Genomic DNA, 144179 nt, shown 5'->3' on the forward strand with positions numbered 1-144179 from the left:
GCTGTTACGGTATTGGTAATATCCCAGTTCTTAACTGGATCAGTGGGCTCTTGTGTATTTATTATGCTTAAGGACTTACGTACATTATCAAAACTTTGATAATCAAACATTTACTTTGTAAAATTTTTTAAAATACCAACACTTAGCAATGAAAATAGTATTCAAGCCACTTAGGCCTCAAAAAACGATGACTATAATACCAAATATAAACTACTACCAGCCATCACATTTGCCTTGTTGACAGTTAACCGTTGGATTGTTTTAGATCAAACAACTTGTATTTCAAATTGGGGGGAGGAAAAAAACAAACAAACGTATGACGATACCAAGTTCCATGGACGAGGTTCATTTATACCTTTGCTTTTGAAGAGGCAAAAGTTCTTCCAGTCTCCCAGCTCTTGACCGGTTTCTTCTGTATTGTATCCGGAAATACACATCTCTGTGACCCGAAGCATCTAAGGGTACAGCCGGCATTTACAGCCTCGGGGCCTCCTATACTGTACGGATTCTTCTCCAACTTCAATGCCACGTCTCCAGAGCATATTTACAAAGGAAGATCCGGGAACAAATGCCGACAACGCTCCACTGCGTCGAGACCAGAACTCATTGTTGGCAGGTAAACTGTGCTCTGTTAACAAATTTAAAAACCAGTCACAAAGTCAGGTCAAGGTTGTCTTGAGGCCTAAGATCCCTTCCCCCGCTACAGAACATTTCCTTAGTAAGGCTAAATGAGCGCCCATTTAAGGGACCCTGAAACCATCTAGGCCGCACACAAAGCTTTACTGGGGGTACAAAAGGGCCCCGGCCAAGCCACCCGCCGCGCCTTCCAGCCGCCTCAGAACCAAGTGAATCGCAGAAGGCCCTTACTTAGTTTGAGCTGAGAACAGTCGAAATCGGCGCTTACTAAGGAGAAGGGTCAGCTAAGACAGGTAATGGCTACTCACAAAATGCGACTGAGCAGAAGGCGTGGAGGAAGCTCGAGGCTGCGTCAACTGGGGAGGGGGAGAGGAAGGGGGCCTCCTGACATGACCTTGAGGCTGAGGCCGCGCCAACCGCTCCGCTGTGCCCGGCAGTGGACGGAGGGCACCGGGATGGAGGCCCCGGGCGCGGGACCCACAGAGCGGAGTGGCCCGAGGCGGACCCACGCGCTCTGGCTCAGAGCCGGGTTCCAGGCAGAAAAAAAGACGAGGATCTTACACCGCAGGGACTCCCCCCGACCCCCTCAAAGAGCCCGGCGACAGGCCCGCAGGCGCTGCCGCCCAGCCCGCAAGGCCGACGGCTCCCGAGGCGCCTTCCTTCTCCGGCGGCCCGGTCGAAAAGAAGGAACCGAGGCCGGGAGGGGCGCTCGGCGCTCCGGGCCTGGCCCCGCCCCTTCCGGCCCTGGCTCCGCCCCTGAAGCCGGCGCACACCGGCAGCGCCGCAAGTTTACGTGGCCGACAGAGGAGGCGCTTTGGAATTTCCATAGAGGCTTTCGAGGCTCCTGAGGACCTCGCTGTGAGCTCTCCCCTTGAGTATGTAAGTGATTAGTCTACCAGTTTGTCATGGATCCAAGCAAGCAGAAAATGCTCTAAAAAGAAAGGGTCTCCCGTTCCTAGTTATATTTGCTTGGTCTTATACTTCCTCTTGTAGTTCAGTACTTTAAAAAGTGGTGGTATTGGACACCCCAATTTAGAGTAAGGGTATCTGGAATCGACCCCTTAACACACACAGAAGAACTAGTTACCAGAAAAAAAAGGAGCTGTTACATTTCCTCTATATTATAACAATAGCTATTGTTACTCGTTTGATTGATAGTAATAGTAGAGCGTTAAGAAAAAGCATTCATAAAGCAGTCACTTGCCTTGTTTTTATGAACATGTTATAATTTGCTGTTGATTTTCGTGCTTTGTGTTTTATTACGCTTGTTTCTCGCAATCACTGTATCTTGAGTCCTGGCTGCATAGCATTAGGCTTAGTGCTAGAGGAGACAGGCTGATGATCTTGTTTCCAGAAAGAATACATATGAAAGCATATAATTAAACAGTTGAATCCGTAAAAGACACATCATGCCTCCTGTAAAAACTGGAAGTTGATGACATATTTTAAGTCATTTAAAAATCAAAATGGAGTAACTATGGTTTCAGGCATTCAAAATTGAGTTGGGTGGACAGTGTTGGGTGTGGTTTCAGACATGTTCCTGCATCACTGAGAACTTCAATTTTCTGCACTGTGTCCAACTCAGGACACCACCAGCTGTTTTCAAAACAGTATGTGCTAGCAGCTGCTAGCTGCAACCTTGTAGTCTCAAAGGTTACCCACTACCTATGGCAGCTATGTAATCATTTCAGCGCCCAAACAATCCATGTTTAACAAGCACCCTAACTTCTTGCCAGCTCCAATCCTAATTCTTGACAAACAATTTATGTAATCTTATGGTTTTCTGCCTTTATGAGCTTCCCCCATTTTGTAGTGTGACAGAACACAGTTCAAGTGCTCCCTGGAGCTGTATCTCCCGGGCTGCAGTCCTAACACACCCCAAATAAACACCTCTTTATTTCAACCAGGTCTCTGTTCTTGGAATTCTTGGTTAACAAAATCCAAGAAATTGATACAAAATCCAGGGCAGAATATATTTGCCTCAAAGAAACATGATGTGAAAATCTAAACCTAGCAAAACAAATTGTGATTATACTCACTTTATCAAAGAATTCCGCTTTATGTGATAGGCTGGGACCTGGGACCCTTTAACCCAGTGCTTGCACCTGAAAGAAACTATAAGGGACTAAAAATAACTGCATACATGTGCAGTTGGGGCAATTATGAGTAATAAGATACAAATTGGCCACAAACCAACTGCCACTTCTGAGGTACTGGGAGCAAAAAGCGTGATCCCTGCACAGGGCACCACCAAGGGGGTGGGCAGACCACCTAAGCCACGCCTCCTGGCCAACCCACAGACCCGCCCCGGTTGTTATCCAGTTTAAGCTCCCCAGCAGCTCCTCTCTGGGAGCGAACAAGGGCATCTGTACTTCTTTCGCTCCCTTGTGCTGCAGCACAAGCCCCAATAAAGCCTTGCCTGAAATTCTCATTTGGACCCTTATCAATATCTCTTGATTAAAGAGTCCAAGAGCCCGGGTTGATAACATTTATATAAAGTTTTTGTTGAATGCTTTACAGGGACTTAAAATTCTTTGTTTGAAAAAGACCGCCAATATCATTAGCACTGAACTTTCCTCTGAACCCCTTCGTAGGGCTGGAGTGTGACACTGTGTGCAGGGCCTAATTGTGAAGCATATGATGGGTCATGGTGTAAGTTTTAGCCTTAAAAAATTATTAAAAACACATGATTAGAGTTTTCATTTTAGAAAAATAATTATGGAAGTTTAGAAAGAACATATGTGATTAGGTGATCAAGTTGTGAGTGAACCAGACCTCAAAGAAAAGCAGATGGGCCTTACCATCATGCCAGCCAAGCAGGACATGGCCAATGTTTACTTAGTACACAAGGGATGGAGTGAAGATAGGATGTCATATCCAAGAAGGCCAAGAGTAGGGGGGAAAAATTCTTTGTTTGGGGCCCCAAGTGGGCACTGTTTCTTCTGTTAAGTAGTGGCCTGGGCCTCAGCCTGCCATCACAGACTCCTGGACGGATATTACTTCCACTACCTAATTTTCAACGTGGGCAGCCACCTTTACCAGGCTTTTGCTGGGTGAGCAGGTGTGGCAGCCACTATTACTGATTTGTCAATAATTTCTTGGAAATGACACAAAAGCATGCATCAAAAGACACTATCAAGAGAGTGTCAAAGACAATCCACAGAATGGAAAAAAATATTTGCAAAGCGTATATCTGAAAAGCGATTAATATCCAGAATATATGAAGAACTCCTACAACTCAACAACAACAACAAATTTAACCCAGCTCAAAAATGGACAAAGGACATGAATAGACATATCTCCAAAGAAGATATACAAATGGCCAATAAGCACATGAAACGGATGCTCCATGTAACTAACCATTAAGAAAATGTAGGGCTTCCCTGGTGGCATAGTGGTTGAGAGTCCACCTGCCGATGCAGGGGACACGGGTTCGTGCCCCGGTCCGGGAAGATCCCACATGCTGCAGAGTGGCTGGGCCCGTGAGCCATGGCCGCTGAGCCTGCGCGTCCGGAGCCTGTGCTCCGCAACGGGAGAGGCCACAGCAGTGAGAGGCCCATGTACCACAAAAAAAAAAAAAAAAAAAAAAAAAGAAAATGTAAATCAAAACTAATCTCAAAAAGTGAGATACCACTTCACCCCCATTAGGATGACTATTATTTGAAAAACAATAGCAAAATAACAAGTATTAGAAAGGATGTGGAAAAATTGGAACCCATGCACCATTGCTGGTGAGAATGTAAAGTGGTGCAACCACTGTGGAAAACAGTATGGTGGTTTCTCAAAAAGTTAAACATAAAATTACCCTGTGATCCAGCAATTCCACTTCAGGGTATAGACCTAAAAAATAGAAAGCAGACTCAAATACTTGTACAACAGTGTTCATAGCAGCGTTATTCACAATTGCCAAAAGGTAGAAACAACCCAAATGCCATCAATGGATGGCCACACTTGCCCCACCTATCTAAAGTGGGTCTACTATAAAACATCCCCCTTTTTGTTTCCTTCATAATCTGTAATGACACTGTAAAAAAAAACATATACTTTGGCTGCCCTCACTGGAATATACATTCTGTGAGAGGAAAGACCTAATCTGTTTTGCTTACCTTTTTATTCCTAGTACCTAATACTTAATAAATATCCCCTGAATCCCTTGAATGTATAAATAAATGAATATGTGCTGATTTGGAAATTTTTTCAAGATATATTAAATTTTAAAAGCTAGATGCAGAAGGTATTTAGTAAAATCCCATTTTTGGTTAAATAAAAAGAACATGCATTTACATGACTATACATAAAATATTTTTGAGAGGTAACAGAAGAAACTTTACAGTGCATGCCTCTAGGGAGTGAAACTTGGGGCTTGTGGGGAAAGTGATATTTTAATTTTTTATTGTATACCATTCTCTACTGTTTGGATTTTTACTATGTGTATGCAATTTTATAATTAAATTAAATCAAGTTGAAAAATTATTAAAGTAGTACATTTTCTTTTCTGACTGAAAAATATACCATTTCTAAGACTTGCCCCCTCAGCCATCATTCCCTGACTGGCATCATAACAAGTGTTTGGTTCTCCAGCAAGGAGCACATCCTTGGGGGTTGCTGGTCTCCAAGTTGCTGAAATGAGTTAACGCTGTCAGTTGCAAATACAACTAAAACCACTTCAAGGGAAAAGTGTCATGGTTTAAAGATGATATAGTGGTTTATCAAAAGTAACTTTTTTTTTTTTGGCCACGCCATGCCACATGCAGGATCTTAGTTCCCTGACCAGGGATTGAACCCGTGCCCCCTGCAGTGGAAGCGCAGAATCTTAACCACTGGACTGCCAGGGAAGTCCCTATCAAAAGAAACTTTTAAAAAACTAGCTATTTTTTGATAGTATAACTTGGATTATCTTAGAAAGTTTACATTTCTTAGATAGACATACATGTGGATTCAGGGCATATAGGATATTATTTCCTTATAAGCTGTCAGAATCTATAGTCTGCACTTACACATGTAAATCTCATTAGTAAATTAATACATTTGGCCTTCAGTCTTTTTCATATTAGTGAATGACTTGGAGAACCTCCTGGTTCCCCTAGATGTTTGCAGCAAAAAATGAGGTTGGAACTGGAAGGAAGTTGGCTATAATAACCATATGCTTGTGCTTTCCCTTGCTCAATGGTGAGCATGTCAAAATAGAGTTAAGCAAGAGAAATGTAAATGACCCTAGTCATAAATGCATGACTTTCATATATATGATCCTTCTACCTCAGGCAAGATTATTTTTAAACATAATATTGACATTAAGATAATCATAGCATTTATACCTCTCGTCAAGGTTAAAGTTCTAAATCTGTGAAAAATACATTAAGTTGTCAGAATATAGGGCACTGATCTGAATGAAAGTTGATTCTTAAACACTTGAAGTACATGAACTTTACCGAGATAATTTCGGTGAAAATTACCTAAATTACTTATGATTTCTGCCCGGATCTAAAATAATGAGTGGCTTTAATTGTCAATGTGAGACCCTAGGGTTTTCCTTTTCTGTTTAAAAATTTAACTTTTATTTTACAAGTAAGCCTTGCAAACAACTACTTAAATCCTATGACAAATTCTGAATGTAATGGAATGTTATTAAAATTATTCAAGCTGACCAAAGGGACCTGAGGGGAAGTCTGCTAGGGAACTTCAGTGAGTTTTCTTCTTTGATGAAAAGGCACATGTGGGAAGAAACAGCTCTTCTTCCCCTAGATATGATCATCATCGATCAACGGGGAAAGAATTCCTGGCATCGCTGCAGCCCTCTTGTTAAATGAGGGGAGCTTCTGTTGATGGCAAAGTGGGAAGGAAAGGAACCAAGCAACTTAAAGACATCGAATAGTCACCAAGTTAAGCAGCCAGGGAGCCACTCCAGCTCCTTGTTATGTGAAATAATACACTTTTATTACTGTTCAAAAAAATTATTTAAGAATGATTACATAGAGGGTTGAGAATGTGGAAGTAATTGAAAAATTCAAACTAAGGTTAAAGTATGATGTTATTTTACCTCAGTGATGATCTAATACAAATTATGTCCTGAAATTAACACCCCGTTAAACTTAAATACAGAGTAGATTCTGAATGTTTTTTCTACGACGTCTCCTTGTATTTATGCATGAATTTCTCTATGTCCGGTGGTATTTTGGTAAACAGGATCTCCAAAAAAACCAACAACAAACAAACAAAACCCCAAACCCCCTAAAACAAAACCCTGATTTGTAGCATTTGCAGATATCCACACTATTAATACATCTTGGCAATTTCAAGCTTCTAACCACTGGTTCACAAGACACCTGAATGCTTGAATAATTAACAGTTAGCTTTCCCAGCACACCATTGTCCCTAGAAGCTGAATTGCTGGGTTGAAGGATACAAGCATCTTCATACATAATATAGTCAATTGCTTTCCAAGTAATTGTTCTACTTCCTTGTCAAAACTTGCTCTTTTCAGAATTTAACATTTTTGTCAATATGATAAATATCAAATGATATTTACTGTTATTTTAATTTGCATTTGCTATAAGGTTGAAAAGATAACTTTATGAATGTTTTGCTTTTCTCTTAAATTTTTTTCACGTTTTTAATCATTTGGGTTTTCTCTTCTGTAAATCATAGCCTTCAGAGCTTTGCCCGATTTTTTATTGAAGTATCTGTAATTTAAAAAATTGATTTATGGGATTTCTTTCTATATTCTGGATACTAATCTTTTGTCAGTTAACAGCTACATGCATTGCAAATAACTTTTCTCAGTCTGTTTTATTTTTTAGTTATAGTTATGGTGTTTTATGTTGTTTGGAACTCTGTACTCTTCTCTCTGCTTAGGAATAGCTCCTTGGTACCCAATACCTCTGCATTTCTATGCAAGCTTTCTGGCTACCCTTAAATCCAGATCCTTTAATGTACCTTTCAAGGTCCTCCTTGATTTGAAAATTGGGAATAATATAACTTATTCCTAGGATTGTTGTGAGGATTAAATGAGATAATATATGTGAAGTATCCATCCCTCTTCCCCAGGCACTTTCTTTCAAAGCAGCATGTTCTTCTCACCTGGTTTTTCCTATGCTCTTCTTGTCCCTCTTTGCCTTCTCAGGAAGCCTTCCTTGATTTCTTAAGACTGTGTTGGGTACCCTTATTGCCGTCCCGTAGCCATTGCCAGCCTTCTTCCCTGATAATGGAACCCTGATTTTGTTTGTGTTACGTGCCCAGTCCTTGGGCTCAGCCTATTGTTTCAGTCTGTTTGCCTGCTTCCCCTGCCTCCTGTGGTAGATGCTGACAACTGGCTCACTCAGTACTTATTCCAGCCTCCTTTTATCTGCGTTTCTGTACGTCAGAGGATGAAAAGCTAAGTATTATATAGTATTCCAAAACTCTTTTGCAGCTTGGATTATGGATGTGAATTAGGTCCTGCCAATCAAATGCATCTGTGCAAAACCTGAATTCTAACTTGAGTTATGAGAGGAGAAAAGCAGGCTGCGAGGCATCCGTTGTGCTGGCATTTATGCAGCAAAGGCTGCATGTTTCTGGAGTCAGTCACTGCAGGGACAGCTTCCACTGGGCTGGCAGAGTCCAGGTCATGGCAGAAAATTAACTGCTTTGGCAGCCCAGTTGCATGGAATGACTTAGGAAATTGTTCCTGTAAATCCAGCCCGAGTTTGTTTCATCCCAATGATTCTGTAAGTCACTAATACCTTGTAAGACACTCCTTTCCTTTTAAACTAGCTAGAGCAGATACCACCACCAAACCCAGACTGATATTCCTTCCTTATAACTGAGGGTGACCTTGTGACCCACTTCTGGCAAAGGAGAAGTAAGTAGCAGCCTTAGCCCCTGATATCTTTACGACGCCATCTTACCAGCCCTGGACTGCCTACTTGTGGATTTTTTTTACATAAGAGAATAAAGTCCTAATTTATTCAAGTCAGTATGGTTCGGTCTTTCTTGTTAGCAGCTGAATGCAATTCCTAACTGATATAGTAAGCAATGAACAATGCCTGCCATAGTATTAAGAAAATATTTGTGGACCAACTGATGATTGATGAACAAAAGCACTGAAGCATGAAGTAGCTCTGTGTGTGTGTGTGTGTGTGTGTGTGTGTGTGTGTGTGTGTTTACTACAACTTAAAGTATAAAATAGGCAGTGGTGGAGAACAGTGGGCAGTGATATAGGTAGGGGTTTCATAAGCCAAGTTAAGGGTTTAAACCTGCTCTTACATGATGGGGAACCATTGAATGGTTTTGCACAAGTAAATACATTACATCCTCAGGTTTGCATTTTTGATAGGTTACTTGGGTGCAGCCAATACAGAAGGCAGGGAAAACTTCTAAGTTTACAGAGTGTGGGTGAAAGGTGATGAATACCTGCAATAATTATTCTCACAGACTTTTGTAAATGTACGTATATTATTAGTGAAATTCTTCAATGTGGAATTGCTAAGTCAGAAGGTGTACGCATAAAATATTGAGAGATACTGCAAACTTGTATTTAAAAAGCTTGTATACTCCAACAGTGCTATAATCCTCATTTCCCCACCCTCATCAAAAACGGGTATTTTACCTTTGTGTCATTCTTTTATTTCACATTTCTCCATTTAATATTAAAGGGAAAAAAAGGCAGGAGGATTAAAAATTACAAAGATTAAGTTTCATTAAAAACATACATGCTGAAGCATTATGGTTAACTCTAGTATGCCAGAAAAATAAGTCATCATCACTTACCCATTTCCTCCCCGGTTTTATTGAGATATAATTGGCATATAACACTGTATAAGTTTAAGGGGTGCAACATAATGATTTGATGTATATCAAGATGATTCCTACAAGTTTAGTTAACATCCATCACCTCACATAGTTATATATTGTTTCTTGCGATGAGAACTTTTAAGATCTACTCTCTTAGCAACTTTCAAAAACACAATACAGTCTTGTTAACTATATTTACCATGCTCTCTATTACATCCCCAGGACTTATTTATAACTGGACAGTTTGTATCATTCTGCTAGGTGAAATATGTTATTTCATTGCTTTTTTTTTTTTTTTTTTTTTTTTTTCAGTACGCGGGCCTCTCACTGTTGTGGCCTCTCCCATTGCGGAGCACAGGCTCCGGACACGCAGGCTCAGTGGCCATGGCTCACGGGCCCAGCTGCTCTGCGGCATGTGGGATCTTCCCGGACCGGGGCACGAACCCGTGTCCCCTGCATCGGCAGGTGTACTCTCAACCACTGCGCCACCAGGGAAGCCCCTATTTCATTGCTTTTTAAATTTATATATCTTATCATGGGTGAGTTGTGTGTCTTTTCATAAAGATATTAGCTGTTTCATTTCTTTTTTTTTTTTTTTTTTTTGTGGTACGCGGGCCTCTCACTGTTGTGGCCTCTCCCGTTGCGGAGCACAGGCTCCGGACGTGCAGGCTCAGTGGCCATGGCTCACGGGCCTAGCCGCTCCGCGGCATGTGGGATCTTCCCAGACAGGGACACGAACCCGTGTCCCCTGCATCGGCAGGCGGACTCTCAACCACTGCGCCACCAGGGAAGCCCTGATTTCTTTTTATGAACCGCTTACTCATATCATTTGTGGAATTTTCTACTGAGTTGCTGGTCTTTTTAAATTCTGAGAGCTGCTTTTATATAAAGGAAATTACTACTGTGACTGTCATCTGTTGTGACGTTTTTCTCTAGGTTTTTAAATTTTGTTTGTTTGTTTTTGTCTTTTCACCTTGTTTATGGTTTTTTCTTTTGTTTTATGAATTTATTTTATTATAGTCAAAATTACCCAGCTTTTCCTTTATGGCTTCTTGTGTTTTTGTGTCACATTTCACCTTGCCATCTTTAACCTTCTTCTAACATCTACCCAGCCAGAGAAGACAAACCTGTCTTGCTTTGAGCTGCTGACATGTATTTTCTTAGCTATCATTTCACATCAACTTTGTGAGCCTAGGGGAAGAAAGAGATAAGGCGAGGGAAGTTTATTGAGGGCAAACACTAAGCCTAGTGCTTATCACAGTGAGCGACTGGTCTTGGCCTGAAGTCAGGTCTCTTTTCCAAGGCAGCCTCTCCTGTATGTCCCAGAACATCACACTTGTAGCCTGATGGGACACGGGTGGAACAGGCCTCCTCTTTCTGAAAGGAGGATATGGAAGTAGCTTCCTGCTTCCCACCTTTCTTCCCTCCCTTGACTCTCCTGTCTCTGCCATTGCACCCCACTTTTTTTCACTTGTTTATTGCCCACATTTCAAGAGGACTCTGGTCTAGGGGCTTACAGTCAGCAAGAGGTGCAGATGTGCTACACACAGAGTAGAGACAGTCTTGCATGGGCCTTTAAAAATTATATAACTTAATTTTAAAAATTTGACCCACATGATATACCAATCTATGTAAAGGATTAAGATGCCTTATAATAGCACACATTTAAAGTTTTTTAATTGAGTGATTTCAGAACTTATTTGAAAATAAGGTTTAAAATCAGTTCTTATTTAGACCTCACATTGTTTTAAATGGCCCCCAGTTTTCAATGGCCATAAAAACAGAGACAAGTGATTTAAGTCCATCCCCAGACCTCCCCATGGACATAGTTCTTGGTCCTGAGAGGGCAGGAATGCGTGTTTCTTCAGTAACATTCATGTGCACAGGAAATGACTATTGACATAATCTTTAAGCCTAATAGTTAAGATTATTCTTCAGTTTATAATTTAAAAGCTTCTGACAGCTAAATGCTATGGTATAATTTATAATGAAAGAGTTTGAGTGATTGAGGTATATTTCACTGAGCTGGTTTCTCTTATGAGTTGAAACTAAGACTTGTGTAAACATAGGAAGGGAAGCCTTTCCCGGGTTTATGTAGTCGGGCAAGAATATTTAATGTCCCTCATTCCCAACTGTGCTGCAGTACCATCTGTGCTGTACTCAAAGTTTATAGGAAGCAAATCTATAGGATTTAAGGGGCATTTATTTTTTTCAGTAAAACAGTCATGTATAAGACCACGAACTACCAGTACGTAACAAAATAAAAGTACATATTAATTTTCTTTGAGATATACAATTTTATACTATTCCCCTAGTGCTCCTTTCAAACATTTGGAATCTTAGCTTTTGTATATTTTTGGTTACAATAACAAGAAAAACAAAACTAAAAAATCAAAAGTGTGTACCATGGAGAAAGACAGCAATAGTACACTACTAGTGGTAAGTCATCTGGGAAACTGTAGATATCACACCATGCATCAGTGATTTAAAAAAAAAAGAGTTTGTCATCAGATTAAGACAGAACTGCCAGTTCTGGAAGAGTTGAAGTTCATAGGTTTTCAAATAAATTACATGATTGATATAATTTGCAATAAGCTGTACAGAGTTGGGAAAGAGCATTTAGATTAAACCCCTCTCTCAAAATAAGGTATCTAATACATGAATTTAGATCAGAAGCAATCTGTTTGACTTATCATTTCTTCTCCCTGCCAGCTAAGAATACAATTTTATATAAAGCCAGGAAGCAATTTGTCTTAAAAGATGCCAAATACAATTCATGTGTTGATTTCTAAGGGAATTATGTTGGCCACGGTGGAGATGTTTTGTCTGTATTGGATTATTTCCTCAGAATGGCACTATTGACACACCGAGGACTAAAGAAGAAGATTAAATACTGCTGGAAAATATATATAGAATTAACTCTATACCTCTCCCCATCCCCCCTAAACGAACAAACAAACCAAACCAAAAAAGAGATCTTACTAGAGCTTGAATAATTTCTCTTTGATAATAACTGGTTAGTTGCTTTTGTGAATATAAAATGAGGTCTTTTGAAAGAAGGATAAATTACTAAATAATTTAGCCTAAAAAGCAATTTCAACTAAAATACTGTGTATTTCAGCGAGGACAATCAGCATTTATTTATTTCGTACAGCTTCTTCTAAGTTTAAATAAAATCTCCATGAATAGATAAGAAAATTACTGTTTAGGATATCTGTAACTCTGCAGATTGAAGTAGTTGGGTCAAAAAACCCTTATCAAAATGTAAAACCAGTATTTTTTTTTATCACCAAGTAACGTGTGAAACAGATATCCTCACCTTCGCTCCATCCCAAACACCCACCTCCACTGTGGGACTTTTACTTTCCACTTCATTTCTTTTTGTTATTAAGTTGTTGTGTTTTTTGGGGTTTTTTTTTTTGTGGTACGCGGGCCTCTCACTGTTGTGGCCTCTCCCGTTGTGGAGCACAGGCTCCGGACGCGCAGGCTCAGCGGCCATGGCTCACGGGCCCAGCCGCTCCGCGGCATGCGGGATTCTCCCGGACCGGGGCACGAACCCGTGTCCCCTGCATCAGCAGGCGAACTCTCAACCACTGCGCCACCAGGGAAGCCCAAGTTTGTTTTTTAAAAGAGATATGTATATACTTTTTTTTCCATTTTTACTTATTTATTTATTTCACATCTTTATTGGAGTATAAATGCTTCACAATGTTGTGTTAGTTTCTGCTGTATAACAAAGTGACTCAGCCATATGTACACATATACCCCCATATCCCCTGCCTCTTGCGTCTCCCTCCCACCCTCCCTATCCCACCCCTCTAGGTGGTCACAAAGCACCCAGCTGATCTCCCTGTGCTATGCAGCAGCTTCCCACTAGCCATCCATTTTACATTTGGTGGTGTGTACATGTCCATGCCACTCTCTCACTTCATCCCAGCTTCCCCGTCCCCTCCATCCATGCCCTCAAGTCCGGTCTCTACGTCTGCGTCTCTGTTCCTGCCCTGCCGCTAGGTTCATCAGTACTGTTTCTTAAAATCCCATATATATGCATTAGCATACAGTATTTGTTTTTCTCTTTCTGACTTACTTCACTCTGTATGACAGATTCTAGGTCCATCCACCTCACTACAAATGACTCAATTTTGTTCCTTTTTATGGCTAATATTCCACTGTGTATATGTGCCACATTTTCTTTATCCATTCATCTGTTGATGGACATTTAGGTCGCTTCCATGTCCTGGCTATTGTAAATAGTGCTGCAATGAACATTGTGGTACGTGACTCTTTTTGAATTATGGTTTTCTCAGGGTATATGCCCAGTAGTGGGATTGCTGGGTCATATGGTAGTTCTATTTTTGACCTTTTTAATGTAGCTTTACTGATATATAACTGACATACAATAAACTGCACTACAAGTATTTTTACAACCAGGAAAAGAAACAATATTTTAAAGTCTGTTGGAACTAGTTCTGCTTCTAAAAAGGTATTTCCTTATCCCCCCAAATTATCACTATAGAGGAATTGTAAATGTTTTTTTTTTTGTGACTATTACTGAGAGAGGTGAATGAACTGACAGAAATTTAAGTGAGAACTTCCCTTGCAGATTATGGGATAATACTGTGATCCAAATATAGCCCCCTCCCCGCCCTGTTTTATATACTCCACTAAGGACAGCATGGTGAAGAAGCTAATACCAAGTAGGTATCTATCTTCTAGAAAGATTTTCAAGTGTACCTTCATTATTTGTTAAATGACCATAGAGACAGATATAAATTTAGCAGACTAAATTACTTTTCAAATTAGTGCTTTATTTTATCTCATCCTTTATCTTGACCATGCACCATTAATTAAAACAGCATGCTCCTTGGAAACTTTGGGTGAAAATATGCAATTTCACCTCAGATTTCCCAACCTACCAAAAGTTGTTAGCATATTTAGCAATTTAATAAAATGTTATGAAAACCTATGACAGAAATATAGTTCTTTGGCATTAAAACATTTGTAACTGGACAAGAAGAAATAAAAAATAATACTGTTTAAGACAATGACTAATGATTTAACAGGAGGATTTAGAAAAGTCTGATAATTCAACAATAGTCATAATTTTTCCCCAGTTAAATGCTTTAACAACTATAACCAAATAGATTATTAGCAATAAAACCATTTTTTTCTGAAATTCTTGCTATCACATTTAGTGTTTACAGTTCAGTTCCAGGTAACTTTAAAGAAGTTCTGATTTCATACCTTAAGATAAAAGGTTATTCTTAGCACTTTTTATTCCAATAATTTATGATAGTGAATGGCTGAATCCATCTCATTTTACTTTTTATTCCTTTCAATGGTATATGAGTGGGTAAATATACTCACAAATATTTAAATATACAAACATTTTTGCTACCTATTAATATGTAGACAGCTTTCATTGTATGGCTTTTCTTTTAAAGACATGCTTTGGTCACATTACAAGGAGTATATTCACATTAAAATAATAAAAATTACAAACTAACTATAAGACATGAGTCAAAACATGATCATCCTCGAATCAACTGAATGATAGTTTTTGCCTTCAAATAGTCTTTTACTTCATTTCACTGCCAAAAGCTGGAGTTAAGTGGAGGAGAAAATGAAATGGTGGTTCAGCTGCTATCTTAATTCAACCAAGTCCATTCATACACATTTCTATTTAATAATCTTGGATGAAACCCAGCAACTTTAAAACTGTGGGTTATCGAGAAATGAATGAACTTTACACCTGGACAGTGGACTAGTTAAAGAGGAGGAAAACAAGAAAGGGAGATAAAAGGGAATCTCAATCAGCAAAGACATGACAAAAGAGACTGATGATTTTTTTTTTCCAGGTGTCTCTGTTGCACCCTGTTGTTCTGAGAGTCAGCGTGTTCCCTGACAAATGTCTCTGCTTCATAGCTAGGACCCCCAGGCTCCTGGCGAAACTGAAAGCACTGGTTCAGTCAGGCAGAACAGCTGCTCCCTGGGCACTTCATGTGCAGGGCAGTGGGAGAGGCCCATAGCAGAGGGTTTTCCTTGCTTGTAGGTCCACATCAGGGCATCCTGTATCACAGGATGGTCACTCTGTGTCCTCAGACCCCCTCAAGGTGCAGATCAGCGCCAGAATTCCAAAATCAGACAGGATTTCTCCCATTTCATAAGGGCCAAGTAGGTAGACTGTGAACAGCAACTGACAAGGGGAGAAGGGACCTGGCCAAAGCTGTGACTGTGAAGGTCACGGGGGTTCGCTGGAGGCCCCTGACAGGTCTGAATGTGCCACTTTCTCTACAGGGCTACAGCTGCACCTGTGTACCTAGTCCAGGACCTGAAAGAGAGTGGGGTGGATGTGGAGTGACCAGGGGGGAGGGTGACAAACCCTGCTGCCCAGTGACACCCGTCTGCTGTTCACACAGGGCTGCAGGGTTTCCCAATGCCTTCCACAATTTGGAAACATAATAAGATATTTAATAATACTCTAGGAAGGTGGCCAAGCCCTGTCCTAGGAAGCAAACCATTCCTAATACTCCAAACAAGTTTTCTAAGAGGGAAAAATAGTTATAGAAGTTGCTGCACTGTCATATTACTTCAACAGTCTTTTCACACATATTCAGCTAAAACTGAATAAATGATCTCAGACCTTCCAAGTGGAACGGCTTCTTAGACCAATACTAAGCACAGACTGGTTTTCACAAAAATGAAATACTGGTGTTTTACAAACCCAGCTTTTATTCTTTTTAAACCAGGAAGATTGTATACATAGATATTAGCTTTTCAGTTTGTAACAGATATACTACAGAAAATGTGTGTATTCTTTGGATATATACACAATTCTTTGCTTTCCTATGTCTCTTTCTTTTTTTCCATTAGTTTCTCCGGCACTATATAGTAGTGACTCTCTCACACTGAATAGATAAGCTGTGTGGTTTACATTATTATTATTACATAATTTACCAGACTGATTATTTCATTCCACATTTATTTAGATTAGATAAATCTGAACATCCAACTATGGATTCACATGTAAACTTTCAGAAATGATGTTTGTTAGGTCTGATGTAATAAATATAGAATTATTTCATATCATTTAAAAACAATGACATCACTTTCTACCAGCCCCCCTCAGGGGAGAGCCTAAGGCTGTGAGTCTGTTGGAATATTGTCATGATTTATTTTTTCTCCAGAGACAGAATGCTTCAGAAACTGACCAGTAGCACCAATGTACAATCTTGATCGCATGGGCCATTTCTGAAAAAGAATATTTAAACAAGAATCCAAAAGTTAGTATCTGTGACAGATATAGTGTGTAATAGTAATATTAAAAATTCCAAATACCTCAATGCAAATGCAATATCATGTAGCTAGTAACAATGGTAATTATGAAGTCTAAGTGATGACACGAAAAAATGTTAATAATAAAAGTAAATAATGCTAATAATAAAATTATTAGTGCTAATAATAAAAGTAAAAACATACCCAGACTTTGATTATAATTATATGAAATAATACGTGTGCATGTGGACCAGAACTGCAAAAAATCATGGAGAATGAATATATTTAAATGTAGGAAAATATACCCACAATGTTTTAATGTTAAACTAAACCTAAAACAAAATTAAGCCTAAAACAAGATCCCTGGCTTTAAAAATATTTTAAAAAGTTATATGTAGGACTTCCCTGGTGGTGCAGTGGTTAAGAATCCACCTGCCAATGCAGGGGACATGGGTTCATCCCTGGCCCAGGAAGATCCAACATGCCACGGAGCAACTAAGCCCATGCGCCACTACTGAGTCTGCGCTCTAGAGCCCACAAGCCACAGCTACTGAGCCCGTGTGCCACAACTACTGAAGCTTGCACGCCTAGAGCCCGTGCTCCGCAACAAGAGAAGCCACCACAATGAGAAGGCCGCGCACCGCAACGAAGGGTAGCCCCCGAGTGCCACAACTAGAGAAAACCCGCGCGCAGCAACAAAGACCCAACGCAGCCAAAAATAAATAAAAAATTTTAAAAATACTAAAAAAAAAGTTATCTGTGTTAAGTATTATGCATCTACATTGTCAAAGGACTACAATGAAAAGTGACTAATTCGACTATCTAAACATTTTACCTAGCTAAAAGCAATATCTTGAAGTTGCACATATTAGAATGTTTGGTGTTATACAGCTAGAACATCCAGGTTAAATGTCTGCTTGTACTGGCATCACACAGCTCTAACCTTTCAGTAATCATCGCATTTGTATTCTGATTGTGTCTTTTCTAAATTTACCTTTAAAATGGACAGCCTCTCAAACAATACAATTAATTTCCAAACAGGCATGATGATGAAAAAATATACTACATAGGTAGTACTTTCAGGATGGACTTTTTTTTAAGAGGGGAGGGTCATATAATTTTAGTTCTAAGGTCCTTGGAATACTAATCAGAGAAATAGTGCTTTTTTTTTTTTTTTAATACAAAGGTGAGTCCTTAGACTAAAAGAGTACAACTCTTAAAGGTCAGCAGTGGGGTCCCACACTCTCCAGAGAGTAAATGCTGCTGTGAGCAGCAGGCTATTTTCACCAGCAAACATTCATGGGCAGACTGCTGGTTACACAGCACCATGAAATGTTCTTAAATGCCTCACAAATGATCCACGGTGCTCAAACAGAGGTACAATTATTAACAATCCAAAGTCCGTAAGAGCTTTGGGTTTTCAACACAAGTTGCATATTAGAATCACACGGGAGCTTTAAAAAATACTGATGGCCAAGTCACACTCCAGGCCACTTAAATCAGAATGGACCTCTTTGGAGAAGTATAAGGTAGAGTCAGTTCTTATCTGGAATAATATAAGCCTTCCTTATACTTCCGAATACAGTTACTGTCACCTAAACTGGGATTCCAGATGTAAAATGTAGCCACAGGAATAATAAGTAGGCATGTGATTTTTATTTCTCCAGATGGGATAAGTGAATTTAAGAGTCCTAAATTCAGCTTATTCTGCTGGGAATCTATACTTTAACACAGATTAAATATAACATCTGTGTTACTTGGAATTTAAATGGTCCATTCTTATATAATCTTCCTATAAACAAACTTGTATTTTATGTTCGATACAGTAATAAGACTGACACTGTGTTACTTATTTTTGCAAATCCATTTCAGGTTTTGTTTTTTTTTAAACCATAGATGTGAATTCTTGTACTTTCTGGGTATATCATGTTGATCCTATTCTTGGGATCCCTGCTACCAGTTGGTAACATTAAGTGTTTTAGAAACTAGCCTGGGATTTTTTGATATGTTTGGATTTGGCATTGTTAGATCAGATTTAAGGCCTGCATTATACTGAAAAATCCAGTGTCATGGTATTATGGATTGAATGTTTGTGTTCCCCCAAATTCATTTGTTGACGCTCTAACGCCCAACGTGATGATATTTGGGGAGGTAATTTTGGTTAGATGAGGTCATGAGGGTGGGTCCCTCATGATAGGGTTAGTGGCCTTTTAAGAAGGGGGAGAATTCCCCTTCTTTGAGAGAGTTAAGTCGGCCAGCTGCAAGACAGGAAGAGAGCTCTCACTAGGAAGTGAACTGGCCAGCACCTTGATCTTGGACTTTCCAGCCTCCAGAACTGTGAGAAAACAAATTTCTGTTTTTTAATCCACCTAGTCTATGGTATTTTGTTATTGCAGCCTGAGCCGACTAATATTCACATGTAGCAAATAGTGTAGGGCATAGGTCATCAATTTCAAGTGCAGAATTTTAGGCATATTATAAACCAGTGCTTTTCAATCTTTTACGCTCCTGCCACGTTTTCATGAGCATAAAAATCTCATGCTCAAACCTCAAATGTAATGTGAGAACTCTACATTTGAAAATATAGATAATAATAATTTGAGAATGTGACTTAAACACATCTAAGTATAAATAAAATAAAAATACTACTGAATGCTCCCTGTTAGTTCTCTGTGTTTCCTGGGTTCCACTGTATTGAGAATCACTCTAAATCATGCAACCAAGAGTGGAGACAAGTGAAAGCATCTGTTCTTTACAGCCTTGCTAGTATGTAAGTAATTTATGAAGCAAACCTAAAAGTGTATATGTGGATTTTTGCCTGATTTTTCATGGACTTAATAAAACTTCCCTTTTTAATAACTTTGTGTCCCTGGATTTTCAGAAAGTCTTCAAATGATTTTATTCAAATGAATTTAATGCAGACACATAAATAGTTTTAAGAGTCAGGAATAAAAATATAAATACGATATTGGTTAGGTTGCATGTCAGCCTCATGCCAAAAAAGCCAGCTGACTGATTTACATTTCACTTCTCAATGGTCTGTTTTAGCATTGTGTAGATTAACACAATCCTGACCTCTACTTTACCTAATAAGTCATACTTAAAATTATGTAGTTTCATTAGCTTAGAACAATCTAGCAAACTCATACAATTAACCAGAACTGAACCTGAAACTGAAGACTAAAAATATATTCCTGGTTTTTGGAGTTAAATGACTCCAAAATAACAAAACTTTGTATTTATTTTTTGAAATTATTGTTTATCTGTATTATCAACAATGATTCTCCAGGGGTAATGCAATTAATAAAGCCATCTGTGCTTTTCTTTCAATGTAAGTATCTGAAATATACCCCTGTTCCCTTGGAGAAGCACTGCCCTTTCAGACTCTGGTGCTGATCAGAACTGCTCACATCCCAAAGGGATAAAAACTGCTGTTTTAGGCTATGCCCTGGGATTCCAGTCTCTTAAACCTTCCAGTTTCATTTGAGGTAAAGTCATAATGTAAATTCCCAACAATGCTAACAGTGCTAAATCCCCAATACTGATAATAAGAACTGATGATTCAAAATTATGGCCTTGAAATACTTGTTAATGGATCTTTGATCAAAGTAAAGACCCCCTTACGTTGTAAGGCAGAAAAAGTCATTTTGGAACACTCTTTAACTAAGTAAACCAAAAAGTACAAATAATCAGAATATCTTTATTTCTTTGGCCTTAGGTTAATCAACGATAGACTTAATATTTAAGCATTTTGGTAGTCTCTGTAAAATAATGTGTTACAGGCAGTTTCAATTCTGTACGTAAAATCTCTTTCCTCTGCATCTCCACTGCATATGGTTATAGCCTCTCTTATGGCACATACTACATTCTCTCTTATAATACTGTTATTTATATTTCTGTCTTTGTCTCTATTATATGCTCATTTAGGGCAGGGATCGAGTCTTACCCTTAATTGCATTCACTCTCCTAACAGTGCTTTGCACAAAGCAGGCACTCAGTAAATGATTTTAAAATAGACTAGTCACTTGTTCAACCATCATCAATTTCATTTTTAAGAGGTAACCTTTGGCTTTCTTTCATTATCCCTAGATTGTCTTTTAAAATAAAAATAATTGATTCAGAGGACAAATGAGATTTAATTTTTCTTTAAAGAGTTATATGACTACAAAAACATTTGGTATGGGAGTCAGGGCAAAAAAACTCTTGTTAAGCTTATTGTTACATGAAAATTATGGTTTTAACATTACTCATTCAAAAAAGCACTGCAAGAAACTAAGGCAAAAAACAACTGGATTTCTCATCTGATTTCTCTCTCCCACAAAGAGGCATTTAACAGATGTCTTTTGTATTAAAGCCTACTTAATGTTAAAATAAACTTCCTTAGAGTATAATGTCAAGTCAAAAGAAATCTAATATTAATGATATATTTGAATAGCAATCTAATGTACCTAATATCAATCTAATATTAACAGATTAGTAGCATCTAATATCAATAGTAATACAAAACCCCTTAATTAATAATGAATAACTTTCCAGCTGAGGTTATACAACACATGCATGGAATGGAATAGTCTATCATAATTATGAATAAATGATATTTCAAATTTTTATACTTAATATTTGAACTAGTTTGAGTCTATCATCATGTTGATTAAATGTGCAAAGTAAATTTTATTAAACCTTACCACAGAATTTTAAGTTCAGTTAATATTAGAGGATGTACTTTACCCTCAATTCGATAATGATTATTCAATAATTTATTGAACATTGATATACTTAAGGCAAAGTCCTAATTTTGTGTGTGTGTGTGTGTGTGTGTGTGAGAGAGAGAGAGAGAGAGAGAGAGGGAGAAAATGCTTCAGAATGGTGGAATCAAAAATTTGAATATTTAGTATTAGAAAACATAGGGAAGGTGATCCATTTTGAACAGAATGCCTGATCAATGTAAGATTTGAAAACAATCAAATCTAGGAGAAAAGGATGATGAGAGTCTAAATACTGTAATATAGGTAATGAATCATAATCATATATACCGTATTAAACAAAAACCCTGACCACTCTACCTATATGTAATGAAAAACATACAAGAGGGAGTCTCTTGGATAATTTTGTACATTATGTTACTTGAATATTTAATCAGAACACAGCATATATGCCAACTTATTATGAAAATCACATAAACTCATTATAGTTTTTCTAACATTCTTGGTGGTTGTCTAGTCCATGATCGTTAACCTTCATTAAAACGGACTGAACATTCACTGTGTGGGGACGCAGAATGGTCTCCTTTTGTTTTTACCAGCTTTACAAAAAATTTCCAACATTAGTTTCCTAGGATTAGTTAGGGGCAGATACTTCCTTCACCCTGTTTAATTCCTGAAACTTTTCAAATATTTGATAAACACCACAATGGTAACAATGATGTAAATTTAAAACCCTCAAAGGCTCATAAATGTAACTCGGACACTAAAAATTATCAGGACGTGCAACCAAGCACCCCGCCAGGCACCCGCAAGAAACTTCTCATCTAGGAAAGGAATCCTGTAGGTTGCATCCTATAAGGGGCGTGAGACTCCCCTACCCAAGCCAGCCCGGGTTTAAGCCCTCTACCTGCAAACCGTCAAGGAGTAGCCTTGTGCAGTGGGGACCTCGCTATGGGTGCCTTCGCGGGCCAAGGTCGCTCTCCTGATCTGTTCCCCGCCTCACCCTGAAGGAGGGGTGAGAGCTGGGCGGTATCTGCCCAGGCGGGGGCAGACCCCGCGGTCAAGGTGCCATGCTCCCGGCCCCGGCTCCCCAGTGCGCCCTGCCCGCCTACCTTGACAGGGTGTAGGTAACCATCCCCGCGCAGGGCGCCCAGTCCGGGATCCGCCGGTGCGTCGGCGTCGTCCTGCAGGCTGCGAGTGAGGTGCGCGATGTAGGTGGTGGCCAGTAGCAGCACGTCCAGCTTGGACAGCTTGGTGTCCGGCGGCACCGACGGCAGCGTGCGCTGCAGCTCCAGGAAGGCGTGCCGCAGAGTCTGCACGCGGCTGCGCTCCCGCGCCGCGTTCGCAGCCGCCGGCCTCCCGCCCCCCGAGCGCGCGCCGCCGCCTGCGCCCGCCGGCCCCGGTCCGGTCCGTCCCTGGCTCGAGTCTCGGGTGGCGGCTACCGGTGGCGCGGGCTCTTTGCTGGCGATCAGGTGGCTGCCTGCGGGGCCGCCGCTGTCCATAGCGGCTTCCGGCGCCGCGCGCCCTGCCAAAGACGGAAGGCGCGGTGAGGCTGGGGCGCCGGTCGAGTTTAACCCGGGGAGGCGCAGCCCTCCCGCTCCCCCTGCGCGCCGGCCCCGGCCGTCCGACATGGCTTCAGGCGATCTCAGAGTTGAGCACCTTTTGACTGGGGCGCTTTTGCCTCCCGGCGTCTGGGGAGAGTGGTGGGGCCCGAGTGTTCCTGGGCTGCTTGGAAGGCTGAGGAGGGGCGCGGTGCCGGCTCTACTTTCCGCCGACAAATTAATCGGAAGGGCTACGCTACCGGGGAAAAAGATTTCGGAAGCACAGCTCCGGTTCGGAACTTGTTCGCGCTTCTGGATCGCTGTCCCGCCTGTCCAGCAGTAAAGATGAAGCTGGTCAATTCGTGGAGCGCGGCGGGAAGCCCTGCCTCGCCAGGGCCAGCCGTGCCCACGCCGGCCGCCCTCGCACCATTAGCTCCCGAGGCCCGGGGAACCTCAGGGGCGACGGCAGGAGCTCAGGGCAGTTTCTGCCGGAGAAGCGGGGGATCGGTGGCCTCTCCCGGCACTAAGGCACCCGCTACCCCTCCAAGCCCGGGAGCAGCGCGGCGGGGGTCGGACCGGGGCCCTCACCTTTCCTGGAGCGGCCGTACGAGGTTCGGCTCCGCTGCGAGGGCAGGCGAGGAGCGTCGAGCTGGGTCTGCGTGGCCAGGACCGCGCCGGTCACTCCATCCTCGTCCAGCCGAAGGCTACGGCCGCTTCCAGCCTGGGCCGGACGCGCCTTTTATGCGGGCTCCTGCGAGGCGAGGCGTGCGTGCTGGCCAAGCTCGGCGTGGGATGACCGCAGAAGGACCTGCTGACGTCCGCAGGTACCTGAGGTGCCGTGCAGGGGACTCGGTCCTCTCCGAGCAGCCCGTCCGCCTCGGGAGAGTCATTAATGCACCCGTCCGGCGGGGCGGGGCCGGGCCAGAGGGGGCGGGCCGTCTTCTTGGCCCCGCCCCTCCGCGTCCAGGTTCTCCCCGGGGCGGGACTCGGAGAGCCGCACGTCCAGCGCGCGGGGTTGGCGGCCGACTGGGCCAGAGCTGCGGGCTGAGCTGTAGGACCCCAGCGCGGCCTCGCGAGTTAGCTCGCCTTGCCGCCGCCCTTCCGCCTCGGGCCCAGTCTGAGCCCCGGCACCTTCCAGGCCGGCGCCGAGCCGAGGCGGGAACGCGGCCGTTTTGTTGAGCGTGACGTAACTTTCTGTGAGGAACTGTGGAGTGTGCCGCCTCGAGGCGCTCACCTTTCACTCTACCACAAGGTAAATGTCTCCCGCTGCCCTAACTGCTGAAAGCGTAGTCCTTCCACCCTCGGGATTCCGTGACCAGTTTACTGAGCCGCCCAGAGATAAACTGCACTTAGCTCGAGCGCGCCCACTGTCTGTGGTACCTTAGGAAGTTCCCCCAGTCGCGGTCGCTTCTCCCCGAGGTTCCGGCACCTCACTCGTCCCCCAGGGGCCCCCGCTTTGTTTCGCTATTTGGACGGATTTGGAGTTTCCCTGCGGGGAACTCGCCTGAAGTGTTTAGCCCTCGTGGCCCCCCCGGGGAGCGGGGCCGGCGGCCGTGCGGGGAGGGGCTCTCTCCGGCCTCCTTGAGAAAAGGGGGCGCTGCCCCGCGAGACCTGTTCCCAGCCGCCCAGGAAGCCTGGGCCCTGGACGCCCCCCGACCCTCTGTGGCTTCCGCGCGTTTGGACCCATCGCCTTCAGAGGTGAAGTCTGAGCGGACGCCCCGTATTTCCCAGCGACGTGATTAGTCCATCCTTGAAAACAGTGCCTGCGAGGGGAAGAGCAGGACGTTAAAACACCTTCTTTGCGGTCAGGACGGAATATCGAATTTAAAATAGCATTAATGAAAGCGCTCTTGTATACCTGACATAATTTCATCCTTTACCATAGATTTTAAAATTGGAGCCACCGACTAGTGCATAGTAATGGTGGCACTTATTGTATTCGAGTGTAGAATTCCACACACTTTAAGTATACTAGTGAATCAAAAGAATCCTCAGGTTTTCATCTCAATTCCCATTCCGTAACTGTAGTTCGATTTACACTTTAGAAAGAAACACACCAAAATACCATTGGTTCAAAAAAGGATTACTTTCTTTTGGTGAAGGAGAAAGCACACCTTTATTTCCCCTGTAAATGGTACGTAATGAGGAATAAAGCAGTTGGAAAGCACTGTTTCGGATTCTGTAAAGAAGCAAATCAAACAAGAACTCAAAAGGTTCTTCTTATATCATGAGATACCGTAAAGCTACAAACCCCAAAGGATGACGTTGCCTAGTAATGCGATAAAGGTAGAGTCACACGTTTCAGATCGCTTAAGGCTGAATTTACTGGTTTTTTACAAACACATTTTCTTTTACTTTTGAGTTATGAAGAAGGTGAGGTTCACATACATCATTTTTGGTCAGCAAGCTTTCAGATTCCTTCAAAGAGAGATTCCTGTATTGACAGAGAAAAAACAAAACAAAACAGCGTTTAAATTATTTCAAAGATGAAAGTTATCCACAACAGGTAGCAAACGTATATAATCTAGGACACATAACAATAGTGAAGGCTAATGATTAGTTACTAAACTGTGTGCCTCTTCTCAGGCTTGAAAGGAAGCAGAAACAAAGATTCCCCCCCCCCCCCCCGAGGAAGGGAAGAATGTGGAAAATCTATGAGTTGGGAGAGATGTGGACATAAGAATACGGGGGGAAGGTGGGCCGACAAGGGTAGGCACGCTGGCACCTCACACACCTCACCCCAGCCTAGCCTGCTAGAGTCTCCTGCTGCTTCAGGAGGTGGGGTGGAGGTGCAGGCACAGCAGAGGCACTTCACTGCTAACAGTGCCTGGCCAGCTGCCTGCTGAGTTGCCCAACAGTCAAGTTCCAAAGAAAGGGCTGATGTAACAAGACCAGCCACTGCAGGCCACCCCCCTTGTCCTATCTGCTACCACTCTAAGCAGCCTCTCTGAACCCTCTGATGACTCTAGAGTCGTCCTGCTTCCTGCAAGAAACCAGTATTTGCAATTAAGTTCAAAATGGAAGACGAAAATCTTCAAATTTTCCACATTACATAAATTAGTAACAGGTACCTTATTGAGCACTTCTTAAGTGCTATACAAAAAGCACTTTATTTTCTCATTTTGTCTTTACAAAAACCCTTTGAGGACTTTACATTTACAGTTGAGAAAAATAAAGCTCAGAGGGTTGAAGTAACTTGTCCAAGGTCACCTAGGTAGTAAGTGGCAGAGACAGGAGTCAAGCCAGGCAGATTGACCCTAACACCTGTGCTTTTCACCATACTCTTCTATTTACTATTTGTAGGGTTTTTCATTATTTGCAAACGGTTTTTGTATCTGCTATCTCAATAAAGGGCATACTTTAACTTGACTCCCTATGAACAATCCAAATACTATTTTTATAGTATGTCTTTCTTTGGAGTTCTTGTCTAATCTGGTTTTAGAGTGCCGTAGATTTTATTTCACTGAGCGTGATGTAGGTCTTAAAATCATACTTATCTTTTTTTTAAACGTGTCAAATAGTTTGGCATCTTATCTTTATATTGTAAAATAATCACACATACCAGTGAAGAAAATATATTGATTTGTTATATAGCTATATCAATGGGTTTTATAGAGTTGGTGCTTTTTTTCACCTTTCAGCGACTTCCCTCATTGTTTAATTAAGGTATAATTTACAGGCTTAAATTCACTCTTTTGAGCGTATAGTTCAGCAGTTTTGATAAACACTAACAGTCATGTAACTACTACCACAATAAAGATATGCAACATTTCATCACCCCCCCAAAATTCCCTTGTGTTGACCCTTTGTAGTCAACCCCAGGTCCTCAGCAACTACTGATATTTTCTCTCTATAGTTTTGCCTTTGCCAGAATGTCATGGAATCATACAGTGTGTAGCCTTTTAAGTCTGTCTTCTTTATTTTATTTTATTTTTTTAAACATCTTTATTGGAGTATCATTGCTTTATACTGTTGTGTTAGTTGCAAAGTGAATCAGCTATATGTATACATATATCCCCATATCCCCTCCCCCTGCGTCTCCCTCCCACCCTCCCTATCCCACCCCTCTAGGTGGTCACAAAGTACTGAGCTGATTTCCCTGAAGTCTGGCTTCTTTTGCTTTGCATAATGCTTTTGAGGTCTATCCATGTTGTGTCATGTATTGCTAGTTCATTCCTTTTTAATGCTGAGTAGTAGTATTCCATTGGATGGATGTACCACAGTTTGTTTATCCATTCCCTAGTTGAGAGACCTTTGGGTCGTTTCCAATTTTTGGTGATTATGAGGAAGCCACTGAAAACATCAGGGCTCAGATTTTTGTGTGAGTATAGGTTTTCATTCCACCTGGGGAAGTACCTAGGAGTAGGACTGCTGAATGTGGTGTGTGTTTAACTTTGTAAGAATATGTCAAACTATTTTCCAAATTGGCTGAAGTATTTTTTTTTTTTTTTTTTTTGCTGTATGCGGGCCTCTCACTGTTGTGGCCTCTCCCATTACGGAGCACAAGCGCTGGACGCGCAGGCTCAGCGGCCATGGCACACGGGCCCAGCCGCTCCGCGGCATGTGGGATCCTCCCAGACCAGGGCACGAACCCGTGTCCCCTGCATCGGCAGGCAGACTCTCAACCACTGCGCCACCAGGGAAGCCCCGGCTGAAGTATTTTTTGCATTCCCACCCGTAGTGTGTGAGAGTTCCCATTGCTCCATATCCTTGCTAGCATTACTTGATTTTTTTCTTTTTATTCACTTTAATGGACATTTTTAAAGAAAAAAAACTTGATCCAATATTTAAAACATTTTAAAAATCAGATGATTTCACAATCTAGATATCTTGCTTGCTAGCTAGTCTCATTTCTCACCTTCAACATGTCTGCCTGGCTATACCGTTTTGGAGCCGAGTAGCTGCAGACTGCAGTTGCCTTTAGTTGGACATGTGCTCTCCAGTTTACCTCAGTCACATTCTCACCTGCTTCCCTTACTTACTTTATCTGCCTGTACTTTAGGGTGTTTTTGAGCCCCCCTTGCAGTGTAGTTAAGAGCTTGGCCTTTGCAGTCAACGACCTGGATACAAGTCCCACCTCTGCCTCACGGCAATCCTGTGACTTTGGGCCCCTCTGACTGGGCTTCTGCAACACTCATTTCCCCCATGTATAAAATGGGGCTGATAGTATTCTTATCTCAAAGGGTCCTACTGTGTTTTATAATTTGTTTGGGTAATGAAGACTAAGCTTTCGAAGTAGACATTTTAAAATGGAAAATAACTAATACAATTTTTATAACTTAGATCTTACATAACTCTTGTTCACAGAGTAAGCCATTGACAGAGTTGAGACTAGAAGTCACAAAAGTGAGCTTACACTGTTCTAAAGAAACACTTTGTCGCTCACCACTATTGCTTTTTTTTGAGGGAGGTGGGGGTTGTCCTAATTTCAAAGGGTTCTTTGAGAACTGCAAACCAGAATCTTAATGTTATATCTACGTTACTGATACATAAATTTATTTTGCATATAAAAGTTAATTAGAGGTTAGGTTGAACACAGCAAAATTAAAGACATTTAGAGCTTTGCAGATGAGTTTATGTAAGATCATTCCAGAGTTTCATGACTAAAAGTCTTATCTAAGTTTTAAAAAATTCTTCTTGAAGCACATAGGAGATCTGTTGTTACAACTGTTCAAACATAACCTTAACAGTGGTAAAAACAAATTATTTGTACTGTTTTTAAAGGTCATTTTTTAACTCAAAGAAACCTAATGCTTCCATATTCTAACTAAAGATAGTAGGTATTTTATAAATAGTTAAAAAACATACAGTGAACATTTCCTGTGAATTATGGGTCCCAGGGATTCACATTCCTTAAAGGTATCTGAAGCTAAGGGCATTCTAACCCATCTAGAAAGTTATTATTTTTACATTAAGAAAAGAGATGGATTGACTCTATTGACATCACTTAGGCTTGAAAGATAGTTAATCAAGTAACAGTTTGCTTTTTTCGTTGTACAATGCTGTATTCTCAGTGGATCTTATTTACAATATATAACTGCATTTAATGTCTATTTTTAAATTACTAAGGCTCAAGTACCTCCTAGCATGTTTGAAAAGAGAGGAAACATCTGTCAGAAGTATTTACTGTGACAAACATAGAAAGAAGCAATATGTGCACGTTTTTTGTTTAATACATATGTTATTTTTAATTGAACAGTGAAGGCATTTGTTCAGAATCAGCCTTTAAATAAAAAATAGTGTTGAACTAATCTTTAATTAAAGTGTACGTTGATAGTATCAAGTTCAGTTTGAGGGTCAAAAGCAACGTCAATGAGTCTGACTTTTTCCTCCCTGTAGGGAAAGCAGGCTTGTGTAAATATACATGAGCACAGACTGCATGCATTTATAAAGGAGGTGGAAAACATTCCCCTGTCATTGGACAGATTTTGCTTCACTGTGTTCCATATAGGATACAGGCACAGCTTTCAGTGTGTAAACCGTAAAGGAGTGTGGGGCACATACTTTTAGCGTTTTGGAAGAAGGCTCTAAGCTCCTTTCCACCTCTGAACAGGCTCCCCACCTCGAATCTTAAATATAGACTGTAGGGGACTCTTCTGCTGATGCCCGCTCATGATCCTCCAAGTAATTAAGGGAAGGAATTGGTTTAACCAACGCTTTTAGAAACTAAAAATCTGTCCTTTACATTTGGGCCGCATATTTTGTTTTTAATACTTTACTAACCTTCTAATGTTATCCTCATTGTCTCTTAGCCTTACACTAAATTAGTAAAATGTTAGCAGTAGGCATACCCTAACAATCTATTATCAAGAGCTTAATGAGATTCTGTAATATATTTGGTCATCTTTTATTAAAGAGAGGTAGAACTGATATTCCCATTTAATAAGACTTAGATCATTTGTGATGCCAAAACAATATTTTGGCATGTCCTCAATGAAAATGTTACATGAGGAAATAAAACATATTTAAAAGAAAATGTTTATGTAATACTTTTCCGCATTATAACACTTAGGAATCAGGATTGAACATAGTAAACTTCACTGATAGTAGCAGCAGCAGGGCATTCTTTGTATTATTCTCACAGGAACCCCTCTGTTCTGCTGGTTCCTTTAGGGTAGCCTATCTTAGCAGTACTTAGCAGTCAAAAATGCATTTAGTTCTGTGTTTAGTGTTCCTAGTCAGGAAAATGAGAATATAGTGATTTGTCAGTGCAGTCCTAGGGACTAGAGTTTTGCTTGGGGCTATAGAATATGTGGTATGTGCCATAGCTCGCAACTGATCTAACAGTGTGTGTGGCAATGTACAGACTTACCAGTATTGTTTTCTGAAGCTGTGTTCATTTTTATTGTTTTCTTTTCCACCTTGATGATATACTAGCAAGACCTTTCAAAATGCTTGGCAAAGAGACAAGACTCAAGAACACTGTTGTGGAATTGACGTGAGGTATGTAAATCTTTAAGAAACTGTTGGGGTGCTATGAACAAACTGGCTATGGTTTTGATGGCAGTGATAATGGACATAACCAGTAAGGCAAATTCTCACATAGCCTCTGTTTTTTATGTGTGTGAATGGAGAGGAGGCAAGACCAAAACTAGGACTCCTTATATATCCTATCGCCTCTCCCCAGATAAAGCATTTTCCAGACTCACAGGACTCTCTCTCCCTTAAGCCTCTCCTGGCAAGCCTGAGCCACTCTTCAGGGAATGGGGGTAGGGTAGTGCAGCACTGTTGTTCGTGGGTCTTCTTCAGGAGGGCTCCATTAAGGAATGCTAAATCACCATCCCTTGACTGGACCCTGCAAAGAGGGTCTCGTGACAAACCCACGTGACCTTCATCAGGCAGTTCTGGAAAAAGGAGATCTATTCTAAAGTACATCCACTGGCTCTGATTACTTTCTCAATGAAATACGCTATGGCCCTTTATTATATTGTAGTGACTACTATGGTATGATCGGAAAGATCAATAGAGCAATCATTGTATTGATTATAAATGAAGAAAAGTGGAATGGATAATTTGTAGGATGTATGAGGATCTGGTGTATAACGCCCATAGCATTTATCACAATATATAGTAGTGGCATCACATTTGACTCTCACACTAACTTGTTGCAAGATCTTTGAGATCAGGACTATCTCATTTGAGTTTTTATTATATTGAGTATTGTCTGGCATATAGCAGGTGGCTGTTAGTTTTATGAATAAAGGAAGTTATTTTCTGGTATGATTTATCTTTACATCACAGCAATAACATCTTTTTTTTTTTTTTTTTTTTTCTTTTTGCGGTATGCGGGCCTCTCACTGCTGTGGCCTCTCCCGTTGCGGAGCACAGGCTCCGGACGCGCAGGCCCAGCGGCCATGGCTCACGGGCCCAGCCGCTCCGCGGCACATGGGATCCTCCCAGACCGGGGCACGAACCCGCATCCCCTGCATCGGCAGGCGGACTCTCAACCACTGCGCCACCAGGGAGGCCCAATAACATCTTTTTTAAAGCTGAAAAAAGCAATTTTCTTCTCATTAGGAGACTCAGCTGATTCATAATGAGCTAAATTATGTATAAACTCAAGGTTTAGAATAGTGATTCTTAAACTATTTTTTGGATCATAAATCTCTTTGAGAATCTAATGAAACTTCTAATGTATCCTTCAGGGACACCAGATTAAGAACCTTTGGTTTGGAGAAGTGGTGAAAGTAGCCTATCTCTGTAATGCTCTGCCTTCTCCTCCTTTCTGCCACCAGATGCCCTGCTGTAGCCGTCTACTCACTAATGGACCACCCATTATCATCTGGGCCTCGGGCTCCTTTGATATGATCCCTGCTCATTCAGACAGCTTTACATGCTGCTTCTGGGACTTTCCTGAGTCACCTGCCCTACCTCAGTAGGTGTATCTAGTCTGTGACTCCCAGCTCTTCCTGAATCAACCCTTCCACTGCAACAGAGAACGAGGAGACAGACGGAGGGGCTCTCTTCCTCTGTGCTGTTGACAGTGAGGGTGTCCCATCCTCCCCCAAAAGATAAATCACACACAAAAATATTTGAAAGAACCTACCCCATGTCTTCAATAATTTTAGGGTTATCTTCTTGGGAGCTTTCTGGAGATGCATTTCCATTTGTAAGGTATCTTTGTCTATCAGAGAAAAAAACTAATTTTGGCTTACCCACCTGTGGGTAATAAACAGGAACTATGTGATGCATTGTTTCAAAGTTACCTGTAACATACAAAGAATTAAAAGCATTCTGCTTTGAAACTAATAACTAAATTGCAAACATGGCATAGAAAAGCATTAGACTATCTAAAATTATGTTTTATGAAATGGAATTAGATGAAGTTATATAGATCCACAGCAAAACCAATAAAAAATGAATATCCAAGATAAAAATATCACAGACTTTCATACATGAGAACCTACACAGGAAAGTTTATGGTCAACTCTCATAGACAAAATGGGTATACCAACATTAATATTAACTGCCCTTACATTTTGCTGTTATGAGTTTATTTTTTCAGTGTGTTTAACCTCTAGGGAGTAGATTAGTCAATTATAGTTTTTGTAATATGTTCATACCTTTATTTCCAAACTTAACATTCCACATCGTTTCCCTGTTTAAAGATCCTCCTTCCTTTCCAGCAATGATTTCCTTTTAAGTGGAGACTGCCTTATTCGCCTCTAATTCCCAGGGCCTAGCATAGTGTTGGGCACATCTAAGATGCTCAACAAATGTTTATTAAATGACTAAATGAATATTTCCATCAAAGCACTACAAAAGTAAATGATGAATAAAACGAAACCAGTTCAACCAAAAAAAAAAATGCTGAAGGGCATTCAGATATGTTGAATTTTGTTGAAGTGTTTGACTTTGCTTCTAATTTTGAGCTATATAGTTGTGTGACTATATTTAAGACAAGATTTTTTTATTGTAACATCCTTGAAGTCTGAGTTAATTTTACCATATAGAGCTCCAAATTTATAGGGCTACCAGAAATATGTAGTCAGGAAATACAAAGATGACTATCTTCCTAAGAATTCCTGTTCACTTATAATGTATTTAGTTGTACAGAGGTATCTTTAAATGGTTCATCTTAGCTCTTCTAAAGACCTGAAGGTATATTGTAGATTTAAAAATATACACAGTATATCTTCTAGACTTTAAGTCATTTTTTCCATTTCTCCTGAGTGGCAATAACAGACACTTTACATAAAGACTACAGTGTAAGCTATTGGCCACAAAGCTAAGGACAGAGTTATTGCGTGTTAATTACGTGTATCCAGGGATATCACAGGTTGTAAGCCTGGGAAGCTCAGAACTGTACCATTTGTTTGGATGGGGTTGGCAAACGTGTAGGTGGTGAGGAAGAAGGACATCTATAGATGGCCAAGAGAGAATAACTGAGTACTCCTGAGGAAAACTCACATAATTTCTATTACAGCTAGTCAGCTTTCAATTTCAATTTAATTTAATTTTTTTTTTTTTTTTTTTTTTTTGCCGTACGCGGACCTCTCACTGCTGTGGCCTCTCCCCTTGCGGAGCACAGGCTCTGGACGCGCAGGCTCAGCGGCCGTGGCTCACCGGCCCAGCCGCTCCGCGGCATATGGGATCTTCTCGGACTGGGGCACGAACCCGCGTCCCCTGCATCGGCAGGCGGACTCTGAACCACTGCGCCACCAGGGAAGCCCTAATTTTAATTTAATTGACCTTACAGTCTATTTTTCAATATAGTAAATCATATAATCTATTTGAATACTTTTTTTTTTTTTTTTTTTTTTTTTTTTGCGGTACGCGGGCCTCTCACTGTTGTGGCCTCTCCCGTTGCGGAGCACAGGCTCCGGACGTGCAGGCTCAGCGGCCATGGCTCACGGGCCCAGCCGCTCTGCGGCATGTGGGATCCTCCCGGACCGGGGCACGAACCCGTGTCCCTTGCATCGGCAGGCGGACTCTCAAACCACTGCGCCACCAGGGAAGCCCCCCTATTTGAACACTTTTAAAATTTCAAAGTTCTTTCATAATATAGTCTCATTTTTCTCCCTAGTTCCTTTTTTGTTTACAAAAATTATATGTTTACATATCACATATTTACACATTTGCAGATTTTTCTAAATTCCCACCAAACTGAAGTGAATTTCTACGTAGAGCAGACATTATTGTTCTTGGGTCCAAGTATGATTCAGCCAGTCATCAGTAGAGTGGTCACTAGAAGCCAAAGCTGTTTGATGAAGTCAGATAACTGATTAATCACTGTCTCCCTGCTATCTTTGTGACCTTAGACAAGTTATTTCATCTTTCTAAAACTCAGCTTTCTCAGCTGCAAAATGGATATAATAATTACCTTTCCCACAAGTTAAAATGATTAAAGCAGTAGTGCGCATAAATATCTGAAACATTTGGCACAATAAGTGTTAGCTCTCTTTTCTTCCCTTGCCCCCTCTTCTTGGCTTCCTAGACTGGAGTGCTTTCCATTTTAAATTATTAATGATTATCATGATAGCAACTACAACAAGGTATGAAATGATGCTTCTGTACTATATAACATTCTGTATGGCTTTTAAAAAAATTGTGGTAGGAACACTTAACATGAAATCTACCCTGTTTATTTTTTAAGTGTACAATAAATACATTATTGTTGACTCTAGGTACAACTTTGTACAGCAGACCTCTAGAGTTTATTCATCTTGCTTGACTGAAACTTTATGCCTGTTGATTAGTAACTCCCCATTTCTTCCGCCACCCCTAGCCCTGGGCAGCCACCATTCCACTCTTTGATTCTATGAATTAGACTATTTTAGATACCTCATATATGTGGAATTATGCAATATTTGTCTTTCTGTGACTGGCTTGTTTCATTCAGCATAGTGTCCTCAAGGTTCATCCACATTGTTTCATATTACAGAATTTCCCTTTTTTAAAGGCTGAATAGTATTCCATTGTTTGTATATACGTTATTTTCTTTATCCATTCATCTGTCAGTGGACATTTAGGTTTCTACATCTTGGCTATTGTGAATAGTACTGCAGTGAACATAGGAGGGTTAACATGTCTTCAAGATCCTGATTTCAGTTCTTTTGGATAAATACTCAGAAGTGGGATTGCTGGATCATATGGTTATTCTATTTTAAAATATTGAGGCACTGCCATACTGTTTTTCACATTGGTTGCACCATTTTGCATTCCCACTGACAGTGTGCAAGGGTTCCAATTTTATCCATGTCCTCACCAACATTTTTTTGTCATTTGATAATAGCCATCCTGACAGGTATAAGGAAGTATTTCATTGTGGTTTTTAAAAATATTTATTTATTTATTTGGCTGTGTTGCGTCTTAGTTGTGGCATGCGGGATCTTTGATCTTCGTTGCGGCATGCAGGATTTTTAGTTGCGGCATGCAGGATGTTTTTTTTAGTTGCAGCATGTGAATTCTTAGTTGTGGTACGTGGGATCTAGTTCCCTGACCAGGGATTGAACCCAGGCCCCCTGCATTGGGAGTACAGAGTCTTAGCCACTGAACCACCAGGGAAGTCCCATCATTGTGGTTTTGATTTGCCTTTCCCTGTTGATTAGTGACATTGAGCATTTAAAAAATATACCTGTTGGCCATTTGTAGGTCTTCTTTGGAGATATGTCTATTGGAAATGCTGTTGGGAAAATGGTGCCAATTAACTTGCTTGACAAAGTGTTGCCACAAACCTTCAGTTTGTATAAAATGCATTATCTGTGAAGCGCAATAAAGTAAAGCGCAATAAAACAAGGTGTGCCTGAAATCACTTTATTTATTTATTGAAATATAGTTGATGTACAATATCTTGCTAGCTTCAGGAGTACCACATAGTGATTTGACATTTGTATCATTGTGAAATGATGACCACCATAAGCCTAGTAACCATATGTCCTCATGCAAAGTTATTATAATATTGTTGACCATATTCTTTGTGTTGTATATTACGTCCCTGTGGCTTATTCATTTTATAACTGGAGGTTTACCTCTTAATCCCCTTCACGTGTTTCACCCCGCTTCCCTGGCAACCACTGCTTCTCTGTTTCTATGAGTTTGTTTTTGTTTTGTTTTCTTTGTTTCGTTTTTTAGATTCCACATATAAGTGAGATCATTCAGTGTTGGTCTTTCTCTTTCTGACTTATTTTACTTAGCATAATACCCTCTATATCCATCCATGTTGTCACAAATGGTAAAATTTTATTTTTATTTTTAATGGCTGAGTAATATTCCATTGTATATATCCCGAATCTTCTTTATCCGTTCCTCTATTGAAGGATACTTAGGTTGCTTCCATATCTTGGTTATTGTAAATAATGCTGCAGTGGACATTGGTGTGTGTATATCTTTTTGAATTAATGTTTTTGTTTCCTTTGGGTAGATACCCAGAAGTGAAATTGCTAGACCATATGACAGTTCTATTTTTAATTTTTTGAGGAACTTCTGTACTGTTTACCACGATGGCTGCACCAATTTACAATCTCACCAGCAGTGCACCAGGGTTCCCTTTTCTCCACATCCTTGCCAACACTTATTATTTTGTTGTCTTTTTGATAATTGCCATTCTGACAGGTATAAGGTGGTATCTCATTGTGGTTTTGATTTGCATTTCCCTGGTGATTAGTGATGTTGAGCATCTTTTCATGTGTCTCTTGACCATCTGTATGTCTTCTTTGGAAAAATGTCTATTCAGGTCCTCTGCCCATTTTTTAATTGGGTTATTTGCTTTTCTGATACTGAGCTGTATGAGTTCTTTGTGTATTTTGGATATTAACCCCTTATCAGTCCTATCATTTGCAATTTTGTTCTCCCATTCAGTAGGCTGTCTTTTCACTATGTTGGTAGTCTCCATCGCTATGCAAAAGCTTTTGAGTTTGATGTAATCCCATTTGTTTGTTTTTGCTTTTGTTTCCCTTGCCTGAGGAGACAGATCCAACACAATATTGCTAAGACCAATGTCAAAGAGTTCACTGCCTGTGTTTTCTTCTAGGGGTTTTATGGTTTCAGCTCGTACGTTTAAGCCTTTAATCCATTTTGAGTTTATTTTTGTATATGGTGTGAGAAACCGGTCCAGTTTGATTCTTTTGCATGTAGCTGTCTAGTTTTCCTCACACCATTTAATGAAGGGGTTGTCTTTTCCCCATTGCATATTCTTGCCTCCTTTGTTGTAGATTAATTGGCTATATAAGCGTGGGTTTATTTCTGGTCTCTCTATTCTGTTCCATTGATCTGTCTATTTTTGTGCCAGTACCATACTGTTTTGGTTACCGTAGCTTTGTAGTATACAGTAGTATACCCTTGAATGACACAGGTTTGAACTCCTCAAGTCCACTTTTATGTGGAGTTTTTTCTATAGTATATACTACAGTGTTACACGATCTGAGGTTGGTTAAATCCTTGGATGTGGAACGAAGGATATGGAGGGCTGACTGTAAAGTTACATGTAGATTTTTGACTTTGGGGAGGGTCGGCGCCCCTAACCTCCTCACTGTTCAAGGGTCAACTGTAGTTTGAAATCAGGGAGTGTGATCCCTATGGCTTTGTTCTTCTTTCTCAACATTGCTTTGGTGGTACTTTGACATCTTTGGGGTAATACTGAAAATATGCAAGTCCTTACCCTGAGTCTAGTTTTGCCCTTCACAGCCAGCCAGGTATAAGCAGAGGAGGAGAAATGCCTCCTGTCCATTTTATAGGTTTTAGATCTTGAGAAGTTCATATTGCCAACACAGTATCATCACTCATGTGAATACTGTCAGCTAAAAAAGTCCAATTCTTTGAAATAATGTTAACAGTTCATATTCAGGGGATACAATATGGCAAAATCATCAGAGCTTTCCATCTCTGCTTCTCTTCACCTCAACCTCCTTGTCCTAGAGTGATAGAGCTCCTAGGATATGCTATCTATGCATAAAGCCTCACTACACTGTTTTGGTTTCCGTTTCCCTTTTCCCCTGGTCTCACATCTTTCTGTGTCTCCATCCCGTTAGCTGTGGAATTAGAAGACCATTAGCATTCAAACACTGTCACGGAACAGAGCAAGGGCCTCATTTCAGCGTTGTGGACTATAGAATATGTGAAGAGTGAATTCTAGGATACTCCCCAGTATGCTAAAGATGATGATTACACATCATACTTAGCTACATTTAGTTTCATTAGTTAGGCAGGGGAGGTTGGCGTGTCCTTGTAACACAACCTTAGGCATATCATAATCAAAATATTCAAATGTTGGAGTGTACTTAAGAAAGAGGACAGGCCACAGAGTATAGGGAACATATGTGGTTGTGATACATTTTTATTTTTTATCCTGATGAAAAATGTGATTTTTGCACTTTTGCTAAACAAACATACTTGTGAATTGTTTCACAAGTTACATAGCTGATTGTTGTTTCACCATTTACATAACTAGTGTCATGCACTTTTGCCAGATATAAAATTATACACTTTTCCCCACCCTCATGGCTCTCTGTTTATATAGCTGACATAGTTATACTCAATATGAACTAAACATAGCTTTTTTCATATATGGTAACTACCATTTTCATATATAAACATTATAGGAAAAATTTCCTAGGAATTGTAAACAAGTTTAAAAAAAGCCCATAAAAAATCTAAACAACCCCCCTTATTTTTTTATTTGTTTATATATTTATATTTTATTTATTGAATCAGTGATAAATAGTAACAGCTACAATTGTGATCTAAAAATCAAACAAACTAGAATTAACATTGGGTACATTTCACCATATTTGTTCCATTTGCTTTACCTTAAATAGAAATAGTTTATATAAAAATTTATCTACTTTTAAATAAACACACTCTTTCTTTTTCTTATTTTTTCAGTGCTAGTTCATAACAACATTGTTTTTAAGACTTTTTGAAAATGCAAAGCTTAATTTTTAATTTTGTAACAAGGATTCTAATATTAATGTGAACACAAAATCTTAAAACACACAATTTCAGAATTCAAAAATTACAAATATTCTCCATTCCATTCTATAGTTATGTGCCCTGGAGCACTTATACACACATGCATGTACCCACAAACCCCCCTTATTTCTGGTATTTTTTGTTGTTGTTGAGTAGAATATTCCCTTTGCTAGCAGAAGTGATCAACTAATGAATGACAGCCTACTTACTTATGTATGAGTTACTTATATCCTCGTTCTTACTGTTCCTTTTTTTGCTGATTTTCTTGGCATCTTTGGATGCTTTCCAATTCATTAGGAATTGTCTTTCCATATTTTTAATTTCTTTTCCATCAAGGAATTCTAGAGAAAATATATATGTTAAAAAATGTAGTATATAAATGCTATAAATGTTATGTATCAATACAGCATGAACATTATAAATACAATATATAAATATTATGTATACACATACAATATATATACCTCTGGTTCAGGACACATGAACAGCTACACGATAGGCTGAAATAAATTTATTTTTAAAATACCTTATTTACACAGCTTCTGTTTTTGTTGAACTTTTATTTATTTTTAATTATTTTTTCTGATTTCAAAAAGAACATGTGCATATTATAAACAACTGAAACATGATGGAAAAAACATAAAAAGTCTCTGTAATTACTATCCATATCTCTCCTTCCCATCACTAACAAAGGTAATCATTATAAACAATTTTATGTATGGTCACCCTTCTTGGATCATAAAGTATTTTAAAAAACAAAAATGTCATATTCAACAAAAATTAAATATTATCTATTCATTTAAATAATTCTATGGTTATTCATAGGAAAAAGTAAAATATATTTTATGTTAATTTCAATAAGAAGTTTTATATATGTAACATGGTATTTTATTTTATTTTATTTTATTTTTTGCGGTATGCGGGCCTCTCACTGTTGTGGCCTCTCCTGTTGCGGAGCACAGGCTCCGGACGCGCAGGCTCAGCGGCCATGGCTCACGGGCCCAGCCGCTCTGCGGCATATGGGATCCTCCCAGACCGGGGCACGAACCCATATCCCCTGCATCGGCAGGCGTACTCTCAACCACTGCGCCACCAGGAAGGCCCGTAACATGGTCTTTTAAAAGTACATACATTAATAATGCTTATTATATCCTAGGATATAATAGGAATAATCGCATAGCTGGCCTCTTCGTTCTATGAAGTGAGATTTCAGCTATCTTTACATTTTTTTTTTTTTTTTTTTTTGCAGTACGCGGGCCTCTCACTGTTGTGGTCTCTCCCGTTGTGGAGCACAGGCTCCGGACGCGCAGGCTCAGCGGCCATGGCTCACGGGCCCAGCCGCTCCGTGGCATGTGGGATCTTCCCGGACCGGTGCACGAACCTGTGTCCCCTGCATTGGCAGGTGGACTCTCAACCACTGCGCCACCAGGGAAGCCCTTTCTTTACATTTTGTTTTTTTAAAAAGTTTTGAAAATTGAGCATATTAAATTACACAAATAATTTTGTGTGTTGTAAGATTTGGAAAATTCAAAGAAATGGAGAAAACAAAACATTGCCTGTATTCCACAACCAGAAATAATCACTGACAACCACGGATAACACTTTAGTATATTTCTTAGCATTGTTTTGTTTTCTAGGTGTGTATTGTGTATATATGTGTGTATTATATAAAAATGGAATTCTCTATTTATACAGTATCACATCTTACTTTTTAATACTGTATTGTGAGCATTTTACCACGTCTTTTTTTTTTTTTTTTTCTTTTTGCGGTATGTGGGCCTCTCACTGCTGTGGCCTCTCCCGTTGCGGAGCACAGGCTCCGGACGCGCAGGCCCAGCGGCCATGGCTCACGGGCCCAGCCGCTCCGCGGCATGTGGGATCCTCCCAGACCGGGGCACGAACCCGTATCCCCTGCATCGGCAGGCGGACTCTCAACCACTGCGCCACCAGGGAGGCCCATTTTACCACGTCTTTAAACACAATTTTTAATGACTGATAGTATTCCAAGTACAAATATACGAGTAATTTACCTTTAAGAATATACATGACTGTTCTTCCTGTGTATTCTCTGTTTCCTACTCTTGGCTGGTGGGGTAAAGGGTAGGTAAGGTGTGACTCTCACATACGTGTTTTGAAAAATCGTCTTGGATGTTTCTGATATACCCTCTGTCATCCCCTCTTTCCCCCAAGAGAACCACTGTACTAGCATTATGATTAACCAAGGTTTACTATAGCTATGAGCTTTGAAGTGGTTTTGCCATACGTTAGTTTTTATACTCAAGTACAGCATGTCATAGAAACACTCTCACAAATCTCCTCTGTGAGAGGGCAGTGATTATCTCTCTGGTACTGTATAACTTGGTACCTATTGAAGAGCATTGGTCCATTTCCCCTTATATAGTGCAGATTCAGGAATGTTATTATTTGTACAGATCTCATAAAGGGACTCCCCACCTTCTCTCCTTTCAGATGAAAGGAACTCCTGTATGTTCTTAAGGTGCCATTTGGCAAGTGTCAAGCAATGAAAACCTTGATCAATTTTATCTACAGAACCAAGAGTCTCTGGATCGTCAGAGGATTTGTGCCAGTGAAAATTTGGCAAAAGGCCAGCAAGTTCTACGCATTTATGACTAACCATTTTTATTGGTAACAGCCACATTTTCTTTTTAAAGAAAGAGTGTCTGATGTCTTAATTATTTCTGAACAGCAGATCTTTTTCATATTTTATTTCTCAATTTTAACTTTTGCTTTTATTAAAATATCAAATTTAAAGTTGACCATTTTTATAGATCCAGATGTCATATTCATATCTCTGAAGGCTTGCTGATAAATTAACTAAAGAGTTAACCAGCTCTCTTTCTCTAAGAAAATCATATTAATATAATATAAACATGTACCCAGTGATTTGGACACCAGTATCAGTCTATCTCTATATTTCGGTTTGAGACAAACAGGATTTCTGTTTAGATCCATTTTCCACAGCTTCATCAACTTGTTCAGTAAACACTCCAGATCCTATCATTAGAGAAGAAAAAAGAAAGACACGGGTATTTCATATTATCAATATTTCTTTCATGTCAGTTAACTGTTTTTAAAGGTAATTACTGTTTTCCATGGAGTTCTAGCTCAGTGCCAGGTACTTAGAAGGTTACAATAAATGTTTTTTTGATAAAACAGTCTATACTAATAATAGAGAGGACTAAAGATGAGGCAAAAAATAAGGTCCTGAGTTTGGGGCCACAGAACTCTACTCTGTCACACTCCCTTAAATGGACCCAACCTGCAGCTCAGAAACCACTTTGCCTCTGGCTATCCATGCTACAGAAGATGCCCTGTTCTTAGTGGAGCTTATGGAAGTTTACAGATTAAGGCCATTATGGAGTAGTAAGTAAGCAGTCCATTGACATTGCAAGCAATATTTATTGTTGCTTTTTCTTTTTAAAAATCTGTTAAAAAAATATCAAAGGGGAAAATAGGAGAAAAAAAAAAAAAACGTGTGCTTATCACCCAAAGATCACTTTTAATATGTTATGTATCCTTCTAGTTTTCTTTTTGAGCATAGGGATTTCCTTTTTAATTGTCATCATACTGTAGGTACAGTTTTCTTTTATGTACATCATAAACATTTGCATGTTTTAATAGCTTATAAGAAAATCAGCTTATTGATATTTAAAGGAATAATTAAGTTATTCCATGGTTGAAAATCCAAATAAATGTGAGAAAAACAGATTGATCGCCGTTAAGAACCAGCTATCTCAGTTTGCCCTCTTCACCTCCTCTCTCTTGCTATTTGATTTTTTTTCAATACAATATCTCTGTCTCCAATGCCCTGTTTTTCTCTCATTCCTTTTCTTGCTTTCTCCCGTTCCTCATTTTTTATGTGTATATTTTACTTTATCTACTATTTTTTTAAAATTTATTTATTTATTTATTTTTGGCTGCGTTGGGTCTTTGTTGGTGTGCGTGGGCTTTCTCTAGTTGCGGCGAGCAGGGGCTACTCTTCGTTGTGGTGCGCGGGTTTCTCATTGCAGTGGCTTCTCTTATTGCAGAGCACAGGGTCTAGGCCTGTGGACATGCAGCTGTGGCATGCAGGCTCAGTAGTTGTAGCTCGCAGGCTCTAGATCGCAGGCTCAGTAGTTGTGGCACACGGGCTTTGTTGCTTCACGGCATGTGGGATCCTCCTGGACCAGGGCTCGAACCTGTGTCCCCTGCATTGGCAGGTGATTCTTAACCACTGTGCCAGCAGGGAAGTCCCTTAGCTACTATTTAATGGAAGTGAAATATACTTTATACTTTATTTCTTATATCAATATATGCTCCAAACTTAATCTGTAAAGAATTACTCAAAACAAGTAATGGAAAAACTTTTTCTACTCTATAGCCCATGATTGATTTGTAAAAATTCAGTGGCCACAGGCAGAAAAAAAAGAGGAAAAATACCTTCAGTAGGGCAAAAACAATTACTTTAAAGCAAATGTTTTGCTAATATTAATAATGAATACTGATAATAACTAATTCTGTGGAGAGCTTTCTGGTTGTCAGAGCACTGCCCTATATGTGATGTTGTACACATCCAGGAGGATTGCATTTCTTTAGAATATGGGTATGAGGATTTCAAAGTTAGTAAAAGTTCCAGAGGATAGCAGCAGGCAAACACCTATGATTCTTTTATCTGTTTTCCTCAAGCCAAGACCAAACTTATCATAGGGTATAAGGGAAAATTGGGAAATACAAATTATGGATTAATTCATACATATTCTTAATTGCAAAGCTGAAAGTAATTGATAATGCATTGCCTGTTATTTTTACTCCCCATAGCATTTCCTCACCTTCAAAACTTGATACCATTCAGCTTTGTATATCCATTTAATTTAACTGTTTATACCTTCCATCTTATTCTTTGCTTGATCCATGTTTACTGTTGCTTAGATATTTCATTTTTCCACTTCTGGAAATTTTTCTTATGATAAGACTGCATTTACTCTTTAGGTTTTAGAAAATATTTTTTTTCTTACTGTGAAGCTTTGACAGCAGTTCCCTTCTATATATTCAAAATCCTTCCCAAACTTTCATATCCAGGAGGTAACAAATATGGAACATCCAGATACGTGCCTGCATCTACATGCAGAAATGCTGTCTTTGGGGGAATAATTAGAACAGCCAGATGGCCAGAACCCACTGCAGAGCGCTTTAATCTTGCGGAGACCAATGTCTTCGTATAGAAAATGGTGTCTCGAGTTCTGCCTACTTCATTATTTATCAGATATTTATTGAGTCATGGGCTAAGTTCTGGGCTAGACTCTAATGGATTCAAATAAATAATTTATGTGAAAAATATAAGGACTTGTTTTAAAAATATACAGGCAACCCTAAACTTTCTGACATTGCTTCTTACTATTTGACCTTAGGCAACTCTGTATCCTCATTTATAAAGTGATGATAATTAGGATTAATTGTTGTGGGATATAAAGTGCGTGGAACAAAGCAGGTAAAGAATAAATGTGTTAATTCTCTTCCTCTTTGCCTGCTCTGCCCCCCCTCAGTTAATTCTCTTTCTCTTAATTTTGGTCAACAGAGAGCAAACATTGTTGTAAGGGAGAATAAGCTTCTGATCCACTGACAAGTAATTGACTTCGTAAAAGAAAGCTCTCTTCAGAAGTTGTAACTTCATCCTTCAGTCCTGGGCCCTGGATTATGCCCTCTTCACAGCATTTGTTCCACAGCTTTTGATACAGCCATAATTATTTTATGTGAGAGTTTCACTGTATTTCTCTTAGTTTAAAAAAACTCTAAGGATGGAATTGTGCATTGCATCTTTGTACATCGTTGAATATGATGCCCATCATCCAAAAGTTAATAATAGCAGTAAGAGAACTTTAAATTTATATAGATAAAAAGAATCCTGTAGATTTTTGTTAATTGTTCCTCACTTGATAAATTATCCTCAACATACTCCTTCCAGTGTATGTTTATTCAAGACTAAACTAATCCTGTGCTGCAATATGATTACTCTTTGGATACGCTCTGGTTGTTCATTGCCTTCCTGTCTTTAATAAAATGCTTTCACTTTCCTGCCCTTCAATAAGTTACTAAAGGGAGCAGACACTTTTCTGGACAGTCTCTGTATGATAAATGATCATGTCACGCTATCACTTAGAGGAATGCTGCAAAATACTAAGGAGCCAATTCTATTTCCCATGCAGGGTTGGTGCCTCAGCTACTGTATAGGAGCCTACAATTAATGATGGCTGCTGATGAACCTGTATCGGACCAGAGTGCTCCAATCTTTATTGGAAACGTCTAGCCCAACTGTCCTAACTAAATCTAAAGACAGCCATTTGTCATCCCCCTGACTGCCTGTCATCATCTGCCTGGGAAAATCTATAATTTTTGGCTTGTTCCTGACTAAACTGTGGAGTGAATAAATTTATCTTTGGGTTACTCTGCTTGTCAGGATCAATATTGAGCAGAGGTTGAATAAATTAGAAACTGGAAAAACATGACAGGCTGTAGTGGTTTGTTCATTTGTGTCTTATAAATCAAGTATTTAGTTTGTTTAAGAGGCAAGCACGTCAAATTTTTGATTTCCACCATTCATTCTAAGATGCTTTACCTCATGATAAATGGTCATCAGAAAACCAATGAAGTAAATCACTGATATATCTGACTGTGAGATGAACTTTTCAGATCATTTTATTGATTTAGCAAACTTTGCAGAAATAAAAACTGTAGGTAAAGATTAAAATTTTTTTCTTTCAAGTTTTTGTTTTTTTTTTGCGGTACGCGGGCCTCTCACTGCTGCGGCCTCTCCCGTTGCGGAGCACGGGCTCCGGACGCACAGGCCCAGCAGCCATGGCCCACGGGCCCAGCCGCTCCGCGGCATGTGGGATCCTCCCAGATCGGGGCACGAACTCGTGTTCCCCGCATCGGCTGGCAGACCCCCAACCACTGCGCCACCAGGGAAGCCGTCTTTCAAGTTTTTATACATTTTTGCAATCATGATATTTGACTTAATAGCGTCAGCAAGATATATAATGTTGGCCCTAGAAAAGTTCATGGCTCATCAAGCTACTTGTAGAACTCCAAGTTTTATTATAAATAGTTATTAAAGAATTTAATATTTTAATACATTGCTGCATGCTTATTTAAAGGAGTTATAGAAAAAAATGGAAATAAATGTTAATCAAAAGTAAATATCATTGAAACTAGAGCCATAGAGTTAAAGAAGGGAGTTTCTAAAGTATGGAGTATTTGACTTAAAACCTTTTTTTCTCCTCCTCAGTGATTGGTTTTGCCACCAGTTTTATTGGGGAGACCTGGGTCATCAAGCACAGAATTTTCTCAATTATCTGCCTTTGGTCTCACATTTCCTCTTCCATTCTTCTTTCCAATTTTTATTAACAAAGGAAAAGTCCCACCTCTCTTCCCAAATTAATCAGTTCTCTCGATCCCTTCCCCTCTCCACAGGCCTCCTCCTCTTGGGATCATCTTTCTCTTGCATTTCCATTTCCAGTCTATCCCTCACCTCTGGCTTTTATCCTCTTACATACCATCACTACACTTCTTGAAAGAGTAGTCCAGACCAGTTCTTCTCAAACTTTTATGTCCTTACAAATCACCTAGAGATCTTGTTTAAATGCAGGTTCTGATTTATTAGGTCTGAGGCAGAAGCTGAGACTCTGCATTTCTGATGCTGATGCTGCTGGTTCTAGGACCACATTTGGGGTTATGAGAGTCTAGGTCACTGCCTCTGCTTCCTCAGTCACTGGGCACTCCTGCAGCCTGGTGCTTTTGGTCAGGCACTGCTAACATTATCATTGAAGTACACATTGACAATTTCGGACTCTTTTTTTTTTTTTTTTTGGCCGTACTGCACTGCATGTGGGATCTTAGTTCCCTGACCAGATATCGACCCAGCACCCCCTGCTTTGGGAGTGTGGAGTTTTAACCACTGGAGCACCAGGGAACTCCCCGGACTTTCTTAGTCTCATTCTTTGGAGCAACTTACCCTACTGACCGCACCTTTTATGACTTTTCTTGCAGGCTTCCTGGATCCTGCATGAATCTTTGACCCCACAAATAACAAACCTCTGACCCTAGAAATCCCCAGTATATAAACAGGCTGCTTCCTAAAAGTTGCTTTTGAGAATGGAGAACACATCTTGTTAAAAAGAAAACCAGTGCTATGCCTGGTCGACTGTTGCCTGAATCAGCCCATAAAAATATTTAGTCAAGAAAAAGCCCAAAGAATATCTGTTCAGTGATAGTGCAATAAAACCTCCCTGTAATTCACCACCGTGTTTCCCCAGCACTGGAGCACCCTTTGGGGACAGAAGCAGGTGTCCCTGCAGCAGACCATCAGGGATCAGTTCTCTTGCGTCCTTTTCTATAATCTACATTTATTCCTTTCAGTGTTTTTCTCCCATGGACCACAGAAGAATGTAAAGTCATGGTTAGAAAAACTTTTTTGCTCCTGTAACCCACCGCCTTCTCCATTTATAAGCAGACCCTTTACAGAAGAAGAATGGCCAGCTTGATGGAAATAGTAAAACAGTTATTTTATTTATAAACATTTATAAAACATTTATTACACCAAGGAAGGAAGGGTCATCTGTATGTGAGGGGAAGAACTAGATTTTGTGGGAAGCCACACTGAGCATTTTATCGTACACCGTCTCTTCCCCTATCTAGGCAGTCTCATCCATGATGACAGTTTCAGTGGCCACTTAACCAATATGCTGAAGACTCCCACATTCTGTCCACTGAGCTCTGGCGTCATATAACCAATTGTCTTACTGATATTTTCTCTGGAACAGTTCAAAGACCCCTCAGATTCTATATGACCAAAACTCATGATCTCTCTCTCCCCTAAACCTGACTCTTGAGTTCCCTATTTTCCATTGTTCAAGGCAAAGCTATGGAACCGTTCTTGACCTCCCCCTCTTCCACACTCCCTGTATCCAACTCACCGTCAAGTCTTGTCCACTTTCCTTCCTAAACACACTTCCAATCTGTCGGCTCACTTCATTTTTACCTGTTCGAGTTTCCACTTCCTAACCAGCCTGGCCTCTGTCCGTCTATTCTCCACACTGTATCCACACTGATCTTTTTAAAATGCTAATCTATAATTACATCACCCCTGGCTTACACACCTTCAGTGGCTCCCTGCCGTTCTTGGATAAAGACAAAACGCTCTATCATGGCCTGTGCAGCTCATCTGCCCACCAGCCTCTATTTGCGCTATGCTCCATCTTTACTGTCTCTGCTTCCCTTTCCTCATCTTTGTCATACTCTTACCTGCCCCAGGGCCTTTGCACATGTTATTCTCTTTACCTGATAAGCCCTTCTGTTCTCTCAGAGGTCAGCTCAGCAATACCTTCCTCAGGGAAGCCTTCACTGGGCTCCCTAAGGCAAATCCCCCAGTTATAGGCTCTCAGAGCAACATACTTCTCCTTTGTTGCACTTGCCATGGATGCAATTCTACTTTTGTTTTTGGGTAATAACGTGCTTAACGTTTCTCTTCCTCTCAATGCTGAGAGCTCTTTGAGTCCAGGGACTGTATCTGTTTTTTGCTCACTATTGTCTCCCCCATTGTCTAGCAAGTGCTGCCACATGGTAGGTGTCTTGAATGAATGAAGAAGAAGAAATAATGAATGCATGCATGATTGAATGGTTTAGAAGCTGGACAAGAATTTTAAACAAGAAATTATATGGAACTGTTTTGAAAAATTTGCTGATTAGAGGTGCTGCAGACATAGAGAAAGAGAGAGGAAAGACAGGATTTATCTTCTATTTTTCTCCTCTTTTCCTCTGCCAGTCTCACCTTCTCCTCCCCCACCCCAAGTCTCTGCCCTGGACTTTGGACTAGGGAATAGGAGAGATGATGGCAGGGTTAGAGGATCTTGGGGGAAGGAGTCCTTGGCAGCTGTGAGTCTGTAGAAGTGAGAGGGAAGGGAATGAAATCTCAAACAGCAGGAAGGACAGAAGCCACTTGGCCCAGCTTCTTCCAGGTCCTTATGCAACCATCCTAAGGGATCATTATTTTTTTCATTTTTTTCTTTTTTCATGTATTTTCTGTAGATGCATATGAGGAACCTACAATGGCCATTTAAAGGCAGCTGGTCTAAGTGCTAAAAACCTTTGGTAATTATAGTGGTTTTGTTAGAATTCTCTAATGACGTCCACTTGTTTTTCCCCATGGCACAAAGCTGTCTGTTGTTGAAGGCTCTTAGTTAGGATGGATGTCAGCGACTTTATGTATGGCACATTGAGCTTTCTCTCCCATGGCACAGGGTTTGATGTCAGCAGCTTTTGGGCAACTTCAATCAATGAGTATAAGGAATGGAAAAATTAAATCCAAAAAATGGAGACGCTGATCCCAGGAATATATACAGAGAAATAAGTTAATATTCTGATGCTAACATTCATGTCCTTTGACTAAGCCTTCAGAGGATGATTTAAAACGGACCACAAAAGCACATTTCAGATGACCCCTAGGCAAGTCTATATTCAGGCTTCCAAGAAGCTGTGTCTAGGCATTTTTAATTGCTTGTGTCTTCTTGCTGGAAGTGAAAGAACTTCAGATTTCATCCTCACTCCCTGAATATCTTTTCTCTATGGGAGGGAAAAGCAACTTCTGGCTTATCCCAGCCTCTGGAACTTGCTAAATGGTTTGCATTCCTTTCCCAGATAGTTGAATATTTTAAATTGTTCTTGTATTCATTCATTTTATAAACATGTAGTAGGTGTCTACTATGTGCCAGGCACTGGGCTGAGCTCTAGGGAATCCTGAAATCAACAAAAATTCCTTGCTCTTAAAGGCTCTCAGTCTAATGGGGGATATGGTGATATACAATAACAATGATATTAACCATTTGTTCCTTACCAGCCATTCACTGTTTTTTAAATTATGTTCTTTTTTTTTTAAATCAAAGCAATACAATCAACACAGTTAAAGAATCAAATAAGACCATAGGGTTTATAACAAAATGTAAAGAGTACCTTTGGGCTTAAAACAAAACCACATTCAACTTCTTCAGCTATTTCTTTCTTTTTTTTAAAAAAACATACATTTTATTTATTTATTTTTTAGAGATTTATTTATTTATTTTTGGCTGCATCAGGTCTTAGCTGCAGCAGGCGGGATCTTCCTTGAGGCATGCGGGATCTTTCGTTGCGGCACGTGGGCTTCTCTCTAATCATGGCGTGCGCTTTTTCTCTTCTCTAGTTGTGGCGCGCAGGCTCCAGGGCGTGTGGGCTCTGTAGTTGTGGCGTGCGGGTTCCAGAGCCCATGGACTCTGTAGTTTGCGGCATGCAGGGTCTCTAGTTGAGGTGTGCGAGCTCAGTAGTTGTGGCGGGCATGCTTAGTTGCCCCATGGAATATGGGATCTTAGTTCCCCAATCAGGGATCGAACCCACGTTCCCTGCATTGCAAGGCGTATTCTTTACACTGGACCACCAGGGAAGTCCCACTTCAGCTATTTCTATGCACATTTACCTCCACATTGCTAAATTACAACTGCTGTTTATTGATATTTAAATCTTAGGTATTTACTGAATTCCTACTATGGAAGATGATGATTTAGTTTTCATAAATATTACTCCAACCCCTACAACTCTTCCCTTCCTCCATCCTGTCAACAGAGTCATACTTAAATTAATAAGATTAATATCCATTGACCATATTACTAAGATCACTTAAGTATTGTTCAGAGCTAAACCACATAATGCACTATGGTTGTTTCTTATTTTCCCTAGAGTTAAAAATTGGTTGGTTATTTATTTGCTTAGTTTTCTATGTATTTATCACCAATTCAGCCTGAGGCAACCTGGGCTAGTAGATGTTTTCCTAGGACATTCCTTCACTTCAAATTCCCTTCAGATTCTTTCTGGGAATTTCCTTAACCTTTCTTCTGTTTCCTAGATCCCATGTCTTCTCTTTTCCTATTTTCCTCTCCTGTTTAGGTGGAACACATTTTCCAAGAGCTGCCTAAAAAACGTATGTGGGACATAAATTTTTTTGAAACCTTGCATTTTTTAAATGTTTCATAACTCCATAATTGCTTGAAAAATTGACTGAGTATATAATTCTAGATTGAGAATATTTTTAACTCAAAAATTTGAAAACATTATTCTACTATCTGCCAGATTGAAACGTCTGATAATTCTGATTCCATTTTGATTTCTGATTCTTTGTATTATGATCCTCTTTTCCTCTGTAGAAGCCTTTAGGAACTCTTTACTCCTGGTATTCTAAAAACTTTTAAAGTGGGTCAGTTTTCATCCACGGTGCTGGCATTTGGGAGACTGTTTCAATCTGGAAACTCATGTCCTTTGGTTCTGGAGAATTTTTCTAATATTAAAATTAACTGTTGCATTATAATTTACATATAACAAAATACATTTATTTAAATGACCAAACCACGTACATCCATACAATGACCACCATAATCAAGAAAGAACATTTCTGGGCTTCCTTGGTGGTGCAGTGGTTAAGAATCCACCTGTCAATGGAGGGGACATGGGTTCGAGCCCTGGCTCAGGAAGATCCCACATGCCGCGGAGCAACTAATCCCATGGACCACAACTACTGAGCCTGCGCTCTAGAGCCCACGAGCCACAACTACTGAGCCTGCGTGCCACAACTACTGAAGCCCGCGTGCCTAGAGCCTGTGCTCTGCAACAAGAGAAGCCACGACAATGAGAAGTCCGCGCACTGCAACGAAGAGTAGCCCCCACTTGCTGCAACTAGAGAAAGCCCACGCACAGCAATGAAGACCCAACACAGCCAAAAATAAAAACAAATAAATAAATTAATTAAAAAAAACATTTTCATCATCCCAAAACATTCACTCATGGCCCTTTCCAGTCAGCCTCTTACCATTCCCATCAGGCAGCCATTGATCTGCTGTTACTATATACATTTGTTTTTACTTTTCAAGAGTTTCATATAAATGGGGTCATACTGCATGTACTCTTTTTTTTGTATGGCTTATTTCACTCAGTATAATCGGATTTTTATCCATATTGTCATGTGCATCAGTAGTTTATTCTTTTTTATTGCTGAGTTATATCCCATTGTATGGAGCACAGTTTGTTTCTCCATTCCCGTTTGAGGAAGATTTGGTTGTTTCCAAAATTACAAATAAAGTTACTATAAATATTTGCATACAGGTATTTGTGTGAACATAAATTTTCACGTCACTTTGGTAAATACCTAAGAGTGGGATTGCTGTGTCATATGGTAAGTGCATTTTTAACTCTATAAGAAATTGTTAAACTGTTTCCCAAAAAGGTTGTACCATTTTACATTTTCCTCAGCAGTGAATGAGGGTTCCAGTGGCTCCACATCCTCATCCAAGATTAATACTGCCAGTCTCTTTATTTTTAGCCATTCTAGTGGGTCTGTAGTGGTATCACATCTTTGTTTTAATTTGTATTTCCCTGATGAATAATGATACTGAGTATCTTTTTTTTTGTTTATTGACCATTAGTATATGCTCTTTTGTAAGTTTTTGTTGAAATCTTTAGCCCATTTTTAATGTGTTGCTTGTCTTCTCACCATAGAGTTGTAAGAGTTTTTAAAAATATATTTTGGATAAAAATTGTTTGTCAGGTACATGATAGCTAATATTTTCTCTCTGTGGTTCACTGTTTCATTAATAATGTCTTTCAGAAAGCAAGTTTTAAATTTTGATGAAGTCCAGTTTATCAATTTTTTATAGGTCATTTTTTTGTGTTCTTTTAAAGAACTCAAATGTATTTTTTTTCTAGAACTTTTATTTTTTAGCGGTTAAATTTGGATATGTTATATTTTGAGTAAGTTTTTGTATATGGTATGAAGGGTGAAGGCTCACTATTTGGATGTCCAGTTGTTCCACCAGCATTTGTTGAAAAGATTATCCTTCTCTCATTGAATTATCTTAGAACCTCTGTAAAAAAAAATCAGTTGAACATAGGTATAGATTTATTTATAAAGTCTTTAATTTGTTTCCTTGATCTCTGTATCCATCCTATGCCAATACCACACTGTCTTGATTATTATAATGTTAAAGTCATGAAATCAGGTAAGTTCTCCAACATTAATTCTTTTTACCAATATTGTTTTGGTATTTAGGTCCTTTGCATTATCATGTAAATTTTAGAATCAGCTTGTCAATTAAAAAAAAATCTGCTGGGATTTTGACTGGGATTATGTTGAATGTATACATTAATTTGGAAAGAATTAGCACCTTAATAATATAGAGTCTTCCAATCCATGAAAATGTTATTTCTCTTCATTTATTTAGGTCTTCTTTAATTTTTCCCAATATTTTTTAGTTTTTATTCTATAGCTCTTGCATGTATTTTCGTAAATTTATTACTGAGTATTTAATCTTTCTTGACATAAATTGTAAATGGTATTTTTAAAAAATATCATTTTCCAGTTGTTCATTGCTAGTATGTGAGAATTGATTTTTTGCATATTGACCTTGTATCCTATGACATTACTAAATTTGTAAGTTCTAATAGCTTTTTATAGATTTGTGATTTTAAATATATACCCTATCATGTAGTCTGCAGATAAAGATAGTTTTACTTCTTCCATTCCAAACTGAGTGTTGTTTCATTTTCTTGCCTTATTGCACTGGCTTAGCCTTCTATAAAGCAGAGTAAACATCCTTGCTTTATTCCCTGTCTTGAGGGGGAAAGAATCCAGTCTTTAATCATCAAGTATGATATTTTTGTTGATTTTACATAAATGCCAATTATTAGGTTAAGTTCCCTTCTATTTATAATTTGTTGAACTTTTAAAAATGCATTTTGTGCATCTATTGAGATGATCATAGAATATTTCTCCTTTAATTTTTTTGGTGCATCACATTGGTTTTTAAAAATATTTATGTATTTATTTGGTTGCACCAGGTCTTAGTTGAGGCAGGCGGGCTCCTTAGTTGCAGCATGTGGACTCCTTAGTTATGGCACGTGGGCTCCCTAGTTGTGGCATGCAAACTCTTAGTTGCAGCATGCATGTGGGATCTAGTTCCCTGACCAGGGATCGAACCCAAGCTCACTGCATTGGGAGCATGAAGTCTTATCCACTGTGCCACCGGGGAAGTCCCCATCATGTTGATTTTTTGAATGTCAAACCAATCTTTGATTTCTGGGATAAATCTCACTTGGTCATTATGGATAATCTTTTTATATATTGCTGGACTTTTTAAAAAACTTAATTTATTTTTGGCTGCGTTGGGTCTTTGTTGCTGTGCGTGAGCTTTCTCTAGTTGTGGCGAGTGGGGGCTACTCTTCCTTGTAGTGCGTGGGCTTCTCATTGCAGTGGCTTCTCTTGTTGCAGAGCACGGGCTCTGGCGCGCGGGCTTCAGTAGTTGTGGTGTGCAGGCTCAGTAGTTGTGGCTCGTGGGCTCAGTGGTTGTGGCTCGTGGGCTCTAGAGCTCAGGCTCAGTAGTTGTGGTGCACGGGCTTAGTTGCTCCACAGCATGTGGGATCTTCCCAGACCAGGGCTCGAACCTGTGTCTCCTGCATTGGCAGCTGGATTCTTAACCACTGTGCCACCAGGGAAGTCCTATATTGCTGGATTTTATTTGGTAATATTTTGGTAGGGACTTGTGAATCTATGTTCATGAGGGATATTGTTTTTATTTATTTTATTCATTGTAGTTTTCTTGTAATAGTGTTGGGGATAGGATGATGCTAGCCTGATAACAGGAGTTGAGAAGTATTCCCTGCTTATCTATTTTTCTGAAGTAGTTTTTGTAGTTTTGATATAATTTCTTTTTTAAGTATATGATAGAATACATCAAATGAGCCATCTGGGCTTGGAGTTTTCTTTGTGGCAACGTTTTTCCTTATAAATATGATTTATTTAATAGATTTATTTAATATGATTTATTTAATAGACACAGAGCTGTGATTTTTAAACCACAGCCTCTCTGGTTCAACTTCTTAACAAATTAAACCTGTCCCCTCTAACTTTGTTTTTAAGGTGTTTCAACCTTTTAATTTTCCCTTCTCTTGTCCTTTAGTTTATATACTGAAATTTCACGTATGGGGAAGTATTTCATGAAAAGCCTGAAATTTCTCAATCCATAACATGGAAAGAAGTTTGTAACAGGTATGTGGGTCTTTGGTTACAAGAGAAAACAATGCAAATAGCTGTTAAATACTCTATTCTGAAATATGCAAAAAACACAGTTGACCAGACCTAATCTCACTATTGCCAGATTCAGTGCATTTCTATTAACCTCTTATCTGCCCTCATGTCAGCCACTCAACAGCATTCAAGTCAAGTAGCCATTCCCTCTTCCTTAAGCCTCCTTTTTCTCTTCTCTTCTCCTACATCTTTGACTCCTACTAGTGCCTTCTCATCTAAATGATCTCTAAATTTTAGAGTGGTCTCATTTATTCTTTATCTTTGTCTGCCACCCAGTCCCTTGACTCTAAATATCATTTAAATGCTGTTGACTCCCAATCCCAACTTTCCAATCTAGCTTTTCCTTTGAACTCCAGATGCCTGCTTTACACGTGCATTTCAGTATCGAATAGGCTTCTCAATAGAAGGAATTCTTTTATTCCTTCCCTTGTATCCCCCCAACTTGTAAAGGCTACCACTGTCTCCTTAGTTCTGCACACAAAAACCTTGATTCTTGTTTTCTTTATTCCTACACATCCTACTATTCAGCAGATTCCATGAGTTCAATCTAAATATACCTTCAATCCATCCACTCCTTTTTATCTCCAAGCAGCCATCTTCTCTTACTTAATTTTTGCTGTAGTCTCCCAACTGATCTCTTTGCTGTCATTCTTGTAACCCATTCTTCACATAGCTGATAGGGAAATCTTTAAAAAATATAATCTTTTCAGTGACTTTCTGTTGCACTTAGAATATAGTCAGCTTCATGACCATGGCCCCATACCTTCCTTTCTAATCTCACGTTAACTTGGCCTTAGAGAATCATTGTAGGCAAAATAGCTTGGTTTTTTTTTTTTTTGCGGTATGCGGGCCTCTCACTGTTGTGGCCTCTCCCGTTGCGGAGCACAGGCTCCGGACGCGCAGGCTCAGCGGCCATGGCTCACGGGCCCAGCCGCTCCGCGGCATATGGGATCCTCCTGGACCGGGGCACGAACCCGTATCCCCTGCATCGGCAGGCGGACTCTCAACCACTGCGCCACCAGGGAGGCCCAATAGCTTGGTTTTAATGTCATTCAGAAAAACTTCCTTTGGGAGTATTTATAGGCTAGCATTTTTGTCCTGTTAAACTCTCCTTTGCTATTCAGAGTTTAAAGCATAATAGAATAAGACTTTAAAAGTAATGACAATAACTGCATTGAATCTTGGTAATTATGATAATTAACAACTAACCAGATCTTTCAAGATGTATTCATATATTCAGCACTCATTACTGAACATTTGCCAAGCACTGTGCTTAGAACCTGGCCTTCAAAAACATTTAGGGAAAATACTTATCTTGCAGATTTGGGAGATGGATTTCTCCACCATTCTCTCCCCAGGAAAGTGAGCTGCTGTCTTTAGCCACTCTGTTCCCATTTCCCATGGCGTGAATGTTGAACACTGTGCACATCCCAGGTCCTCTCTACTTAATCAAATACCTAAACTCCAGGCTCTGTCACTTTGAATAGGATCATACATACAGTATACAGTATCTTATATAAGACTACCCATCTATCACAGTATGGATACAAATACTGTGAAATCATAGGAAAATTAAATAATTCTGATGAATACAAAATGCCCAATGAAAAAGCATAGAAGAGCAGTCTAAAATTTAAAATATTTTGAATGCAGAATTTATCCCATGAACTTCTTAATTCCTTCATGTTGTAAGTTGAAATGACTAACTGAGTCATGCTTCCTTCTTTTTTTTTTTTTTTGCAGTACGTGGGCCTCTCACTATTGTGGCCTCTCCCATTGCGGAGCACAGGCTCCAGACGCGCAGGCCCAGCGGCCATGGCTCACGGGCCCAGCCACTCCGCGGCATGTAGGATCCTCCCAGACCGGGGCACGAACCCGTGTCCCCTGCATCGACAGGCGGACTCTCAACCACTGCGCCACCAGGGAAGCCCCTTATTTCTTTTTATTTTAAATATCTACCATGATTGTTCAATGGCATTTTGAATATTTTGGGGAATTCATTTGTAGTAGAATAATATTTCTTTTCATAATTATCTACTGCTTAAACTAGTTATTAGATGAGCCAGGTAATAGTCCTGAGTTTGGAAACAAGACCAGGGGTAACTTTTTTAGGGTCAGAGGATAGCTGTCTGAAAGTGGTTTTGAAATAAGAGCTCTGTTTATGAGAGAAAGAAGCCTATTCTTCTTTCTATGATCCTATGTAAAGAAATTATGTCATAGGGCTTCCCTGATGGCGCAGTGGTTAAGAATCTGCCTGCCAATCCAGGGGACACAGGTTCGAGCCCTGGTCCAGGAAGATCCCACATGCCATGGAGCAACTAAGCCCGTGAGCTGCAACTACTGAGCCCGCGTGCCACAATTACTGAAGCCTGTGCACCTAGAGCCCGTGCTCTGCGACAAGAGAAGCCACCACAGTGAGAAGCCTGCACACCGCAATGAAGAGTAGCCCCCGCTCGCTGCACCTAGAGAAGAGCCCATATGCAGCAACGAAGACCCGACACAGCCAATAATAAATAAATAAATTTATTTTTTTTAAAAAAAGAAAGAAATTATATAATAGCCCACCCCATTGCCAAACCAGAAACTGTGAGGTTTTGGCAATGGTTCAGCTCACAGATGACTGTTTCCAGGAAGCCTTCCCTAGCCCCAGGCTAAGTTAGTGATACCACAATACTTATGAAAACAGAATCACATTGTAGTCTTATCACTTGCTGACCATGTTTTTTTTTTAATCTCTGGGACTCTACTCTTTCTTCCTCTGTTCTTTCAATACATGGAGTAGTATAGTGCCTGGCAAATGTGTAGGTGCCCAATACATGTTTGAATGAATGAGTAATTGAATGAATATGGCATGATATGGCATAACATGACATGAATGTAGCTAGTGCAAATTAGAATAAGTTAAAGATCCAGGTGTACCCCAAGGAGGAGCAGCCGGGAGAGAGTTCAGGTCTAGTCACAGTTACTAGAAACTCATTCGTTGGGAGAGCAGAGTTAAGGGGCAAGAAATCTAGTCTCCAGAGGGAAACATTTGATAGAAAAATAATAGAGAGTGGAAAAAGTATATACTTCCTTCTCAGAGAAACATTTTTCTGTTGGTGAGGGATGGAGGCATTGGGGTATGGAAGAGAAAACCAGGTAAGATGCAGAATTATGCAAATAAATGCATTAAGAAGTAAAGATTCATAAACTGGTTTTAGGACAAATTCAGAATAGTTTCAAAAGTAATACATTTTATAGTTATTTAGCAAAATAAGTATTTTTCAATCACAATTTCATGTAAATATTAAAAAAATTTTCCTTTACCTTACCTTCACATGCAGAAGTTGGTTGTCAACTGCTATGAGCTGATTAAGATTCTCCAGTATTTCTAAGTCTCTTACGTCATCAATATTATTATTGCTGATATTCAATATACAGAGGGATTTCTGTAAGAAAGGTAACTAAATTAGGGTTAATAAATAGTCTAATTAAATACTATATATAGAAACCAGAAATCCTAACCTGTGAAAAATTAAAAATTTATCAGTTCAGGCTGTTTTGCTCTTTAGGCAAGAAAATAAAAATCCTTGGAAATTTTGTTTTTATGTCATATTATTTTTCAGATGGAATTTTTAGAACTATAGTAATTGTAATGTAACTTAGTATTTTTGTCTAAAGTTCCTTCGTGAGTCCAATTTTTCTCTTCTAAGATGTAAGAGAAATTTATAGAAAGAAGCCAAGAAAGAAGCAAAGAGAGAAAAAAGATATCCCAATAAGCAAATGATAACACAATATAGAAAAAATGCTTATTTCAGTTCAAGCAAATTATCATTTTGTGTTAAATATCACTAAGATTAGGGAGAAATAATTTTTTTGTTTGTTTGTTTTGGGGTTTTTTTGGCCACACTGTGTGGCATGTGGGATCTTAGTTCCCAACCAGGGCTCGAACCCACGCGCCATGCATTGGAAGCGTGGCGTCTAACCACTGGACTGCCAGGGAAGTCCCTAGGAGAAATAGTTTTTATCTTTATTTTTCTAAATAGGAAACATGACCAAGAATTGAAAGAATATCTGATTTTTATTTTTATGTCTATCTCTCCATATAGTTTTCTCTTGGTAATCCATATGTTCAGAAACCAGTTAAAATAATAATTATCTAATTAACAAGAAGTTCAACATCAGCCGTTAATGAGGACATAAATATACAATAGAGCAACACTAAATCAGAGCCATCTTAAAATCTAAGGCCTGGGATTCTCTACCAAGATGGAAACTACCCACCCAGGTGTCCACACATAGCTAACCTTTAGAGAAGATACTTCCTGATACTTTTTAAGACCTGATGTACAGCTTAAAAAGTATACCTTATATTTAGAATTTCAGAACTGCTTGAATCTGCAAAAATGAGCAAGCAAAAACGTTTTTGGTGATAATCTGTAATAAAACTATCCATGTCCACAGTGGCATGAGTCTGCTTGGTTCAGCTGCGGTTGAGCTGAGACAGTTGTTTCTATGGGATAGTAGGGAGGGTAGGACAGAAATCAGATCACTCCTTTCTTTTTCAATTTATAGCACTACCCCTCAATTGTTATACATTTCATTAAAAAAACCTTCTATTGCCCTCTGTTTTTGGTCCCTCTAAAGTAAAACCAACGAAATCTGTTCCATTTACATCCCTTGCCCCAGAATTGAAAGTAGCGTATCCTATCAAATCTCATTTTGAGGATTAGTAAAAGCCTCCACGGCACCCTCTGGCTCCCTGCTTCTCAACTCACTGTGACACCTCTATGTGATTTGACCGGTTGTCAGGTGACAGCTGGAACCTCATGTCTCTGCTCCCAGTTCTACCTGCTTTGGATGAGGCAGCGCTGTACGTAATGCAACCTACACTCAAATCAGAATCCAGGGAGAAAATGACTGATCATTGTAATGATTCTCTAGGTTGTTTAAATTTTTCCAAATAACTGTGCTTTCCTCTTTCCCTAGGCTTTTTTCCTAAAATTTTAAGTTTTGAATCATCATGATCACACCAAGGTCAAAATAGGAATGAGTTAACATCGGTATTAGAACTTCATACTTTATATAACCCTTTCTCATCCTTCTTTTGATCCTTCCAGTTACCCTAGGGGCAGGAATTATTATTCCCATTTTATAGCTGCTGAGTCTCTGAGACGTTATGTAGGAAAAATTAGTTTTAGCTCTCAAATTCTCAACTGGCCATATAAACATGCAGAGTATTACAATGTCCAGATATACCTTCCTTTTTTCATTATAAGCATTGATCACTATATTCTTTGTCAGAATAATCAAATTTGGCCTTACTGCCAGAGAATGAAGAGTTCTTGGATCAAACAGGAGCTTTTCTCCACGGGGAAGCCTCTGACTCTCAACATGAAGCTCTCTTAGTCCTTCTAAGCCTTCTAAGCCTTCTATGACAGTAATGTAGTTGCCTCCCAGATATCTGCAAAATATAAACCATTTTTTAAAATTTATTTTTTTATACAGCAGGTTCCTATTAGTCATCCATTTTACACACATCAGTGTATACATGTCAGTCCCAATCTCCCAGTTCATCACACCACCACCCCGCCCCCCCCATAAACCATTTTAAAATAGACATTCTGAGAGCATCATGGTCTAGAAGTGATAAAAACATAATAACAAAATCATGGAGCTATGTGAAAATTATACAGTTGACCATTGAACATTGTTGGGGTGTGTGGTTAGGGGCGCTGACCTCCATGCAGTGGAAAATCTGCATATAAATTATAGTGGGGACTCTGTATCTCTGGTTACTTTGCATTTGCAGATTCCACCATGGATCATGGCTTGTGTAGTCCTGTATTACTTACTATTGAAAAAAATCCATGTGTAAGTGGATCTGCACAGTTCAAACCTATGTTGGTCAAGGGTCAATTGTACGTGCAGAATGTTCTCTTTATATTGATTCAATGAAAAGTTTATTTATTTGATTCTTACACTTAATTAAGTTTGAGAAATATTTATTTTTTTGAAGTGAGAGAAATAGTCCTGTCTACCAGTGCTCCTGTTGTGTTGAAGTGCATAAGAATCACCTGGGTCATAGGTTTAAAAATGAAGATTTCTGAGCTTAACCTCCAGAGGTTCTGATTTGCTTACCTAGGTTGGAACCCAGCAATCTGCATTTTTTAATTGACATATAGTTGATTTACAATATTGTTTTAGTTTCAGGTGTACAGCAAAGTGATTCAGTTATATATATATATTTTTCAGATTATTTTTCCATTATGGGTTATTATAAGATATTGAATATAATTCCCTGTGTTATATAGTAAAGCCTTGTTGCTGATCTGTTTTGTATAGCAATCTGAATTTTTAATAAGCGTCTCCCACCCCACTTATTTTCCCCATTCTGAGGCCCTTGGCCTGCTTTTTGAGAAGCACTGATTGTTCCTCCAATCTGGGGAAATTGGATCCACTGGGCCTCATTGTTTAATTAAAATCATCATAAGCAGTAAATGCCTTTTACAATCAAATCTATATCAACATTATCAGTTCTATGACCCTACCTTTTTGAGATGTGTGATTCTAAAAGGCACAGAACTCATTTGGGTTCCATGGAAACTTTTTTCACCAGTTGAGCCTAAATAATCAGGTTTCAGGTATGTATCCCTATAAGCCCTTAAGACAACTCACCCTCCTTCAAAAGAAGTTATCAGGGTTAATAAAACACAAATTATCAAGTATTACATGTATAACAATCTATTTAGTACTAATAATACTGCAAAAGAATAAAAATGAGGCAGATAAAGGAAATGCGTGCATGCAAAAATATTACTGTAATGATGACAATTACATTACTTAGAAATAAAAGCACTTACAGTTTTTCCAGTTTCTTTAATGACCCGAGGTTCTCTATACGTGAAATACAATTGTTTTGTAGGTATAAGTGGGTCAGATTTGTGGCATAATTCAGGTTAGTGATTTGACTAATACAGTTATCATACAAATATAAAACACTAAGATTTTTGCAAAGAGAGAGGTCTTCCTAAAAGAAAAATAAAAACAGTTGATACTTAATTTCTCCTGAAAACTTGTGTTTTTAAGAAAGTTTTTCACTTAATCATTCTACACATTTCATTAAGGTTAATATAAAAGAACAGAATTCCTCTGTTCTTAACACAGTCAAAACGAGACTAGAATGATTACAAAATTAGTTCTAGGTTTTAGTATTCTGTAACCTTATCAGTAAAATTGTGTTTGTTAAGAAAGATTTTCCCAGGGCAAGCAGTTTTCCTTGGAAGCAATTAGGCTCCTCTGGAAGTTGAAGCATCTAACAAATTATTACTTCAACATTATGAATCAGGGCTTAATCTTTCTGTAGGATTGGAAATAAACTGTTGTGGTTTATAATACTGAAAAACCACCGGAAGTCATCTAGCTATTCAAGAACAATGGATTAATAGAGAAACTATGATAATGCTATTGAAGGGAATACCGTATAACCGTAAATTATCCTTTAATTTCTTTAGTAATATCTTGTGATCTCATAATAAAATAAAAACAGTGTATTCAACATGACCCATTATTGGAAAATTATATGAATACATGCCTAGAAAAAAGACTGAAAGGACATCACCTATATGTTAATAGTGGTTTTCTCTGCACGGAAGGATTACAAGTCAATTTCTTTCTTTTTATATTTATTTTATATGTATTTATATGTGTTTTATAAATGAACACCACTTACTTTTGAGGTAAGAAAATAAAGGTATTTTTAAAAGTCTGTCATTTCTTGTGTGGTGGTAGAGTTAGTCTAGAGTAAGTAGGCAAGAGGTAAAGTGAAATTCTGCTCAAAAATATCTCAGCTTTCATCAAGTCAACAAGATCTTTTAAAATACAGCCACATCTTAGGAACCGGTTGAATTATTTTAACCAGTTTGCTTTCCTCCTGACAGAGGTCCTCCACACTGAAGGAGCACTGATTGTGAGGGGCCAAAAGTACATTAAATGGAAGCTCTCTGGAGAAAGCTGTCTGTGATGGTATGATGAGCAATAAAAAGGAAACATGAGGTTTGGGCAGTTAGGGAAAAGGCTCACCTGGAAACTGGAAAGGAATATAGAATGGGAGCTGACGAAGGTCTCTGCAAAAAAAAAAAAAAAAAACAACCCCTGACTGTCTTAATTGACAGTTTTGCCTGGAGCTTCTGTGTTTTTTTCATTCATTCATTTGTTCAGTAAGTATTTATTAAAGCACTTAATATGAGTCGGGCACTGTACTGGATAGGGGATTTAGAGTGATGTGAAAAAAAAAAGACATGATCCCTGCCCTCATGTAGCTTATGCTTCCAAGAAAATTTTGCTTATCTGTAGTCTTTAGCATTTTATTGTAGACAACGGATACCAATACAAATGGCCTAAAAGGGTTATTGCTGCCTTTAAAATTTCCCAAATTAAAGCTAAAAACTAGCTTAGCACAGAGAAAATTAGCTTAGCACAGAGTATATATCCAAGTTAACATAATCTTGTCTGATATAACTGATATGGTATAACCTAAATTTATATAACCAGTCAAATTATGTGCAAAAAAGATGTCACTGTTCATGTTTTGAAATATGGTACTTACATATAATTCTTAATATTTTGATAGGTTAAAATTCATATTCCAAGGCTTTGGAATTATCCAAAACTAATTATCTTTGAAATTATTTTCCAGCATATACTTCTAAATCTAGTTTGCTACACTATAAAGAATTTTAGGGGAACATATATATTTAACACATATATTTAACAATTACAATGGTGTATTTTATAGAGGCTTACTTTTTAAAGTTTAACATCACAAGCAGGAAACTAAAATAAAAACATAATATAAAGCTGACTAATCAAAATATAGTTAAAAAGAAGGTATGCCCTGATACCAGTTTCTAAACTTTACATTGTTAATTATATAAAAATAGGAAATAATTTCACAGTTCTTACAATTGCATCTATATTTTTGGCTGAAAAATTTATATGAGTTATTTTCTTCAGGTATTGTAAAGTGGTTTCTTCTTTTCGGGGTTTAAGATTGCTCTTTTTGGCAATTAGATCCAAGGTCAGTCGAACCATGATTTCTCTATAAATCAAACTCTTGGCAATAGCTCTCTTCTGGTACCATGTTAAGAAGCAGGTTTAGGTATTTTTTTATGCCCAACTTTCTAAAAATCAAAGAAAAAAAGGAGTATTATCTACATAGCAATTTAGGAAAAATTATTTTGACTCACTCTGTAATTTTCTTACATAAAACTATTTGATAAACTAGTTCATAGACATTTTTAGGGATATTTAGGTTTTTTCTAAGTTTATAGCCTTAATTCTTTTCATAAAAATATTTAAAACAAAAATTGATTAAATCACCATACACATTCACTTTTACTTTTAAATCTTTTCCTCTCCCTAGTGTTGACTTGTTACTGTGGGCATCTTTTAAAGGATTATTTTTCTCTCTTGGAGTTGAAAATGACCTCAGTATCATTTAGTGTTCTCACATGAAGAAACTAAGGCCCAGAAATCTGTCTCAAACCACTCAAGTTAGTGACAGTTGAAAATGAGACCAAGTGATCATATTTATTAGTCTCCCAAGTCAGAACACATGGTATGGAAACCTTGAGCATATTCACAGGACAGTGGTGAAAATACTTTAAAATGGAGCTGGCCTTGACATTTTATGTTACTGCAACTGTAATTCAGAAAGACACAACATAATGCAGTGTTTCTCAACCCAGACTTGAACCCAGGGTTCAAATTTTGGCTCCACTGCTCACTGGTTAGGCAATCTTGGGCATGTTACCTCAGGTTCTTATAAAAGTAGGATAATGGTACCTACTTGCAAGGGATATTGTGAGGATTACATGAGATAATCATGTACAGAGTACCTGGTACATAGGTCAATAAATGTTTGCTGTCACTATGCTACAATTGTTTTGTTCACAGATAACTGTTCATTGTTTCACCTGGAATATATTAAGACTGTTGAATAAGGAAAACATGCTATTAATAAAATATTGCTTTATGTAAGATATCCATATGTGGTCCATAAGTTTGAGATAACCCATTGTTTTCAATCATCCAGAAAGTATAGCTATTTAAGTGATAAATCTCCCAGTTTCCCTAATTGTGTTTTATATTCTCTTATTCAATATGTAACCAAAAATACGGTTTAAAATTAAGCATTTTTACTCCAATGTATCTGGAATTTCACCAACCAAACACTTCAATTTGTGTGGTGTTCTGGACGTGAAATAAATGCTTAGGAGGAAAAAATGAATTTAGTGAAAGATAAATTTGTGTTCTCACACATTGGCATATAATTACCCAGGCTATATTATATAAAATGCCCACAATAAAGTATTTTAAGATATAGAATGTATCCTTAGGCTCTTCAGAATGCAAGATACAATCTACAGAATAAAATTATGAAATCTTCATAGATTTTTGAAATTTCCATAAATTCATTATTTTTATAACAAAAATTTAAGCTTATTGTTTACAGATGAAATTTCAAACATGACAAAATAATATTCTGAACAAAGTTTCTGGTTAAGTATAAGTAGCTTTTCTTAATCTTACCTTAAAAATATTTCATGATAAAGAATAACACCACACCCATGAATCCATAGGTCAGCTGATAATATAAAACATTACAAATACATTTGAACCCCTCTATATCTTTCTCTCGCTCCATTCTCAAATTTAGGGTTTATTCTAAATTTAGACATCCCTATTCATGTCTTTGTACTTTTGCTACAGATATGTGTGTATCTAAACAATACATGGTATTGTTTTTTACATTCATAAGTGGTATTATTTTGATTCCAACTTTCTTTTTAAAAAATATTTTGGTTGTGAGAATCATCAGAGTTGATGTGTATTAGCTCTAGGAAATATGCACTGTTGTATAAAATCCTATTGTAAGAAATGTATTTCTTCTGATGATAGATTTTTTGGTGTTTTAATTTTTTGCTTTTGCGGTGTTGCTTTTATGGTTCTTGTATATACAACATCTTTAGCACATGTGCAAGAGCTTCTTTAAGGTTCAAAACTAAGGATGGCTGTTCCTGACGTTTTCAGCCTTACTGTATATTGCCAAATTGTTCTCCAAAGAATTTTACCACTGGCGGTTAAGAGAGTTTCTGTTGCTCTACAATGTGTTTTACACCACTGTCAACCTTGATATTTGCAGTTTTTAACTTTTTGCCAATCTGATGGGTGTGATGTATCTCATTGTTTTTCTTTTCTTAGAGATTTTTATTTATAAAAATGAAACAAAAATGGATTTGAATTTGCCATTCGATGCGAGTCTTTTTCTGTTATTGACCATGTGGAATTCCTTTTCTGTTAATTGTGGTTTCTTATATTTTGCCTATTTTTCCTTTTGGGTTCTGTTTCTATAAATAATTTTTAGATACATGTGTATTTCTATCAGATACTAATATTTTATAGTAGCAAATATCTATTTCCAGGCTGTAGCTTGTTTTTTCTCCTTGATTTTTCAGTTTGTTTTTAATGGCATCTTATAAAAAATGGAAGCTGTATTTTTTTAATATAGTAAAATGTATCAAGAAATTTTTTGTTCATGTTTTATGCTTTTTGTAGCTTATTAAGTAACTCCTTCCCTATCCTAATTTTAAGAGAAAGACCTATATTTTCTTCTAAATATATTAAAGTTTTGCTTTGCATGTTTTGGTCTTAATCTAGAATTGATTAATGTATAAGAAGTGAGATAGAGACTTAATTTTATTTTTTTCTTATGGAGAACCAATTATCCCAGCATATATGCATGGTTCATTTCTCTTCTATTCATTTATGTATCTATCCCCAGGTCAACCCTGTCTAAATTAGTGCAGCTTAATAATATCACTCCACTTTGGTTAGTCTTAGTTCTTAACTCTTTTTTATTTTCCAATTTTTTTATTGTGGTAAAATGTAAAATTTACCATCTTAACCATTTTATAAGTGTACAGTTCAGTTTTACTAAATACATTTATAATATTATACAACCATTGCCACAATCTATCTCCAGTGCTCTCTTCACCCTGCAAAACTGAAATTCTATCCCTGTTAAACAATAATTCTCCATTCTCCCCCCTCTACCCTGGCCCAGGTAACCACCATTCTATTTTGTCTCTATGATTTTGATGACTCTAAGAACCTCATATAAGTAGAATAATATTTTATTTTTGTGACTAAGTTTATTTCACTTAGCATAATGTGCTCAAGGTTCATCCTTATTGTAGCATAAGTCAGAATTTCCTTCCTTTTTGTGATTGAATAATATTCCATTGTATGTATTTACCAGATTTTGCTTACCGTTCACCCATCTATGGACATTTGGGTTGCTTCCATGTTTTAGCTATTGTGAATAATGCTGCTGTGAACATGGTGTACAAATTTTCAATTCTGAAGACTGTGTTTTCAATTCTTTTTGGTATATATACAGAAGTAGAATTGCTGGATCTTATGGTAATTCTACTTCTAATTTTTTGAGTAACTGCTGTATTGTTTTCCACAGCGGCTTTACCATTTTACATTCCAACCAACAGTGCACAAGAGTTCCAATAACTCCACATCCTCGCTAACACTTGTTATTATCTGTATTTTTGATAGTAGCCATCCTAATGGGCATGATGTGGTATCTCATTGTAGTTTTGATATGCATTTCCCTAATGATTAGTGATGTTGAGCATCTTTTCATGTGCTTATTGGCCATTTGTATATCTTCTTTGAAGAAATGTGTATTCAAGTCCTTTGCTCATTTTTTAATCAGGTTGTTTTCTTGTTGAGTTGTAGACCCCTATCAGGTGTATGATTTGCAAATATTTTCAAGTTCTTTGCCCACTTGAGGTTTAAGAGTTCTCTATATATTCTGGATATCAATCCCTTATCAGATATATGACTTGCAAATATTTTTTCCCATTCTCTGTATTGTCTTTTTACTCTGTTGATAGCACAAATTTTAAAAATTTTCATGAACTATAATTTGCCTATTTTTAATTTTGCTGCCTGTGTCAATGATGTCATTTCTAAGAAATCATTGCCAAATCCAGTATTGTGAAGCTTTTGCTCTGTGTTTTCTTGTAAGAGTTTTACAGTTTTAGGCCTTACATTAGGGCCTTTGATCCATTTTGAGTTAATCTGTGTATATGGTGTTAAATAAGGGTCCAACTTCATTCTTTGCATGTGGATATCCAGCTTTCCCAGCCTCATTTGTTGAAAAGACTATTCTTTCTCCATTGAATGGTCTTGACACCCGTGTCGAAAATCATTTGACTGTACATGTCAGGTTTATTTCTACACTTTCTGTTTTATTCCACTGGTTTATTTTATTTATTTATTTATTTATTTTGCATTACACGGGCCTCTCACTGATGTGGCCTCTCCCGTTGCGGAGCACAGGCTCCGGACGCGCAGGCTCAGCGGCCATGGCTCACGGGGCCCAGCCGCTCCGCGGCATGTGGGATCCTCCCAGACCGGGGCATGAACCCGCGTCCCCTGCATCGGCAGGCGGACTCTCAACCACTGCGCCACCAGGGAGGCCCTATTCCACTGGTTTATATCTCTGTCTTTATGCCAGTACCGTGCTGTTTTGATTACTATAGCTTTGTAGTAATCAGGAAGTACAAGTCCTCTAGCTTTGTTCTTCTTTTTCAAAATTGTTTTGGATATTTGGATCTCTTGAGATTCCTTATGAATTTTAGGATACATTTTTCTATTTCTGCAAAAAAAAAAAACCCCAAAAAACAAACCCATCTTTGGGATTTACATAAGGCTTGCATTGAATCTGTAGATCACTTTGGGTATTACTGACATCTTAAACACTATTAAACCTTCCAGTCCCTGAAGAGGGGATATGTTTTCATTTATGTCTTCTTTAAATTTTTCAACAGTGTTTTGTAGTTTTCAGGGAATAAATCTTTCACCTCTTTGGTTAGTTCCTAGGTGTTTCATTCTTTTTGGTGCTACCGAAAATGGAATTTAAAAAAAATTTCCTTTTCAGGTTGTTCATTGTTTGTGTATAGACACGCAACTGATATTTGTTTGTTGACTTTGTATCCTGATACTTTGCTGGATTCACTTATTGGTTCTAACATTTTTGTGTGTGTGTATGTAATCTTTAGAGTTTCTACATATAAGATCATATCATCTGCAAACAGAGATAATTTTACTTCTTCCTTTCCATTTTGGATGCCTTTTATTTCTTTTTTCTGCCAAATATTTCTGGCTAGAACTTCCAGTGTGATGTTGAATAGAAGTGGTGAAAGTGAGCATCCTTGCCTTAGAGGAAATGCTTTCAGTCTTTCACCATTAAGTCTGATGTTCACTTTGGGTTTTTCATATATGGCTTTTATTATGTTGAGGTAGTTTCCTTCTATTACTAGGTAGTTGAGTGTTTTTATTGTGAAAATTCAGGTTGTTGAATTTTGTTAAATGTTTTTTCTGCATTATGTGTTTTTCTCCTTTCATTCTGTTAATGTAGTATGTTATGTTCATCAGTTTTTACATGTTGACCATCCTTGTATTCTAGGAATAAATCTCACTTATTCATGCTGTATAATCTTTTTAATATGCTGCTGAGTTTGGTTTGGTAGTGTTTTGTTGAGGATTTTAGCATCAGTGTTCATAAGGGATATTGGTCTATAGTTTTCTTTTGTTGTAGTGTCTTTGTCTGACTTTGGTATCACAGTAATGCTGGCCTCACAGAATGAGTAAGAATGTGTTCGTTTCTCTTCAAAGTTTGGAAAAGTTGGAGAAGGATTGGTGTTTCTCTTAAAATGTTTCATAGAATTCACCAGTGAAGCCATCAGAGCCAAGGCTTTTCTTTGTTGGGAGGTTTTGGATTACTGATTCAATTTCCTCCCTAGTTATAAGTCTATTCAGAGTTTTTATTTTTTTATTTTTTTAAATAAATTTATTTATTTATTTACTTTTATTTTTGGCTGCGTTGGGTCTTCACTGCTCTGCATGGGCTTTCTCTAGTTGCAGTGAGCAGGGGCCACTCTTCATTGCAATGCGCAGGCCTCTCATTGTGGGGACTTCTCTTGTTGCGGAACACGGACTCCAGGCGCGCAGGCCTCAGTAGTTGTGGCACACGGGCTCAGTAGTCGTGGCTTGCGGGCTCTCGAGCACAGGCTCAGCAGCCATGGCACACAGGCTTAGCTGCTCCGCAGCATGTGGGATCTTCCCAGACCAGGGCTCGAACCCGTGTCCCCTGCACTGTCAGGCGGACTCCCAACCACTGCTCCACCAGGGAAGCCCCAGATTTTTTATTTCTTCATGAATTAGTGTTGGTAGGCTCTGTGTTTCTAGGAATTTTCCTATTTCATCTAGGTTATCCAATTTTTGGCATACAGTTGTTCATAGTACTCTCATAATCCTTTTCATTTCTGTAGAATTGGTAGTAACATCCCTGCTTTCATTTCTCATTTTAGTTATTTGCATCTTCCTTTTTTCTTAGTCCATCTAGCTAAAACTTTGTCAATTTTGTTGATCTTTTCAAAGAACCAGCTTTTGGTTTCATTGGTTTTCTCTCTATTATATTCTCTATTTCATTTATCTATGCTCTAATCTTTATTATTTTCTTCTTTCTGCTAGCCTTGGCTTAGTTATTTTTCTAGTTCCTTAAGTTGTAAAGTTAGCTTGTTGATTTGAGATCTTTCTTGTTTTTTCTGTCAGCATTTATAGCTATAAATTTCCCTCTTAGAATTGCTTTTCCTGTGTCCCATAAGTTTTGGTATGTTGTGTTGTCATTTTTCATTCATCTCTCAGAATTTTCTAATTTCTCTTGTAATTTCTTTTTTGATCCATAAGTGCATTGCTTATTGTTAATTTTCCAATTTTCTTTTTGTTACTGATCTTTAACTTTATCCCACTGTGGTTGGAGAAGATACTTTGTATTATATCTATCTTTTAAAATCTATTGAAATTTAATTTGTGGCCTAAGGTATGGTTTATCCTGGAAAATGTCTCATGTGCATTTCAGAAGAATGTGCTTGCTGTTGTTGTTGGGTAGAACGTCCTGTATATATCTGTTAGACCTAGTTTCTTTATTATGTTGTTTAAGACCTCTATTTCCTTACCTTTGTTTGGTTGTTTTATCCATTATTGAGAGTAGAATATTGAAGTCTACAATTATTACTGTAGAACTGTAACAATTTCTCTCTTCAGTTGTCAGTTTTTGCTTCATATATTGTGTTTTGATGGTTTTTCATTAGGTGCATACATGTTTATCTCTGTCATCTTGTTACTTATTTTCTGTATGCCTTATACTGTTATTGCTCCTCGTTTTCTGTCTTCCTGTCTTATTTTTGTTGAGTTGATTTTTTGCAGTGAAACTAAATTCTTTTCTCATTTCCTTTTGTGTATATTCCAGAGCTATTTTCTGTGTGGTTACCATGGGGTTACATTTACATGTGGTTACATTTACCATCCTAAAGTTATATCACTCTAATTTGATTTATGCCAGTTTAACCTAAATAATACATAAAACTTTGTGTCTTTATAGCTCTGTCCCCACCTTTTTGGTTGTTGATCTCACAAAATTACATCTTTATACATTGTGTACCCAAAAACATAAACTAACGATTCTTTTAAATGCATTAGTCACTTAAATTATGTAATAAAATGTGGAGTTACAAAATAAGTTACAATAATACTAGATTTTAGACTCCTTGTTTTTTAAAGGTATTAGTCTGTTAAATCACGTAGAAAAACAAAAAGTGGAATTACTAACCATCTTTACAAAAATACTAGCTTTAGTAATTCCCCTTGTTTTTACATTTATTGAGATCTTTATTTCTTCTTGTGGCTTCAAATTACTATCTAGTGTTCTTTCATTTTACCTTGCTGGACTCCGTTGAGCATTATTGCAGGGCAGGTCTAGTGTAATGAACTCCCTCAGCTTTTGTTTCTCTGGCAATGTCTTTATTTTTGCCTCACTTAGGGAGGACAGTTTTGTCGATATTGGATTCTTTGTTGGCAGGTTGTTTTCTTTAGCACTTTGAATATATTGGCTCACTGTCTTCTGACCTGAAAGTTTCTGATGACTAATGTGCTGATACTCTTATTAAGGATTCCCTGTATGTGATGAGTTATTTCTTGCTGCTTTCAAGATTCTTTGTCTTTTGAAACTTTGATTGTAATGTGTGTCAGTGTGGGTCTCTTTGAGTACATTCTACTTGGAGTTCATTGAGCTTCTTGCATGTTTAGAGTTACGTTTTTCATCAAGTTAGGGAAGTTTTCAGCCATTATTTCTTCACATATTCTCTCTGCCCTACTCTCTCCTCTCTCTCCCTCCTCCCCTCCCCCTCCCTCCTTTCTGGGACTCCCACAGTGCATATGGTGGTCTGCTCGGTGCTGTCTCACAGGTTCCTTAGGCTCTGTTCAGTTTTCTTCAATACTTTTCAGCTCCAGAATTTCTCTTTAGTATTTATATCTATTTATTGATATTTCCATTTTGTTCATACATTATTTTCTTGACTTTCTCTACTGCTCTAGAGTTTTGAGCATCTTTAAGACAGTTGTTTTAAAGTCTTTGTCTAGTATATCTGCCACTGGGTCTTTTTCGGGGACAATTTCTGATGATGTAGTTTTTTTTTTTTAATAAACTTAAAAAAAAATAATTAGGCTGCGCTGGGTCTTAGTTGTGGCTTGCGGGATCTTTGTTGTGGCATGTGGGATCCTTTAGTTGCAACATACGAACGCTTAGTTGCAGCATGCACGTGGGATCTAGTTCCCCCACCAGCAACCAAACCCGGGCCCCCCACGTTGGGAACATGGAGTCTTACCCACTGGACCACCAGGGAAGTCCCTGATTATGTATTTTTGAATAGACCATACTTTCCCATTTCTTTGTATGCCTTGGTTTTTGTTGTTGTTGTTGTTGTGGAAAACTGGACATTTTAATCTAATAATGTGGTAGCTCTGAAAATCAGATTCTCCTCCTTCCCCAGAGTTTGCTGTTTTTGGTTATTATTTTTTTCTTTTTTCTTTTTTCTTTTTTTTTTTTTTTTTATTGTTACAGGCTATCTCTGTGCTGGGGATCAGACTGAGGTATAAACTTAAGGTCTTCTCAGGTCTTTTCGAAGTCTGAACCTTTCTTTTGGTCTGTACAGGTCACTTTCTATTTTTCCCTTTATATTGAGCTGCTTTTGAATGCCCTAGTGTTTAATGTCTGGTTCCCAAAAGGGGAAAAAGAGAAAAATAAAGGAAGAGGGGGGAAATAATGGGCAGTGGCCCTTTAAATCCTTCTGGAAGTCACTTCAGCCAGAGGGAGTGGGGCTTGCAACAGTGGGGAGAGGTACAACCTCTTTGTCTGCATCTCTGTGATCAGAAGCAGCAATCAATGATTAGTGGGCAGATCCTCAATATTTGGTGGATAGTGCTTTTTGCCCACTTGGCTCCTGTAAGCTGTGTGCAAGATGCTCCAGAAACCCCTGCACAGCTTCCTGCCACAGGGTTGGGTGTGGGGGATGGGCAGCTATTGCAGAGGTAAGATCTGAAACTGACCAACATGAACCACAGCTTATGCAGTCTATTGTCTAAGCCTTCCCCTGGAAGTTGTAAGCGTTCAGCAGACTCCAGCATTCTAAAATAGTTAACAGCAGACAGGTTCTGCCAGTGCAGCTGTTGTTTAGGTGGGGAGACAGATGTTCCCTATTCTGCCATATTCCCAGAATCCTCTCCTCCCTGACTCTTTCATATATATTTTTAAATCAACTTGTCATGTTCCATGAAAAATCCTGTCAGAATTTTGTTAGGAATTGCATTGAATTTATAAATAATTTGTGAAGCACTAACATCTAATACTGAGTTATCATTTCCATCACTATGGTATGTCTCTCCTTTTTTGGAGTGCTTCTTTAATGACTTTCAGTAGTTTTATAATTTTCTCCTAATTAAGGCCATGCATAAGGGTTTTTTTTAGAGTCATTTTTAGGGATCATATATTTTTGTTTATATTGCAGATGTCATTCTTTTAGGAATTACGTTCTCTGTAGCTAATGTGTCGAAATGCAATATTTTTAAATTATTTAAATATTTAATGTATTTTAAAAATATGATTTCTTTGGCCCATATTTTATAATTTTAGATACTTTTCTAGAAATTTCAAATATATTTTTTACACAATAACTGTGGTAAAAATGCACATTGTAAAAAGGTTATACATCCCAGGGTTTCTCCCTTACAGCTGAGGCAGGAGACTGCTGTACAGGTGGCCATGCAGTAACAAGCCTATACTATGAAGGAAGCAATGCCCTTTGGGAGTAACTTTTACTAATGGGAGACAGGAGCCATGAATGATTTATTCTCCCTTCTTTCCCAATAGACTTTTAAGAGACACAGCCATTTCAAAAGGTCCCTCTGAAAACATGCTGTAGACTTCTGCATTACACATTCTTATATTTGCTCTCCTTCCATCTGTCTCATTCCTTTTTTCCCTCTCTCTTCCTTCCCTGATATAACAGCCTCCCAAAAAGTGTTATCACATGAGTTTTTCCTTCAGACTCTGTTTTCTAACCTGGGCTAAAACAGAAAATTTGGATCATCTGAATCCTCATGAATGACCATGCTATAAATGGACTTTGTCTCTAGGTTCCAGTGCACAAATTGGTGTTTGTATAGAAGTAAAATTCTCTCAGACAACTAGAAAAGGAAAGAGGCTAATGTAATATATAAGTGAAGTATTTATTAAACCAGGGGAAGGCCAATGGACCTCATCAACAAGCTATAGGCAAACTTTCCAGGGGTTTGAATATGGAAAGGGAGAGAATTGAACCCATAACACACAATGATTGAGACTGTTAACTCAAAAGAATGTGCATTATAGCAATCAAATCCACAAGAGAGGATTTGGTTTCATCAAAACACCACCATTCATGTTGTTAATAGAATATTAAACTTTATTGGTACTGTAGTTTGTTTCAGAGATATTATAAGCTCCAGGAGTTTAAACTGAAATAATTATGTCAGCACTTGTGAGATGCCCTTGATTTTCTTTTAAAAGTGGTTCATTATTTTCTAAAGTTTGAGAAACTTCTTTTCCATTTTTCCCTACTACGTATCTCTGTACTCTCAGGGCTCCATTTGCTAGAATGTCTCTAGCTCTCCAGATCGCCAGTGGGGACAGCTTAGAGCTGCTATACAAGTTCTTTGGAAATCCATTTTAGTAGACCCCTTGTCTTTCATCATTTGGGGCTCCTACAGGCTAGATGCGGGGGACGTTTCCGAATTCAGTTTGTATATTTCCCTTAGGTAGCCCCAAACCCAGTGGCTTACAGGTGCTCTAAATCGCCGGCTGTGAGGCTTTCCCCTTTTCAAACCCACAAATCCCGCTTCCTCAGCTTCTTGGCTGCCACTCCACCCGTGTCTCCCTCCCCTAGAGCTGTTTCCCAACCTTGCCTGATTCTAGCCCTTTGTTTAAAATACAGACTTTCAGACTTTTTCTGGAATTCTTGATGTCAGGAGATAAGACTTAGTAATCTGCATTTTAACAAGTGCCCCAGGAAAGTCTTACTGGCAGGTAAGTTTGAGAAAAATGGCTCTAGGGTTTCCTCGGTTCCCACACTTCTCCCTTGAGGGCATCTCACCGTTCGCGGGATGAGCCGGGTCAGTAACTCAGGTTTGGTAAATTTCGCGGGTGCCAGGCCTCCTCGGCAGCCGTGGTGCGGTTGCTGGGCGACCAGACAGACGCGCCTGGTCGGCCGCGGCTCACAGGAAATCTCGCGAGGTCTCTGGAAGCGCTCTCCTCTGTGTCCTACCCCGGGCCCAGCCCTCTGTGTCTTGGTGGCCGGGGGTTGATGGGAGCCACTAGGCAGGGTACGAGTGGAGGTCGGTTAGTGGGATGAGGCCGTAAAGGCATCGGTCACATTAGCGTTTTCGTAGACCAACCAGTAGCCAGAACAATTTTTGGCAGGTCACCATTTCCCCCTACTGGATTATCCTTGCCATCAGCTTTGAACGTTTTAGTGCCCAGTTACCACGTTTTCCCAATAATAGGGCAGGAAACGAATTGTCTGAATCAAAGTACAGCGCATACTTCACCTTTCCTCTGATAAAATCCAAACTCCTTAGGGTGGCATTCCAGTCCGGTTATAATGACCAGCCTCACTGCTTGCCTCTTTCCCTCTTCAGTATTTACAATCTGACACTTGGCCCAGTACTAAAAAAATTTTACCCTCTCTCTCCTGCTGCTCAGGGTAGCAATAGGACACACCTTTCCTCCTTAATATTTGTTTTCCCTTTTAAGATTCAAGGACTCAGCTTGGAATTGGCGCATTTTTTTCTGAAGCCTTCCTAGGTACTCAGTCATGTTAAGTGATGCTTTTTTCTGCCCCCCAAACAACTGGGATATGGTAACTTCTTTAGCCTAGCACTTAACACACTACTGTCTGTTTGTTACCCATATCTCCAATAAGATGGTAAATTCTTTGAGGGTAAGGATTATGTCTTTTACCTTGCTATTCCCAGGACCTGGCAAAGTGCTTTGTACATTAGCAGTCACTCCCAAACATTTAGAAAATATATAATTTACAAATGAAGGAGAACAACAGTAGAACAAGTGGAAAGGCTGGGACTCATTAGGGGTATGGTAAAGTGAGCAATCTGAATTAAGGGACAGTACAAACCGGAAAACCGTAATAGCTCTGATCTTTAGGGTGGGGGCACTCTGGAAAATCATTGCTGTTCCTTGAACAAAGAAGTGTCAGAGTAGGAGATTTTTAGAATTACAAGGAGGCTTAGAGCCCACGTGGACAGTCCAACGTGCCATTTTGCAGATAAGGAAATTCTCAGGCCTAGAAAGAGAAAAGAAATATGCTGAAGGTGACACCTGAGGTAGCAGAGAGAGAATTTACCCTTGAGCCCCTAATTTCAAGCACAGATCCCCCTTCCTTATATCTCACTGATTGTTGCAGTAAGAGTAGCCTAGAAAGAGGGACAGAGGCATGGGGACAGATATCCTAACCCCATTCAGGACACTGTTGCTAATGTCTAGTTGTGAAGCAGTGTTGGCCTGTATTAGGGTGAAGGCAAAGAAAATGGCAAGGAATAAACAAATTTAGGAGGCATCTTGAAGCATGATTTAATAAAGAGAGATTGGATAGGATAAAGGGAGGGAGAAGTTGAAGATAATTCCTGGGTGTTAAGTAGAATAAAGGAACAATACTGGAGAAATTGGAGAGGGAGGCAAGTAATTTGGGGGGAAGTGGATGAATTTCCATTTACACATGTTAAACTTGAGGTGAGATATATTTAATAGTTTCCAGAATAGAACTAGTCATTGAAACCATGGGGTCATAAATGGTGGTGAGGAAGAAAGTGGGGAAAAGAGAAATAGTAAGTTAATAACTATGCCAACTAGTTTGGATGGAAGAAGGAAGCAAAGCTAGTTAAGACATCAAGAAAAATTTATCAGAGGTGACATTTGTTCTGAGAAGAACAAATAATAATTCAGTGATTTAGAAACCAGTAAATTAGATTCAGATACTAGGGAAAGAATTTAAGGAGGAGAGTACCTAACAGAATAAACAGCTACAGAAGGATATGACAAAGTAAAAGAATGATCAAAACAATATGGTTAAAACACTACAGCACAAATCAGGTGCCCGTCTTATCTATTTTAAAGGTCATTCATTTGGGAACAATAGATCCAGCACTATATGCAGGGCCATCCTATTGCTCTGTGTAGCCCTCATTTAACTTGCTGCTAACATTACTTTACTGGAAACATGTTTAGAAATGCCTCATTGAAAACCAGTTGCTCTGTTAATCTTTGTTTTATAACAGTTTCATATGTCATTGTAAAGCAGAGTATGATCTCATTTGTGGTAAAATTATATACATACTTAAATGTCTGAAAGGATATATGTCTATGTCTATACATGTATAGGTTTAGATGTAGAGCTGTAGATCTATACCTGTATCTATATCCCCAAATATTTAATAGTGGCTATTTTTTGGTGGTGGGATTATGACTGTTTATTTTTCCTTCTTTTTTAGTAATCAGGTTTTTAAGAATGATAACATTGTATTCTGAAAGTTCATTTCAGATTCTGCTGTTTGTAGAATTGAAAATCTCTTTGTGACAGCTAGTTTTTAAAATAGTTTAAAACGGTTGAATCGCTAATTAATTTTTTAATGCAACAAGTTGGAGACAGTATTTTCTCATTCAGATGTGAAATATAATTCCTGTCTAGTGACACACAGTGTTGAACAGTCATCTGTGTATTTTCTAATATGGCAGAAATCTGGCAGACTGCAAGAAATACTTGTCTTCAGTGCCACATCTGTAAATTCAGCATATAATACTCTAAGATTTACACTTTGACAGATGTTGAGAAATTTGTATTTGTTAAAAAAAAATGTGAGGTCTTGAGAATTATTTTAAAAGACACTCTTGGAAGAATATGCTAAAGAGCACATTTTCTGAAGCCTCCAATAGAGTTTCCAAGTAACTTTAGACAGAAACTCATTTTTTATTTAGAATACTGTTCTATGTATCTTTGTCAATTCGTATGTTTCCTGACCTTCTAGAGTACATACTACACAGAAAACACTTTAATGATTCCTTTCATTGAAAAACCAACAAATTAAAGGGCCCAGATGTGTATATCATCACATAACTCCATACAGAAATATCATTTATTGGAGTTAGCTCCTCTTTTTATTTTGACCTTGTAGACTGGTAAATATTAGTAAGTATGGTAGGCAGACTTCCAACATGGTGTCAATGATTTCACCTCTTGGGATTCATGCCCTTGTGTGAACCCCTCCCCTTCAGTGTGGAATAGACATAGTGACTTGTTCTAAGCAATAGAATAAGGCAAAGTTGATGAGATACCACTTCTGCAATTTGATTACAAAAGATTCTGTCTTGCTAGCAAACTCTCTCTATTGCATTTTTTGGAGTGCACTCTTTGATAGAGCAAGGGACTTATAATTTTGGAAAAAGTTTAGATTAGGTGTCAGGAACAGATCATTACTTATGTTTTAGGGATTTAAAAAAAATTGTCTTTCGAAACAAGGGTGGGGAACCTCTGTCTTCTAATAGAGATCCAAGACACTGCTTAAGTTTATCAGGCCAATAATAAGTTCAGGAAAAGTTTAATTAGTTGGTGATGGATTGAAGCTAAGAGTGAAACTCAGCTATGTAATACACTATAGTCTTGTGTTTTGCAAAACAGTTAGTTAAAATCAGTGAAAACATCTTGTATATTTGTATTTAACTGCTTTATTTTTTTGGCTCCTGACTGTTTTTTGGTTAGCTTGTTTGAAAAGAGTTCCATTCTTTCATGCTTGTTTTTGAAAATGGCTGGTGTATTTTTTACTACTGTGTATAGCCATTTGCGTATTTCTGCGGTTGTGATCCTTGATTGAAAAATTTTAAAAAACCTTTTTTCACTCTTGTTTTAACTCTATTAAGAAGTTTGTGAAAAGATTTTCATTTTATCGTAATCTTACGGTGAAACAAGTCAGCTTCCCATAAAAAGGCATAAACATTTAATTTTGTTATCCTAAAAACACATATTGTTAATGTTTCTTAAAAGTGAATAGAAATGTCCATTGCATTTATTTCTTCATTGAACAGATATTTACCAACTGCCTACCATGTGCCATTGTTCAAGGGGCTGAGGATGCCAAAGGTATTCTGATCAGGTGCCATCCCTGTGGCACTTACCATCCAGGAAGGGGAGACAGATAGTGAAAAAGTAAACAATTCAATGGTCAAGATGATTTCAGGTTGTGGTACATTCTGTGAAGGAAATAAATAGGATAAAATGACTGTATAACTGGGGTATAGAAGTGAGGAAGAAGGAGGGAAGGGGAGAGGTGTTTTCTTTAGATGAGAGAGGCTAGGCCTCTCTGGAAGCATAATGTGAGCTGAGACTTGAAGAATGAGCAGCTTAAAGAGCCAGGCCTTTGAGAGCCTGTGAGGAAGTGTTCCAGGCCCGGGAAGCAGCCAGTGTGAGGGCTCGGAGCTGGGAAAGAGCTGGATGAGCATAAGGACCCCAGGACACTGTGGCTGGAGCAGTGTGGAGGGGGAGAACAGAATGAGAGGAAAGCAGGAAATAGATCAGCCTTTAGGCCACAGTGATAAATTTGGATTTTGGTTTATAGCAGCATTTAGCTCATAAGGCAGAAGGCAAATTTTTCTTTTGTTAGTGAGAAAAACTATATTATATTTAGAGTTTGAAGGATAGAACAGTGGCCACTTATTATTATAAGTTGAAATTCAAAGTCTTGGTTGAAATGTAATGTTCTTTTTTTTTTTTTTTGCGGTACGCGGGTCTCTCACTGTTGTGGCCTCTCCCATTGCGGAGCACGGGCTCCGGACGCGCAGGCTCAGCGGCTATGGCTCATGGGCCTAGCCACTCCGCGGCATGTGGGATCTTCCTGGACCAGGGCACGAACCCATGTTCCCTGCATCGGCAGGTGGACTCTCAACCACTGCGCCACCAGGGAAGCCCTGTTCTTCTTTTTTTTTTTAATGTAATGTTCTTCTAGTGTGATATTAATGTGATGAATATAGTATTATCATAGATGTTCTTAGAAATCTGGTAGCGGGAGCCACCAGAAAATATATTAGAAAATATAATTTCTACTTGTGCTCCCAAATCTCAAATTTAATAGAGCTTTTCAGTTTTGCTCTTTACTGAAGTAGGTAAAACACTTTTTAAATTGAGTTACAGTTGATGTACAGTATTATATAAGTTACAGGTATACAATATAACAATTTTTAAAGGTTATATTCAATAGTTATTATAAAATATTAGCTATATTCCCTGTGTTGTATAATATATCATGTAGCTTATTTTATACATAATAGTTTGTACCTCTTAATCCCCTATCCTTCATTACCCCTTCCCCCTTCTCTCTCCCCACTGGTAACCACTAGTTTGTTCTCTATATCTGTGAGTCTGCTTTTTGTTTTATTCACTAGTCTGTTGTATTTTTTAGATTCCACATGCAAGTGATATCACACAGTATTTGTCTTTCTCTATCTGACTTATTTCTCTTAGCATAACACCCTCCAAGTCCATCTGTGTTGTTGCAAATGGCAAAATTTCATTGGTTTTAATGGCTGAGTTGTATTCCATTGTGTGTGTATGTATGTATACATCTAAATGTACACATACAAACACCACATCTTCTTTATCCATTCGCCTGTTTGATACATAGGTCACTTCCATATTGTATTGCCAATTACATATTGGCAATTGTAAATAATGCCACTATGAACATTGGGGTGCAACTAGTGTTTTTGTTTTTTTCAGATATATACACAGGAGTGGAATTGCTGGGTTATACAGTAGTTTTGTTTATTTTTTATTTTTTAAAAATTTATTTATTTATTTTTGGCTGCATTGGGTCTTCGTTGCTGTGCGTGGGCTTTCTCTAGTTGTGGCGAGCGGGGGCTACTCTTCGTTGTGGTGCACGGGCTTCTCATTGCGGTGGCTTCTCTTGTTATGGGCTCTAGGTGTGTGGGCTTCAGTAGTTGTGGCTCGTGGGCTCAGTAGTTGTGGCTCGCGGGCTATAGCAGGCTCAGTAATTGTGGCGCATGGGCTTAGCTGCTCCACGGCATGTGGGATCTTCCCGGACCAGGGCTCAAACCCGCGTCCCCTGCATTGGCAGGCAGATTCTTAACCAATGTGCCACCGGGGAAGCCCTGTTGTTTTTTAAAAAATACATTTCAGTTATATCTTTTAAAAAATATATTTATTTTTATTATTTATTTTCTTTATTTTTTTTGGCTGTGTTGGGTCTTAGTTGTGTCACGCGAGATCTTTGGTTGAGGCATGTGGGCTCTTTGTTGTGGCATGTGGGTTTTCTCTCTGTAGTTGTGGCGTGAGGGCTCCAGGGCATGTGGGCCCTGTAGTTTGCAGCATGTGGGCTCTCTCATTGAGGCGTGCAAGCTCAGAAGTTGTGGTGTGCGGGCTTAGTTGCCCCGCGGCATGTGGGATCCTAGTTCCCCGACCAGGGATTGAACCCGTGTCCCCTGTATTGGAAGGCGGACTCTTTACCACTGGGCCACCGGGGAAGTTCTGGTAGTTCTGTCTTTAGCTTTTTGAGAAATCTCCATACTGTTTTCCACAGTAGGGTAAAGCACTTGTTAATAAACTATTTTTAGATCTTGGGATAACTAGAAGTCCACTGTGTTGATGTCTGCCTAAATAAATTACAACAGGCCACAGTTCCTTAGTTTTAAGTAATGTAGTGTTTTACCTTGAATATTAAGACCAGTTAGAAAGTTTAAAAATAATCTCCCCTAGAAAGTGGTATTTGTGTATAATTCTCACATCTGTGGCATATCAAGTTAACTTCTCTGATGGTATAAAACTTTTCAGTTGACTGTAATTATTCAACACGGTATGCCCTCATACATAAGATCATAAATTAGTTTTTTAGTCTAATTTTTGTTACTTTATTTAAGCCCAGAATCTTAATAGCCTCAAATATACTAGAAACACATGCAAGAAATGATAGAAGGATTACATATGAATTGAAGTAAAAGATTAAAGCTAAATACATACATGTTTTAAAGGACTTATTTAGTGTCATCAATCATGCAAAGAGTAAATTGAAGTTTATTCAAATAATAAATTGAGCGTGGAGTATAAAGTCGAAAATTCTAGGAACAAAAATGAATCATTTAAATAAAACATTTATTTGCAGATGAGCTTACAGAAACTAAATTTTCAGGAAGGTAAGTAGTTTGTTATGCTTTGCAATGGTAAGCAAATTCATAGTTATATGATAGATATTTATAACCCTCCATAACCTAACATAAAAGTCACAAAGCTCTGTTCTTGACAATATATTTCTTTATGCATATGCTTCTTAGGTTATGAAAAGTACAACTGTAGTTCATCAAAATGTGCCCCAAGGCACAATACCATTTTACTCAGTCATTAGAAAGTTTAGCATAATTGCTTAGTATAATCCAAAGAAAATATGAGTACTGACATCAGGGACTCTCCAATTTGTTAGGCAATTGTTCCATAATTTTTGGCACCAAGATAATCCACATTTGAAAAAGCAATTAATCATTGGTGTTAGTTATCAAGCTATGATTTTAGCTGTTTCCTCCCAAATTTGACCTGAAATGACAGAGTTCCTTATTTTATTTTTGTAATATTCTGATTTCTGAGATCAAAAGTTTAAATATGCCAGTCTGGTTACAGTTGACCTGAGTTTTGTGTAACTAATTTTCTAAAATAAGTAGATCAGGGACTTCCCTGGTGGCGCAATGGTTAAGAATCTGCCTGTCAGTGCAGGGGACATGGGTTCAAGCCCTGGTCTGGGAAGATCCCATATGCCGCGGACCAACTAAGCCCGTGTGCCACAGCTACTGAGCCTGCACTCTAGAGCCAGTGAGCCACAACTGTTGAGCCCATGTGCCACAACTACTGAAGCCCGCGCATCTAGAGCCTACGCTCCGCAACAAGAGAAGCCACCGCAACGAGAAGCCCGCGCACTGCAATGAAGAGTAGCCCCCACTCTCCGCAACTAGAGAAAAGCCCTCACGCAGCAACAAAGACCCAACACAGCCAAAAATAAAAAAAAACAAAACAAAAAACAAATTTATAAAATAAGTAGATCACAACTTTTTCCTTATAAAGATAAATGGTATTTCTTCCAGTAATATTTGGATAAAAGGTTTAGAAATTTTTAGAAACTTACAGACTGATTACCTCAGAACAAATTACTTGAAGTCCTTAAGCTAGCACTTGGCCCTAAGAAGGTAAATTTATTTGCTGCTAAAATATCTGCTGTATTGAAAATTGACCAGAATGAGAGAACACAAAATTAGATTTTTAATTTTCAAATGCAGTGACATAGACACATCAATTATTAAACAGTGAATGAAATAATTACCCCATTGTAATTTGAACATAATCAACTTTTACTTATTTTATATCATATGGATGAGCAAAACCAAGAGCCATCACTCTGTGTAGTATATTTTTATATCTTCAAAAAACAAAAAAACACATTGCTCACCCATGTATGTATCTTGGAGTTTATAGTTAAAACAATCCAGAAATTTAGAAAGAAACCTTGGAAACTCAACAGTCTGTGTTCAGTTCATTTCAGTCAGCTACATGTGGATACAATGCAGACTTAGCAATATAAAAGAACTCTTCTCTGCATGCATGACTTATGCATCTGTACCTCATCACTCATAGAACAGTTCCTGGAAACTCTGAACCTCTGCAGTATGTAGCATTCCAACTCCCAAACAGTTCCTCTGATTCACTGTAAAGTTACTTATGTTCCTGCTCTTCTGTGTTTATTTTCAAGTGGCTGCACTATAGGGCAGTTTATTATTCTATTATACATTGCAGTGATTTTTCAAAATCCTGAATACCAGGTAGTCATACTAATTTGTGACAACAATCTTCAGACTTGATCCCTCAAATGGAGCACGTGATGTTTGGTCTCAGAGCTGATTTTCCAAAACAGAAACAATGGAGCACAAATGGTTTCTCTGCCCCTGTTGGCTCTTTGTTCTTGGCAGTACTACTGATTTCAAAATAACAACTTGTGTGGTGTCTTATTGTTAATCAATAAATAAAATGTGTGAATGACATACTTATATAACTGGACAGTATAACCTAAAAATGATACTAAATGCATAAATTCTCAACAATATATAGAGAAGTTAATGTTGTTGAATTGTTTGGAACTGGGACCTTGAGATATTAAAACAATCTGGAAAAGTTGGAACATGCTTGATTCTGGGATCTCGCTGTACCCTTATCTGGTCCCAATCCCCAACCCATATCCACTGACTTCTCTCTCCATCTCTGCTCCAGCCTGTGCTTCTGGCTCCAGTTTTATTACTTGGATATTGGGATTAAGTTTTTGATGATGATTGACATTTCCTGTATTTTATCACCATAGAGCTTGAGAAATTATCTCTGAAAAAATTTGAAGCTGAACAAAAACCAGACTTAGAAAATGGCCTTTTCAGCTCCTGAATAGCTCAAGGCTGTAAGATAACACTTTGCAGGAAAAAGCAATGCCAATTCATGAGTTAGTTTCTGAATGATGATGGCTGCAAATTGACCCTTAATTTCCTAAAATGTCAGTATTATGAATTGGAGCACTTATACCAAAAGTGATCATGACAATACATTAAAACTTAAAGATATACTTTAAAAATATTTATAAAGGTTCTTGCTTTTAATAAAATAACTGCATTTACAATAGAATGCAAATACTCTTTTGTGGGGCTATTTTTGCGTGGGCTGGACTGTTAAGCAGATGGGGTGTTGTTGGTTGCTCTGTAGTACCCATTTAGCCTTAGTGTGCAGTAGTCATGAATTTTGGGTGTTACTGACCCCACTCCCAGCTCCAGGAGTTACCCTTAATTGGTCTAAACCAGTCACTATATATATATATCTATATGATCCCAGGAGTGGGCTCATGACCCAAGTTAGACCAATCAGAGTGAAGTCAGAACCTTACTTTGAAAACCATGAGCAGCTTTTTCCCCGTGACTGGATGGTGTGGTGTGCAGCCAATGTGGAGGAATCTAGCTTGAGGTTTAGGTCAACATGTGGAGGGCACAGCAGTGAGAACCATTACTGGAAGCCTAATCCAACTATGCCTAAGCCAAGAGTTTGGACTCTGAAGTTAGGTGAACCCACAAATTCTTTGTTTAAGCAACTGTTTTTTTGTCATTACTTGCAACCAAGGCATCATAACCCAAATACTGAGTCCAGTGAAGTTAGGACTGACAAGTTTTCTTTTTCTGGCAATTCCCTGTTGTTAGCATAGGCATTTTCCATCACACCAAGATATCTTGATTAGATCACCAATGTCAAATTAAATGTGGATAACAGTCAAGTCTTGGAATGAAAACTGCTAGTATGTTTTCATGGTAACTTCAATGACTCTCTTTCATGTCAAAACTTCAATCCTTCAATCATGTCTGTCAGAGAAACCTCAACGAGTTTGTTATTGTTCCTAATTGAATGGCTCAGTATGAGCTGGTGTCACTGAAGGCTGTGGCAGTAAACACAGCTTTTAGCTGCTCACTGGAGGCAGTCATGATTTTTTTTTTAAAAGGGCCTAAAAATGGAGGTGAGGTTGAGCCATCTGAAATTGGGAGCCTGCTTTTATTTAAAGGGATACAAAATGAGACCAAAAATGCTACTATGTCATCAACTGTGAGAAAGTATTTGGATACTAATATTAATGGCTTCCTCATCTTACCAAAGACCACCTCTTTGCTAAATCTCATCAAAAACTTTTAGACTTTGTTTTCCTTGACCTCTGGGCCACATGTGAAGTCACCTCTTGTGGTCTCCTCTTCCTCTGACCATTTTGAATTTGATGGTTGCCATGTCTTGGGCCCTCTTCTCAGTCTTTATTGCCACAAAGCATCTCATCTGATCTCATCCAGCCCTCGACCACAGCTTTCTTAACAGAGTGCTCTTAGAAATATCCGTTTAGTACATTTCTGTTGTTTAAAACTCTTTTAACTCCCTACTGCTGTTAGGATAAAGTCCAAAAGGCCCCTGCAGAATCTATGCTCATCTTACTGAATAAAGTCTTGTCACAAGACAAATCTCTTGTCACTCCCCACGTACTACTCGACACTCTCAGATATAAATGAATCTCAGTTCTTGAAGTTTCTAGGTTCTTGCTCTCTGCCTCAGGCCTTCCACATATCGCTGTACTCTTTGCTTATAAAGGTAATAGCTTCTCTTACGCTTTTTCTGGCTAGTCCTCCTATCTTTCAAATTTCAGCTTAATGTAGGTCACTTGCTTCAGGAAGCCTACCTGGGAAACTCCTCTCGGGGGTAAGTGTTCCTCCTGAGAGTTCCCCAGCACACTTTATTTCTCCCTTCACAGCAGTATACTTGGGTTCTTGTTAACTTAGCCACCACTGGAAGTTCTGTGAGGACAGTGGCCAGGTCTACCTTGTTCAGAATATCTCCAGAGAGTAAAACCGGGCCTGGTACAGTAAAGGCACTTGGTGAATATTTGAATGACTAGATACCTGTGCTAGGCGCTGTCTCAAATTTAAGTTATTTGATTTTCAGGAAAGTAATTTATGGTGTGACAGTGTTTCACAGGAACATAAAAATGTTACATTAAATTGTATTTTTACTAACAGACTATCAAAAGAAGGTTTAGGCAAATTGAAAAGTGGCTCTGATAATATGGCAATGAAATGCTGCAATCTTTTGACTAATTTAGATAGGCAAGACTTTAAAAAACAGAAAGGTTCTAACAATATTTCCTTCCCTCATATTTAAGAACATTAAAGGATACTAGAAAAATAGTGTAACCCTCCCACAAAACAATGAGAGAACAATTTTATTTTAAAGAATTTTATTATAGGATGTTAATATTTAGGATACTTCAGAGCACCTTATTCCTCTAATCAGGTTTTTGGTAACTGGTTTCAAAGTGTTACTTGAGTATTTTTCTCATACTGGCTTTCAGGCAAAAGTACTACTTAGTGATTTTTTTAAGAGATGTTAATTTGATTAAACAGTTTATCCTTAATAACCTGAGACATCAATCCATGGATAGCTTCTATGGTAGTTTTACAGCTGGAAAGAAAAAAACACATCACATAATGTCACAAGAACTGAGAACTATTTCAAACATGCAAATCCCCCCTCCCCCATTTCCATCCTTGCACCCAAATAATGATTTTTGGTCCTATTCATACTCCACAAAATATACTATACCAATTTATAGTTTACTCTTTATAGTATACTATAGTGATTTTTAGCCTTCTGCATGTCTTTTGATCATTTCACTACTTACTAACACCTTCCCAAGAGAATGACAATGTAAAATTTGATATAATTCATAACAGTTAATTTTGTTATTTGTCAGAAGGTTTGGGAAAAGTTCTGTTTTAGAAGGTTACCGAAGTTATTTATAATTCAGAATTATAGATTGATTCCAATGTTACATTAAAATCTGCTGTTCCTTGTTGTTCATTACTTAGAATAATTTTAAAAAATGATTTTAAAGAATCTTATGCTTTTTTTCCTGAAATAATCACAAACATCCTTCAAACAATTCAAAGCCAAAGTTAGGTTAGTGGGTGAAGGACTTACATTTTAAAATTGATAAAAAAAAAACAAAAACAAAAAAAACGATAAAAACCCACCAAAATTCAGAAGAGATGCAATTCTTGTAAAGTTACCCCCAGAAGGAAAATTTTCTACTTTTGTACTACTACTTTTCTCCTTCCTACTTTTCTTCTTATATAACTACATTCCCACAGTGAAATTTTTGCTTCATAAGAAATTGAGATGTAAATGCAGATAAAATTAGACACTAAAAAATCAGACACATGTAAAGACAGATGAGCAAAATGACATACTCAGAGCAAGTATCAAAAGTAAGACCTAATGCCAAAGAAAAATGTAATTTTTATCCAGGCTACTACCTCTATACCTTTTAAAAACCCATGAAGAAGGGAATAAGATCATTGTAACCCAAGATGGCTTCTACTCCTAATACACCTTGCACCCTCCCTTCTCTCTTTTCTTTCCTATCAACTAGTCCAGTTTTTCTTAAAAAGGATACCAAAGTATTGGTTTACACAGATGTCAACATAGTCTTCCTTTCCTCTCTACCCCTAGTTATCACATTAAAATTCAAATTTTTGTGAAAGTAAATGTTATTTAGTAGTCTTCCCAACCCTGTATGCATCTGAAGGACCACATAATTATTTCATAAGTTATCAGAGAACATATCCCAACTTTGTTCCTAACAAATTCTTGTAGTGAAATTTGGGATACTAAACTACTGTATAAAGGATTATTTCAGAAAAATAAGAGAGATACAATCACTTCTCTGATATTTAGGGGTTTAAAACTTTATAAAAATTTGAAATTTGATAAACTTAAATCCTAATTTAATCCTTCAGATGATGATTAGGTTAGAATAGCTGAGGACATCCTTTTTGCAAGGTTTTGTCTTTGCTTTTGTTTAAAGATCCAGCAATGGATTGGTTTTCTTTCTTACACTTTCTAGCTGAACCTGGAAAAGGTGACTGTGAGTTTTTCATAACATTACCTAGACCCTTAAAAGCCTTTAACGTACCTATCTACTGTCTCCTAAATTTTCAAAGTCAAAACCTGCATTTGACAACTCTTAAAGGTCCAAATAAGTTAATATTCAGGTACCATTGTAAGTTATAAGTTTAACCAGTAAGGAATTTGAATCCTGTTATTTGCAAAACTTGAAAGAAAAAAAGTTAGGGGTAGGAATAGGTTTGCTTAACTTACCTGTCTCGTGTAGCTTTGGCAAGTTTGTCTTCTGACTTTCGGTCATGTGTTTCTAGACCCAACATGAAACTCCCTCGTCCCAGCTGGGCTTCTGACTGTTCTAATTTTTCAGACAAATCAAACACCTGACCGGTGGTATAGTCTGCATTCTGTGGGGAAAATGATATTGTGTCAATATATGATACTAGTTTATCATTAAAAAAGTATGTAAATTTTCTTCTATATAGAACGTTTCATTTACAAATAATTCCATTATGAAATCTAAGTGGATAGTCAGTGAAGGAAGAAGTCAAACTATACTTGCAAAAACTGATTCCAAAGCTCAAGCAGTTCAAGTGTAGAGTTTTTCACCTTTTATAATTTCAAGATTAAATTTGGAATTGTTCTTTTCGACTGCTTAAATCTAATATTTGTTATTATGAGAGGCTTTGAAGTACACATATCTGAGTCCAGGTTCTGGCCCTGCTGCAGATTAGCTGGGAGGCCTTGGGAGAACTCCTTTACTTTTCTGTGCCTTCAAGTCTTCTTGTAAAAATGGGGGAGGAAGGTGATAATTTCTATCTTAAAGCTATGTGAAGTGATGTATATAAAGCTCGTAGGGCTGTCGATGACACCTGGTAAAGCCTTAATAATTGTTAGTTAATTTTGTTACTTTTTCATGTTGAACTTCCAGAATTAGTATTTATGGCAATATTTTAAAAATTACATTTGTTTTAGCTTTTCTGATTATAAAATTAATAGTTAAACAGAAAATGTGGAAAATGTAGAGCAGTATAAAAAAAAAAAGGAAATACCTACAGTCCCTCCACCTAGCTATAGCCATAGTTATATTTCAGAGTATTGCTGTATACTCACAGGGACACCCACATTTGGTAAGCTGAAATATTATATAGGCTGTTAATATTTCATACATTTTTAAAACAAAAAAATTAATAATTACATATGTACACTTAACTGTAATATTTTTAAAAAACATTTTACTGGAATATCTTTATTCTATTTGCTCAGTCTGTACAATAGTGTATAGGAAATACAGTTCAATCACAAGACATTTAAAAACATTATTTGCTGTCATCATAGTTACTACAAAGAGCCCTTTAAAATGCTACCAGCTTTCCAATGGTTTTACAAACTTATGATATTTTTAAAAATATGCAATTATATTCACTTTTCTGGATCTAAATGGTTTAGGTCACCAATATATTCTCCCCCACAGATTTGGAGAAAACACTAATGTTTGTAGACTATGTCACGTTTGGAAGATTTAGCTCAAGCCATAAAAATGTAGGATGGCAGAAAGAGTTATACTATTAAAATGAAAAAATAAATCAATTACATTTCAAACACACAGAGAAATAATATAAATCAGAAAATAATTTTTTTCTTGTGGCTTTTAGATTACATGCTTTAGCTGGGGAAAGAGATGAACATATATTTATATATTTTTGCTTAGAATGCTTAGTAATGCAATGTACTAGGTATAAAACTACAAAAAAGGAGGAAATATAATTTAACCTTTTCTTGATTATTAATGTCCTCAATATATGCAGTTCTGGAATACAAGGACAGCCACAGGCTGAGTAAATAGGATTGTATGCTTTTTTTTTTTTTAAATAAATTTATTTATTTTATTTATTTATTTTTGACTGCATTGGGTCTTTGTTGCTGCCCACGGGCTTTCTCTAGTTGCAGCGAGCGGGGGCTACTCTTCGTTGTGGTGCGTGGGCTTCTCATTGCAGTGGCTTCTGTTGTTGCGGAGCACGGGCTCTAGGTGTGCGGGCTTCAGTAGTTGTGGCATGCAGGCTCAGTAGCTGTGGTGCATGGGCTTAGTTGCTCTGTGGCATGTGGGATCTTCCTGGGCCAGGGCTCCAACCCGTGTCCCCTGCATTGGCAGGCGGATTCTTAACCACTGTGCCACCAGGGAAGCCCAGAGCTGTATGCTTTTATACAAAGGTTCAGAAAGCTCCAGTCTTACTGTTTCCTCCCCTTGCCATCATGTGTCACTTCTGGCTGCTATTAGTATACTTGCCTCTAAGGAAACACCACACATGGGGCATTTAGCCATGCCTGGTACATAGGAAGCATTTAATAAATGTTTGCTATTATGATCACTCTCTTTCCTTCTAATTTGCTATTTCTGATGGTTGAGGATAAGAAATAACAGAAAGCTTGTCAGAATTATATTTAAAACCATAGTAAATATGCTCAAGTGAGGTCTCTTCCCATGAATACAATGAATCAAACAAACAGTAATTTATTGAGGCTTTACTATATGCCTAGTACTTTGCTAATTACTTTATATATAAAATATTTCATATAATCTCAGTGTACTTAACAATGTGGGTACTATTATCATTAGATTAGAAAAACTTAGTCACATTAAATAATGTTGTGAAGGTCACACACAGCTAGTAAAGTGGCAGAGTTGTTTCTGAACTGAGTTTATTTTATTCCAAATTTTGTGGTTCTAACCACTATGTTATACTGTGCTATATGAAGTAGCTTACTTAAAAAAAAAAAAGGTAAAAAAAAACCAAAACAAAACTGTTCCTTACTAAGCTATAGATAGAAGTTTGTTAAATATATATTCTTCTAAATGTTAGATTTTAATGATATATTCACTACGATTTTTCTTTTTTTTTTCCTGCTTAGCATCTGCTGCTTTAGGGTAGTGATGTTCTGATTTCCTTCTGAGGACTTTCTTAGTCCACATGCTCCTGAGAGTTTCTTCTACCCCAGCCCAGCAGTAAAGCACCTGCCCTGGCCCATGAACTCATGGTGTTCATGCCCTTCACCCAGAGCAGGTTTAAGGATGGGCATGTGAACTACAAAACTCCAGACACCATGAGGCTTTGCCTGGGAATATGCTGGGATGTGTGTGTATCTTGGTCTTTTCTTTTCAGTGTGAAACTGAGAGGCTGGGAGATCTAAGCTAATGCTGCCATCTTGGTTTTCACACGAAGTCTGAAACTGAAGCCAACTGACTTGAAATCAAAACTGAGAGAGGAAGACCAAGACCTCATAATATTGTCTGAATGCAAATTTAGGCTGTTCGTTAAGTCAGCCCTACTCCTGGACTTTGCAGTTTACATGATTCTCTTTTTTGTTTAAGCCAGCTTGGTTGGGTCTCCCGTCACTTGTAACCAGAGTCCTACCTGAGACACACAACAAAAAACAGTATTTGTATTTTTCTCTCTGTAAGTCTGTTCAAGGCAGGGAGAAACCTCACCCTCATCTGGCCACTATATTTGTATATATATTAGGCTTAGTCTCAGTGGTACACGACACAGATCTTGGCTTGGCCTAGTATCACAATCCACCTCTGGTCATATAGAATCTGCCCCCAGGCCTAATATCTTGGCCAAGTCAGATATAGCCTTTCCATGAAAAAAAGTTTCAGATATTAAACAACTTATGTAGATTGATAAAAAATTCAAACACATCCCTTGCAAGTATAGTACTTACAGTAAGCAAGCTAGAGGAACTCAGCGTATTCACCCAGTATTTATTCCACAAAAGCTCAAGCAATTTGCGATCCAAAGAGGATTTGAAATATGAGACTTCTAAGGCATAATATCTATGAAACAAAAGCACAAATCTAGTGAATAAAAAAGTTCAACCACATCATATAAAGGTTATGGCCAAATTTAAGTGAATTACATTTTATATCCAAATAGTCATATTTTAATTTTTTAGTCTAATAGAATAACAGGTAAACATGGTTTCCTTACTCTTCAGGGGTATGGTTTCAAATCTGATAACTAAACATTGTTGGGTTATATTTCTCCCCTCTGTAGAGCCCAGAAATTCCCAAGAAATTATCAAGAACTAATCAAAACTTCTGAATGACATATGTTTATCCATGTCATTGAGTTCATAAATTCCAGCCAATAGCACACAAACTTAATGAACTACCTCTCTAGGGTCAACTATAACTTTTGTTAGGTTTTTAAAAATATCAAAAATATATAACTGGGGCCTCCCTGGTGGCGCAGTGGTTGAGAGTCCGCCTGCCGATGCAGGGGACGCGGGTTCGTGCCCCGGTCTGGGAGGATCCCACATGCCGCGGAGCGGCTGGGCCCGTGAGCCATGGCCGCTGGGCCTGCGCGTCCGGAGCCTGTGCTCCGCAACGGGAGAGGCCACAGCAGTGAGAGGCCCACATACCGCAAAAAGAAAAAGAAAAAAAAAAAAAAAAAAAAATATATATATATATATATATATATATATAACTGATTCACTTTGCTCTACACCTGAAACTAACACAACATTGTAAATCAACTATACTCCAATAAAAATTAAAAAACAAAAACAAACGAAAAACCCCTGAAAATGTCATGTGGACTCCCCATTCCTCCCTTTTTAATCCCCTAATAAGGACCTACTGCTTTTTGGAAAAGCAAACTTTAAGGTAGGTCCTTAAACCACATAAAAGAATTACTGCTGCTTCCAAAGGTGCCTAGTTTATAATCAGGGATAGCAAGGAAAATTTGGTTAAATGTCTGAAACATATATATATATATATATATATATATATTTTTTTTTTTTTTTTGCGGTACGCGGGCCTCTCACTGCTGTGGCCTCTCCCGTTGCGGAGCGCAGGCTCCAGACGCACAGGCTCAGTGGCCATGGCTCACAGGCCCAGCCGCTCCGCAGCATGTGGGATCTTCCCGGACCGGGGCACGAACCCGTGTCCCCTACATCGGCAGGCAGACTCTCAACAACTGCGCCACCAGGGAAGCCCTGAAACATATATATTTTTTAAAGTAATAAATATTTAAATATCTCAGGGGCTTCCCTGGTGGCGCCGTGGCTGAGAATCAGCCTGCCAGTGCAGGGGACATGGGTTCGATCCCTGGTCCGGGAAGATCCCACATGCCACGGAGCAATTACGCCCGTGTGCCACAATTACTGAGCCTGTGCTCTAGAGCCCGAGAGCCACAACTACTGAAGCCCGTGTGCCTAGAGCCCGTGCTCTGCAACAAGAGAAGCCATTGCAACGAGAAGCCCGCGCTCGCTGCAACTAGAGAAAGCTCGCGCGCAGCAACAAAGACCCAAGGCAGCCAAAAATAAATAAAATAAATCTATAAAAAATAAATAAATAAAAATAATAAATATCTCACTATGTTCTGTACATCAGTGGATACAAAGAAACACAAGGGACTTGCTTACCTTAAGGAGCTTACCATTTTTATGGGAAATGTGGGGTGAATCCACAAAATGTTAAGTATATAATGATGTATGTTGAATAACAGTAAGTGGTGCTATGGTGCATATTTAAAATTAATCACCTGCCAATTGAATGTTAGAGATAATGAGTACTCTTAGTATAGACAGAACTGCCTGAGAAGCCCCAGGGAAAAGGCAGAATGTAGAGTAACCCTTACATGAGTCTACAGTGTGGATATGTTGTGAACGAGGAGGTAGCATAAGGCAGAGAGCACTGACTCACAAAAAGGAAAGTCATGAAGGGAATAATAAGTTAATCAATTTGCCTGGACAGTTTAGCAGGAGCAGAAGAATTATGTGAAGGGAAACCTAGAAAGCTATGTTGAGGTCTAGCTGGCAGAGGACATTACATAAAAGGCTAAGAAATGATCTTCTAGGTACTTGGGACTCATAGAAGGTGTTTGAGCAGATCAATGATATAGCCAAAGAAGTGGTTTATAAAGCTGGCTGTGGTAAGATGTGTTAGAGGAGACAAACTGGAGGCAGGGATACCACAAAGGATGCCACAGCAGCGTGGCAGATGTGAGGAGATAAAGGCTCACACTCAGGTTGGTGGTGTAAAAGATAAGCACACATGGATACAACAAAAAATTCTTGTTCATTCAATTCAGGAATGAAGAAATAAAAAAAGAGTAAGAATTTAAAGATAATTCTAAGTAAAGGCTTGTTCAAGATTAAGATATCCATGCATATGTGTATATGAAAGGGACACAGCTGTAGTGAAATGTGGAAGTGGAATAGTGTATTTCTTGAGCACTTATTATATCCTGGTGCTTTACATACATTCTCATTTAATCTTTCCTACAACCATACAAGGAAGGATTTATTATTCCCATTCTACAAAGAAACAACTCTAGAGAGTAAAGACCTTGTTCAAAGCCACAGAGTTAGAAAGTAGCAGCAAAAGGATATGGTAAGTTATGTCTATTATCAAAACCTCATGGTCTTAATTGTTATATCCAGAGTGTAGACATTTAAGGCATTGTTTAAGAAGTGAGGCCCTGGGAGTTGAGGGGGTTAGGTATGGGAAGAGGAGGCAGGGGCTCAAGTGGAAAGGTCAGCTTTAGAAAGGAGGGGTTGTACCTCTGATACTTTAGGGAAAAAGACATGAGAGGATGAGCACAGCAACATATTTAGATTTATAAAGGATGGAAAATAAGGGAATTCAAACTTGAGGGTCTAGAATAGACTTTTATGTTTTAAAATATATGGACCACCTTAATGTTATTACTGTTTTAATTCCGTAGGTTGATGCAATGAAATTTTTTGGTCTACTATGTAGTGATTGGCTGCAAATCTCAGTAGCAGAGTTGAAAACAAGGAGAATATTTAAAATTATTCGTGGAGCTAAATCCTCATCTTCTGTATGGGAAGTCAATAATAGATACTGCCTAGAACTGAAAATCAAGAAGCAGCACTATCAGCATGCTGTTTGAAGATACGGGGGTAAATACTTAAACAGAATAACTATAATAGTTTAAGTGACTGCCTCTGGGAGATGCGAAAGGGAATGGTACAAGATTGTTTATTTTATAATAAATTTCATAGAACCATGTGACTCTTTAAACTATGTGCCTGTATAACACTGATAACATACAAGCTAATTTAAAAAACACTTTGTGTCCTATTTTTACTAAGCCTCTTCAAAGTTAAATATATTTAGTATCTATATTAGATTCTATGTTTAAAACAAACTTTGGATGATGATCTAGAATTTAAGGTAGAAAAGAAAAAAAAATCAATATAAACTACAAATAATAGCTCATTGTCAAATAATTTAGGAAATGGATATGTAACGAGCCTGTACAAAACCCCTGCTCTTTCAACTTGGCACTATATTTCATTAAAGATTTGAAATAAAAATAAATTAAGCAACTTATTTGCCCTATGAAAAAGTTTACTCTTTATTTAGGAACTGATCCTAAGTAAGAGTATCTTTGAATATCCTAGTAATTCTAGGTTCAAAATTCTATGCTCTAGCAGTGCAGGTAGCTAGAATGCAGTAACTCCTCTTTGATAGGCTCATATTTCAGAAAAACAGGAAATGCAGATTTGTTTGGATACAGAAAGCACAGTCTGCCTCAGCCTTTTTTTGTTTCAAAAGCTGCTGCTGGTGGTGAAAGACGTAGAGCAGGTATTAAAGGTATAAGCTTTTGATACCACAACTCAATATAAATGAAAAAACTGTGAACTCTGAAAATGAAAGTATCACGGCAAAGGTGTTTCCATGCTTAGGAGCAATTCTCTCAAACAGGAATGGTTTAAGTTCTTTTCAGTAGAGCAAATTAAGTGATTTAATTCCAAACCTCTCATCGAAAAATAAAATAGAATCCTTTTTTCCAGAAGTATGTCAGGGATGACTGAAAACCAGATATATTTAAAAATTAAATTTTAGAAATTCTGTAATTTTCTAAGAATTTCTAAACACAAAAATAAGCAGTAGTAGCACATGGGTAGTTAAGGTATTCCTTGAAGTGGGATGGGAGGTATGGAGAAAGGGACACTAGTAATCATTTAAGCAACATTTTTCTTTTTTTGGGGGGGGGGTGCCCACCCTTCTATGTGCCATGTCCTATTTTAAATGTTAGGATACAGCAGTGAATTGATTCTACTCATGAAGTTCACATTCTAATGAGGTCAGTAACAACAAAACAAAAACATATAAGGTGGCGACAAGTGCTAAGAAGAAAAATAAAGCAGGGAAAGGTAACACCGAGTGACAAGAAGGTGCTAATTTAAATAGGGTGATCAATGAACATTCTCTGTTAAGGCAACCCTTAAACAGACACTGGTTGATTGAAATAGTGAGTCACATGGAAATAAGGAAGAATGTTCCAGGAAGAGGGATTAGCAAGTGCAAAGGCCCTGAGGCAGGAGCCTGCCTAGTACATCTGATAAACCATAATGAGGCCACTATGGCTGGAATGGAGAGAGCAAAGGCTCAGTGACAGGAAATGAGCTCAGAGAGATGGTAGGGGCCAGACTACATAGGGTTGTGTGGTCTATGGTAAGCACTATAGATCTTATTCTTAGTGAGACGGGAAGTTATTCTGAGAAGGAGGAACATGATCTAACTTACATTTTAATAGAATCTGTCAGGCTGACAAAAGACCTTTAAGGGGTGGGGTAAAGGTCAGAAGCAGGAAGACCACCTAGAAGGCTAGTGCTTTGATTTAAGCTCCAGATGGCTGTGGCTTGGGTCAAGGTGATAATAAGAGAGGTGGTAAGATACATTTAGAAGGTGGAGATAACTGTCTTCATTGGTTTAGCAGTTTAAAAAATTGAGATGTATTCAATAATTCACATACCATAAAATTCACTATTTTAAAGGAGTATACAATTAAGTAGTTTTTAGTATGGCTTCTTTAACTTTTGGAGTGAAACTGTTTGGGGAGAATTTTTGCTAAGTGGAAACTGGGTACATTGAATGCTGCAGAAATGCTAGTATCAGGCTGGTCCTGAATACAACTTCTCTCAACTGTTAAATTCATTAACGGGCCAAGTGTCTGGTACGTTGATAAAGTGTTTATGTATGTATGAAAGGTAAATAACATGTTAGATTAAAACAATTATTAATAAAAATTCAAACATCATCCTAAATTTGTATATTCTTACTATTATTTTAAAAGGTTGTGAAATGCATTTCATCGGAACTTTTTTTCTTATCTATAAAATTAGGGGCTTGGTCTGGATGATCTCTAAGGTTTCTTATGATGATTTTGGCATCAGATACATTTTTAAATTACTTACTGTTTGCAGTGTACACCAAAGTCTTCTATTTTATTAAGTGGGATAGTCTGGTACTCAGAAGGTCCTTCATCAGGAGGCTTGTAGCCCTAAACAAAAATGAAGAAAATAGAAGATTTAAACAAAACAAAACAGAGGAAAAACATATTTTCTATGCAGCTTTCTATTTATAGAAACATTAATTTTGGGGAGCCAAATACCCCCCAAAACATTAAGTATGTTGCTTATACCCTCCCTCAACCCCATTTGGTGGCTGAAGGCTGGATTTGGCTTATAGATCCATTTTTCTTGTCCTCAGGTGATACATACTTTTGCTCATATCTATCTCAGATTGCATGGAAGGAAGTAGATGGATTTAACTTGTTTCTCTAGTACCCATCAGAATGCCATGGACATACAAATACTTATTAACAGATGAAGACTGCTTTTCTAATAAAATTAACAATATGCAGCACAAGTGTACTGTCTTTTGCTAAGGGCAATTTGTGGTAGTTGGACTTCTATTTTGTAAATATTGTTAAATTATTTTAGGACAGGATGAGATACGAACCATAACACATCTTTAAAAATAAATCAAATATTTAAAATTTAAAAAAACTATAGGGACTTATAATTTTTAAAATTACCTTTGGGTATGTCCTAAAGGCTCCAAGATTCACTTTCCCTGCAGATATTGTTCTTGTTGGGTCAATCTACAAGAAAGATATATTTATATCTGCTGATTATAAAATCACTATATACTTCTATTTGTTTAAACATTATAAGCCTAGAAATACCTATGTACATATAACACTATATGCACACACACACATGTAATTAAAAATAATCATACAATAGGGGAAAAAAATAACCAAATTGAAAAACCACAGAAGTTCAACAGAATGGTTAAGTATAGAAATCTCATCGTTAGAGATTAGATCTAGTTATTATATTATTTAAGAGTATTAATTGAAGATTCGCTAATCTCTTTTTCAAGTTTTTTTTTTCTTTAATAGGTGAACAACTTCTACCTTCCTCATAGTAACCTGGATTGCATCTAAAACACTGAGCAGTGCAAGAGCTGCTCTAGCAATTCCTGATTTAATCAATTCAGTTAACATTGACTGAATGCCTACTATGTGCAGGGAACTGAGATATAGATGCTGTGTACACCCATCATCTTACAGAGTGGGGGAAGAGATGCAGAGAGGTTAAGTAACTTGTTCAAAGTTCCAGCTACAAACAGGTGGAATTCAGATTCAAGCTTAGGCAGACTGACACCAGAGCCTTGCTCTTTACCACACTGTTTTTATTTCTCTGTATACTTGCTTTAGTAAATCTTCATGAAAATTAATTAAAACTGGTTGTAAAAATACTTACTACCACGGCTACAAATGGTTCCTGGAACTGCTGATTGAGCATCTGAGTACTAACATCAATCCCAGAAAGCCAGCAGCCATAGCCAGGGTGGCTATGATACCAGCCAATTGCATTTTCAAGGCGGCCGACCTAACAAATGAACAGGGCAAAAGAGCTTGAAGTTCCTGTTTAATCTTAGAGACACCTGTGATTTGTCTGTTTACATAGTCTTACAGTAAAATAATAGTATGCAGAATAGTTAAAGCATATGCTGCTTTTAAATTAAAAAATATATATATTTTAGATAATACATGCCCAAGGCACAAAATTAATAATATACCCGTACAATAAGGTGATTCAGTCTCCTTACCACCTCCTTCCCCTCAACCAGTTTCTCAGCCCAGATGTTACCACTGTAGGCAGCTGCTTACACACCTGTCTTCTAGAGCTATTCTTTGCATATAGAATGTATAGTCTTTGCATTTATGTAGATTAATAAGAACACACACAATGGCATACCACCTACAGTGTTCTACACTTTACTTTTTCACTCAACAAAACATTCTGGGGTTTGTTTCATATAAATAAATATATAGATAACTAGTTTTTATTTTTTTAAAGGCTGGCTAGCAGTTCATTATATGGATATACCATAGTTTATTTAATCAGCTTGATATCCAGGTACATTTAGGTTGTTTCCAAATTTTTGGTTTTAAACACACACACACACACACACACACAATGAATGTGAGAATTGAAAAAAATTTTTTAAATTGAGATATAATCGACACATATTAGTTCAGATGTACAACATAATGATTCGATATATGTACATACTGTGAAATGATCACCACAATAAGTGTAGCTAGTTAACATCCATCACCACACGCAGTTACATATTTTTTTTCTTGTGATGAGAATTTTTAAGATCTACTCTCCTGAGTGAAAATTTATTTTTAAAAAATCCACATATAATTAAAAAATTAATTAAAAAATCTTATACATTATATCTAGTTGAGAATAACTTAAAATATAAACTTTAATGTAGTAACTTAAAATATAAACTTTAATGTAGAGAGAATAGTTTTAAATTTAGAAACTCAGAAGTAACTGTGAGACTCCTGCAGTTACCAAATTTTAAGGAACAGCATTTTTACCTGTTTGGCATTTTCTATGTATGCGGCCATGTACTCATATGCAGCAGCCTGAGCATTTACTCGGGTTTCAGTGCCCTCTACAGGCAAAGCAAAACTGTCCATAATGATCATGGTTTCACCATCCACCTTTCCCAGCATCAAGCCCATCACTTCCAAGTTGCCTCCTGATCTGGCATGCATCACCATTTTCAGTAGAGCCAATGCTGAGATTTTGCAGTACTTAAAGTAATGGTGACTATAAAACAAAGGCATGGTGTAATTAACTTTCTTATATAAGTACAATTTCAAGACAAGTTTTTGTGGAGATTAACAAATAAGTATTGAAGGAATTTATATTAATGGAATGGGGAGAAAGAGTGTAGAATGTGGGAAAGAAAAAGAAAGTAGAAAAGGACAGAGCTCTGGAAGGGGATGGAAATGATAAACATGTCATAATCTGGCAAAGTACCTCCCATGGGGGGAAGGGAAAAGTATGAAATAGTTTTTAAATATGCTATTCAAGTAGTTAGGAGGGAATTACATGACCAGTTCCATAGACTTTTTCTCCATTACTTTTGGAATCACCAAATCTCGGTTTCTGAATCTGGTTGGATTGCTGTGCTTCATTACTCTTGGGCCTAACCTTCCGGCCTAACAGTTAAGAATGTGGGCTCTGACATCCATCTGCCTAGGTTTGCATCCTTGCACTGCCATGTCCTAGCTGTGACCTTGAGACAACCGCTTAACATCTGTGCCTGTTTTCATAGAGCTATTGTTAGGAGGAAATGGAGTAAATGAAATAATGTATATAAAGTGCTTATCTTAGTGCGTGACACATACTAAAACTTTTTAAGTGTGAGCTGTTATTAGCATCATAAACCAATCTTTTACAGTACTCTCAAAGAACAGTGTGTTGAAGGTTGTGGCTTCTCTCCATGGTATTAGCCTCAAAATGCAAAATGTAGTCTTAATATCTTTAATTCTACTATGATGGCTATTTCAGTTTGTCATCTGTGGATGTGACCAAACTACTGTTGAATAAAATTACATTTCAGTCTCACTGATGCAGCTCAAGACAGCTAGGATGAATATAACTAGAGATACAATCACACAGTGAGGCAAGCTGATAGTTTCCAAATATTTAACGGGCTATATCAACCTAAGTGCACAGCCTACTGTAGAAATAGCAGACAACCAGGCAAACTAACCAGTCTGTAAAGAGTGGTCAGTGTCTTTGAGAAGCCTTTTTAAGATGTCTGCCCACAGATTTCAATCACAACTGAAAAATATGGAGACCTGGTCTTGGGAGTCAAGATATGAATTAAAATCTTCGCTCCTCTATCTACTGGGGAAAAAAAGACAGACACGGTTATTGTGCTTCTATTACATACATTCTAGACCTTTTTTTATACAAGACCTCATCTAATCTTTATGACATAATTAACCAGGTAGGTCTTATTTCTGTTTTACAGATTAAAAAAATGAAGATAAGTAAATTTTGTAGGGTCAATCAACTAATTAGTGACAGTTGTGAGATTTGATCTTAGGTCTGACTGTTGCTCACTTAAGAGTTCGCTGCCTCAGTGTAATCATGAAATAAGTTATTTACTATATTTGCTTGTTTTCATATATGCAAAAAAGGAATAAAAATACAGTACTGGGTTGTCATGAAGATTTAATGACATGGAAATTCATAGCTCAATGCTCAGCCCGTAGTAAGTACTCAGTAAACGTTGCTGAATCCAAATACGGACAGTTAAAGTTTGCCTTGTAAAAAACTGAGACAGATGAAATACGTTTTTTTGTTGTTGTTGACCACTACTTTCCTGTCTATCCATTAGAGAGACTGTGCTCCTTTTACTCTCTCCCTAACAATATCTGCTCTCAGAAAAGGATAAATGCTGTGGGTAAAGAATCCTCTACCTGTCATCACTCCCAGGGACACAGGAGTTTTGCTAAGGGGCGAAGAATCTTAAGGTCTTTTGATATAATGTCTAGCTTATGTGAACTGGTGGAGTAGCATTTTGGGAGACTGACCAGCCCCTCGTTGTGTTTCTGAAATAATTACCAGCAATCAAAAAACAATTAGAGATCTAAAAGATTATAGGCTAAAAGGTGGACCCTTGGGCTGACTCAGTTTCTGAAGATAGCTGCAGTCTCCAGCCTGAAATCAGCGGAAGATCCCAACAAAGTATATATCGACACAGGGTTCAAGGCAGAGTGTGGAGCGTATTGTGACAATATGGGTGTTGAGAAGTGAAAGCCCAAATCACCGCTTGTCGTTTTCCTCTTCCATTCTCCCAAGGCAACGGGTAAAAGAGACAGAAAGGGGAATCAAGCAAGCCCCAGTGAAGGGTCTGTGCGGGGATAAAAAGGTAAAGCAAAATTTCTCAGACGCTTACTCTTTCTCCTCCCTGCACATGAAAAGACAAGCTCTCTTTCTATCCCCTCCAACTCCCACTCCCCCTGGGTCTCTTAAACTCCCGCCACCCCGCCCTCCCCTGCGTTTCGCCAGGGACCTCCTCACTCCTTAGTCCAGGGCTTCGCCGCCAGAATTTCTTGCTGCTGTTTCTTGTCGTATTTGTAGATTTCATCGATACTCTGGGCTTCCTGCATGTTGTTGGCTAATTCCCACGTTTTCTGGGCCATACCACTCCCGGAAGCCGCCATCGCCGAGGAATCGGAGAAGCTGTTGCCGCCACAATCTAGACGCAACTTTGCCTCGCTGGGTTTCCGGTTGTGGGCTCCGGACCCGCCCCAGCACAGGTACAAACTCGCACTAGACTCTCGAGGCCGCCATGACACCTAGCACCGGAGGTGAAGTTGGTACGGACCATTCGGGAATGGCGGGGGTCCTTCGAGAACGCGACAGTATAAACAGCAGTTAAAGCAGTAGTAGAGACAGAGGAATCTTTTTATGGCTGAAATGAGAACGCGTGATCTTGGAAAACTGTACGTGTGAATTAGGACAAAAACGGTGATTACGCAGGGAATGGTATAGCCTCCCGCACCGGAAGAAGGGCATGTAACGTTACGCCAGAAACTGGAATTCGTTCGGACTGCGCAGGCTCGGCTTCAGCCATGTTAAAAATGGGTGGATCCATGGGCTTCCCTGGTGGTGCAGTGGTTGGGAGTCCGCCTGCCGATGCAGGGGACACGGGTTCGTGCCCCGGTCTGGGAAGATCCCATGTGCCGCGGAGCGGCTGGGCCCGTGAGCCATGGCCGATGAGCCTGCGCGTCCGGAGCCTGTGCTCCGCAATGGGAGAGGCCACAACAGTGGGAGGCCCACATACCGCAAAAAAAAAAAAAAAAAGGGTGGATCCTTAAGCTGGGACGGGGGAGAGAAGCCTTTTTGTGTGGGTGTATGTACTTTAAAGGAAATAAGTTTGTTGAAAGACTTAGAAAAAATAAAGGATGCCTGTGGAAAAACTGACCTGTTAAGTGGTTCTGAATGCTGGTTTTGAGAGAATAACACGTGAATCACTGCACATGAGTAAAATCCTGCGGGCGCGTGCTGGCCGGGCCCTAGACTTCCCTAGAGGGGCGTTCTCCAGCGTTCCGAGGGGGCTGTGGAAACTGGTGGATCGCTGCGGTCATGTCGGTTGGCGCTTTTGTAAAAAGTAACATCTATGCGAGGTGTTGGTGTACTGAAAGTGTCCGGTACCCAGTTCTTACAATAGTTCACAGTTTAATCTTCTGCACTAATCTATGGAACCACCTCTGTCCCCGAGGCCGGATTGGTCTACGGGGACTATTTGTTGTCATCCAAGGGTTAATACAGTGTTTAACTGTTTCATTTATTTGCTGCTTTTTGGTATTCTTCCTCTCCTGCTTTCCCCCATTCCACACTAGATTCCAAGCTCCAAATCACAGGAACCAGGTCTCTTATTCCTTGTTTTACCCGTAACACCTACCATAGATGTTCAGTAATGTTTTGGCTGGGAAAAAAGTGGAAAAAAAGCATCACAGTTCACCTCTCCAGCTTCATCTTTCTTTAGTTACCCTGAAACTTTGCATAAATGGTCAGCATTGCCTGAAGTGCTCTCCCCTTACTTTTCTGACTGGGAGCTCATATTAATATTTAAAAACACAGTTCAGCGATCTTTCTTGACTTCCTTCTCTCTCCAGTAATCTTCCTTCCACGGTGACTCTAAATGTCTGTAGGTGCTTCTGTAACTGTTACATTGCATTGAAATAATGTCTTTGTTTACTTGGAAGTATTGTTTTCACTGTAAGCTTCAGAGTGCAGGGCACTCCGCTCTGGGTTGTATCCCCTACTCCTAGAAAGGTGTGTGACATTTAGTTAAGACAAAAACATGAGAATTACGGAGTCCACACCCCCGCCTGAGGTTTTTGACATTAACTTCCATTTGAAGATAATTTGTCTTTCAAACCCTTATACAAAGTAACTTAAGATAAAGGACTCTTACTCCCACTGTCCTGGGAAGCTAGAGGTCTCTTTTCTAGCGGTAGTATATGGCCACTAAATATTGGGTGAACTGAATATGTTGAAATTAGTAGTAAAAGCCTAGGACAAAACGTTGTCTAGACTGCTGGGAGAGCAGTGATGCCCCGGAGAGGTATGCCAACAGTTTTTCTATCACTACCAAACCTACCCTTCCCTCGCCCTACCCAGCCCCCCGCCCCCTTCCAAGCTGGGGCTTGGAAGGTTTGGAGGGGACAGAATCAATTTAGCCTGGGGACGTGTCCCCCACGGTTTAACAGTCTCCAGGCGCAGCAGGGGAACCAGGTGGCTGAGTACCCAGGTCAGGTGTAGGCGAGCCCTGCGAACTGCTGGGCGTCTTGCGGCCTCCGGGGCGGCAGGGGGCGCCCCCGGCCGCGTGGCCTTGCCCCGCGGCCGTAGTGGGGCGGGGCCGCGCTTGGCCGTTGGCGAAGGGCGGGCGGAGGGCTCGGCCTGAGAGGCGGAGCCCGGGCTAGGCAGCCGGTCACCCTATTTCTGCGCTGGACGACCGCCGCCACCGCGAAGAACCTCGCTAGAGCGCTGTGCGTCTCCCCAACGCAAGCCCGGGAGCCCGCTTTCCTGAGTAAGAGTCCGTCGGCCGCAGGTGGGGAGCGGGCCTGGTGGGGTGTGGCCGGGGCTGGGTTCTCGGCCCTGGGGCGAGGGCAGGGCTTCGCCCTGGGCGGATGTCTCGCGGCGGCCGGGCTGGCCGAGGTAACGGGGTCGGGGTGGGGGTAGGTGTTCCCCGCCGACTGAGGTCTCGCGGCCGCCGGGCTAGGGGCGGTGCTCGAGTTACGGGGTTGGAGTCTAGCAGCAGCAGGGCCGGGGACCCGGGACCGGGTCAGGGCCTCGCTGCAACCTGGCTGGGGGGCGGTGCCCGGTTTCCGGGGACGGGGCTCACTGTGCGTGAGGATCTCGCTGTTGCAATGCCGGCCCGGGGCGGTGCCTTGGTTGTGCGGTCTGGACTCGGGTCTGGACCCCGGGGCTGCAGCTGCAGCCGCCGCCTCGGGTGCTGTTGAGACCCGGTTGCCTGACAACGCGCTGACGCTTCCTAAGGAGGCCGCCACTCACAGTGCCCAAAGACCAGTTGTGCCTCGGTTTTCGTGCCTTCCCTCCCCATCAGCCGCCCTCCGCTGCTTGGCTAAGCCTCCGAAGCACCTTTCCTTTTACTCGGTGCGGGTTAGTGGTTAACGTTTATTGAGTGCTTGTGCACCCAACGCTGCTTCTCAGTGCTTTGCTTTGCAAGTAAAATTTAATTACTACAGCCCTGTGAGGTCGGTGCTGTTATTAATCCTGTTTCCCTTCGGCTCCTTGAGCTTGAACCTCTTCTTTCTAATTGCCTTGATTTTAGCATTGTTACCTGGGATTGGAATCCCTTTTTTAGTAAATGTTAGCAATGGGACTCATCTTCTGAGAGAGGCTGGCTCTCAAGATTATAGGATTAAGAAGTTTAGCTTGGAATTTTGGGAAGACTAATTTCTTTTTTTTTTTCTTTCTTTCTTTGTTGTGGGGAGACTAATTTCTAAAGTAAACCACTACCTAGTTTCCAAACACCTCGGGAAATGCTAGAGCCAAATAGTAACCAATATGAGTTTGTAAAAAGCCAATTATCCTCAGAGAGGTTCAACTTTATATGAAAGAATGGCTTTTCATGTTGACAAGCAAAAAGGAATCCCATGGTAACCAATAGGATGCTGCTTTCTTTTCTGCATATTTTTTTTTACTAGGAGTAAACTGACTTTCTGCTGGTTAAGTTTATGCTGAATGTTCCCTAGGGATGAAATTTTGGGTCTCCTGCAGTACAGATAACCTACTGGAAGGGAGGTAAATTGATAGGGTAAATTGAAAAAGGGTGTTTTCAGTATACTGTTTCTCAAATGAAGTTTTTACACATGTGATTTAACTATTTCAAACGTGGAGCAGATTTCAGATTATCCCTTTAACGTCATTCTCACTTAAGTTCTGATTACTTTCCAGAGTGGGAGACAGAAGTGTTTGAATAAATGTTTTGGCAATTTTGCATAACCAAAAGGTTATCTAATTTATGTTACTGTCCTTAGTCACCATTAATGATGTATTATTAACAGCTGCTAACAGACTTAGTTGTGCCTTTATATATTTGCGCTCTCTCTGTATCTTAACCCTCAACCTCCTTTCTCCCCCCTGTAACATGGTATTTACTTCTTAGCAACATTTAGAGAGTTTTGTCAAAATTTGGATGTGTCCTTGGAAGTTGCTCATGTGGATGTCATCTGCCAGGAGAAAAAGATTGAGCACCTTTCACTTGGTGGAAAGATCTCCAGATGGATGGGAAATGAGAAACATAGTTCTGGTTCAGCTCATCCCTCCCTCTCTTTCTTCTAAGGGTTTTTCACAGGCTTCCCCCTGCACCCCACAGCCATATGTAATCCCACCCTGCTATTCTGTTCTCCTATGTTAGGGTCTCTTTCCTGACAACCTCTTCTTTTATAGCTTTAGAGATTATTTTAAAAACTGCTAACCCTTTTTTCTCCAACTTGGACTCTACTGTGAATTCCAGACTTATTCAAATTGTTTTCTTGATACTGCTACTGGGTCCTATATGGGTGGGTATCAGTCCCTAACTCCCAGTCTGGCTAGACTGAGCCACTGTGACAGGGGACATAATCTTGTCCAAATTTGAGGGCAAGGATCATATTTTATACTTTTCATCGCCCTAACATCTTGAACAGTGTCCTTCTTTGGGATGGGAGTTATTTTCCATTCCTAATTCTATTGAGGGGTGGAAATTTGCACTTCACTTGAGAGGGCAAAGGATGGGAGCAACATTTCCCCTTCTCTTTGTGATTGGTGAGATTGGGAAAAGGAATTGGGCTTACTCAGTTCTTTCTGGATCCTCTGTTTATTAGATTGACTCAGGCTTTGCAGAATGAGTATGTTCTGGTTTGCTTATATTTTCATCTATATAATAAGCACGAAGGGCCTAAGTTTAAGATTTAAAGATGTTGATTTGGATTATGATAAACAAGTATCAGTTATTGGTGATTTGAATCCCAATGTACTTCGGAGGCTTTTTTTTAAAAAAAGTGAGTACTGATGTATACAAAGACTTTGAGTTAACCCAATAAAATGTACTTAGAATATTCCTTTCCCCTAATGAGAATTAATAAAACAGCTATGATTTATTGATTTCTAAGTGTCAAAGGTGCCATACATTTTGTATCATTTTTTCTTCATAGCAACTCTAGAGTAGATACTTTCATTTTACAGATGAAGAAACTGAGGGATAGAGAGGTTAAGGAACACATTGAGGTCAATCACATAGAGTCAATTAGTGATGAAATTGGTTTCAGATCCATGTCTTTCAGTTAAACTGATTTTCTGAAAACTATTTATCATCTACATACTATGTGCACAGCTACTGGGGGGGGGGAACCTGGTAATAATATCTTGGAAAAAGTGTGAGTGATGTTATATTGTAGAGTGAAGAATAAAGAATCCCATTTAGGTTTCCTTAAGCTGATCTTTCTTATAACTTAATCTTTAAATTGTAAACATTTTTACTCTATTTTATACTTAGGCTGTATCCATTCATTCAATTTCTGTGATTCATTAAGTAATTCTTGAATAATTTTGTAGTTGAAATATGTTTTATATAAGTTGTCACATGTGTTTAGGAGTGAGAAGGAGAAAAATGGCCATGACAGCTAGAGGATGGCCTGTACTATCACCAAGGCCTTGGTGTTGCTAGGAACTGGCCTGACAATGCTTCTTAGGCTTGGTGTTCTTCTGTTGAAGATAAGCAATTGCACAGAAAATCAACGTCAGACAAAGCTGCTCTGTGTCCATGATGGGGCAAGAGAAAAACACTACCACTCCATAGTTATGTCCAACCATAGACGAAACATGAATGTTGTCCCAGCCACAAAATGCCAGACACCTCTCCCAACTGATTATGATTGCTGCTGTTTTACCTAGTTACAGCTTCGCTGTGGGTGAGATTTACTAAGAGGTCCAACCAAAGAATTACGCTCACTTCCTGACAGCATTTAATCCTGAGCAGAGCCCTGCTCCCTTAAACCCTCCCCCAAATCACCTAATACAAGCCCCAAACCTGTAAGTCTTTCCTAACACCTTCTTAAGAAGATACTCCAGCGTACCCCATGGTGGGCATTGACATCTCTCAATGCAATGAGTAATAAATCCAACTAGTTTAACTATAGTAGTGTTCCTGGCATTCTTTGTCTGGAGGGCATTGCCAGGAGAAAGCTTATTAGTATCTTTGACTCTTCAATTTAGTATTAGAGATACTATATTCTAATCGGATTAGACAGCAGGGCAAAATCAGAGATAATTAAATATGTACTTATATCTAATAAATTTCATGTTTTAGCTATGGCATGTTTTATGCTCACTACCACTGTTTAAAAATGTGTTTTATTGCTGTGATTACCGTTATGTGAAATCAATTCTAGAATTTATAATTAATGTTAAATTATTATAGTACAGGGAAATTCAAGTATCTATAAATTCAAAGTCTGGTTAAAACTAAGAAGTGAACGTGTTAAACTAATAATTGTTAACAGATGTTAGATAGCTCAGAGTGAAAGAGGCTTGTTAAACATTTTTTTTTTTAGATTTAATGACATTTCTGTTTAAATTCTTCATGAAGTCTTATAGCAAATTATATTATTATGTATGTATTATCCCACCATTATCTTTTATTTCTTTCAGACAAAATATTTAGGGAAATTAGGGGATTTTAAGAAGTGATTTTCTTTAACTTGAAAACTCTGCTGTTGAACTGTTTTGAATTTTTACTAGGAAAAATCTTTTGTGACAAATTGCACTTTAAAAATGGCTAAAGTATATTAACTTTTCTTGGTTTGTAATATATTTTGCTAAGGCCATATTTTAAAATCATTGTTCTTTTTGGTAGTAAATAATAGAATGAAGTTCACATTATGTACTACTTAACCGATATAGGTTTCAACATATTTCTTTTAGGTAAAACTTGCTTTTCTACATTTTTGCAAATTATTATTGTCCTCCAAACATTAAATTCAGTGGATGCTTTTTTCTCTAGCTTTTGCATTTGATATTGTTTACTGCTTTTTTTCTCGTATCTTTTTTTTTTCCCCGCAAATTATTTTGACTGGGTTTTGCTTTATATCCTCTTTTTATTATTCCTTCTTTGTACTTTTTTTCCAGCTTCAATTCTTCTGTTACCCCCTCAAGTGAACATTCCCATCATTTAGTTCTGGGTCATATTTTTTCACTGTATACCTTCATTTACCACAGCTTCAACTATTATTTTTAAAATTGTTGACTTTTAAATAAACATTTCTAATGTGGTTCTCTTGAATTTGAGTCTTGACTCTGCTGGACATTTCCATTAGCATGTCTGACTAGCTATAACTTAACACAGCTAAAGCAAACCTTTCCACACCAGCCAGCTTCTTCTGACTTATTTTTGTCCAGGATTCTGTTCACGTTTAGTTTCCAGGACTTAAAACTTTGGTCATCACTGGCTCCTTTCTTGCCACACATTGAATTAGTCAGTAAGTTTTATGGGTTTTTGAAAGATGTATTTAAAAAAATTAGTTTCAATGAGGAAAGGATAGATAGTCTTTTCAAAAAATGGTGCTGAAATAATTTCCATATACAAACAAAATTGAACCTTGATGACCCTTGCCTTACACCGTTTGCAAAAACTAACTTGAAATGGATCATAGGTATAAGATGTAAGAAATAATACATGGTAAGAGAGAAACTTATAAAACTTCTAAAAGAAAACATAGACAAAAATATTTGTGATCTCAGGTTAGGCAAAAACTTACATAGGATACAAAAAGCACAAACGATTAAAAATTGATGAAAAATGGATAAATTGGACTTCATAAAATTTAAAAACTTTGCTCTTAAGAAAACATCACCACACATGTTTATAGCAGCTTTATTTATAATTGCCAAAATCTGGAGGCAGCCAAGCTAACCTTCAGTGGGGTAAAGGAATGGATAAATCGTGTTACATCCAGACAGTGCAATACTATTCAGCACTACAAAGAAATGAACTAGCAAGCCATGAAAAGACAATGAGAAACCTTAGTAGTACGTGTAAGTGAAATAAGCCAATCTGAATAGGCTACATACTGTATGGTTACAACCATATGACATTCTGGAAAAGGCAAAACTATGGAGACATTAAAAAGGTCAGTGATTGCCAGAGATTAGAGGGGAGGAAGGAGTGAAGAGGTGGAACACAGAGTACTTTCAGGGCAGTGAAACAACGCTATATGATACAGTAAAGGTGGATATGTGGCATACATGTGTCCAGACCCATAGAATGTTTAACACCAAGAGTGAATCCTGATTTAAACTGTGGACTTAAGGTGATAATGATGTGACAATGTAGGTTCATCAGTTGTAACAAATGCACCATTCTGGTGGAGGATATTGATAATGGGGGAGACTATGCATGAGTCAGGGCAGAGGATATATGGGAAGCCTGTACCATATGCTCAGTTTTGATGTGAACCTAAAACTGCTCTAAAAAATAAAGTATTAAAAAAAGACATTATTAAGAAAATTTAAAAACAAACCACAGACTTGGAGAAAATATTTACAAAACATGTTTGATGAAGGACTTGTATCCAGTGTGCATAAAATTTTTTTTTACATCTCAATAAGAAAACAATTTTAAAAATAGGCAGAAGATTTGAAGACATTGTGCCAATGGTTATATATATGGATATATGAATAATGACATAAAAAGATGCTCAACATCATAGTCATTAGAGAAATGCAAATTAAAACCACAATGAGATACTTCTATATACCCAATAGAATAGCTATCAAAATGACTGAATATACCAAGCATTAGTGAGGATATATAGAAATTACAATCCTCATACGCTGCTGGTTGGAATGAGAGGAACAGTTTGGCAGTTCCTCACAGCGTTAAACAGAGTTACAGATAACTCAGCAATTCCATTCCTAGGTATCTATCAAAGAGAATTGAAAACACACAAGAGCCTCTACAGAAATGTTCATAGCAGTATTATTATTTTTTTTAAAAAATTTATTTATTTATTTATTTTTGGCTGCGTTGTGTCTTGGTTGTTGCGCTTGGGCTTTTCTAGTTGCAGTGAGCGGGGCCTACTCTTTGTTGCCATGCACGGGCTTCTCATTGTGGTGGCTTCTCTTGTTGTGGAGCACGGGCTTTAGGCACGCGGGCTTCACTAGTTGTGTCACGTGGGCTCAGTAGTTGTGGCTCGCAGGCTCTAGAGTGCAGGCTCAGTAGTTGTGGCGCACGGGCTTAGTTGCTCTGCGGCATGTGGGATCTTCCCACACCAGGGCTCGAACCCGCGTCCCCTGCATTGGCAGGTGGATTCTTAACCACTGCGCCACCGGGGAAGCCCCAATATCAGCATTATTCTTAAGTAAGCCCCAAAATAGGAGCAACTCAAATGTCTAGCAATGCGTGAATAATAAACAAAATATGATATTTCCATATAATTGAATACTATTTAGCAATAAAAAACAACTACTTACTGATAGATGCAACTACAAGGATGAATCTTGGAAACATTACATTAAGTTAAAGAAGCCAACACAAAAGACTACATCTTATATGATCCATTTATATTAAATTTCCAGATTAGGCAAAATTATAGAGAAAAAACATCTTACAGTGCCTGAGCCAGGGGTGGGAGTGAAGATTGACTACAAAGGGGCATGAGAGAACTTTTTTGGGTGATGGAAGTATGCTTGTGGTAATAATTGTACAACTGTATGAATTTACTAAAACTTATGGAACCTTTCACTAAAATGGGTGAATTTTATGGCATATAAGTTATTCCTCAAAAAAATCAACAACTTATGATTTTAAAAATCCAAGACTTTCGGAAAAAATATAAGAATTCATGAGTTCTTACTAATAATAAGCTGAAAATAAATATGGACAAAGGAAGGGCTCTTTAGAACAGAATGATTAGTGCCAACTTGTAAATATATATGCAGGGAGTGGTGGAATTGGAAAGTTAGCATTTTGCAGGCATCTAGAATCAAAGATTAGATCAATAAAGAATCACCAGTTGATGCTAAATCTTGGAAATTTGCATCAGGAGCAGGATATTTATATGGCCTAAAAATATCTTTTTATAGACCGCTTATTAGTTACAAGGAAACAGTAATGCAGAAATCAGTCTTGACCACCATGTGATAAAAAATAACATCACTAGTAAGGAGCAGGTGGACATGTGTCTCTAATTGTTAACACCTTTAGGACACATCACCACCTATGTAATGTTTCTTCTGATAATGCATAACCTGAATTTACTTGTGAAGAAACATCAGGCAGACTCCAAATAAGGACTATTCTATTAAAAAGAGTGGGTGGAGGGTGGGTGGTATCAAAAAATATTAGTGTCATAAAAGACAAAGTAAGGGTGTAGAAATGTTCCAAATTAAAGAAGGCTAAAGAGACGTAACAATGAAATGCTGTACCCAACCTAGACTGGATCCTGAACTGGAGAGAGAGAAAAATATGCTGTAGAGGACACAGTTAGGTCAGGTGACAACACTGGAACATGGACAGTAGATTAAAAAATCAATGTTACTGAAGTTGACAAATACATTGAAGTTATGTAAGAGAATAATTCTTTTTTTCTTTTTTTAAAATTTTTTAAAATTTATTTATTTTTGGCTGCACTGGGTCTTTGTTGCTGCGCGCAGGCTTTCTCTAGTTGCAGTGAGCGGGGGCTACTCTTCGTTGCAGTGTGCAAGCTTCTTGTTGCGGTGGCTTCTCTTGTTGTGGAGCACGGGGCTCTAGGCACACGGGCTTCAGTAGTTGTGGCGCGTGGGCTCAGTAGTTGTGGCTCACGGGCATAGTTGCTCCGTGGCATGTGGGATCGTCCCAGACCAGGGCTCGAACCCGTGTCCCCTGCATTGGCAGGCGGATTCTTAACCACTGCACCACCAGGGAAGGCCGAGAATAATTTTTTTTTTTTTTTTTGCTGTACGCGGGCCTCTCACTGTTGTGGCCTCTCCCGTTGTGGAGCACAGGCTCCAGACGCGCAGGCTCAGTGGCCGTGGCTTACAGGCCCAGCCGCTCCGCGGCATGTGGGATCTTCCCGGACCAGGGCACGAACCGTGTCCCCTGCATCAGCAGGCGGACTCTCAACCACTGCGCCACCAGGGAAGCCCCCGAGAATAATTCTTAATACACACTGAAACGTTTAGGGGTAAAGGACTAGGATATATGTAATTCACCCTCTGAATGACCTTAGAAAAAAATGTGTAAAGAGAACAAACTTGTGTGCACAATGGTAAAGCAAGTGTTGCAAAATCTTAGCAATAGGGAATGGATAAGGAGTATGCAGGTGTTCTTTATTCTATTCATATCGTAACTTTTTTGTAAGTTCAAAATTATCTCCAAATAGTAAAAGAAACTTTTAAAAAAAGTGCTTTGACTTCAGGGATTTTTTGGTGTATATGTGTGGATGGTGGTGATGGTTCATTTTCTGTTTTATTTCTTTTCTGATATTTTAAAGTAGGTTGTAGGTTTTGGGGCGAGTTGGGATTGAAAGCAGGTAGGCAAATTTCATTCAAGCTTGTTTGAAGTTCTCAATTTGATAACTGAGATTGAATACTAAATGTAGACAAAGCCTGCATGTTAATAATTAGCCTAAAGATATTCTGATATAGCTATGCTCACTGAAGGGCTTTAAAAAATTATTAAAAAAATTTTCTTTTAGTATCTGCAACATGGCTGATAATTTGGATGAATTTATTGAAGAGCGAAAAGCCAAACTGGCCAGAGACAAAGCAGAATTGGAAAGTGATCCACCTTACATGGAAATGAAGGTAATTTAATTTTTTAATGAATCAGTATCTTAAACATTTTTGAAATCTACAAAAGTAAATTTATTAGAATAGTTTTTTGTGTGTGTATTTTTCAGAATATACATTTGTTAAAATGTTTCTGAAAGCAGTGTCTGAAAAAGCTTTCCTACGTTTGATAGTTATTGAGACTGTGCTGGACTCTGAGAATATAGCACTAATCTAGACAGATGTGGCACTTTCTCTCATGGGCTCAGTGTATGTAATAAGATATAGAATGTAGATTAATCTATGCCATATGGTCCATCCTAATTAGAGTAACTGTATATATGGGCTTGCGCAAGACAGTCCTGCTTTGCTTGTTGTCCCAGTGTGTCGTCTGGTTTAAGCATTTGTCCTGGACAGAGTTATCCTGATTGAAATGATAGAAAATATGGACACCCTAATTATATAGGAATTTTACCCATATAGCTAATATTTATCGTGGGCTAACTATGGATGAGGCATAATCTTTAGAGGTTACATTGATACTTTGCATGAATCTATGAGATAAGTAGTTATTATTGTCATTTTCCAAATGAGTAAACTGAGGCATGGTGACGTTAAGTAATGAGACTTAGGTGACAGAGTTAGTAGAACTAGGCTTTGATCCCTGGCAGCCTGAGTCCAGCGCTTGTTCTCTTCACCATCACACTAGTTTGCTTTCTTTCTGTAATATCTGCCTTGTACAGGGAGCTGTGCCAAGGACTTCACAGGTATTACATCATTTAATCATAAAATCCCAGTGAAGAAGGCTGAATTTTTGTTGTTTTACAGATCCAGAAGATGAGGCTTAAAGGGGTTAAGTAATTTGTCCAGGTACACACAGTAGTGGATTCAAGATTGGAACCTTTATGTGTCCAGCTCCACAGTTTATGCTCTTAACCACTCTCCAGTACTTAGGACTAACTGACAGTGTACAGCTTTATTATAATTTCTAATATTATAGTAGATAGGTAATAATCTTTAAGTCTTAGGTCAAGTACCACCCTCTCAGTCAGGCCTTGCATTCCCTCCCTCATCATTTCTGGGACTCCTCACACTGTTCTGTTTCTTTCTATTGTTCCTCTGTATCACTCGCTACATATAACATAATCTAATTACGTATTACGTTTATTGTTTGTCGCCACAGTAGTTTATAAGCTCTGTGATGGCAGAGATTCTTTTGTATTTTTTTCACTCATATGTTTTTGATGTCCAGGACAGTGCCTGTTTCAGGAACTCAGTGAGTATTTGTTGATAAGTCAGTGAGCTAAATAATAGAACATTGCAATATTAAATACCTTTGGTTAACTCCTCAAACCTTACATTTAAATTTCTTCTATGGTGTACCATGTAATTCCATCAAGTTGTTTAATAAAAGTACTGAGATTAATTGTAAATTTTGTGGGTTTTTTTCCCCTCTGATTTTGTAAATATTATGTCTCTTTCAGGGAACAGCATCAGAGAAGCTTTCTGAAAACAGTAAAATATTAATCTCCATGGCTAAGGAAAACATACCACCAAACAGTCAACAGACCAAGGGTTCCTTAGGTATGTCATTAGCTGTGCTAAACTGACTTTAAGGTATTCTTATCAGGCTGTCATGAAAGAGCTTTGTCTTGTCAGAAAAAAAGGTAAATTTGGAATCCTAGTAAATAACTCTTTCCTTTCTGGAATCTTACATGTGACAGTATGGTCTACATATGAAATATAATGTATACTGAGAACCTTCTTCCCATTTTAACTGTTATTGTCTTGGTTATGATTTATAGAAATCATAGCAATAAGTATGTATCAAAATTGAAATTTTTTTTTTTTTTTGGGGGGTACGCGGGCCTCTCACTGTTGTGGCCTCTCCCGTTGCGGAGCACAGGCTCTGGACGTGCAGGCCCAGCGGCCATGGCTCACGGGCCCAGCCACTCCGCGGCATGTGGGATCTTCCCAGACCAGGGCACAAACCCGTGTCCCCTGCATCGGCAGGTGGACCCTCAACCACTGCGCCACCAGGGAAGCCTAAAATTGAAAATTTTGAATGGAATTTGTGTGTATGTGAGAGAGAAAGTGTGTTAATTGTGGAATAAACGTGGTGGACTTGTTTTTATTTAAAAGTCAAAGACATATGCTTAAAGGATACAAAATACTATTGATGACTATATTAGAATTGTAAATAAGTTAATATTTAGCTATATTGAGTCTTTGGTTATGGTTTGGTATGAAAATATTTGGGAAACTTTACCTCATTTTGGCTTGTTGGTAGGTGTACATTTTTTTTTTTTAAAGAAAATGTATGAATATTTTAAAAGTGTATCTTGTGAATTACTGATGATGACTGAAACTTTCACATAAAGGAAGTCAAATATGATGAGTTGCATTTGGTTAAAGCATTGTTCTCATGTGGATGATTTTTCATGGCCATGGGTGTACTCCTAAATTGTTAGCTGCTTTGCATTTGTATTCCACTGGGAATACAAGGGGATGTTGGCCAAGAGACTGAGTAGATAGTGGGCTCTCTGTCTCTACTAGAAAAACAGCTCAAAGTGAATGCCATACTTTTAATATCTCATATATAGATAATGCTTTCCATTCTGAGTCTGTTACAAATTATTGGCCAATATACAGGTTTAGTGAACTTAAGCATTATATTTTGGTCAAGTGCCTTAATCTCTAAGGCACTCAGTTTCTTTATCTGTAACATAAAAAAGTTGGATTATCTTCTAGCCCTAAATTTTTATGGATTGACAAATTTAATTATTCCAACAGGTAATGTTTTTAAAAGTTTGATAGTACGTTCTCTCAAGCACTAAGGTCAGACAGAATGACTGAAATTCTGGAGTTACAGTTTGCTTTGGACTGCGGCTCTCATGCCTTTGCAACCCGGCACAAGTTATTTAAGCTCCTTGTTTCCTCATCTTAAGAATTGCATCTATCTTAAAAGGTTATTGTGGCAATAATTGAATACATATGAAAAGATGACTGGCACATAATTGGTGGATAATAAATTTTAATTTCCTGACTTCTTTCACATTTTTTTAAACTAGGTTTTTGATTTTTAAGAATTATATTAAAAATTATTCTTTGACTATTACATTCACAAATGATGGAGAGTTTAAAGTCCAACTTACAGTCAGTGACTTCTCCCTCTTCCTTAATTGGTATCCTTCAGGGCTCTGTCCTAGGCCTCCTTTTCATTTCATGTACTTCCTGAGTGACTCATTCACTCACAGGGCTTTATTTATCATCAGCGCGTTCATTACTTCTAAATCTCTATCCCTAGTTCCCATTGCTCTTATGAACTCCAGACCCATATATCTAATATTTTAACATCTGTCCTTGGATGTTGTGAGCTCAGGATCAACATGTGCAAAATGAACTTTACTCCTCGCAAACTTTTACTGAGCTGGCTGTGTGGTCATCCTCGACTCCTCTCTTCCTTTTTGTATCCCATAGCAAATAATTACGTAGTTCAGCTGATTCTAACACCTGAACCTCAAGTAAGTTTACTGTTCTCTAATTCCACAGAGGTTATTTTATGTAGGCCTCCACTGTGTTTCACTGACATTTTTTTCTAGTGTTCTTTTTGTTTTACAGTCTAGCCTCCTCTACTAAGTCTCTGCACTGCCTGTTGATATCCTTCCAAAAACCAAATCTGATCATGTTAGTCCCTGCTTCAAACCCTTCAATGGCTTCTTATTTCCTGTATGATAATTTTACTCTTTTATTACTTTTACCAGATTATGTTGGCTGTTCCTGCCTTGTGCTCCTGTGACATTGGCTCTCCCCTTGAAGGATAGTTTTGAACTTGTTCAGCTCTGTTTTACTGCAGTGGCACACCAGCTTTCCTGCCATTGTCTATTCATTGCTTAACACAGTGTCTGGCATTTCAGTGCTTAGAGAAGATATTTTGAATGAATGAATGAAGGTCCCCATTGCAAAAATAAACAGTTCTGTTAGGTGTGTAGAATTTAATTTTTATGGATTGTTTCTTTTATTGCCAACCGAAGTAATAATTATTTTTGGTGCACATTGAATCTTACTAAAGAATAATATATAATTTGACTAATTTTGCACCTTATTAGCCTTCAGTTACTGATTTCTTGTGTGAATAATTGTGGCCTTAAGATTAGGCCAAATACTTCATTTTTGACATTAGGAAAAATGTAAAATAATTGGGCAACAGGGAGTTTTCCTTAAGTGGTCTCATCTAGGAATTATAAAACAAGCTGGTCTAAAAGGCAAACTGGTTAAAATTATATATTGAATTAAAGCTCTGTGACACCGTACTTTGAATGAATAATTCAGCCTCGTAGCTATCAGTAGTACATACACTGGCAGTGTTTGTTTTAGCCACAGTGAAGACAGAGTCTATTAATAGCTCATTGTACAGCTGCCACATCAGTGGTACAGCTGTCGTGTACCACTACAGTTGTACGATTTTGTAAATTCATTTCTGTTAGATGATGATATTCATGGATAATGCTTATCCACTGCGGCTCCTTCTTCCAACATTTGTGTAACACCTCTCGCAAAAGGATCTGAGGAGCATTACAATGACTTCTGACACCAACTACCCAGATTTAGACCAGACTTCACAGATTAAGACTTCTACAAGTCTTAATCTACAAGACTTCTCTTACTTCAGATACCATCTGCAAGTTTGGGGTCCAAAGGCCACCCTCACTTCTTAGTTAGTTATTTATCTATCTAATTTTTTGGCTGGATTGGGTCTTAGTTGCCGTGCGCAGGATCTTACTTGTGTGGCACGTGGGATCTTTTGTTACGGTGTGTGGGCTTCTCTCTAGTTGTGGCGTGCTGGCTCCAGAGTGCGCAGGCTCAGTAGTTGTGGTGTGTGGGCTCTCTAGTTGTGGCACATGGGCTCTGTAGTTGTGGTACGTGGGCTCCAGAGCGTGTGAACTCAGTAGGTTGCAGTGCGCGGGCTTAGTTGCCCCTCAGCCTGTGCGATCTTAGTTCCCCATCCAGGGATCGAACTCGCGTCCCCTGCATTGGAAGGCAGATTCTTAACCACTGGACCACCAGGGAAGTCCCCATCCTCACTTTGGACCAGCTGTTTCCACCACCTCCTCAAGTTTGATAACTCACTAGAATGACTCTCAGAGCTCAGGAAAGTGCTATACTTATTATTACAGTTTTATTATAGCAAAAGGATACAAATCAGCCAGCCAAAGGGGGAGATACATAGGGCCTGGTCTGGCAGCGTCCAAATATGAAGCTTCTGTCAGCCTCAGGGATGTGTCACCCTCCTAGCACATCAGTATGTGACAGTATAGAGTGTTGCCAACCACGATGTTCACCTGAGCTCTGGTGTCCAGAATTTTTACTGGAGTTTCATTGTGTAGGCATGCAGGATTGAATCATTGTCCATATGTCTCAGTCTCCAGACCTTCTACTTTCCTGAGGTCAGGCTGATGTCACATGGGTCAGAGGTCCAACCCTCCAATTACATATTTGATCTTTTTGGTGTGACCAGTCCCCATCTGTGTCATCTCTTTGGCGTAAACTATCTAGGGGCTCGTGAGTCACCTTATTAGTATCAGCTAAGAGGTATGTTCTGGGGACCTATCATGAGTAACAAAGACACTCTCATCACTCAGAAAGTTCCAGGAATTTAGAAGTTACCTCCCAGAAACCAGAGACAGAGGCTAGCCAGATTCTTTATTATATACAGCATGTACGTGGTTTAGTCCATATAAGCTGTTGAAATGGTGTCCTTGATAAGGAGTTTGTTAGAATAACTGAAATTTAATGAAATTATGAAAGAAGCAGCTGAAAATGATCTGTAAAAGCAAATGATATCTTCCATCTCTCTAAATCATTTCTAGGCATAATATTTGTGGTTCTTTTATTTAAAAAATTCTTAGACTTCTCTTACTTAGCTCATTTTCATGTTTAATAACAATTACTGAAGAGAAATGCTTATATTAATCTTTTAAGTTTAGTTCAGTCATACCTCAGTTAAAGATCATCTCCTGGGCTTCCCTGGTGGTGCAGTGGTTGAGAATCTGCCTGCCAATGCAGGGGACACGGGTTCGAGCCCTGGTCTGGGAAGATCCCACATGCCGCGGAGCATCTAGGCCCGTGAGTCACGGCTGCTGAGCCTGCGCGTCTGGAGCCTGTGCTCCCAACGGGAGAGGCCGCGATAGTGGGAGGCCCGCGCACCGCGATGAAGAGTGGCCCCCGCTTGCCGCAACTGGAGAAGGCCGTTGCACAGAAACGAAGACCCAACACAGCCAAGAAGAAATAAATAAATTAATTAATTTAAATAAAATAAAATAAAATAAATAAGATCATCTTCTAATCCTTTCTCTTCTTTAGAGAACTTGAACATTTTCCCTTAGACTGGTTGAGCATTATTCCTTTGATTTTGATGTTTTATATCCTGGAAGACATTTTTAATAGATGAAATAATGCAGTTAATACTTCCAACATTTTTTCATACATAAATATATTTTGACCCAACATCATAGATTTTCTGCAGTGCTTTTGAAATGTAGTTCCTGGCTCAGTGACAAGGATGAGAGCATTGCTGTATTTGGGGTTTTTTCCCTTGTATTTTCTATTAAAGAAATAAAGGAAAACATGCACATGGTAAAAAATTACAAAGAACAGAGAAGTATATAGCCTGAGAATTGGTGATCCTCCCAACCTTGTCCTCTAGTCTCTCTTGTTAAGCAGTTTCTTGTGTACAGTTTCATGACTATACTGTGCACACATGTATATAGCCCTCTCTTCTTTTTGTATATGGTAGCATAGGTCCTGTTGTGCGTTTGAAGATACCACTTTTGTGACGTATAGTATAGGGATGTGACCATGACCTCTTGGTTAAAAAGCAGCTTAATGCATCTGTTGAGAGACCTGGAGCAGCTACTGTCTGCTGCTAAGGTTTCCAGTACAGGCTGGCTGTTGGCTACTGTCTGGAACTTAGCTTGTAAATCGTTTCCTACACCTATAGAAAGAGTGGCTCATTGTGCCTATACTGTTTGTACAAACCACATGGTTTATGCAGAATACCTGCTTTCTGTCTGCAGAGTCTGGAATTTTGGTCCGTACTAGGCAGAGGGTGCCTAGGTGACCAGCTCCCATTAAAAACCTTGGGCACTGAGTAATGAGCTTCCCTGGTAAACAATACTTCACACGTGTTGTCACAACTTGTTGCTGCAGGAATTAAGCGTGTCCTGTGTGATTCCACTGGGGAAGAACTCTTGGAAGTTTGCACCTAGTTTCCTCTGGACTTTGCCCCACGTACCTTTTCCCTTTGTTAATTTTGCTCTATAATCTTTCATGGTAATAAGCCATAATTGTGAGTATAATGACTTCTGTGTCCTGTGAGTCCTATCAAATCACCAAGCCTGGGGATGGCTTTGAAGACTACCAACACAGTCCTTTTTAGTCTTTTTTTTCGGCTCCTTTTTAGCTTCCTCACCTCTAAACTTTGGACTGCAGAATCCATCTTTAACGTTTGTATTCCCTAGGTATTTTTTAATCCATCCACCGTTTCTAGGCAATATCTCTCACTCATATCAAAATGCCATTGATCAACCCTCCAGGCTCCAGAATGCACTAGATTTATTTTAGCTTTCATGCTCTGAAGTCATGTTTTGTAAATATGCAAGCAAAAAATGACAAATTATCTAAGTAAGAAAAAAGATTTTATTCTTGTTACTAGAAATTATTTGGTATGATTTTTAAAAATTCATTTTAAATACAATTATGCTCATGGAGACTTGAAAAAGAAAGAATTATAAGGAAGGAAAATTACATTGTTGTAATTTAAAAATAATACCAGAAAAAGATTAAAAAAATAGTACCAGAAAAGAAGCAACAGCAGAATTTCCCATTGCAGAGTCACTCTAGAGTTTAGACTAAGCTAAAAAATTACAGTTAATATAAAGATTTTGGAAAACAAAAGGAAATTGTTGTTTTTACCAATTTTTAGTTGTACTTTTAATTGTCATTCCTTGTAGCATATCTAGTCTTAGGTTTCTCTTATTATAAACTAAATCCCAGACATTCTACCTCTTTGCTTCAGTTTGTACAAGTCAAATGGATCCTTTGTAATAATGTCTGTATAGCTGAAGTTTGAGTACAATGTTCTCCTCAAAGTAGCTGCATCTGTTAAGTCACCTGCTTAGGGAAAGGCTTATTATTATTTCCTATATTTTGTCCTTTGATTATTTTTACTTAATACTTTATCGTGGTAATATCATAATGAAAAGAAGAAACTGTTTCATGGTAATTTGTAAAGTATTATGAGTGCTATGTTAGAAGGTAAATTAATTTTAAAAAGATTATACACTGTAGTTTTAAATATTTAACCCACAGCCACTATGGAAACCAAATACTTCTAATCGCTGTAGTTCTGAAACATAATGTTAACTTAGAGTCACTGATGTTGTTCTTGGTGAAGTGGCATCACTTCAAATGACCCTAAGGTGACACTAATGCTTTACTTGCCACTAGAACCGTGAGAAGACAACTGCTCTGAAAAGGTAAGTCTCACCATATTTCTCAGCTCATTAAGTCAGTTAGGATGCCATTGTTAATGCTTAGTTTAAAGTGAACAGAATATTTAAATTGTTCCATACAGTTCTTAATTTTAATTCTGTGACCTACGTCTAATACCATAAAATATTGGTACCAGATGACAAAAATAAGAATTAAAAAGTTAGTATTTTCTGTTGCCTAAGCCTTCAATGAATAAAATTATAAATAATTCCGAAGGCATTATGTATTCTTACTGTGTTTTAAGACAATTATTACAAATACTATTTGAATTAATAGTAAAAAGCAAATACTCATGATAAATAAAATTGAACTTCGTATGAATGATAATTGTAGGTGAAAATGAACCAGATTTTTCTTTCTTTTCTTCTTCATAAACCCACCAAGCAGAGCTGAAAATCAGCAGTAAAAGCCACCTTAAATACATGACTTAAAAAGCTGTAAATTACTTGTTCCGCTGAGTAGGAAAGCTGAGCATGTTGCAGGGTGCATCACCATTGTAGCATTGTTTTCTTTTCCCCTTTGACACAATAGAGCATCCACTGTGATCCTGTATAATGAGAGATACGTAACTCTGGTTACTAGTTATTACGCTTACTTTTTCTATACAATCAGACCACTAGAAGCAGAAATGAAATACTAAGAATAGTGTTCTTTCTCTTTGTTCTTCCTCTTACTCAGGCATGCATTCATATATTCTTTTACACGTTTATTCAGTGAACATTTTTTGAGTACAAGTTGTGTGCCAGGAATTATAAAATTGAATAAACATGGACCTTGCTTTCATTGATTTTATAGTTTAATTTCATATATGATACTCCATTCTGAATGTGAGAATCAAACCATTTTTCTCTTTAGGCTTGAATTCTGTATCTTTAAAAATAAGGTTTTTAAATTTCCTTTGTGAGGAAAGAATGCCTTTCTAGGATGATTTAAAGTTCCAAGCATATGGAATGCTTTAGATTCTTTTGGAAGAGAGTTGGGAGCATGAGTGAGAGGTGTCTCTAAGGAATCCTCTGTTATACCCCCTGTCATCAGGAGTTAAGCAGGCCAAAAGTGTTTATGAAGAGAATTCGGGTGTTTATGGTAGAAAGGGGAATTTAGTATTGCATAAAATAGACATCCATTTATATTTATACTACTTTGGCATTTTTGCCCCTGAAATATTTTAGTGATATAATAAAGCAGTGATATGACACAGTCATGATAAGTTTCCATCATTTAGCTGCATTGTGAGGAATAAGGCACAAAAAATGGTAATATCCTTATTGGTTTATTACCTACAGTCAGTTGTTTCATCTGTATTTCTTGTAGCTGACTCTTTAAGGAAACTTTTTATTTTGTTCAGAAATAATATTTTATACTATAGTATTGCACAGTAGGACTAAAAAAAGCGAGAGGGGCTTCACAAATCGAAATACTCATCTGATATCTGTGCTTCTTGATATAACATTTTACTATTAAAAATAATTAAAAGTATGTAATTTGATTTTAACAGTTTTATTGAGATATAATTTACATAACATAAACTTTACCCATTTAAATTGTACAATTCAGTTGTTTTCAGTGTATTTACAAGTTGTGCAGCCATCACTATTGTCATCACCCCAAAATATAATTTGATTTTTAAACTCTTGAATAAGGAAACCCTACTCAAAATGGAAGTTTTTCTTAAAAAACTAAGATTCTTTTACAGAGTTTCTGTTGGGATTATGAAAAAACTCTGGAAATGGATAATGGTGGTGGTTGCACAGCATTTTGAATGTACTTAATGCCAGTGAATTGTATGCTTGAAAATGGTTAAAATGGTAAATCTTATATCATGTACGTTTTATCACAATAAAAGTTAATACCCATTTATGTGAAATCAGAATTGGTGGCTTAACTTTAAAAGTTTTTGGAAATTTCAGCCTAAGCAATGCAAGGCTCTAACAATTTTTTTCAAACATGTTGTATTCAGTACCCCGTGATAAACCATAATGGAAAGGAATATGAAAAAGTATATATATGTATAACCAAATCACTTTGCTGTGCAGCAGAAATTAACACAACATTGTAAATCAACTATACTTCAGTAAACTTTTAAAAATTATAACACAGATACTCTTATAAGTTAAAAAATCACATTATTTTCACAGACTGAAAAACAGACGTTGAAGTTGTAGGTATTTTAAAAGAAATTTCAATAGAATTAAATGACGAAGTAAAGGTAATTGGCTTTTCTTTAATTTTGTTTGCAAGATGGCAAACAATGCAGAACCATTTGTCTAAAGGGGAAGAAGTAAATATAACACACCCTGTAATAGAAAGATATCTTTTTACAGATATATAAAAGTCTCCGGGAGGACACACAGACACAGCAATGTTGGTTGTTTTGGGCAGGAGAACTGGGTGGCAGAGGTTCATGGGAGGGAGGGGTATTTTCCATTATGTGAATGTATTACCTATTGAAACATTTCAAATGAAAAATTTATTATCCTGATCCAAGTGTCAGAATCAACATGACTGTGTTCCTTCCTACTGTGCTTTGTTACAGGAGATTGTATTAAAATTGAGATTGGGTTGAAAATGAGCTACATTGCTTAAGAAGTTGTTTTCTTTCTAGGGATTGATTATGGATTAAGTTTACCACTTGGGGAAGACTATGAACGGAAGAAACATAAACTGAAAGAAGAATTACGGCAAGATTACAGACGCTATCTTACTCAGGTAATGAGTTCTACTAACTAGTTTTATGCTTCAGAATTTACCTCCTAAATTTGTTTTCCTAAGGTTTTAGTCACATGCATTAATTTTTAGGTTTTTAATGGTATCTAGTGATGGGTATTGTAGCAAAAGTTAAGTGACACTTATACACATTCACACTGATAGAGAAAAGAACGGTGCTGAGAACTGGTGCCATGGAATAACGGACTCTTGACCTTTTAAGTAGGGCAGTGGGTTCCAATTGTAAATGAGATTGTAAATTCTTTTTGTTCATGTTTTGTGTAAAGTTGTCATGGTTTAAAATAGCCCAGTTATGATTTCCTACTACTCTCCTCTGCTCAGCCATGTATTAAAATGACATGTGGAGTTCTAGTTGCTAATTATTTTCTTATGAGCTAAGCTTATAAAGCTTCCTTCAGCATATTTCCTTAACCACCAGTCTTTGCTTTATAGTTTAATCTGTTTACTTTATAGTTTAATCCTTTTGCTTAGTGGAACTCTTGTTTTAAGTATATTTTGTTAAATTATATAATAGCTAAACTAATGATTTATTGTAAGTTTTTTTAATTTTTAAACATCTTTATTGGAGTATAATTGCTTTACAATGGTGTGTTAGTTTCTGCTTTATAACAAAGTTAATCAGCTATATGTATACATGTATCCCCATATCCCCTCCCTCTTGAGCCTCCTTCCCACCTTCCCTATTCCACCCCTCTAGGTGGTCACAAAGCACCGAGCTAATCTCTCTGTGCTATGTGGCTGCTTCCCACTAGCTATCTATTTTACATTTAGTAGTGTGTATATGTCCATGCCACTTATTGTAAGTTTTAAAATGCAATTTGCTTACTAGGTTATAAATGTATCTAAACAGTCATGATGTTTCTAGTCATCCCAAGATATTCTTTAGTTTTTTCTACTTTATAATGTTTATTCCAAATGTATAAATGGTCTCTTATTTATTCTGATTTGTACATAGAGAGAAAGGACTTTGAATACATTTTACCAATGGTTTGTTTCCCTTGACTTTAGGGTATTACACAAGCAAAAAGAAAGGTAGGGCTGCCTGCAAAATGCTCTCCTTTAATTTTTTTGTTTTGTTTTGTTTTAGATCTAGTAGCTTGTAATCATTTGCATTTATGATATTGTTGTACTCAAACTAGTAAGAAAAATAGTTTCATTTGTGATTCAGAGACTTTTGAATGGCACCATTTTGGATTCTTGCTTTTAGCAAAATGACACTATATATTATAAGTTTCCATTAATACAATCAAGTATTCTTTTTGATTCCTGCATTGCATTTGTTTCTGTTGCTTTCTTATTCATCTTTTAGAAATGCTCAGCAGCTATTGTAAGTCCATTTGTTTTCAGCATGCTAGTTTTTGTTCTTCACAATAATTATAATTGTGCTTATCACATTAAGATTAATAAAATAATGGAATATTCAGGATATTCTAAAATATTTTTGAACTGTGTGCTGTCAGTCTGGATTACTCAATATTTTTGCACCCAAACTTGTGGATTACATTTGTAAATTTATATTGGAAAACAAAGAAAACGTTTTATAAAACTGTTCTTAAAATGAATCTTACACAACCATTCATCATACAACCAACACTTTTTAAACACTTATGAAGATAAATCTGGTATGAATCCTGTCTTCAAGGGGCTTAGCATCTAGTTGTAGAGATAACATTCATACAATTCAGAAAGTGATAACTCTTAACAAGACAGATAAAATGATCAGGAAAGGGCTCAAGGTGTTATTTTGTAAGACATTATAGGATAGGTAGAATTTGGATATTCCAGAGGGTGAATATTTTAGAGGGTAAGGAGAGGAAGCTTTTCAGCTGGAGAGTAGTAGAATGAAGAAGGACTTGGAGGGCAGACTTTAGTTGTGTATGCATGAGACATATTAGCTTTACCAGCCTGACTGAGTTACAGTAGATTTTTTTTTTGAGAGTAGTAAGATATAATGATGTAGGTAGATAGAATAGGATAGATTAGAAGGCAGTAGATTTTTAACTTGATATGTATGATAGTTGTGAACCATTATATCTGCTTGAGCAGCTTGTGAGGAGCTTGATAAATTTGCTTTTGGATAGTTAGTTCTTCATGTTAGACACTGTTATTGTCTTAAATTACTGCTACAGATTTTTTTTTATATATTTATTTATTTATTTGTCTGAGCTGGGTCTTAGTTGCAGCATGCGGGATCTTCATTGTGGCATGCTAACTCTTAGTTGTGGTATGTGGGATCTAGTTCCCTGACCAGGGATTGAACCCGGGCCCCCTGCACTGGGAGCACGGAGTCTTAGCCACCGGACGAGCAGGGAAGTCCCAGATTTTTGACTGATCTCCTTGCACTGATTTTCAGTGCATTCTCCATGCTACTTTCCGGAATGATCCTGTTCTTACCGATTTAAGTACTTCAGTGTCTCCTCACTGCCTTCAGGATAAAAATCCAAATTCCTTAGCTGTGACACATGAAGTCTTTCATGTTCCAGCCTGCCTCCCTGGCCTTGTGCCTCATTATCCTCTCCCCTTCCGTACTGCTACTTATTGGGTGGAGTTTTCCTCTAATAGCTACTATTTTCACTTGTGGGTTTTACATTACTTTATAGATATAAGATTTTTAAAAAGAATGGCAGTGGGAGGTATGAGAAGAAATTGCCTTTATGAAGCACAAATCTTTAAATTCAAAGGGATGTGAAGGAGTTTTTGGTGTTGGATTGTTAAGAATATGGTTGTGGTAGAGGAACAGTCGTTTCTTAATATGACAAAGACAATTTTTGATTGACATCTGAGAAGGTGGGAGTGGAGAGGAAAGCAAGGGAAAAAGAAAATTCCGTAGGACATGGGGAGGTGGCTGCAGTGGCTTCCTTGACCCCTGGAATATGTACAGTTTACAAGTCCCATTCTTTCTGGATTTCTTGTGGCTTCCAGACTTTTGGTTTGCATGGATATTTAAATTAAAAAGTAATCAAATCTTAAAATTTTGCCAAGAAGAGCCACTAAAACAAATAACTACCATCTTCTTTCTGTTTTTTAGAATAAAAGACACTTGACCATCTAACAACACACAAAGAACATATTCTCAGGAGAAGTTTTTAAACTGAATCAGTAAATTTATATTTCTAGCTCAGACCTCTCTCCTGAACCTCCAACTCTTCTAGTTGGTTGCCTATTTGACATTTTCACTTAGAAATCTAGTGGGTATCTTGTGTGGAACATGTCTAAAAGGGAACTCTAGATTTCCAGTTTTCCCACTCCCATTCCCTAGAAGCCTGTAATATCTGTAGCTTATTCTTTTTACTTTTTACTTTTTTGGTTATAGCACTTACCACCTTCTAACATACCATATAATTACTCTTCATTATGTTTATTATTTCTTGTCAGTTTCGCCTGCTGGAATGTAAGCTTCAGGAAGGCCAAGATCTTTTGTTTTGTTCACGGATGAGTCCCAGATGTATTAAACAGTTTAGACATATTAGGCACTCAATATTTACTAAATGAATGAGTGAATGATTAAAATTCAGCATTTTGAAAAACTCACTGTATTGTCCTTATTGTTAATTTTTTTCATTTTATTGAAAAGTACAAACATCATCCTGGACCCATGTTGGGAGTGGGGAATTGCCTAATGAAGGAGTAAGGATGTAGTATCTCTGTATTCCCAAGATTGGAACTCTGAATGTGTTTTTTGGTACATGTATAACTCTACAGAATGGCTAGGTTTACAGTGTACTTTGGTATATAGGGATCAAACTGACGCAGGGATCTAGTCATGTGTCATATTGTTTCCTTGACAAATAAGCTTAGAATTTTGTATTACCAACTTTCAAATTAGCTTTTGTAGCACAACTTATTTGTAAATTCAGATTTAACAGAACCTTATTAATCAGTTTTATTAATTACTTTGTTCCTGTAATGTTTTGAATGTAACTCTATTGTAGTACATTATATTGTAGTTATTTGTTTCCGTGTTTGTTTCTTCAACTGAATTTTAAATCTCTTAAGTATAGGGAACATATGCTTATGGTTGTCTCCCTACTACCTATAAAAGTAACTGGAAGGTATTAGATGGTCAATAATTGCTTGTTTTATGAATAAATAAAAGACATGAAATTAGGTTAATAAGTATTGATTGATTTAATCCTCATAACGTAGTGATGTAGGTGCCATTATTCCTGTTCTACAAAGAAACGGAGGCAGAGAAGTTAAGTAACTTATCCAGATTATATGACTACTAAGGAACAGTACCAGAAAGTTGGTGGTTGTGTATATTTTTTACAAATCCCTTGTGTTTGTTTTACAGTGTTCAAAGAGATTTTACATTTCTTTATCCACCTTGATCCTATACCAGCTTTGGTAAGGCAGAGCAGATACCATTCTCATTTTACAGAAGAAGAAAGTCTGGGTCAGGGAGGTTAAGTGACTTGCTCAGTGTTGCACAACTGAGAAATGCTGGGGCTGGTCCTAGAGCCCAAGTCTTTGGATTCCTAGTCTGATGCTCTGTCTGCCACACTGTGTTACCTAAATGCTTAATGAGCAAGAATGGAGAGGCACATAGAGAAATAATGTTTGTAGTTTATGTCTTCTGGCATTTAAATAGATATCCACTAATATAATTATAGGGAAATTAGAAAATTCTCTTTTTTTTCTAATTACTTTTGGTATAGTCTCTATACATTTGTAGTTTCTGTTTTCATCTCCATTTCATTCTGTTGGTCTGTATAATGTAATAATTTAGAATATAGAATGTAAAGACATTTATGAAACATTTTATAAAGGCAATTAGGTAATATATTTTTTTAATATGTACATATACAGAAAAATTTTCTTTCCACGAGTGAAACAGATCCATCTACTCTGGGAGTTTCTCTTCCTATTGGTGAGAGGTTATCTGCCAAGGTAGGTGGATAGGAGTAGTAATTGTTGGTAGCAGTTTTATGAGGCATCAAAATCATGAAAGAACATACTCTTGATTTAAATGCAAAGAAGATTACATCATATCCCGTACTTGATTTTTTCAAAATCTGTGGAGTCTCTAGTGCTGTTGAAACAAGGTTTTTTGAATGTTACATTTGTAACTGTGTAATATGATATATTTCTTTAATATAATGATTAATTGAATATTCAGAATCCAGTTTTTTTCAGCATTCGTTTCTAAGCTATAAAGTTCATGGTATATGACACAATTATCAGTGAGATGAGCAGATGAGAGAGTATACTGAGCTTTTATGTAGGTGACATCTGGGGCTATTTGAATGTGTGTTCCCATCACAAATACATGTACATAATCTGAACAGGGCGTAGTGATTAAGCACTGTACACCTCTTGTAGAGACTCAAATTCCCAAGCTAGATCACAGTCATGACACAGTATGTAAGACAAGTGGACAGTTAAGTTTCAAAAGACAGCCTCGCTCTTTTAATACTTTTTTTTTTTTAGATTGTGCTGTTTCAATGATGTTGAAGGTATTAGGGCTTAAGAACATTTACTAATGCAACATGTTTGTATTTCAACAGAACATTTACGTTATAATATTTTACCTTTTTATGTTTAAAATATAACAAGGATCTTTCCTTAAACTTGGGAAAGAAATGGTTAGAAGCAGGTCTTTCAGGAGTGGGGTGGGGGACTGGAGGCAAGAGGTGTCCCTGAGAAGGAAAGTAGGACAGTAACCTGGGCAGATCTTGGAAACATGCTAATGATAGACCTCCTGGCAAACACATTCATATACTTACTAGTGGGAGAGATTTATTTACGAATGCTTTTGGCAGAGTGCACCTGGATTGTCTAGGATTGATGTTGGTAAACAAACCTAGAACTCAGGGACTTACAGGGCATGGCTCCTAGGAAGGTATCATCTAAGCCAAGTAACTACTGGCATATAAAATGGAGGTGTTTCATAATCAAAGCCACTCCCTTAGTATTAGAGACCTCATATGCTAATCTGGACTTAAGCATGTAGTAAATCTTATTTTAATGTGGTAAGAATGGACGTGGGGAATTGCATTGGTGGTCTCGGACCTCTTCCTGCTTCTCCTGTGCCTTACAGCTACTTCTGTCCTTGAAAATATTAGTAAAGCTTGATTCTGGGTAAAATCTCTGATTTGTATGAGTCTGATTTGACATTAGGTACTTTTTCCTGATGTTGAAGTTAACATTGCCTTTTGGTTTTCTATTTGAAGGAAAGGTTGAAACTTGAACGCAACAAAGAATACAATCAATTTCTCAGGGATAAGGAAGAATCCACGGAAAAGTTCAGACAGGTAGAAAAGAGTACTGAGGTAGGTTTTGCTTTTAAAGTAAATCTTTTAACACCACAGGTTGAATATTTGTCCTTACTTGAAAATATTTTTATATTATTAGACATTTCACTTAGTTTTCATATAAATATTTAAAAAGTTAAGCCAAATTGAATCGAACACAGGACATTTAAATTTTGAATTTTGTAAATGCTTTTATCTCATATTGAAGAACTTACCCTACTTTTTTTTTTTTTTTTTGCGGTACGTGGGCCTCTCACTGTTGTGGCCTCTCCCGTTGCGGAGCACAGGCTCCGGACACGCAGGCTCAACGGCCGTGGCTCACGGGCCTAGCCGCTCCGCGGCATGTGGGGTCTTCCTGGACCGGGGCACGAACCCGTGTCTCCTGCATCAGCAGGCGGACTCTCAACCACTGCGCCACCAGGGAAGCCTGAACTTACCCTACTTTTTAACTTCATGGAGGAGATTTAATTTTAGAGATTGGTTTTAAGTGAAGTTTGTTTATTTTTTATTTTTAAATGATGTTTTTATATTGACAGTTTCTAGCTCTGTGTGTGTGTGTGTGTGTGTGTGTGTGTATTTTTTTAACCCAAATTTAAGGGTGGTTGATGTTACTAGGGCCAAAAAAATTTAATACCTTCTAGATTCTTTGTGTTGAGAAGGAATTTAATGTGAAATATTTTGAAGCAATATTTAACTGCCAAAATATGCCTAATATCTCCCTGGCATAGTTTATCCTCTCTTTTTGTAGCCATCTATCCATATTACTGTTACCTATTTATTTGGTATTTATTAAGTTTTATTAAAGGATAACACTTCCTTGAAGGTTTTTTCCCTAAAGATAAGATGTTTCTTATGGGTGATCAAGCTTTAGAGTTGAGACAGTAAATAGGTTAAGATCATTTGAGAGTTTAATTGCCTTTTAAGAAATAGCATCTCTTTAAGATATTTTTCTTCTTTTTTTCTTTTTTAATTGGGCAGCACAAGAATCAAAGAAGTAAAAAGCCTATTAGTCAGGTTAAACCTGATTTACCTTCACAAATGCAGTCATCTTGGGAAAATTCAGAGGGTCCTAGGAAAGATGTCTTAACTCCTTCAGAGGCATATGAAGAGCTTCTAAACCAAAGACGACTAGAAGAGGACAGATACCGAAAACTAGATGATGAAATTGAATTAAGGAATAATAGAAGAGTCATTAGAAAAACTAATGAAGAAGTGGGCATTTCCAATAAAAAACATCAGAGGTTTGTCAGCAAGACTGACATTCCAGATAGAAGATTTCACAGGTTTAATGAGGATCCTGCTTTTGATAAACAGTATTATAGACCAGGCCAAGATCCTGAAGTAAGTGAAGAAATGGACGAGAGGTTTAGATATGAAAGTGATTTTGATAGAAGACTTTTGAGAGTGTATACAAATGACAGGTATTTACAACTTCATTTTTATCTTCTTTATTTGCTTAATATTATTCTTGTTACTTTTTATCATCATGTTAAGGAGACACAGTTTCATTTGATTTACATGATGCTTCAGTTTTAAGTTACACCATAATTTTATGTGCCACTGTAGGAACAAAGAAAACAGCCCAAGATGGGGAGAAAGGGGCCCCATTAAAAAGCTGGGACACTGAAAGGCTACAACCTTTATATAAACTTAAATGGGAAATAGACTTTCCCACAGAAAAGGACAGAAAAAAACCTTCCACTGTTAACCTTGGCACTGAGTGGAGGGAGTAAAAAGGGACTTCCCTGAGAATTTGAGCTGTAAGCCAGTACTGATTCAGGTTTTCAGTCTGAATTCATGCTGCCAGTATTGTACAAAACAACGCTGAGGCGAGAATTCAGAGTTATCGCGTATCCATAGTGCCCCTAGGTGACTGGCAGGAGAAAAATAACTTCTCCCTGCAATACGTGACTTACAACCAGGTCCAAGGCTCTCCTGGTTTCAGATGTTAAAATGTGGGGAAAAAAAGACACCTTAAAACAGATGAAATACAGTTTATTCCTTTAATATTTCTGTGCTCTAAGTACTTCTATCAACTTTTTTTGTTTTTAAGTTACTTATTGAATGTTTATTTTAGTGATATGGCACTAAGTTTTTTTGATCAGATTTTTAGATGCTTTTCAGTTCCTTTGCATGTTGTTTCTATGACACTATTTGTAATTTATTAATTGCTACAATGGGGTTTTATTAAGTCATTTGTCTTAATACTTAAAACTTGCTATATTTTAATCTAACTTTTGATTTGGAGATAAAAGTATGGTAGGATCTGATATTTTCATTGACTAGTCAACCTGTAGGGATTAAATGTAAATGTTGAGCAGTTCATGGGACCTGTTTCATTCATTAGTTCCAATAGATTATTTTTGTAGTATTTTAGAAAATTTTCTGAGACATAATGCTACATGTTCATTATTCTAATTATTAAATAATCATACAAAGCCTTTGCAGTTCTTTGTCAACTACTCTTTATTCTTTAGTTATTACGTCCTGCTCATCCAATCTTTTTAATATTCACCCTGATTTAGGTAATTTGACTGAAGGATTAGAATTTTGTAATGTCCATTATAGTTTATCTCTGATTTGAATCTAATTGTACTTCAGAAAATGCTGCGAATTCTGTAATGTGTTATATTTGAAAATGTTTATATCTGGAGGTAGTCAAAGGCTACCTGAACTCCAAGAAGTTTCAGTTAGGGAAATACAGATATTCTTGGACTCTTGGTACTGCCTTATTTGTACATGAGAACTTTTTTTTTCTTATGGTGTCAGTTTACCTTTAGAGTATAATGTAATGCGTATCTTTTAAGTTTGGAATTTCAAAAAACTTCTGATGGTTGTTGCTTTGTTTTTAATATATTTTAATCTATTATTTTTGTAATTACACCCTGTGATAATTTTATACATGAACTAACAAATCAATTTCAGCCTAATTATTTGATAACAATCTTATTGTTTTATGTATCCCATGAACGGAATGAACTGTTTCTATATATAATCTTCCCCAAGTAGTAGCTTAAGAATAGATTAAATATGTAGATGAGTGAGAATAATTCCTGTTACACATTTTAATGTTTTTACAATATTTCTTAAAAATGTAAATCATTTATTATACATCTTGTTAATGTGTAAACTCTTACCTCTCTAACTGTAAGGTTTTTCACATATGTCTCAGTGGCAGGTGAGGTTAAAATTGGATTTCTATATTTCAGATTTGGAGATTCCTAAAAGAAAAGATTTCATATTGAACATTAATTAGATTTTTTTCGCAGGCAGAGTGGTTGCTAGGAAAAATGACTCTACTTGTTAGTGAAATTTTTGAGACTAAAGAAGTGTGTAACTTCATTTGATCTCTTGATTTAACTATTTATTCTTAAAACAGTTGTTTCTTGGTATCCAAGGGGGATCGATTCCAGGACCCCTCACGGATATCAAAATCTTTGGATGCTCAAGTCCCTTATGTAAACTGGTGTAGCGTTTGCGTGTCATCTATGCACATCCTCCCTTATGCTTTAACTCATCTCTAGTTTACTTATAATATCTAATATAAATGCTATGTATATAGTTATAAGTGCTATATATTGATAAGTAGTTACCTGTGTGCGGGAAGTTCAAGTTTTGCCTTTTGGAGCTTTCTGGAATTTTTTCCCCCCAGATGTTTTCTATCCAAGATTGGTTGACTCCACGGATGCAGAACCTACAGATATGGAGGGCTGACTATATGCTGAGAAGTACAAAATTTTTCTTCATTCTTCTAAATTTCCTGTGTTCTCTTTTTTCCTTCTAATAGTCAACATGTGATAAATTCTAGTTTTGATTTTTAGTAATTTTTGATTTTTAGGTTTTTGGTCTCAGTTCTTTTCTAATTACCTTATAAACTTTTCCATATATCATTATGTATTTATTAATGAAATATTTTCCCCACTTTTGGAAGGATAAAGCCCAAGAATGATTTTACTTTCCTAAACTAATCATTAATCACTGGCAAGTGTTTTAAAATAGTTAACAGAATGGTTAGCACTTAGCTCAACAGTTGTATTCTGTGTGTGTGTGTGTGTGTGCGCGCGTGTGCCTGTGTGTATTGTTTGATACATATTTACCAATTTAAGTAAATTTATAATGTTTTAGGAGCTTTCTAAAGTTGAATATAATAGTCTATCTTATAATACTTTGAAATTTATATGCTTTTAAAAAAGATAGTCATCTCAATCTTTATTATTTAACTTGAGCTGTAGAAGTTAATATATTACCTTATTATGTTTTACTTTATAACCAATGTTAAGGAGTAAAAGAAATTTTTAACCTTAAAGAATGCTGTTTTTTAAATCTTTTATGTGATTAATGCAGTTAGCACTTCCAGTCTGTTTTACTCTTGATATTTGTTAGTTTGTAATCTTGCTCTATGTAACAAAATTCTGAAATTCCGCTCCATCTGAAATTCCGCTCCATCTGAAATTAGAATCTGAGATAGAATTAGAATCTGACTCAATAGATGGAGTGCTTGCTTACTTAGTGTAGGACATTCTAAGAAGTGTGCTTAATATGTAAGGTATAAATGAGGAGAAATAGCTTATTAGAACATGAGTTATTTAACTTGATATTACTTTTCTTCTTGTAGTAGTTACTTTTCATTTATACTTGGAAGGACCATTTTTATATTAAGTATTTTCCCCACTTTAAAGATGGGGTCAATATTAGAAAAACACTGTTATTGAATTAAAGTAAATATAAAAATTGGGAAAGAACAGAAAACAATGAGAAAAATGGTGACCAATATTTTATTTATTTATTTATTTATTTAGGCTGTGTTGGGTCTTTGTTTCTGTGCGAGGGTTTTCTCTAGTTGCGGCGAGCGGGTGCCACTCTTCATCACAGTGCGCGGGCCTCTCACTGTCGCGGCCTCTCTTGTTGTGGAGCACAAGCTCCAGACACGCAGGCTCGGTAGTTGTGGCTCACGGGCCTAGTTGCTCTACGGCATGAGGGATCTTCCCAGACCAGGGCTCGAACCCGTGTCCCCTGCATTGGCAGGCAGATTCTCAACCACTGCACCACCAGGGAAGCCCCGTGACCAACATTTAACAGCTCAGTAGTTTTCTTTTAATTTCTATAGTTGAGAGTACCCCTAATAGCAGAATTCATTCACATTAGATAAATTTTTACTATGAAACCAGGTGATGTAACCATTATGAATTAGATGATTTAAGTAAGGAGGAATTTGATTCTTTCTCCCTGTAAGTTGTGTCAGGACCAACAGATGGTAAATATTTTATTTTTATAATATGTCATTCTTGATAGTATAACCATTATAAATTTACTTCTGAAGTAGTTTTTTTGATTCTGTGGTTTATTAATGAAAAAAATATATTATTATCATTTAGGAGTTGTTCATTCACATTTAACTTAGCTGAAAATACCTGTGGTTTTAAACAACTTGCTTTTCTTCTGTAAGAGTAATTTTTTTAAAGATAAACTTGTGTTAATTTTTAAAATTAATTAATTAATTAATTAAAAAATTTTTGGCTGTGTTGGGTCTTCGTTGCTGCGCGCGGGCTTTCTCTAGTTGTGGTGAGCGGGGGCTCTTCTTTGTTGCGGTGCGCGGGCTTCTCATTGTGGTGGCTTCCTTTGTTGCAGAGCACGGGCCCTAGGTGCACGGGCTTCAGTAGTTGTGGCGCGCGGGCTCAGTAGTTGTGGCTCGCGGACCCTAGAGCGCAGGCTCAGTAGTTGTGGCGCACGGGCCTAGTTGCTCCGCTGCGTGTGGGATCTTCCTGGACCAGGGCTCGGACCCGTGTCCCCTGCATTGGCAGGCGGATGCTTAACCACTGCACTGCCAGGGAAGTCCCTCGTGTTAATTTTTAGAGTAAACTTGGCTTCTAGCTTATACCTGGTTTCTTTGGGCATTGAGATTTGAACCTAATTAACTATAATTACTGACCCATTTCTTCAAGGAAATAGAAAAAGCTTTTTCCATTTAACATAGCTTTAACTTTTTTTTTGTTGGTAGGATGGTGAAACTATTTTACAATTATTTTATTCCCTCAGTCAAATCTGATTTGCTATGTGAAAGGAAATAAATTCTTCCTTTTATGAGGTCTGTCCGTTTCTGAAAAAACTTTCCTAGCATGTGCCAAAATTCTGGACTCCCTGAAGGAAAGCAGGTGTTCAGCATAAACTCTCTTGCTTGTACCAACAGTTTAGGCACAGTGGGTCAGTCTTATCCGTTCTGAGAATGGTGGACTCCTCCCAAAATCTGTGTTCTCAGGTGCCAGCTAAGGGCCAGTCTTGCAAACAGGGCTTTCTAAGGGTAAGCAATCGCAGGCATGCTCTGTTTACTCTTTTCTACACTCTTTTCTACACTGTATTTATATAGATGCAGTATAAATAAATCTGGTTACCTGGCATTGTTAATTACAAATTTGAATTTAAGTTTATATTTACCTGTTCTTTAAGTGGTAGAAATAAGGAATGACACTAAACTGATGTGTCATTTTAAAAGAGAGATTTGAGCACTTAGGCTTTAGATATAAAATCAGCTGTGTTTTGATAAATTGAAATAAGTTTGAAATTCTTTTTTGAAAGGGATTGGGGAGGATTCTGTTTTAGATATGGATATAAAATGGAAGCCATTTATCTGTCATGCCACAGGTCATACATTATTAAGGTTACAGTTCTGGGTAGTCTTTTCTCCACAGGTGATATTAACAATATATGATAGAAACAGAGGATTTTATATGCTGCCTCTGTGGAGAGTGATAAGTTCCTTTTCTTCTAAAAATTGCTGTTTTTCTTAACGTGATAATCAAATTCACCTAAAATATTGAACAGTACTGTAACAACCATATTTCTTACCAGTGGTCCTCATGAGAGACAATATAGTTTGTTAACTCAAGAGCCCTGCAAAGAAATATGACTTATGAAATGCTGGTTTTCATGGGTGCTGATAAATGTTGGTATGAAAAGTCATGTTGGTTTCTCTGGTATGAGAAATTAAATTTTCCATGTTTGCCAAGTGGAAAAAAGATTAATTGAAAAACATTTAAAAGTTATTTTCTGAAAAGCATTCTTAAGAAAATAAAAGAAATTCTAATCTTTCTTTTTGTTGTTTATGACCTTGTGAATAAAGTGAACTAATTTTCTACCCATGTTTATAATGTTCTGTATTCACCTATTGCTAATATTTAGTATTTCATGTGATTTACAGTGTTAGCAAATGTTGTGGCTTGCTACATTTGATTTAATTTAATGGTAAGACTGCTGCTGTACTTTTAAGTTAAAAAGGTTTGTATATTCAGTGAAATAATTCCCAGAATCTATGAATTTTGATTAAAAAGTGATCTCATTTTGAAATTTGACTTATTATCTTCATGAGGGCTAGGACCATGTCCACATACCCAGTACCTAGATTAGTACTTGGCATGTAGTTGGTGCTCAGTAAATATTCTTTGAATAAGTGAATAATAAAAAAGTCTTACTAGTATTTGCATAGCTTTGATATTAAAAATTTCTAGAAGTTATATTGAAATAGTTTATAATAACCTCCCTTTGATTTAAAGACTATTAAATCTAAACTCTTAGCGTCTCTTATTAACCAGCAGATCATACTTGAGTCAAATGTCATTTGAATTAATTTTAGAATGTATTTACAGTAAAACTTCATTGTAACACTTTGTTCCCTTTAATATTTCCAACATCAAATGTAAAAACACCAAAGAGATAAGAAAAGTCCACTGTATGTGGAACAAGCTCTGTAAGCTAATGTGTTTTTAAGGATGTACGGGAACAGAAGAGGGAATGTGCCTCCTATGGAGTATGGTGGTGATGTCACAGAAAAGTCAAACATACGAATTTCATCTGCTGGAAATCAAAGGTATAGTATGTAATATAAATTCTGCCCTTCAGTCGTTGTACTGTAAAACAGCAACTGCTAAAACTGGCTTGCTGGAAAACTAGAAAGGTGTATAGTATGTTAACAGTCTCCCTTATCAGTGAGAAAGGAATTAGGGAGAAAGGGGAAGGGGAGAATTGTGTTAAATGAAACTTTATGGTACTTCACAGCATTCTTTTGAAGAGCAAGTTTTGATTATAAAGTGTGCCAAGGTGTTATGAGTCCCTGTCATTATAAAGTATATATATATTTGTTTGAACTAATGAAAGGAGAAATAAGTGTATAATTTAATGGACTAAAAATCAATTTAAAATACCTTGGAGTTATAGAGATGACGTAACTTGAAATAAATTGAAAATGTTCTTATATGAGTTTTCTTTTCAAAACTTTGTTTTTGATTTTCAACATATTGAGAAGATAACTTTTATGCTTACTTTGTAAAATTAGTACTCATACATAATTGTGTTATGTTGGAAAAAAAGGAAATTATATGCATTTTATATTCATGTTCTCTTTCTGTAGTTTTTATCATTTTGGTGGCTTTATTGTGTTGTACGTAAGGATAAATGGTTCCGAATTTATAGTGCATAATGAAGATAATATTGTCATGTGTCAGGAAAGGTGTCTATTTTCTTTGAAGAAAAGTAACACATAAAAATGCTTGAGATAGAGAATTTGCTATTTGAGTCTAATTAAATTTTCTTTGAGAGAGTTGTCTTTTTTTTTCATTGTTTCTTTCAAGGAAGGAGTTTTTTTAGAGATGATCTTCTTTTCAAAGTGCGGGTACAGCTATCATCCTTCTTTTTTAGGATTTATTTATGTATACTTATATTCATTTTCCTTACTGGGGTAACTGTTCTTATGAAAAAGGGTTTTATTGGGAATCTATAGAGTTAGTGAAGCTGGCTGAAGAAAAAGTTCACATATTTATAGAGCCTGAATGCATTGGGTTCCCACTGTATAAAGAGATAAAATGCCATGATTTTACATTAACTTTAAATTTTTTTTGTGTGTGTGGTACGCGGGCCTCTCACTGCTGTGGCCTCTCCCATTGTGGAGCACAGGCTCTGGACGCACAGGCCCAGCAGCCACGGCCCACGGGCCCAGCCGCTCTGCAGCATGTGGGATCCTCCCGGACCGGGGCACGAACCCGCGTCCCCTGCATCAGCAGGTGGACTCTCAACCACTGCGCCACCAGGGAAGCCCTACATTAACTTTAAAAACATATAACTATTATAGTATCCATAGTACTTTGAAAGGCCAATAACTCATACCTGCATTTCACTCTAAATTTTTGTTTCCTGAAAATTATTTGGGTTTTAATTCTTTTTGTTTTTTGTTTTTAGTGCTCGAGACAATGAACCATCCAAACCTACTAATCGAGAGATGTGTAGTCCTTTTGCGGGGATGCTCTTTGGTATGTACAAAAACCTCCAGTTGATTAGACTTTTGTGGAGTGTTTTATAAAAGGTCTTCGTGAGAACTCAGTGTTGTAATTAATACCACTCTTACTAATAATAGAAAACATTTCTCTAGTGCTTACTTTGTGATAGGCACTATGCTAAACATTTAGCATATTATATAGCTATTTTAATTATTTAGTGTATTATATAGCTCTGTGTATAATTTTAAAGCTAAATAACTTTTATTTAGTGATGAACTGTCTATTGATGATAAATAAATATTAATTTCAGTAAAATCTTTTAAATTCATATTTCACTTTGTCGTAGTGTTGGCTATTTCTTTTTCTTTTTTTTTTTTTTTTTTTTTTTGCGGTACGCGGGCCTCTCACCGCTGTGGCCTCTCCTGTCGCAGAGCACAGGCTCTGGACGCGCAGGCCCAGCGGCCACAGCCCACGAGCCCAGTCACTCCACGGCACACGGGATCCCCCCGGACCGGGGCACGAACCCGTGTCCCCTGCATCGGCAGGCGGACTCCCAACCACTGCGCCTCCAGGGAAGCCCTGGCTATTTCTTATATTCTATTTTATATGTGATAATTTCTTTCTTCATTTTTTTTCTTCTTTAGCTAGCACAAAACTGCCTTACATTTTAGTTCAGTTCCCCTGAACTAAACCTTTTTATCCTTTGATAAACATCCTTTCCCATTTTCTTTCCATGTAGTTTCTGAGAAAGTGTTTTGTTCAAATAATGATTATAATCCAGATTTTCTATTTATTTTGTCAGAAATGAAGGTCATCGCTTAAGATAAGCATGTTGATTTGCTATATTAACTTGTCACATTTAATTTGAGAAACAGTGTGAAGAGAGCATACTTCCTGTATGTAACTTTAAGTAGAAAAGTGGTCTCTTTGTGTAAAACTATTAGAAAAAATTGCCCGAAATTTTGTTTCAGTGAAGTATATGAAGAAATTGGATAATACTTTAGATTCATTCAACCTAAAAGCAGTCACTAATTTAAATTTTGGCTTAGAGATGTATAATTGCATGATATTCTCAGACTTTTGTTTCCTTGAAATGGTTATTATGAGAAAAATGGCATAACACCTAGAGTTTTATTCTAGTGTAATGTCTTTAAATGAGAATTGACCAATTTAGCCTATCAATAAGTCAGAGTAAAGGCTTGCTTCTTATGATGTATTTTGTTAAACATGGTAAAAATTGGAGAAATAGCTCTCTGTGTTGAGAACCTACTGACAAATAATTTTATCAATAAATGGATTACTCTACCCTGAAATTTTAAAGATGAATGGCATGAATTTATCATTAATGCAATGAGGGATTATAGATTAATGTTTGATAATAGAGTCATGTTTGGAATAGACTATTAAACTCTTGTAATTCAGTGATTTATCTCACGGTTGTATCTTTTTCCCCCAGCCTAAATTTGTGTGTCCCCTTAGGGAGCTTACTCTCTCCAGAGGCAGCACATTCCAACTTCACGTGGCTCTGATTGTTGCAGTATTCTCATTTCAGTTGAACTGAAATTTGTCTTCCTATAATTTTGCCCCAAGAACCTTGTTTGGAGCCTTTTTGCTTTATTTAAAGAATTAGGACAGCTGACTGCTGAGAGCAAAAATAATATATTATGGGGTTTCTAACAGAATCATGGGTCATTTAGAAGTATGTTTTAAAATTTCCAAATACTTGGGGATTTTCCTGCTTTTTGTCATTGACTGCTTGTTTAATTCCCTTATGGTCTGAGAAAATAATTTGTAAATTTCAATTATTTCAAATTTGAATTTTTTAAATAAAAATTTAAAAAGTAACTCAGAATATAGTCTTTCCTGGTGAATGTTTAATGTGTACTTGAAAGAGTGTGCATTGTGTGGTTGTTGAGTGTAGTGGTTTATAAATGTCAGTTAAGCCGATTGGTTGATAGTGATGTTCATGTCTTGTACATCTTTAATGACTTTTAACTGTTCTTCTACCAGTTGTTTAGAGAGAAGTGTTAAATTCTCTGACTACCTTGTTCTTAGTGTGGGGCCTGGAGAGATTTTCTCAGTGTTCTTGCACCTTCCTCAGTTTTTAGGGAGACCTGCCAGCCCCTGACAGAAGAGGGTGTCTGTCTTGCCATGCTTTTCCTTCCTCAGCAGTAGACTGCTGTAGCAAAGCTGGCCCTGTGCATTTGGTTCTCAGAAATGAGTATCAGTGTTCCTGCCCCTCTTCAGAGTGGTAGCCAAACTCTCCTTTATGCCTGTGGAGGATCTTTTTTTCTTTTATAAATTTATTTATTTATTTATTGGCTATGTTGGGTCTTTGTTGCTATGCGCAGGCTTTCTCTAGTTGCAGCGAGCGGGGGCCACTCTTTGTTGTGGTGTGCTGGTTTCTCATTGTGGTGG

The 144179-nt window shown here is 38.0% G+C and overlaps 4 protein-coding genes and 1 long non-coding RNA gene across 13 annotated transcripts in view; 2 read left to right on the forward strand and 3 right to left on the reverse strand.

The window, feature by feature from the left end:
- Positions 1-1429: 1429 nt before the first annotated feature.
- LOC308630384 lies at positions 1430-45243 on the forward strand. 2 transcript variants are annotated; one of them, XR_014017837.1, is made up of 3 exons: positions 1430-1515; positions 30302-30367; positions 45037-45243. It is a non-coding gene; the product is annotated as an uncharacterized lncRNA (long non-coding RNA). The 2 variants fall into 2 exon arrangements; XR_014017838.1 differs by lacking the exon at positions 45037-45243 and adding an exon at positions 31660-31846.
- TCF24 (transcription factor 24) lies at positions 16543-22885 on the reverse strand (the record flags this gene model as incomplete). Its single annotated transcript, XM_081258715.1, has 2 exons — positions 16543-16656; positions 22496-22885. The coding sequence occupies 2 exons, from the start codon at positions 22883-22885 to the stop codon at positions 16543-16545; spliced, it is 504 nt and encodes a 167-aa protein (XP_081114841.1).
- On the reverse strand, positions 25224-64069 carry PPP1R42 (protein phosphatase 1 regulatory subunit 42). The gene is made up of 8 exons (XM_081259018.1): positions 63927-64069; positions 61826-61992; positions 60288-60426; positions 58295-58411; positions 41731-41848; positions 39043-39174; positions 31971-32130; positions 25224-25358 (listed from the first exon to the last, which is right to left on the reverse strand). The coding sequence occupies exons 1-8, from the start codon at positions 64053-64055 to the stop codon at positions 25247-25249; spliced, it is 1074 nt and encodes a 357-aa protein (XP_081115144.1). The 5' UTR covers positions 64056-64069; the 3' UTR covers positions 25224-25246.
- Positions 64070-87312: 23243 nt separating this feature from the next.
- COPS5 (COP9 signalosome subunit 5) lies at positions 87313-103709 on the reverse strand. Of its 3 annotated transcripts, none has more exons than XM_081214298.1 (8): positions 103420-103709; positions 100720-100954; positions 99584-99712; positions 98851-98916; positions 98228-98313; positions 92717-92828; positions 89252-89400; positions 87313-87553 (listed from the first exon to the last, which is right to left on the reverse strand). In XM_081214298.1, the coding sequence occupies exons 1-8, from the start codon at positions 103533-103535 to the stop codon at positions 87469-87471; spliced, it is 978 nt and encodes a 325-aa protein (XP_081070424.1). In that variant the 5' UTR covers positions 103536-103709; the 3' UTR covers positions 87313-87468. The 3 variants fall into 3 exon arrangements, with proteins under 3 accessions (XP_081070424.1, XP_081070423.1, XP_081070425.1); XM_081214297.1 differs by having other exon boundaries at positions 103226-103498; XM_081214299.1 differs by lacking the exon at positions 103420-103709 and adding an exon at positions 103218-103328.
- Positions 103710-105606: 1897 nt separating this feature from the next.
- The window catches only part of CSPP1 (centrosome and spindle pole associated protein 1), a 117170-nt gene continuing 78597 nt past the window's right edge, over positions 105607-144179 (forward strand). For 2 of the 6 annotated variants that reach the window (XR_014017836.1, XM_081259013.1), the window contains exons 1-10: positions 105607-105764; positions 114895-115003; positions 116452-116551; positions 126123-126226; positions 127253-127276; positions 131054-131134; positions 132418-132516; positions 133477-133919; positions 140261-140359; positions 141724-141794. Coding sequence is in view for 5 of the 6 variants with exons in the window: in XM_081259013.1 (XP_081115139.1) it covers positions 114905-115003; positions 116452-116551; positions 126123-126226; positions 127253-127276; positions 131054-131134; positions 132418-132516; positions 133477-133919; positions 140261-140359; positions 141724-141794 (1120 nt within the window). In the remaining variant the exon portion in view is untranslated. The remainder of the gene's footprint in view (positions 105765-114894; positions 115004-116451; positions 116552-126122; positions 126227-127252; positions 127277-131053; positions 131135-132417; positions 132517-133476; positions 133920-140260; positions 140360-141723; positions 141795-144179) is intronic. The other 4 variants (XM_081259014.1, XM_081259016.1, XM_081259015.1 and 1 more) reach the window with 4 other exon arrangements.

The sequence above is a fragment of the Mesoplodon bidens genome (genome assembly GCF_964165515.1).
Source record: "Mesoplodon bidens genome assembly, chromosome: 16".
NCBI lineage: Eukaryota > Metazoa > Chordata > Mammalia > Artiodactyla > Ziphiidae > Mesoplodon > Mesoplodon bidens.

Excerpts from the sequence above, each read along its gene's own strand:
- PPP1R42 (XM_081259018.1), bottom strand. The coding sequence starts at position 64,055 with ATGGTTCGACTGACCTTGGATCTAATTGCCAAAAAGAGCAATCTTAAA. Across the intron at positions 61,993-63,926 it reads CCAAAAATATAGATGCAATT|GAAGACCTCTCTCTTTGCAA; the intron begins GTAAGAACTGTG and ends TTTTTCTTTTAG. Across the intron at positions 58,412-60,287 it reads GAACTCTTCATTCTCTGGCA|AAATCCCTCTGTATATTGAA; the intron begins GTAAGGCCAAAT and ends CCTTTCTTACAG.
- COPS5 (XM_081214297.1), bottom strand. The coding sequence starts at position 103,368 with ATGGCGGCTTCCGGGAGTGGTATGGCCCAGAAAACGTGGGAATTAGCC. Across the intron at positions 100,955-103,225 it reads GCGAAGCCCTGGACTAAGGA|TCACCATTACTTTAAGTACT; the intron begins GTGAGGAGGTCC and ends TTTGTTTTATAG. Across the intron at positions 98,917-99,583 it reads AACCATTTGTAGCCGTGGTA|ATTGACCCAACAAGAACAAT; the intron begins GTAAGTATTTTT and ends TCTTTCTTGTAG.